Source organism: Sorex fumeus, unplaced genomic scaffold (genome assembly GCF_029834395.1).
Source record: "Sorex fumeus unplaced genomic scaffold, SorFum_2.1 ptg000007l, whole genome shotgun sequence".
Taxonomy (NCBI): Eukaryota; Metazoa; Chordata; class Mammalia; order Eulipotyphla; family Soricidae; genus Sorex; species Sorex fumeus.
The window spans coordinates 62,785,048-62,929,226 of record NW_026606064.1 but is presented as its reverse complement, the minus strand read 5'-3'; the positions used below and the strand labels follow the sequence as shown (position 1 = coordinate 62,929,226).

Here is a 144,179-nt window from a genome sequence, read left to right as displayed (position 1 = left end):
CCTCGAGAACATCATGCGACGACTGGAATGGGAAGGAATGGGAGTGAAGATAGATGGTCGGCAATTACACCACCTCCGTTTTGCTGATGACATTGTTTTAATAACACCAAACATCAGCCAAGCGGCACAAATGCTGGCAGACTTTGACCGTGAGTGTGGAAAGGTAGGACTACAGCTGAATCTTACGAAGACAATGTTTATGAGAAACAGCCTCATTCCTGATGCCCCATTCGCTCTCAACGGAACGACCATCTCCGAATGCAACAGCTATGTGTACCTAGGTCGAGAAGTCAACATGACAAATGACCTGGCACCCGAGCTACGCCGGAGGAAGAGAGCGGCTTGGAACGCCTTCAAGAACGTCGAAGAAATAGCTAAGAGGACGAAGAACCTCCGGCTCCGGGCACATCTCTTTGATTCCACTGTTCTTCCTGCATTAACATATACCTCAGAGACCTGGGCCCTACGCAAACAGGACAAGAACGCTATTCAGGTCTCCCAAAGAAGAATAGAAAGAGCTATGCTTGGAATATCACGTTTCACTCAAATGAGAGAAAAAATCTGGAGTTCCAACATCCGTCGACGATCAAGAATCAGGGACGCTGTCTCATTTGCCAAGGTGTCAAAAATCAGATGGGCTGGTCACGTAATGAGATTTAAAGATGACCGCTGGACTAGAGCTGTTACTGACTGGATTCCACAGGACGTCAAAAGACCGCGTGGCCGCCCACCTAGCAGAAGGTCAGACTTCTTCGTGAAGATCATGAACGATCGGTTTGAGGCCCTTCATGTTCCCGGAGTGAACAGATGCCATTGGGCTACACTAGCACGCGACAGGGACAAATGGAGACGTTACTGGCGCCCACTCAAGCAAATCGACGACTAACGGGAAGTTAAGTGATTAAGTGATTAAGTGACTGAATGTTTAATGAAATTAAGACTTCACCATGGGAAACTGTTGGAGTGCACCCAAATCAGCCCATATCATGGTCAATCTACCTGAGAGATGTGATGGCTTTGGGGCCTATCAGACTGTGATGATGGACTGGAGAGATGGTACAGCAGGTAGGGCGCCTGGCTTGAATGCAGCTCACCTGAGTTCAATCCTGGCATTCACATGGTTCCCTGTGTACCACCAGGAAAAATTCCTGAATGCAAAGCCAGAAGTAAGACTTGAGTGTCGCTGGATGTCCCCAAACTAACAAAAAAGACTGGTGAAATGGTCTCAATAGCACTGTAGCACTGTCCTTCAGTTGTTCACTGATTTGCTTGAGAAACGTCACCAGAAACGTCTCCATTGTGAGACTTGTTGTTACTGTTTTTGGCATATTGAATACACCATGGGGAGTTTGCCAGGCTCTGCCATGTAGGTGGAATACTCTCGGTAGCTTGCTGGGCTCTCCGGAGAAATCGAACCCGGGTCAGCTGCATGCAAGGCAAACGCCCTACCCGCTATGCTATCGCTCCAGCCCAGTCTTGATATAAAAACAAAAAAAAATTTTTTTTACTTATAGCTATTTATTTTTATGGGGAAATACCTGGTGATGCTCAAGGGTTACTCCTGGCTCTGTGCTCAGGAACTATTCCTGCCAGTACTTAGGGGACCATGTGGGATTCTAGGGATCAAACCCGGGTTGGCCAGGTGGAAGGCAAGGGTTTACTCTCTGTACTCTCTCTAGTTCTGGATTTTCATTCAGTCAATCACAGACCCATTTATTATCATAACCCTATTGATGTGGCACACCTTAGAGTTGTCCTATCAGTCCCAATATCCTTGGATGATTGCTAACTGGCCCTTTCTTATAAGAAGGACTCAACAATTGAGAGGTAGAGTAAGGTCTCAGGTTTCTGGGCCTCCTTTGCCTCTTATTGAATGAGTTGAGGGCAGTCTCTAGCGGACTATAAAGCATCATAAATAATTCAAATTGAGCAACCCTATCAAAATAAATTAATAGAGTGCTTCATGACACAATCATTTCAGTTTCTTCAAGTCTGTTGGCTTGTCCACTGGCTTAGAAACCCTAATACCATGGGCTGGGCCGCCTGCCACGAGGGTGAGGTTCTCTCCTGGGAACCGGAGGGAGAAAAACTGGGCAAACAGCCTCCTTCAAAATGAGTTTCTGTGAAAAATGCCAGGTTGGCAGGGATAGGATTGGGGATCCTTCATTTCAGGCTCAGTTCAGACTAAAGCCAAACAAGTGTCTGGTTAATTAATGGACCTGTGGGTTTATGGGAAGACAAGCCCTCAAGGGGCCTGTGAGTTCTTCCCCCAGAAGATTCTAGCATGAGTTTGTTGGCGGTGGACCCGGAAGACAGGACCCTGCTTTGAAAACAGAGTTCACCCTTGGTTAGCATTTTGCTGTGATCCTAGCTGCTCAATGTCAGGCAGCTGGCTAAGTCATCTCAGTGTTTAGAAGGCAGCTACATTGATGCAGCTGAAGCAGGAAAAGAAGCAACAAATTCTGCAACATCTAAGGACCAACAACAGACATTCTCCCCCCTTCATGGTGTTTAAGTATATGTAACCTAAAACTTAGCATTTGAATACTGTTAAGTGTATAGTTCAGTAGTGTCTGTTGTGTTGTGTGCGACCATCAATGCTTTCCAGCTCCAGAACTCTTTGTAGTTTGCAAAGCTGAATTTTGGAATCCATAAAACCCTCAACTCTTAAGGCCAGAGAGATAGTACAGGAGGTCAAGCACTTGCCTTGCGTGCAGTTGTTTTGGCCCCGACCCTGCTTCTATCTCTAGCACTCCCTCTGGTCCTCTGGGGAACTGGCAGTGGTCGCATCTGAACAAGGCCAAGGAATAGCCCCTGAGCACTGCCGCATGCAAGGTGCAGCATGCAAGCCCCAAATAAATAAAATAAAATGTGAAAAGACACAATTCTCATTCCTTCTTTTCCTCATCTTTCAGTGACCACTGTTCTACTTTCTGTCTCTTTCTGACCACTTTGAGGTGTCTCAAAGAAATGAAGTCAGCAATGAAGTCTGAGCTTCCAGATTGGCTTGTGTCCCTCAACATAGTTGCTCCAAGCTTTTCCCAGGGAGAGCATGTAACAGGATTTACTCCCTTGGAAAGGCTGAAAAGTATATCTTTGGATCAACAGGCCTCAATTTGCCTATTCATTCATATATCTGTGGATGCCTGAGAGCTTTTACCTTTTGGGAAATGGTTAATAATGCTGCTATGAATATGGGTGTCTCATCATCAATTCAAACTCCTGCTTTCAATATCTTTATTTTAGGTTATACACCCAGATGTGACATCACCAGTGGGACAAATTCTCTTTTGGGGAGGGTCTCTCGGGGCGTTGTCCATGCCAGGCTTGCACTCCAGACCATTGAGCCTCACCCTGTGGAGAGATTGATTTTTATATTTATTTACTGCAGAGCCCTATTCCTGGCCCTAGAATAATTTTTATTGAGGTTATATTGTATTTTACCATTATAGTCTTCAAGTATATGTCATTGTAAAAGTCTTATATTCATGTTTTAAAACTTCTCTCTCCTCAAACTTTCACTGTGGAAAGTTATTATCAATATAGAATGCATTGAATAATCTTTTCTTTGGCAATGTTGAATATATTCACCCCAGCCAGTGTATTTTTCATTTCAGATCTTGTAGTTTTTATCTCTAAGAGTAGTCGTTGGGTCTGTTAAAATATCTTCCAGGGGAGACCATTTTTTTGTTGTTGTTTAATTTGGGTCACCTGATCCGTAGCACCTTGCATGCAGCCGATCCCGGTTCGATTCCTCTGCCCCTCTTGAGAGCCCGGCAACCTACTGAGAGTATTCCGTCTGCATGGCAAAGCCTGGCAAGCTTACCCGTGACGTATTCGATAAGCCAAATACAGTAACAAGTCTCACAATGGAGACGTTACTGGTGCCTACTACAGCAAATTGATGAACAATAGGAGGATAGTGCTAGACATTGCATTGTTAATTTGGATCACACTCAGCAGTGCTCAGGGCTTACACCTGGCTCTGTGCTCAGGGATGGAGAATCTTGTGGAGGGTAGGGATTGAAGCCGGGTCAGCCTTGTGCCTTACCCACTATACTGTCTGTCCATTCGGAAGAAGAGAGTGACTTTTCAAGCCTGGCCTCTCAGGCAATTACCAGGCCTGAAAATTTTTGCAAAGAGAAAGACAGCTCACAGCTAACTTAGCTTTGCTCAGGACCCAAGTTGAAGAACAAACAAGAAAATATTAATTATAAGCAGGTACAGACACTGAACACTGGAATCAAGGAGAAACTGGTAAAGGAGGGGCACTTGCCTTGCAGAGGATGGACCTGGGTTTTATCTCTGGCACCTCATATGATACACTGAGCCCACCATGAATGATCCCTGAGCATAGAACCAGCAGTAAGCCTTGAGCACCACCAGGATTGGTGCAAAACCACCAGGATTGTCGCAAAACCAACACCACCACCACCACCACCACCAACAGTGACAAAAGGAGAAACTACGAAGAGAAAACTTAGCAAAACGAATCCAAGGATGAGAAGTAACCTGGGCCATAGGAGTTGTCTCTCCTGAGATGTTGCTTATGAGGACGAAGATCTGCATTTTTTTTAATTTAGCACAGCGGGTAGGGCGTTCGCCTTACAAGCGGCCAACATGGCCGACCCGAGTTCGATTCCTCCGCCCCTCTCGGAGAGCCCGGCAAGCTACCGAGAGTATTCGATATGCCAGACACAGTAACAACAAAGTCTCCAATGGAGACGTTACTGGGCCCGCTCGAGCAAATCGACGATCAACGGGAGGGCCTTTACCTTTACCTTTTACCTTATTTACCTTTAAATGTAGGACTAGTGCTATTTATTCGGCCACTGATTAAGCTGATTGAAGGGGCATGAACTCCACGTGTATCTGCTTTTAGATTATGCATCTCCTTTGGATCCCAGACTCTGGAACTGTATTAGCCTACTCTACCATAGTATAGTATGCTAGGGCTGGAGCGATAGCACAGCTGGTAGGGCGTTTGCCTTGCATGCAGCCGACACTGCCAAACCTGAGTTCCATTCCTCCGCCCCTCTCAGAGAGCCCGGCAAGCTACCGAGAGTATCTCGCCCACACGGCAAAGCCTGGCAAGCTACCCGTGACGTATTCGATATGCCAAACACAGTAACAAGTCTCACAACGTTACTGGGCCCGCTCGAGCAAATCGATGAACAACTGGAGGACAGTGACAGTGACAGTGACCCCTTTCTAAAGACTATTTAATTACCTGAAAATTTCTGCTAAACTGTAAACTTGTTGAGGGCAGTGACAAAGCTGAGTTTACTTTTGTAACCCCCAACAGTACCTAGGGGAGTCTCTGGATAACAGCATGTGGTTTAGAGATATTTATTAGATGGATGAACCTAATTTAAACACTAGAGAAGCCGACCTACTTACTCATTTCCTGGAATTCTTCAAGGAAAGCTCCATGCTCCTGTCAGCCTATGTGTTATTAATAGTAGTTGAGTAACCAGAGGAAGTAATAATACCACTGAGGGAAAATGAGGCCATGTCTGAATCTCTGTGTGTCCAGAGGTTCCCACATGCAAGGTCCTGGGAATAATCTAGAAACTGCTCAGGGATAGGGCAGCAGGAGAGATTCCTCAGACTGTCAGATGAGATATAGATGAGGAAGATGGTTGTTAAGCTTAGAGACATTAAAAAAACAAATCAACTAAGGAAAGAGACCTCAGTAAGGGTTACAAAATGTTTGAAAAGTTTTCTTTGCAAAGAGAAAGACAGCTCACAGCTAACTTAGTTTTGCTCAGGACCCAGGTTGAAGAACAAGGAGAAAAGATTCAGTGTAACAGAGAACTGTGAAAGGTCCCTTTCCCTTGCACACTGCAACAATGGCATGGGCTTCTTGAGAAGATAGGAAGTCTCTGGGCTAGGGAGACAGCTCAAACTGCCACTGCATGATCCTTTAGCACTGACCCTGCCCCCCGGACTGAGTTTGGAGTAACCCCTGAGCACTGCCAGGTGGCTTTCCCAAAGCAAAACCCCAACCAAAAATGATTGGTAAGTTATCTGCCCACACAGATATGATCAGGAATTCTGAAGAAAGAAAGAAATTAGATTGAGGCCCTCGATTCTTCCTCTGACCATCATAGTTTTCATTTCCAAGTCTCCAAGAGTTTCATTAAAAAAAAAAAAAGTCCTGTTCAGTTTCAGGGATATAATATGCTCTCTTATCTCTTCGAGGATATTAGCCCTGTGTCCTCAGGGGAAAGAGCATCCCCACCCGCGTTTGATACCATGCTCCAGGATATTAGTTTTTATGAGGCAGCGTGAGCTCCTCTTTGCAGTTCAGGAGAGAGGTCTCTCCCTGTGCCTCTGTGATTTCTTTTCTGCCTCCTAGATTTTCAAATAGAAGTGGGGACATCAGGTTGGAGATAGAGCACTGCAGCCAAGGGAGGGAAGGTGCTTTCCTTGCACCTGAGTACTGCCAGGAGGGATTCCTGAGTGTAGAGACATGAGTAAGCCCTGACCATCGCTGGGTGTGGCCAAAACAACAACAAAAACAAAACGGCCCACCCCCAAACAAATAAAAACAAAAACCAAATAGGAGCGGGGACAGGCTGTCTGGGCTGGCATATCAGTTCTGGGTACAGGGATTCCCCAGAGCTTCTGGATATTTCTTTTGGGGTCACACTTAGCAATTCACAGGGGTTCCTCCTGGCTCTGTACTCAGGAATTACTCCTGGTGGTGCTCAGGGGACCATATGGGATGCTGGGAATTGAACCCGGGTTGGCCGTGTGCAGGACAAATGCCCTACCTGCTATGCTATTGTTCCAGCTCCAGTTTCTGGATATTTCCAAAACATTCTTCTAAGGCTCACACTCATGGCCCTGCCAGAGGATGGTATCTCTACTTGGAACAAGATAGCTCCTACTGGACAACCATTGTCCTTCATCTCTAGGTTTGCCATGTGGAGGTTTGGGTATTATTTGCTTTCCTAGCTGTCACCTTCAAACTGGGGGTAGAAGGTCTGGTACATTCCAGAACATTTTTTCCCCCTTCTATAACAGTTCATTGCTTAAAACAAAACAAAACAAAAAACAGTTTATTCTATTTTGTAAATTCTACCTGCTTGTTCTTATTTAACAATTCCTTTTTGCATCTGGTCCAGCAGTATTAGAACTGCTTGTTTTCCAGTTACAATCTGGGTTTATTGGTTTAAATATGTAATCTGTTTACTCTCATTTTTGGGCATCTGTGCCTGCTTAGCCATCTTAATTCAATCTCCTGTCTTTTCCAATTCTAAATATTATGATTTTATAAATGTGAAAGAAAAAGTAAAAGGAAGCATACAGTCATTATTAAAAGAGCACATTTAAAAAATGGGTTTATACCAAAAATAATAGCATAAAAATAAAATTCAGAAATATTCATAACAACATTAATCACAGTAATCCCAAAGACTGCTAACATTTTGTAATATGTGTCAAATACACACATATATGTATGAAACATATAATAAATATAAGAATATGTGGGTGAGGGGTACCCCATGCGCTCACTCCACATCCTTGAGGTTCTCTTTCCTTTTCCTTAGGAAGCCCCCTTTCTTATCGAATTCTTTTGCTGTAAATAAATGGTTGGAAGGCCGAAACTAGCATTGAAAGAATTTAGATGGAAAGCTTTTGTGGAAAGCAGGTTACTTTGCTCTAGCATATCTGCAGTGCTCCGGGAAGGGTGTGGGCTGGCAGGGGGCATCGCCAGCCAGACCAAGCAAATTTCAGATGCCCTAATCTTGACTTTGCTCCCTAAAGAAGATGCATGATGTGCTGCTGAGAGCCCCGAATCTGTTCGAAGGAAGTTCCAGCTTTCTTCCTGATTGAATTCCTCCTGAGTTTAGGAATGTTTGTTTCGGCCTCCAGGTTGCAATGTGGAGTAGAGGGGTGAGTTTGCTAATATAAAAACAGTTCGGCATATCATAAAATTTCCTTTTTTTCCTGTTCTTTTTTTCCTCCTCCACAGGATTGCAGTACACTTCTCCCCACTGACAGGACCGGTCATCTACTGGAGGGTCAGGGCCCTGGTGATCACCTTAAAGGAACTTCTCTTCAAGGATCTTCAGGCTTCTAGGTGTTAGAGACTTCAGAGAATCCTAAACCATCACTGATAATGGCTTATTTTTTTCTTAGCAATTGTGTTATGTATATGCACTTTAATTAACAGTATTTCATATGCATGGCATAGGTACTAGAGAGCATGCAAACAGAGAAGAAAGAAGCTTAGATTTTTTTTTTCCCCACTTGATTTATTTTGTCTTGAGGTCTCACCTGGTGATGCTCAGGGGTTACTCCGGGTTCTGCACTCAGGAATCATTCTGGTGGTGCTCAGGAGAACATGTGGGGTGCCGGGGATCAAGCCTAGGTTGGACACGTGCAAGACAAATACCCCACCCACTGTCCTGTCACTCTGATGCAGAAAGAAGCTTAAATATTTACGGGGAAAGCACAATCAGATGACGTTATCTAGAACAAACTCAAGAGATGGATTGGGGGCCAAGTGCAGGACTCATGGAAATTCAGACTGGCAGAAGTTTCGCTGTGTCTCTCTACATGCCCCGTTCATGCACCAGAGTCAACACTGCCAGCAGAAGTTTGCGTCTCATCAGAGCTCAGTAGAGTTTTCAGGGTTACCACCGGTATGGGGTGGGGTGTGGGCTCCTGGGAACATGTGCACGTGTTGATTTGTCCTCAGCAGCCAAAAACACTTTCCCAGCCCAGAGCTATTTCAGTCCAGAGCTGTTTTCTCAGCTTCATGGAGGAAAAACACAGGAGGAATGCTAGTAGATACAACAAGTTCTTACAGCAGAATGTGTGCCGGGCCCGACTTGGCTGCCGACTGCTTTTCACTCTTCCGTAATTCCATAATCTGTTGGAAGTTAGGCCTTGGTTTTACAGGGGCATTGTCTTCTTTAGAACTTTGGCAAGGGGAAGCATCATACTTGGACATGCTGTGGGACCATATGATGCTGGGGACTCAAACCCGGTGTTCTCTAGACAAAGCGTGTAGTCCAAGCAAGCACTCCAGTCCTTTGAGTGTCTTCAGCCCTGGCCCTTTACCATATATTTTTCTTTTTTTGAGAAGTGGCCAGTGGTGTTTCTCCTGGTTCTGCTAAGTCTTTCTGTGCTGGAGATGTATTATGTCTCCTACCTTGAAGCCTCTGGGGGATGTTTCCCGAGAATTTCCAGGGAAGCCCCCTGACCTGATCTGAAGCATTGCCTTGCTTGGGCAAGACAGCTGCTGAAGCCAGACAACTACTTTCAAGCAGCAGGGTAGGGGTACAATGTTGGGTGTCGGGGTACATCACATATATCACACTGTGATGACCAGCACCATGATCACTTGGATATGTAATTTCTAGATATTAAAGAAGATTTAATATCTAGAAATTTCACATGCCATTAAAATTAAAAATGCTATTTTTTTTGGCTTTTTTGGGGTCATATCCGGCAATGCACAGCAGTTACTCCTGGCTCTGCACTCAGGAATCACTCCTAGCAGTGCTTGGGGTGTAGTTTTCAATAGACTGCCGGGAATATGGGATGGGAATTTGGTTCCCAGCATATGGGATGCCAGGAACCAAACCTGGGTCAGCTGTGCGCAAGGCAAACACCTTCCCCGTTGTATTGTCACTCCAGCCCTTAAATACCATTTTTAATAGATGAAAACAAATAATGGGAGGGGCAGAGGGCAGAAAGGAGGGGGCTGCTCCCCTGCAGAGCTCAGGGAAACTGCAGGACTCCTGGTGATATTTGACCATCTTGGGGCTGCAGGAAAGCCTGGACCCAGAGGTGCTGGGGGCCACCAGGGCTACCCCAGTAATACTTGGGGGTGCTTAAGGGCAGCACTCAGTGGAGATGAGTGAATGTGTGGTACTAGGCTAAAACTCAGGACCTCTGGCATACAAATCATGTGCTCCAGTACCTTTGAGTTAGGTTTCCTGCCCATAGATAGAATTTGGGGGGCTATACCCAGATTTCAGGCTACTCCCAGCAATGCCTGACCCTGTAATGTGGGTTTGACAAGTGGGTGCTTGTGCTCAAGGATACTAGGGCTGGAACCACAAGGGGTGCTAGGTTCTATGTGGTGCTGGGGACTGAACTTGGTGCTTCCCACATGCTCTTAAGTGCTCTTCTCACTTGAACAATCTCCTCATCTCATCCCTCAGGCATATGAAAACTATGCATAGTCTTGGTATAAAATACTAACTTTGCAGTCTATTGGAAACTACACCCCAAGCAACCATTTCAGCCAAGGTTGAAAAAAAAAATGAGTATGCTACCTTTTGAACAGATAAGGAAATGCAGTGTTTTAGAAACTCTTGTTTGTTTGTTTGTCTGTGGATCACACTTGGCTGTGCTCAAGTCTTACTCTGGCTCTGTGCTAAGGGATTGCTTCTGAAAATGCCAGGGGTTGAGACCGGGTTGGCCACATGCAAGGCAAGTGGCCTTGCGCTATTGCTAATGGCCCCCAAATACCCTGGTTTTGAGGGGAGGAGGGGATCTGTAAGCCAATTTGTTCTAGATCCTCCAATCTAGAATGTTTTATAAATATACTGTGATCTTTATGACTTTTATTTTGCAGGTTGTTTTCTCATCAAAATAGCTTATGTTTGTTTAAATTTGCCATTCCCAGGAACTGTTTATGCTGGGGCAATTTCTTAGCATCCATCTTTACTTATTTATTTATTTTGGTACTTTGAATAACACCTGACGATATTCAGGGGTTACTCCTGGGCTCTGCACTCAGGAATTACTCCTGGCAGTGCTTGAGGGACCATATATGATGCCGGGTTCGTTCAGCCGCGTGCAATGTAAATGACCTACAGCTGTATATCACTCCATCCCCTAGCACCCATCATTAACCCACTTTTCAATGTTTTGCTTTCTCCACCCTCATGAAGGCAACTCCTCAGCTCTCCAGTCATGGAGGAAGGATCAGACCTTTCAGAGGACTGCAGAAACTTCTGTTTTAAAGCCTCAGCTGTTCTTCACTGCCTGCCTACCTTTTGCATTTCAGTGTTTTGCCTATTTTTTTTTTAAGTGGCAAAATGAGAGATTGCTTGGCAAGGAGGATGAGTGGGAAGGAACATAATTAGTGAGCAATTCTTCGCTTTCTATGTGAAGTTATATTTATAGCCGCTCTGAGCCTTAAATACCAGCAGGGAGGGAAGAGTGGCTAATGTTTGGTCACTCCATTAGCAAGAGAATGCTTTCCCCTTTGAAAAGAAACTGTCCCAGGCCGCAGGAACACCTAGGTTCCCTTCTCTGTTGGTTGCAAGAGAGACAATGTTCAGGGCTGCTAAGAGAGGGAAGCTGTGAGCTGCCTTGATGGTTGGTAGAGGAATGTGGATTTTCTTAAGACCCAAAATCACAGGGCCCTGGGTGCCTTGGGAACAGCCATCAAAGATAACATTCTTTTGCCACGGCAAGGAAAGTACCCTGAAAGTCAATTCATGCCAGTGGTTGGGTAAACAATGCAAAGCATTTTGAATGCCCAAGCTGCTGCTCAGAAACTGACTGTCAGCCAGAGAGAGAGAGAGAGAGAGACAGAGAGAGAGAGAGAGAGACAGAGAGATGTAGACACAGACACAGACAGAAAGATAAAGAGAGAATTAGAGAGACAGTCAGAGAAAGAGACAGACAGACAGAGAGAAAAAAAGAGACAGAGGGAGGTAGAGAGAGAGATGGAGACACAGACACAGACAGAAAGATAGAGAGAGAGGAGACAGAGAGAAAGGAGGGAGAGAGAGAGAGAGAGAGAGAGAGAGAGAGAGAGAGAGAGAGAGAGAGAGAGAGAGAGTTGCCATTTCCCTTTTGCTCTTTTCATGGACCAGAAACATATCAAATCATAAATGAATCCTGGAAATGTAGCTAGTAGAAATTTCACTTACCTCCCTGCATTTTATGTATTCAAGTCCTGTTCTAAATTATATGGATGCCCAACTTTGTTGGCAAACATGGATAAGCTGTGTTGGTTAGAGCTATAGACCGATAAGTAGACACACAGCCTATTTATAAGTACACACACAGCCACAGCCCTATACGTTTTATGGGGAATGTGCAAAATGCAGCCGACCAGTGATGCGCTCCCAGGAACATCCCAGATGGCCCGTGTGCCTTCCTCAACTAGCTTCCAATACTGTCATTGAGCAACCAAAATGGCAGCCTGATGCCTGAGAGGAAATGATCAAAGTTTTGAGGCCAGCCCTTACTGACGTAAGCCTCCAGATGTGGGTGAACGTGTGACTCTCTGTACCTCCACACCCACAAAGGTGGCGGCCACTGATCTCTGAAGTCAGGGCCTCTATGTGAGCTCATGGTGCCAACCCTCCTTGATGCACATTCATAGTCTGGAATGGACATGTCATGTTCCCCGACTTGAGGAATGTCCTCTGGTGGGTGGGTCAGGGAAGCCCGACAGAACTGTATAGTTTTCAGGAAGTTACATGACCAGGTGTCTTGTACTTGTCCTGAAGTGAAAGAAGCAGGTTGGAAACTTGGCATGTAGCCAACACTTTGTCATTAAGGGATGACGTGACTTTCAGGAAAAGCCACTTGGTAGTGACGGTGTGCCCACCCCCACCAATTTGTGAATGGAGATTCCAAGTGGAAATGGAGAAACTGTGACGCCTCCCCCCGCCCCCCCCCCCCCCCCCTTAAGTCGCACCCCTGAGTAGCCCAGAGGTAGGCCTATCCGCCAGGGCCTTTTTCTGTTTGTTTGTCTTGGCCGGGTGGGAGGAGGAATGCTGGAGAGCCCAGCACATTCCCACAGAGAAGGAGGCCCTGACTCAGGGTGTTGTTCACAATCCCTTTCGGAGCGAATTCCACCGCCGAGAAACTGGCTCAGGCGCAAAGGTTCACAGCTGTGTGAGGGATGTTGCAGGGGACATAAAGGCTGCAGTGTGTGCAGGGAGGACAAACAGTCCCACACAGGCCCGGGCCTGAGGAACAATGGGGCCAACACACAGCCCTCAATACAATGCATTGACTTCCTGTCGTAACACTGGGCGAAGGGGCCCTGGAGGCGGTCCTACCTGAGGGACACAGTGATGGCATCATTTTGAAGGCTGCTGTTCATTCAAGTAAGAAACACACAGGAGAGATGGGATGTCCTCCCTCAGCACTCTCCAGCCCCAAGCAAGATGGAATGAAAGCCATTTTATTCCCACATAAAATGCCGTGGTAAAAATACTGGAGAAGTGTTAAAAACTATTTTGATTTTAAATCTTTGTAACTTTGCATGCTGATGATTCACTATTACTTTGAAAATGATGGGCGTGAGGCACCTCAGGCTTCTTTGCTTCTTCCATGCTGGCTCACTACCTCTAAGCCTGGTGTGAACTTCTGCCTCATGAGGTTAAAAGCACTTGGGGAGGGGATCTGAGAGAATCACTCTGGGGATGATAATGTTGCGCTAATTCAGGATGGGCACCTACTAAGTACCAAGCTTTTACTGTGGCAGGTCTGATTCTAATTGCTTGAATCCTCCTGGGAGACCCATAAAGGGGAACCGCTGTTTACCCTGTGAAGTACATAAGGAAGCTGAGATAGGGTTCTGTGTGTGTGTGTGTGTGTGTGTGTGTGTGTGTGTGTGTGTGTGTGTGTGAGAGAGAGAGAGAGAGAGAGAGAGAGAGAGAGAGAGAGAGAAAGCACTTGCCCATGCTCATTCCTTGCAAGTCTAGGGTCTTCCAGAGTCTTCCTTTGCTGGATGACCTACCTCCTTGTCAGGGCATTTCCTCAGCCTATGGTGGTAGTGAAATGGCGTCCATAATGATTGGCAGTGAGATTGCTGCATTATGGGGAGGATCAAGAGGTTTTCCAAGGCAGAAAGAGTTTTGACATGATACTTCTATAAATTTGGTAGTTAATTGGAAGGGACTACATGGGAGCTACAACTCCAGCACGGCTACCACCTCGGGGACTGGTATTGAAAATGCCTCAAAATCATAGACATGTTTTGGAAAGTGTCCAAAAGTCAAAGGGGAACAACAGGAGAGGACTAGGTCTTTGAGGAAGCCTCACAAAAGAAGAAACATGGAGAGAACTCTGGGGTTGGGAGAGGCTTTGGGGGCCCTCTCAGCAGCTCCTCGTTTCATGCTCATTTCATTCCTCATTTCATGACGAGCTCAGGAGCAGGAAGCAGAAGTGTGCATCCCAGGGAACAGCTCTGATGGTTCAAAGCTTGGAAAGAAAACCCAGTTCAGCCCTCTCTCTGCCTGTGACAAAGAACAAAGCCAATCTGAGTCTTTCCTCAAGTTCTCCTGAGGTGGGAGCAGGGACGAGGCAGCAAAGAAACAGAAGCCTGTCTTTGTATTTTGGTCACTGTTTCTTTTGAGGTGCAGAAGCTTCTTAGTTTAAAATAGTCCCATTTGTCTATCTCTGTTTTCACTTGCTTGGCCAGTGGTGTGACATCTTTGAAGATACCATTAGCTTCAATGTCATGGAGGGTTTTGGCATTTGTCTTTAATGTACCTCATGGATTCTGGTCTGATGTTGATGTCTTTGATCCATTTTGATCTTACTTTTGTACATGGTGTTAGGCAAAGATCCCACTCAATTCCTCTTTTGCAAACCACAGCATCCAAAAGGAGAGAGAGAACAAAAGGAAATGCCCTGCCACAGAGGCAGGGTGGGATTGGGGGGATGGGGGTTGGGAGGAATACTGGGATTAGTGGTGGTGGAGAATGGGCACTGGTGGAGGGATGGGTACTCAATCAATGTATAACTGAAACCCAAGCACAAAAATTTGTAAGTCTCAACTGTACCTCATGGTGTGTAACTAATAAACATTTTAGAAAAAGAAAGAAAGAAAGAAAGAAAGAAAGAAAGAAAGAAAGAAAGAAAGAGAAGCCACAGGAAAACACCCAATCCAGCAGCACACAGACGAGGTAGCTCTGAACACCATCCCTCAAGAATTGCTTCTGTCTGATGTCGAGGTGGGTCAAGAGGGGCGTGTGTGACCCAAAAGGAGACAGCGTCACTGGGGAGCAGAGGCCACCCAGCCCTCAGAGAGCCAGAGGCAGAGGCGGCAAACAGGTTTGCATGACGACATGGGATGTGTATCCACCTGTCGGGAGAAATGATGTCACAGAGAGAAACCAACTTTAAAAACATTCCTGTCATACCTCGAGGCAGTTTGCTGTCTGGCATCTGTGACGCAGGGGCACTGCGCCCGGTCTGATAGCTAAGGGACAAAGGCAGTGGAGCACCCCCTAAGGACCATTCAGAGATCAGGGGGCTGTTTCCAAGTTAATGTGTGGGAAGGGACACTGAGCTTCGTATGTGTGTGCGGGGGGGGGGGGTGGGGGGGAGGGCGACTAGGAGGTGTACAGGGTTTCCAGGATACAGGGCCCTTTGGGGCGAGAGAGAGAGAGAGAGAGAGAGAGAGAGAGAGACAGACAGACAGACAGACAGGAAGGTAGACAGACAAAGAGACAGAGAGTGAGAAAGAGAGGGAAAGAGGAAGAGGGGGAGAGAGAGAGGGAGAGAAGAGAGAAAGAGAGAGATAGAGAGGGAGAGAGGGAGAGAGAGAAAGAGGGAGAGAGAGAGGGAGGGAGAGAGAGAAAGATAAAGAGAGACAGAAAGAGATAGAAAGGGAGAGAGAGGAAGAGAGTGAGGGAGAGAAAGAGGGAGAGGGAGGGAGGGAGAAAGGGGAGAGAGAGAAATGGGGGGGGGGGGTTCAGAGACTTGCATCCAATGCTACAGACCCTAGTGCGATTCCTGGCATTGCATAGAGTCTCTTGGGCACTGCCAGGTGTGACTCCTGAGTACAGAGCCCAGACAATCAGATGAGACCCACACTCTTCCCCTCCTTTGGCCCCATCCCCTCCCTGCACCAAAATTAAAATGAAAACCAGCTCTGTCTCCTCTCTCTTTCTCTTTCTCTCCTCACCCCACACCCTGTGGGGTTGCAGGGTTCAGATTCAGGGCCACAAAAATGCAAAACACTTTTAGTTTTCCCACCGAGCTATATCCCTGTCGCACTGTAGCACTGGTCTTCCTGTTCATTGACTTGTTTGAGCAGGCACCAGTAACATCTCCATTGTGAGACTTGTTGTTACTGTTTTTGGCATATCGAATACGTCATGGGTAGCTTGCCAGGCTTTGCTGTGTGGGCGAGATACTCTCGGTATCTTGCCCCTAACATTTTTCTGTCAGTTCAAAGGGAAAATCCTAGCCATTCCCAAAAGCCATCAATAATCCATATGGGTGTCGGAATGTGTGAATCAAGCCCCGGGGTTTATTCTGCTCCCTCACCAACTCCAGCAGAGACACGGGCACCTGCTTCTCTTCCTCCCGCTCTCTGGCTGCCTGCCTCCGCGTTGCTCCTGTTCTAGGTGTGCCCTTGCCCGGAGCGTCCAGCTTGCCCTGTGGCTCGAGGACTGCTCCTGTTGCACCTGCAGCTGCAGACCAACGGAGAAACGTGACTCTTATCGTGACATGGCTGGCATCCAGCACTGGAGTCTTTCACCGTCCTCTCAGAGACATAATCATTCTGTGACTTGAAACAACAAAGAGCCTTTACTTGGCCATTTGGGAAGCCAGGGAATGCACACAAACAGCATTTGTGTGGTTAAAGTCAAGGTGTTGGGGGCTGGAGTAACAGCACAGCAGTGAGCTTGGGACCGATTCCCAGCATCCCATATGGTCCCCTGAACACTTCCAGGAGTAATTCCTGAGTGTAGAGCCAGGAGTAACCCCTGTGCATGGCCAGGTGTGACCCAAAAAGAAAAAAAAAGTCAAGATGTTGGGCCTCAGGAGAAAGCTCAACAGAACGAGGGAAGAGGCTCTGCATGCACGAGGTCTGGGTTTGATCTTTGGCCCCACACAATCCCTGAGCACCTGAGGAATGATCCCTGAGCAGTGAGTTAACAGTAGCCTCAGCCCCATCCAGTCTGGCACAAAAATAAAATAAATGAATAAATAAAATAAATATCAAGTTGTTGGCTGGACTTTTAGTGACTCAGAGTAAAGAGCCATTTCCTGGTCCTATCCAGTTTTTAGGGACCTTCTGTGATTCTTTTATGTTTTTTGTTTTGTTTTGTTTTGTAGATATACCCAGTGGTGCTCAGGGGTTACTCCCAGCTCTGTGCTCAGGAACCACTCCTGGTGGTGCTCAGGCACCATATGAGATGCTGGGGATTGAACCTACATTGGCAGCATGCAAGGCAAGTGCTGTACCCATTGTATTATCTCTCTGACCCCCTTCTGTGATTTCTGCTTTGGATCTTCTTGCTGCGTCAGCAATGTAGCATCTTCAAATTTTTCTGACTCTCGTTATTTCTTATGCTACACATCTTCTTCTCCAAGCTTCCACTCCATCACATCTCTTGTATTGGAAGGAGGAAGATTGGGACCACACCGGTTGGTGTTTAGGTGTGCCCTCAGCAATGCTTAGAGGCTAAGGATGAGGTAAGTGGTGGGGATCAAACCTGGGCCTACCACATACACAATGTGTGCTCAGTGCTCTGAGCTATACCCTTCTTTTAGGAGACGGGTTTCCACACACAGCAGGGGTGGCTCGACCACCTCCTCATCCCAAGACCCTTAATTTAATCACATCCACATTGTCCCTTGGCCCCATAACCGATATTCACATGCCTTGCTAAATAGGTGAGGGGTATTTTTTTGTGGGAGAGGGGGTCTTTATACTGTCAGCTGCAGTAGGAATAAATGAATAGCATGTTGTACATCAGAGTTTCTTCCAGAAAGTCTTAACCATGTGATTTTTCCCAGTCTGCCTTGGACCCAAAATGCATTCAAAGGCATTTGGTTTCAGAATAGGCTCCTCCAAGAAGTTACAATCTACTTGCATCTGCTCAAAGAGCAGTTTCTTGATGAAGGGAAGCATTTCTCCTTCTCTTTTTCCCACATACTACCCATAGCCATCTTGAAATTTCCTCTTGCCAACAGATCTTACCTTTCTTGTATCACCTAATTATTAATCATCACAATCACGATCACGGTCCTCCTGTTGTTCATTGACTTGCTCGAGCGGGCCCAGTAACATCTCCATTGTGAGACTTGTTGTTACTGTGTTTGGCATATTGAATACATCACGGGTAATCATGCCTCTGATAAAATAAAATTAAAATTTTATTTTCATAAAATTATAATTAAAAAAAAGAATCTGTATGAGGTTGTGACAGTCAAGTATCAGGGAATGCAATTTTCTGTGAGTAATGTCCTCTAGGGGAGAAATGATTTGCTGAGTCATTCTGGATTCCTGATTCAAAAATGGAACTTTTTAAAAATGCTTTAACTGGGGCCTGGGATGTGGCTCAGTGGTCATGCACATGTTTTGCATGCAGGAGACCTAGGTTCTATTCTCAGCACCGTATGATTCCTTTGAGTACCATTGAAAATGTCTGTCGAGAACCAAGTTAGAGCCAGCCCCCTATGCACTTCAGGGCATATCCCCACCCTGAAAAACAACAGCACAAATTAATTTAAAAATAAGTAAAATATTTTGACTACAGTTAGTTTAAAGATGGCTGTCATATTAACCTGTACTTTACAAAAAATGAGCCACTGGGGCTGGCGTGAGAGTACTGTGGGCAAAGCATTTACCTTCCATGATGCTAACCTGTGTTTGATCCTTGGCATGCCTTAAAGTCCTCTGAGCCTGCCAGGAGTGATCTCTGAGCACAGAGCCAGGAGTAAGCCCAGAACACCCTTGTCCCTGAAAACAGAGCTATACTTTCAAGATGGAACAGCAACTTTGAACAACTGTATTGCCAGCTTCAGTTTGCTTGAGGGAGATTAAGAATTAAGATTTTCTGCCTTTTTAAACAAAATCAAGGTTCAGGCAATAGACAGCATCATGAGTTGGTTGTTCCGAGTAAATGTGAAAGGGAAGCTGAAGGAAACCCCTAACGCTCAGAATTCAGAGCCATTGAACTGCCGCTGGACAGTGAAGGAGGGAAAGCGGCTGCCTCGTGAGAGATGCTTCTGACTTGCCCCACTCCGCAGCTGTGAGCACCGCTAGGGGTCACTACTGAGCATAGAGCCAGGTAGCCCCTGAGCACCACCCCTTAGAAAAAATAATTATTTTAAATTCAATAAAGTTTTAATTTTTCTGACCTGTTCAACGCTTCCTCCCCTGCAGCAGGGCTATCCCCAGGCTTGGTGTTTCTGGAGTTGGTGACTTTAGCTCCCTGCTCTGAAACCAGGGCAGTCAGTCCTTAGTAGGGGGCTCTTGAAGGGCCGCTTGCCCAGGGAGCCCGGCTCTTCCCGTCTCAGACACAACAATGTGGTTGCAGTTTGTAGTTGGGAACTTGCTCACAGACTCAGTCCTAGGCGGCTTTGTTGAACAAGCCTACGTTGCTGAGCTCCTCCCCTACTTTGCCTTTGCTCCACTTTTTTTTTTGGCCTCACCCCCACGTTTGTTCACTCATCCTTTGTGTTTCTCGGCCAACTTCCTGGCATCTTTTTCTTGTCTTCCTTGGAAGGCGTCTGGAAGCGTGAAGGACATGTTTTGCATTCAGGAGCTCTGGACTTGATCCGTGGCACTGCGTGGTCCCCTAAAGCATGGCTGGGAGTAGCCCCCAAGCACTGGTTGAGTGATATGACAATCTCTACCCCTGTCCTCCCCTCCAAATTTTCCGGGCTTGGATATGATATACATCAGTGATACTCATGTGTGGAAAGATAACACAGCGGGCAAACCACTTGCCTTGCACACAATCAACCAGGGTACCAGCTCTAGCACTGCATGTGGTCCCCTGAGCACACAAGAAAAGACCGAGGGCGGCAGTGAGAATTGGGCCACACCTGTCAGTGCTCAGGGGTTGCTCCTGGCTTTTCACTCAGGCTTGTTCTTGGGGGGTGCTCAGGGGACCACATGCAGTGCTAGAGCTGGTACCCTGGTTGATTGTGTGCAAGGCAAGTGGTTTGCCCGCTGTGTTATCTTTCCAGACCCATGATACATCCCTCCATTTTTATTTTTTTGTATTTTTGGGTCACACCCAGCAATGCACAGGGGTTACTCCTGGCTCTGCACTCAGGAATTACCCTTGGCGGTGCTCAGGGAACCATACGGGATGCTGGGAATTGAACCCGTGTCGTCTGCATGCAAGGCAAACACCTTACCCGCTGTGCTATCGCTCCAGCCCCCACCCCTCCAATTTTTTTTTAATAGATGCCCATACATGTTTATATTACATATAGCTAACTGTGTCCGTTTAAACTAAGTGCTAAGATTTATATGTATGTTACATCATTCATGCCTAGCACCAACACTGGGAGGGTGGGTGTTGTCTTGAACTGAAATTCCCGAGTCTTAAGCTGTGCTTCCCCGTTGGTAGATGAGCAATCTGGACTTCAGCACAATCAGGCCTGCCTTTCTTCTTAGCCCTTGACCTTTAACTGCATGCTTCCTATGAGGATCAAGCCAGGAGAGATGGAAGAACCACTCCCTCATTTTAAGTATGCCTTTTAGAGAAGAAAAAGGGGCCTCAGAAAGAAAGAGTACAGTGAGTAAGACACTGCCACATATGTGGCCAGCCCAGGTTTGATCCCAGGTACCACATATGGTCCCTAGAGCCCCAGCAGGAGTGATGCCTGAGCACAGAGTGAGGAGTCAGCCTTGAGCAAGATAGGTGTGGCTCCCAGAGAATCACCTCTCAAAAAATAAGTAAATAAGTAAATAAATAAGCAAATAAAAAACCCAAAATACCCTGCAAAGAGTTAAAAGGAGGTGCTGTGAACATAGTGAGAGGTAAATCCAACAGTGAGTTTTGTCAGTGTGCTACCACTGGTTTCTAAGGAACAGAAAGGAAATTTCCTTCTCTCATAGCTTTCACAACTTCAAAAAAAAAAAAAAATAACAGTCTCAGGGAGTTCTGAGGTGTCTAGGCTGGTAAGAAAACCCCTTTGTTTGAGTAAAACAGGCCAGAATGTGGTAACTGGGCTATGTCTTAGTGCTGAAAGGGCAACCTGCCCCCTATTAGTCACAACTGTCAAGCTTGGGCATGAATAGCAGTGCAGTATGGAGACAGTTGCAAAGCCAGGAGTGAGCGGGGGAAGGCCCAGAGGCCTCAGGGCCTGACTGCAGGCTGAGCTCAGGTCCAAGGCAAGGTGGTCCAAGAGCAAAGGACTGGCCAACATTGACCTCAGCCTTGAAGCTGAGATATCCAGCCAGCCCAGCCCGGAGGCCCTGGCAGGTGGTTCCGAAATGGGGTCATCCATGTCAGAGTTCAAGGTCAGGGTCAACTCCTGGTAAGCAAGTTTGTACCAGCTCCTCCTTATATAGTTAGAAAAATCCTGTCATATTGGAGAGAGGACTGGTTAGTCCTAAGAAAGGAGACTACTATCTGTGTCACTTTCCAAATCACATTGTTGAGTTGGCGGTCAAAATCAAGTGGGTGGTTAAAATCACTGTTTAAAAAGAGTCATTCTCTAAATACTTCACTGAATTTTATTTTATTTTATTTTTGGTTTTTGGGTCACACCAGGTGGTACCAGGGGTTACTCATGGCTCTGTGCTCAGGAATTACTCCTGGCAGTAGTTGGGGAACATATGGGATACTGGGGATGGAATTGGCCAATATGCAAGGCAAACACCTTACCCATTGTACTATCACTCGGGTCTCATTTAACTGAATTTTAAAAGAGTCAATATTTAAAGTGTCATTAACAGTCATGAATTGCTAAGGGCCAATGCTTAGTAGATATAATTTGGATTTGGGGCCACACCTGGCGATGCTCTGGGCTTACTCCTAGATCTGTATTCAGGACCTCTCCTGGTGGGGCATGACAGACCGTATGGGACCAAACCCAGGTTGATGATGTGCAAGGCTTATCCACTGTACTATCTCTCTGGCCCCCAGTAAATATCACATGATAAATATTTAATGAATGAATGGGACTTTAGTAATACAAAGAAAGAATTGTAACTTATTGGCTCTCTGTTTGAGACTTTTGAATCAAGAGACCAGGAGCTCAGATATAGATGAAATAGTGTATTTGACAAATGGGGAAAATTTCTCACTCCCCACACAAGTGGGAATTTAGACTTAAGAAAGAGATTCTGGCTGAAGAGCAAATGGAAAGGGGGTGAGAAACCTTTGATAAAGCTCACATTCAAGCTTTTCTGTCTCTTCTCTTTAGACTCTGGTGCAGAACAGAATTTACTCAGCTGCCAAAAGTCTGTGGACACGAGTCAGGTTAAAGAATGAGTTATGGGCCGGATGGTTCCATGTCCCACATGGGAGATTCTGAAATGAAGATTTTGGTCCCTTGGACACTGCCTTCAACACCCACACAATCCAGATGGACTATGGGGACTGGCTGAGTGTGAGAGAAAAGAGAAACTAGAAATGAGTATTTGTCCCACACACCCAGTCCTTTTCCTCTTGATCTAAAAATGAATCTCTTATCTCTTCTGATGAGAATTAACACTTCTCTAGGTGCATATGAGCTCATTGCACATTTCCAGTGTTTAAAGAAATGCAGTATATAATTTCCTTTGAATTTCAACCCTAAAAGCTCCCCTTGCCTGCTGGAGAGACAGAACAGTGCTGCAAGGCTCTTAGCTTGCCCGTAGCCATCCCTGTATCAACATTGTCTCCCTCAGGACCCCCTGAACACGTCTAGGAGTGACCTTGAGCATAGAGCTAGGAGTAAGCGCTGAGCATCACTTGGTAGGACCCAATCAGAAACAAACAAGCAAACAAACAAAAACCTCTTCTCTGAAATCTGGAAACTTTTATAACCCCACCAAGCATTTTGTTTGTTTGTTTTTTGTGTTGTTTTGTTTTTGGGGGCCAAACCTGGCAGTGCTCAGGGGTTACTCCTAGCTCTGCACTCAGGACTCACTCTTGATGGGCTTGGTGTGGTGGGGAGAGGGGGCTATATGGGATGCTGGGGATTGAACCTAGGTGCAAGGCAAGTGCCCTACCTGCTGTACTATCACTCCCCCATCCAAGTTTTTGATGCATTAAAGGATCTCAGCAATTAAAGAAGAAATAAATGCATCTGGTGTTGTTTTTGGGGTTTGTGTTTTTTAAATAGTTTATGACCCTGATATTTTTGCTGTCGGTCCCCCTACCTGTCCTCTCACGGCAATTGCTGTTGCAATGACCAATGATTACACCCTTTAGTTGTGGCGCTTGCCTCCATGCTTGCTGGGGGTCGAGCTCATATAGTTACATGTTGTTGAGTACACTTTGGTATTAGTGCTAGCTGGGTGGAGCCCGTGGAGTTCACACATATGCTCCCCAGGAGTTTTCATCCTGGCCAAAGTGTTTATTTACACATCTTTACTTGTGGTGCCTGCAGCAACCTGCCTAGGTGCCAGCGACCACACACTTTGTTGTTGAACTGGAGGTGGAAGTGGGGAGTTCCCCGCAGCAGAGCCTCTAGAATAGTAGAGCATGTGGAGGGTTACTGGAGCTCGAACTCATGGCTTTAGCTCCCTGCATCTGTGTCCTCGGACCCAAGGTCAGCAGCAAATTTTCATGTGCTTTCACCACAGTGGGAAATCCTAAAGTAAAACTTAGGAACACAATTTCTTTTAGAAGGGGCAGTGATTTCTTATTTACCCATCTATTTATTTATGGTTTTCAGCAGTGCACCAGGACTACTCCTGTTCTGTGCTTGGAGAGCACTCCTTGTAGTTCCCAGAGGACCATGCAGTGCTGGGGATTAAACTGGGGTTGGCTACGTGTAAGATAAATGCCTTAACCCTGTACTATTTCTTTGGCTGTTATTTATAATTGCATGGAAAACTGAAACACAGCATTAAAATCTGCTACCTGAGTCCTGTTTACTTTGGTTTGGTTTTGATTCAATTTTTTTAAATCAAGGATAGGTTTACAAAACTCTCTGTTCTAGGGGTTCACTGTTAAGATACACCTCGCCCACCACCAGAACATCAATAGTCTTTTTTTTTTTTTTTAGAACACCAATACTCTTTAATCAGTTGATCTGACCTCCTCCACCTATCTCTCACCCCAATCATGCCCCACTTCCATAAACTCAGCTGAACCATCTTGGAGGGGCAATTAAGCACACGCACAGGATTATGCAATTGCCCCGACATTCATTTCCTGAGTTCTTCCCATCTTGCGACACGAAGACCCAGAGTCCAACAAATAACTCCCTGTCCCCCTCCCCCTGCCCCTGTTCTACTTTTGGCTCCTATGAATCTGATTGCTCTGGGGCTGCATGTGAACAGAATTGGGACAGTGCTGTCCTTTGGTAACTTACTTGCACTTAGCACAATGTCCTCAAGATGTATCCATGTTGCAGCATGGGAACTGATTTTCTTCCTCTTAAAGGCTGAATAATATTTCGTTGTGTGTATAAACCACATTCTGTTCATCTACTCATCCGTCCATCCGTGGACACTGGGTTGCTTCCTGGCTACTGTGAATAGTGCTGCCGTGAGCATAGAGGTGCCAGGGATAGTCATTTTCAACCTGGATACTGCACTGCTCCCAGAAGAATAAAGAAATTGCAGATCTAGTGAGAGGCGGAAGTGAGTGAGGGCAGATACTGTGATCCTTTTAACCATCACCAACTTTTTTTTTTTTTATGTAGGAGTACTGCTATTTATTCAGCCACTGACTAGCTTATTGAATTGGACATGAACTCCACCTTACTTTTTTTTTTTCATAATTTTATTTATTTTTTCTTCTTATATTTATTGAATCACTGTGGGAAAAGTTACAAAGCTTTCAGGTTTAAGTCTCGGTCATACAATGATCAAACACCTTTCCCTTCACCAGTACTCATTTTTCACCACCAAGAACCCCAATATACTCCCCCCTTCCACCCCTCCCAATGCCTGTGAGGCAGATGATTTCCACTTAACTCTTCTCTACATTGATTGCATTCATTATTTCGACAAAAGATGCACCATTATTGTTTAGAATCTCCCCCCTCCCATCAGAATTGCTGAAAAGGCATTGTGAAATACTTTGTTTTCTATAGCTGGTATGAGAATCATATAATGTGGCGCGGCCACGCAATTTTGGATTTCTGCAAAGAGCCAGATAATTACAAGATTGGTTTCTGTGCGTCTGGTGTTATGGCTGTGCCAGAGAGCCACTCGTGGGGGGCGACTCATGACCTCGGTAGGGCGTGAAGGATGAGCCGGTACTGCCTCCCTTCCCATGAGACTGCAGTTGCCCCATCACTGCCGGCTCCATCACCAACTTTTAAAGCTATGTTAAAATCTCAAAGAATTTTGCTATAAGGATCTTCAAGTATATGTACTAGCCTCTCTTCAAAACAAATAATTTTTAACCAAATGTTTTTCTTTTTGGAGTTACCGACAGTATTTAGTCTTTAGTAAAACATTTCCAAATCAAGATTTGAAAAGGCCGTAGAAATGTTGCACTTATCAAAATCCTCCAAACCACTAAGTATTTAAATTTATTAGAAAGCCAGAACAATACGCTTCCAAGGAAAATACAAAAGTTTTGGTTGAATAATATTTTATCAAGAATAAATATGAACTTATATTCAATGCCAACATCTTTTCCTAAAATTTATCTTAATACTCTTAAGTATCTGAAATTAATAATGATCTCATTGTACAGTATTTTTTTTACAATGCTAGGTCACCCTCAACCCCTAGAAAAATGGAAAAATCAAACAGAAAGTAAGTGGCTTAAGTTACTTCTTTCTGCCTGAAAAAAAATACAAAAAAACTTGAAAAGATCTCATTTAAGTGAATGGAATTTCGGTTGTAGATGATGAGACTATTTTCTCCATCCCCATTTCGAAGATCAAGGTCAAAGGACCAAACTGAAACAGGAACATTAAAAAAAAAGTGATATTTTTCAAGAACCTCTATCACCATAATTATTATGCATAGTTTATCTCTGAATGACTGAGTCAAAAAGGATATGAAAAACATCTGGGAGAGCAAACAATCTTTTTTCGAGATCCATTTGCAGTATCTTGTCCTTATTTCAGTGGTTGGAGACTGCGCATCAGGAACCCCTCCTACCCTCAATAAATATTGTTCTACATGTGATGCACCAAAGACAGACATTGGGCTTGTTTCTAATTCATTCACTGTTATTTTTTGCTTTTGTTTTTAAAGGACCAACTCAGAACAAATTAGTGAAAGAAATTTAGAAGCCAATCATTAAATAAATTGACTGTGTAACATTAGACCCAATTTCTGCATATGTTCATCTTTAAGGGGAAAATTCAGATGCCAGTCTGAGACTGCATCTACATTTTTGAGACTGCATCTGAGCTGTTGAAGAGAACAACTCCAAGGAACGTGGAAGGCTGCCAAGTGCAGAAACATGTTGTCCAGAAAAGTCACTAATTGTAAAGAACATCCTCTCTTCTTATATAAGCTACCAGATGTTGTTGGATTTAAAAAGGAGAGAGGAAGAAAAGGGGGGAAAAAGCTGATGAGTCATGGGGTGCAACCACAGTTAAGCAAAGTTTAGCAGCTCCTTTAATTAAAGCACATTGTGGTATGTGTAATAAACAACGTTATGAAATGAGAACATGAAGATTCTGGGTAGAACGGAAATTTCAATGTAAATATCCAAAACACCATTTAAGCCATAAGCCTGAATGATGTTCAAAATAGATGTCACTGCAATGACTGCTGGAATTCACAGTGTGTGATTTGAAAAAAAACCCAACAACCAACCAGTCTACGTTTGGACTGATGACTTTAAAGTGTGGTGGTAATCATTCAACTGTTGGTAATCCTGAGCATAACTGTTGATCAATTGTGAACAGACAGGAGTAGCTCATTAACTTGGTCATTTCCAGCACCAAAGAAGCCTTGTACTCTTTGTTCATTTAGAAAATCCTAATAGCATCCTTCATACAGTTGGAACGACTTGGAGAGTTCTGTTCATTCCACTTCCTCTCTGCAGCCCCCCACAAAACACATTTCAGAGAAGCCTCTTAAAAAGATACATATATATTATGCATATATAAAAATTTAGTTTTGCGGTATCTGACGAGGATAGAGAGGGAGAGAGAGAGAGAGAGAGAGAGAGAGAGAGGACTGAGAAAAATGTCCCCTTTGTCTAGATAAGTCCAGGTGCCACTGCCGGCCACCCCATGTCTTATATTCCAGTTTACACTGGGAACCTTGGGCCTTGTTTTCAGAGTGGAGAACCAGCCTTCAAAACCAGCCTTCAAACCCTTCACAACTGAACAAAACCCTGAGAGCCCCTAGTCCTAGGCAGGTCTAGATTTCTTTGTTGATATTCTTGGTGGTGGGGACAACCCCAGTTGTGCCCAGGAAGTCTGGGTCAGTGCCAAGTTCTGAGTGAAGGGCTCAGGGTTCTCCACCCACTCAGAGTTGTAGGGGATGGGGGAGGGCATGTGGTTCCTGGGATAGAATCAGGGTATGCGCCCCAACCCCTCGTCTAACTTCCTGACCTGGCAAGTTTAGATTTCTTTCTAAGCCTCTCCATTTTGTCTTTAGAGACTTAGTTTCACTTTTATTCTCTGAGATTCTTTTTCTTTCTCTTTATCATCTACATTGAGTTTAGCTGATTTTATTCATTTATTGACGGGGGTGGAGCTTCAAAGTGCAGTGCTCAGGTGCCTAGGGGTCATTTACTGTGGTATTTGGCCTGCTCAGCCGCGGCTCAGGACAAGAGCCCAAGAGTTTTATGATGCTTTGGTGCGGGGGATTGAACAGGGATCAGGTACAGACAGGGTATGCATCCTAACTCCTGCACTATAGCCCTAGCCCAGCTTTCACTCATGACTCATTTCATTTTCATTGTTGCAGGGACTGCTCCTGGCAGTTCTTAGAAGTCCACCAGGTGAGCTGGGCGTTTGACCTCCCTTGAGCCTGATCCTTCTTGGCTTTTCAAAGCTTGTCATTCCTGCATGCTGGTCCTTCAGAAAGAGTTAGATACATTTTTAAGTCAATAGGACTGGCCAAAGCCTTCATTAGTCCCTCTTCGTACACTTAGCAAATAATTTGTGCCTATTTTGCGTCTATCAGAGTGTTGAGGGCAGGTGATAGAGCTAAATCACACAGCTCTTGCCCTTCCCACATACACATGTTTCCCTAGGCATGGGTGTCTGCCTTGCTGGAGGGATTCACAGGATTCAGCACGGGGAGCAGAAAATACCAAAATTCCAGTTTCATGTTTCTTAGACTAAAAATGAGAAATGAAGCATTATTCATATTTATCATATGAACCTGGAGTGATAGCACAGCGGTAGGGTATTTGCCTTGCACGCAGCCAACATGGCCGACCCAAGTTCGATTTCTCTGCCCCTCTCAGAGAGCCTGGCAAGATACCGAGAGTATCTCGCCTGCACGGCAAAGCCTGGCAAGCTACCCGTGATGTATTCGATATGCCAAACACAGTAACAAGTCTCACAATGGAGACGTTACTGGGCCCGCTTGAGCAAATCAATGAACAATGGGAGGACAGTGACAGTGACAGTGATCATATGAACTTATTATGGGAAGTCTCACTTGACCTTTGGGTCAGCTGTCATATGTTAGGGACAACATTTGAAAAAGCTATAGGGGCCAGCAGGTGGCTCAGAGGTCTGGAATGCACACTTTGCACATGGGAGGCCCAGTTTCAACCCCTTGCACCTCAGTATCACCCAAACACTGCGAGGGAGTGACCCCTGATCACTGAGCTATGATTGCTTCCTAAGTACCACCAGGCATGAGCTCCCCAAATCCTCCAAAAAGGTTTGACAATATAATGCATATGACATACAAATAATGTTTCTGGTTAAATTGGTTTGAGATTATATTGCCTTGTTTTATATTCCTTAACAGCTTTATTATTGATATATATTTTGGAATGCAATAAACTGCCTATATCTAAAGTATATGTAGCACTATCCTCCCATTATTCATCGATTTGCTCGAGCGGACCCAGTAACATCTCCATTGTGAGACTCGTTGTTACTGTGTTTGGCATATCGAATAGTTCATGGGTAGCTTGCCAGGCTTTTGCCATGCGGGCGAGATACTCTCGGTAGCTTGCCGGGCTCTCTGAGAGGGGCGGAGGAATCACGGAATTGAACCTGGCTGGGCCAGTGGGCCCCGCGCAAGGCAAACACCCTACTGCTGTGCTATCGCTCCAGCCATCTAAAGTATATAGTTTGATCTATTCTTACATACACACACACACTCTTGAAACCATCTGTACAACCAAGATAATTCAACCCTGATTAAAAAAAAAAAATCTCTCCTGTCTCTGAGTAATCTTTTGTCCCTGCCTTTGCGCTCTCTCATCCCTTACCCCCAGGCAATTTCTGATGGCCTTTCTGTTACTTTGCATTGATTTGCATTTCCAGGATTTGAGGATAAATGACATCTTCTATTTCTGTCTGTCTGGCATCTTTCACTCAGTGTGCTTATTTTTGAAATTCACCCATAGCTCCAACAACAGTTGATTCTTTTTCTATTGCTGGGTGATATTCTATTGTATAGCCAATGCCTCAGGGTTTGATCTGTTGACATGTGTATTCTAGTTTGGGTCATTATGAATAAAGCTGATATGAACATGCATGTACTTTATTTTTAGATATTTTCTCACAGGAAATATCTAGAATAACAATTGCCAGAGTACTTCCCAAGCAGTACCCAGGGGTCCTGGGGGCCATTTCCAGGGATACTCAGTCAACCACATATCCCTACTAGGCCCCAGTCATGCAACCTTCTCACACCCAGCAGTGCTGGGGGCCTCCAGGGTGACCCCAGGTGGTGCTTGGGGGCTATGGTGTGACAGGATCAAACTCGGGGCTTTCCTGACTCCTGAACTGTTTCTCTGGCCTTCAAATTTAGCTTTTTAAAGAGTCAGTCAAATTGGTTTTCAACATAGTTGTCTCATTTTTAGATTTTTACTAGAAGTGTATGAGAACAATTGCTCAAAGCCTATGACAAAACTGGGTAGGGTCAACTTTCTTACTTTTAGCTCTACATATAGGGTGATAGTATTATCTTTTGGTTTTAGTTTCCATTTTCCCCAATGACAATGCTGTTGAACCTCTTTGAATATGCTTGTTTGTTGTATGTAAATCTTTTTTGTTTGGTGCTTTTGGGGAGACACTTGGCTGTGTTCAGGGATTATTCATGGCTCTGCACTCAGGTTATCATTCTTGGTGGGTCTTGGGGGACTTATGTGGTGCTAGGGATCGAACCCAGGATGGCCACATATAAGGCAAGTGCCCTATCCACTATACTATGACTCCAGCCCCAGAAATTTGTAAATTTGAAAAAGTCAAATTTATTAACTTGCTCTCTTGTGTAATTTATGTTTTGTGTTTTGATAGAATTCAACTTAATTTTTAAATTATAGTTTTATTTAATTTGTTTTTAGGGTCACATCTTATGATGCTCAGGAATTACTTTCAATTTGGTGCTTGGAGAACCATTTGGTAGTGCCAGGGATTGAACCTTCAACGCGCAAGATGCGGGTCTTTCTGCCATCTCCCCGGGGCCCTCTTTTAAAATTTTATGGAAGGAATATTTGTCTATACCAAGGTCACATAGTTTTCACCCAGAAGTTTGATAGTTTCTGGTTTTACACATGTGTCTCAATCAATTGAATTTAAGATAATTGACTTAAGTGGCTTACTGTATGATCAAGGTTCTTTCCACTCCCCCCACTATACATATCCAATTATTTCAGTACCAGATGCCAGATGCTATACTTGCATTTCTAATTGGCTTTAGTGTCTTTGCTGAAACCCAGTTGTACACGTGTATTTGGGTTAAACTCATTACTGTTTTCTTTTGACCAATTTGTCCTTTTGCCAACACTGTACTTTCTTAATTATTGTATATTTACTTTTTATTTTTTAAAAATTTTAAAATTCCAACTTTAATTTTTTATTATTATTATTTTGATGAGCTCGAGGGACCATATGGGAATCGAGCCCAGGTCAGCTGCATGCAAGGCAAGTACCTTAACTGCTGTGCTATCTCTCCAGCCCCTAATTATATCCCCTAATTTCTGTATACTTATAAGTATGTTTAGATAGTGTCAATTTTTACGAAGGCAGTTTTGAAAAAAAGAACAAAGGAGTTCTTGTTTTAAAGTAGTTTTAGTTATTTTGAGACTTCGTTTCACATGAATTTTAAATTTAATTTTAAAATTTAAAAAAAATTATTGAAGTTGTTTGGGACAGTGTTCAATTTATAGATTAGGGAAAACTAACATTTTAGTACAATTGCAACTTCTGGCCCTAGAACACAATATATATTTATTTAGATCTTCTTTAATTGCTCTCAGTATTTCTTGTAGTTTTAGTGTAGAAATCATTTACATCTTTCCTAGAGTTATTCTTAAGTATATCTGCATTTGGTTTCATATTTTGCAACCATTTCAGTCTTGATGATATATTCTGGATAATTTGTTCACATTTACTGTCTAGCTCTCCAATTCTCTTTTCTGCTCCGTTTGTAAATTAGCCCTGAAAAGTTAAGTGACAGCTGCTGGCTGAATTGAGTTTTCAAGGAAGTATTTCTCATGTTCCCTGCACACCACATTCTGAGGTACAAATTATTTGGAAAGTTTTATTAAAAAAATATTTTTGGCCATGCCTGGAGGTGCTCAGGGATTGCTCCTGGGGAGTTAGGGGGTGGGGTAAGGGGTGGCTCTGGGGACCTATGAGGTAGCAGGGATTGAACTCGGGTCGATCTCATGCAAGGTAAACACCCTATCCTCTGTACTATCTCTTTAGTCTCAGAATTTGAGGGTTTTTAAGACCATGTCTGCCAATGACAACATCTCTGTCAAGTCTAGATCTGCCTGCATTGATTTGATTGCTTTTTATTTGGGGCCCTGGGTGTTCCCACTTTATCTTTCCAACCTGTGGGAACTTTGTTTTTTAATTTTTGCAACAGATAGGCTCGTCAAAATGAAGCCTCATGTTCGCAGAGCATCATTGGTTCTCTTACATGAGTCTGGGTCTTCTGAGAGGCCAAGAAGGATTCAATGGAGGAGAGATTTGTAATGGGAAATTCCCGTGGGAAAGAAGGGGGTGGTGGTGGTGGGTTTCAGCCGGAAGGAGCTAGAGTGGGTGGGAGCATCCTGGATGATGGGACGATTCTGAGAAAAGAATCTTAGCCAGTTCATGGGGACCTCTCAAGACACAGAAAACTGCCAGGGAACTGCAATCTCTCCTAAACGCTGGGCTGGCAATGAATGTGTCGCGGTTGTACTTAGTCATGGGCTGCAGCCCTTGAACTGTGCTGTCTAATGTGGGCTTCCAGACAGCAACAGCCTTGGCTTTTTTTTTTTTCTTTTCAATTTTTTTTTTTTAAATTGAAACACCATCAGAGCAGTTACAAAGTTTTCGGTTTAAGTCTCGGTCATACAGTGATGAAACACCTGACCCTTCACCAGTGCACATTTTCCACCACGAAAAAACCCAGTATCGCCCCATCCCACACCCTCCCCCTACCTGTGTGGCAGACGATTTCCACGTTATTCTCTCTCTACTTTGATTACATTCAATATTTCGACACCAAACCCACCATTATTATCTGGGATTTTGCCCCACACTCAGATCTGCTGAAAAGGCAACATTAGACAATTTGTTTTCTGTTGCTGATTATGAATTGCACATGATGACGCGCCACCACGATAGCTGCAAAATTTTGGAATTCTGAAGTTTTAATGATTTAATCTGGAGGGATTTCTGCCAAAAGCCACTGTGTTCTGAGCTTTGTTTCTGAGTCTCTGGGATCATGGCCGAAAAGCAGCTCGATCAGCAGCCAGAGGGCTCATTTGTGGGCGGCAACTCGGGGGTCTCATGGGGGGAGGGGAGGGCCGACTCCTCCCTCATCCCATGAGGCCTGGAGTTCCTCATCACTGTGGGCCCCTCCCTGGCTGTCCCTAGGCCTCTGGAAGATGGCGGTGGCGAGTGAGTCGTCAAGGAAAATAGGCCAAGGCATGAAACCCAGTTCCACCTGGTGTGGTCCGGTGCCAGAAACCTAATGTGTAGTCCAGATGGATTTCTGCCAAAAGCCACTGAGTTCCAAGCTTTGTTTCTAAGTCTCTGGGATCATGGCCGATAAGCAGCTCGATCAGCAGCCAGAGCAGCCGCAGCTCTTGGTCCACCTCTTTCTGGTCTCACAAGCTCCACTTCTCTTTCCTCTCTTTTCTCTTTATGTATTGCCCAGGCAGCACTCAGGGAACTAGAGGTGTCTCCTGTGAAGTCGGGGGCAAGCAGGGTCACCTGCGGGTGCTTCAGAGACCCTGCACTGCTGATCGAGCTGCCTCCTGCAAGTACAAACTCTAGCCCTTTGAATGACCTCCTGGGCCCACTCAGCTCTTTTCTTGTGAAGGTCAGTGATAGTCCTCCAGAGAAAAACCAGCTAGAGCAAACTTAGCTCTCTGGGTTTCTGCTTTTACTCATCATGATTTTGGAGCTTCCTAGATTTTCTTAACAGTTCACTGATTCATTTAAAATTAGTTTTTTTTTTTTTTTTTGGCTTTTTGGGTCACATCAGGCGATGCTCAGGGGTTACTCCTGGCTCTGCACTCAGGAATGACTCCTGCCGGTGCTCAAGGGACCATATGAGATACGGGGGATTGAACCTAGGTTGGCTGCATGCAACGCAAACACCCTCTCTACTGTGCTATCACTCTGGCCCCACTTAAAATGATTTTTAAAGACGGGCAAGAGAGGTTAAGGTGCTAGTGGTTGATCCGAGTTCTGTCCCCAGCACTGTATATGGTCCACCAAGCACCATCAGAGGTAACTACTGAGCACTGATCCAAAAGTAACCCTGAGCACCATTGGAGGTGGCCTCCCTCCAAAAGGACTTTGAAAGAAATGTTATTCAGTGATTTGGCAAGACAGGGTGGAGGTGAGGGGGAGTGGGGGCACCAGTGGTGCTCAGGAGTGACCTCTAGTGGTGTCCAGGGGACCATATTCAGTGCTGGTGATCATACTGTGGTTGAGCCTCACTTAAGGCAAACTCCTTATCCTCTGTTTTAAAGCCCCTGTTCGGTAATTTGAATCTTTATGTAACATTTCATAAGCCTGGATATGGAATTGATCCTCCTTCATTATTTCATGTCTATTTTGGTTTTTATTTTATAACAAATATATTGTAACAGTACATTTTAAAGAATAAAAAACAATTACCCAGAGGTTAGTAGGTGGGGCTGAAAAGTCCTACCCTCTAATTGCACAGACTTCCTGGTGACCTGTCCCCTCCTGAGGCTATGGAGGGCTCTCAAATCATGTCACCTTATTAGCATAAGCCCTGATGTGATCAAAGGGACTTGTATGAATTATAAGAGACACTCCCTGCCCTGAAAATTCCAAGGGTTGAAACCCTTGAAAGGGCCTCTTGACTGGAATCAGGAAGACAGACACATATTTCTTATTATTTCTCACCTTTCTTTCTTATCTTTGATTACCAGGAGAGATAGCTTAGTGGGCTGAGCATAAGTTTTGCAGACTTGGTTCAACCCTCCCTGAACCACCATGTCCCTTTTTTCCTTCCCTCAAATGGGCAGGTATGGCTCCCCCAAACTAAGCCAAAGCAAAAGTGTCTGTAGGCATACTTAAAAAATGTTTGTGTGTGGGTTTTGAGCCACACCTGGTGGTGTTCAGGGCCTACTCCTGGCTCTGTGCTCAGCGTTCAGTCCAGGCAGGAATCAGGAAACATAGAGGGTGCCAGGGATTAAACCTGGGTCAGCCTTGTGCAAGGCAAACAAGCACCCTAGCTCCTGTACTACCCTCTGGTCCCTGATAGCTCTTTTAAAAATGTTATTATGAGGATTTGTACATTTACTAGTAGTTAGATAGACAAGTCATTTTTGTCAGGTTATTGGTGAATATGATAGAACAAAATGTCTTGTTAAACTCAAGATGAGACAAGTTTTATCTCTCTGGTTCTATGCTCAGGGGTCCCGGCTGCATTGCTTGGGATCATATGCTGGGCTGGGTTTCTAACCCAGGTAGGCAACATGAAAGGCAAACACTTAACTGCTATCTTATCTCCTGGTCCTACATTTTCGATTTAGAGGGAAAAAAAAAATAAAAGGGGCAAATAAATAAGAGTTTTGTAAGAGGAGGACCAGAGATAGCATAGGTGTTACAACACTTGCTTTGCATGCGACTGACCCTTATTTCCAGTATGAATATGATCCCCAAGTACCACCAGGACTGATCCCTGAGCACAGAGCCAGGAGTAACATCTGAGAACCATCAGAAGTTACTAACTCCCAACCCCTTAAAAAAGAGTTTTATAAGATGAAAGGAAATGCTAGATTTCATTTTTCCCAAGATAATATTCTGTGTTACTCCAGCTCGAGCAAATCGATGAACAATGGGAGGACAGTGGTGACAGTGATATTGTGTTATCATTGTTAAATTATTGTCTAATAAGACAACTCTGCAGGAATGACTAAAGAGCTTATGTATTTAATGATTGTTTTCTCTTTTTGTATTAACTGTCACAAGTTTTCGGAATCTTGATAAGTAGATTAATTTCTCTCTTTTTTTTTTTTTTTGCTTTTGGGTCACACCTGGTGATGCACAGGGGTTATTCCTGGCTCTGAACTCAGGGATTACTCCTGGTGTGCAAGGCAAACACCTTATCTGCTGTGCTATAGCTCCAGCCCCAGATCAATTTCTTTTTTAAGAGTTCTCAAAAGTAGTAATGTTAGTTAATAAAATTCAACATGTTGAAGAAAGCACATTGATAATAGGTAGGTACTTTATGGATAGTTTTATATTTAAAATCAATTATATGTTTGGATTTTTCTAGGTCCTCTGCCAAAAATATGGCCTAGCAAAAATTATATTTAAAACATTAATTTTGGTAGTTCAAGAAATCAAGCTATGAGAATATCTCACCCGCACGGCAAAGCCGGGGAAGATCCCCGTGAGGTATTCTATATGGGAAACACAGTAACAACAAGTCTCACAATGGAGATGTTACTGGGCCCGCTGGAGCAAATCGATGACAGTACTACAGTGCTACAGTTCAAGAAATTGGCCAGTTAGAAAGATCAGTCTCTAATTTGGATATAGTGTTGTGCATGGAACAAAACCAAAAGGAATTCCCTTCACTATTTCTCCCTCAGGATGTCTGGGTGTGGTTTATTTGCTCCTCTGACTAGAACAAAGATATGTAGGGAAATCTTTAACAACTAAAACTCCTTGTCCTTACAAACAAGCTGAAAGAGGAAGAAACAAGCTACAGACCAAGCCTGGCCTAATTGTTTGCTTAGAGTAGGGGCATATATTGGATTGTATCCAGGTTAACAAAAATAAAGCCACAGGGTAGATACATGCAAGAGTATATTTAAGCTACTGGCTCACACGCATTTAAATGACTGAAAGTATATAAAAATATCAAGGCGGAAGAAAAACAGTAGGCGGTTATGAAACATAACAAGTTTTCTTATTCTTTATTAGTTTAAAGGAAGCTAGAACCTAGTAACAATACGCCACATACAGTTCAGAACCAAACAAAGGCTGTTTAGTTATTTATTTTGTATTTGTTCCTTTTAGGAAGTGAGAACAGAACGGCTACTGGCACTCAAGTTAATTTCCAATGGAAATCCCTATAAAATAGAAAAACATCTCATAAAACTGTAAACATTTAAAAAATGTTAGTAAAAAACTTTCTGAAGTCAGCTTGATTTTTTAAAATATTTGATTATATTATCAGTCTTATAGGGCCACTTATAAAACAGCTACACCTCGGCTAATGTTTAGGATAATGCATGATAGTATTCATCCTTTGATGCAAATAAAAGAGAAAACTTGCACTTGCTCAGTTTGGAGCCGTGAAAGCACTCCCCTCACCCCCATCAATTCTGCCATTTGTTCATGTCCCACATGAAAAAAGGATGCAGCTTAGAAGTGAGTGCCATGCTACCATTGTTTTTTTTTTCTAATTAAAATTCAGAGGATTAAATACAGTTGAGTACATCCATGCATACATGACATACTGTTATCACATACCGGAAGCTCCAATCAAGAGCTGCCAGCAAGGGCTCATTTTATAACATCATTAAGATTCACTGTAGAAGGCAGTTCAGAAAGGCTTTGTCAAAGCAGATAATGATGGCCTGCCAGATTGCACAAACAAATTTATATTAGATTGTCCTTTCTCTCCCTTTTCTGCAGGGAAAGGTAGTTGCATTAGTTTCTGGATCTTGAGCTTAGCACCCCAACCCCCCAGCTTTTTAAGGTGGTAAAAATATTAGCAAAATGGAGTACACAGACAAACTGAGAAATATTTAATATTTGAGTAACTAGGAGGGGCTACAATAATCAAGCAGAGTGACTATCAAACAAAAGGAGGTCTCGTGTGAGATTGAGGCAGACAGATAGAACCCATGAGTCACAAAGTGGAATGTTTAAATTGGAACAAGTTAAATAAGAGCATTGCTCTTGTTTTCCTTCGGAACCTCCGAATCCTCTTTATATGATAATCTCTGAAAAGAAAGCATTCTCATTAAGACACTTCCCCACTGCCCTGCGTCCTTCAGTATTTTTCTGAGTGAGAATTTCCAGGGTGACAAACACAGTCGTAAGTTGGCTGTTACCTGGAACTTCGATGGTGAGAACATACTTCTTTAAACTCGATATTTTTCTTTGCCATGTTCATTGATCACACATATGTGCTGAAACAAGAAAGGACACACTGCTGTAACAAAATATTAGGCACAGAAAATGTGAGGCAATGATAATAGAACAATGCCATCTTTCAATGGACTTCTATATCATGTTTTTCTAAAGAGGTGTGTGTGCATTTATGTGTGTGTATGTGTGTGTGCGTGTGTGCGCACACATACAGGTATGTGTGTTCAAACGAAAGCAAACTATTCAAATGCTGGGCAAACATTTCTTCATTGTTTTGTTGTGATTGGGGGAGGGGGGACACCCAGTGTTGCTCAGGGGTTACTCTTGGCTCATTCAGGACTTACTCCTGGTGGGCTTGAGGGGCCATATGAAGGGTTGGGTCTGCAACCACCAGAAATGAAGAATAAACAATGCATTCACCATGTTGGAGACAGAAGTTTCCGACTGGGAAGGTTGTAGCTTTCTGAGTGAATGGGAAAACAGCCATGCTGAACACAATGTGGGTTTTTATTAGACTTTTCCGGGGTAGCAAGAAATGTGAACAGAATATTTTAAGAACCAAAAATGGAGAGAGGCTAACATAAGGAAAAATGGGTGATGTATTGGTAGGATTCTAGGGTAGCTCACCAGGGAACAGATAATCTGCTCCAACTCCTGCTGATGAGCCTCTGGACTCTCACTCTGCATCTCTGCTTGCTCAGTGGCTGCAGGCCCCAAACCCTGGATCTGTGTCTTTGGACTTTAAGGTTCTAATTCTTAGGAGAGATGAGGGAGAATCTGCTTGGCACCAACAGAGTTGGAGTAAGATGTTTCAGCACTGATCAGGGGCACACAGCTAGAGGTATCTATGTGGTGATGTGATACTTCCAAAGGGGCATGGTTCTGAGCTGCCACACCCTGTAATTGGTAGCTTCTAGATTTCAGATACTGACCCCCAAACAACAGATGGCTGAATGTGCCTATAATCATGGTTGGAGTGGGGATGGGGGGATAATCAAGGACTATGGAGAAAAATCATTCCATAATTCTGTGGTTTGGTTCCTTATTTCTTTAATTCAAAACAGAGATCATTAGAATTGCTTCTGCCATCCTAACATGACCATGGGTGAGGATTAATTGGGATTATAAGTGCAGAGTGAGTTGAATATTCCTGATACCGAAGATAGTCAATAAATGACAAGTCATCACTACTATGTCAGTGATTTGTTAAGTCAAAGTCACTGTAAACTTCTTGTGAAAAGTGGGAGAGAAGGGGCAAAGGATTTGCATGCAAGACTTACATTCAGATCTCGGAAATATTCATTGTAGTCTAGGGCATAGCCCACCACAAATAAATCTGGAATCTCAAATCCAGTATCTAAGTAGAGAGAGAAAAAAGAGAGAAAATTTAGGTAACATCAGCATATGCTCTATTTTTGGCACTTAAACCATGCATTCCATTCTTCTGAGGCAGAACTTAATCATAAGGGTGATAAGCAAGGCATAGGATGAGTTCATTAGGGACTTAGACCCGAGTGAGTGCTCAGCAAGACAGCACACGTGGGCAAACATACAAGGAAAAGTGACAGCACGACTACTGTATGGAACTGAGAAAGGACTCAGGCAGCCCACTGGGTAGCAAGAAGTCTGCGGGAGGCAGTTAGGTAGCCCTGCTGTTCCAGAGCAAGCAGATCGGGTGATATAACGCTCACAGACAAACTTGGAAAAGCATAAAGTGTAATTTGAGCAGAGAGTACTGTGAGAGTTGAATATTTACTGGTTAAGGGGCTGGACAATCAAAACTGGTGACAAGATGAAAGGAAATGAGGATGTTTAGCTTGAGAAAAAAAATGACAATGGTTATTTTAATGGTAGTTTGGTAGTGCGGTTTCCTTCCTTCCTTCCTTCCTTCCTTCCTTCCTTCCTTCCTTCCTTCCTTCCTTCCTTCCTTCCTTCCTTCCCCTTACTTCTTTCTTCCTCCTTTTTTCCTTTCTCCCTTCCTTTCTCCCTTTCTTTTTCCCTTTATTTTTTCTCTCTTTCTTTCTTTCTTTCTTTCTTTCTTTCTTTCTTTCTTTCTTTCTTTCTCTCTTTCTTTCTTTCCTGCTAGGGATCAACCTCAGGTTCTCCCCTATGTATGGCAAATGCTCCATCACTGAATTACATCCCTGTACTCCTGATGTTATTCTTTGAGTTACAACACAGATAGTGAACTAACAATGTAGTTAGCAATGCATTCGCTCTCTTTTCATTGAGGGAAATATGAAAAGAAATAGATTTATTAATTACTGTTACTTATTTATATTTTGCAGAGTAGGGAATCAAACTTAGGGCCTCACACATGTGAGACATGTGTTCTACCATGGAGCCACACATTTGGTCTGGAAGAAATGAATTTAAACAAAGCACATGGTCGTTAGGTTAAGCAAGGGAAGAAGTGATGGAAAGGAAGACGACATTTATTGGAGAGCATCCTCAAGAAACAGACTATAGCTCTCCTTCAAAGATTTATTTTTGTTGTTGTTGTTTGAAATTTGGATAACCTGGTTACTATAGAGTTAACTTTCATAATTTTGATATATGAAGTTACTGCACCTTCACCACTACCAAAGGCTCAAGACTCTCTCTTTCAAAGATCTGAAAACAGAATACATAAACCTATGCTCAAGTGATTTTTTTAGACATTCTAGGTTTTGTATTGCAGATGGAGAGATGTACTTTTATGACTGGGCTATGGAAAAGCCAGTGGACTTAGAGGGAGGCAAAAACCATTTTCTTCATTATTCACCAACACCTTGATCTTATGCTCTTTCAATGCTTTCACATGGAAAAATCAACTGGCTCCTACTTATAGAGTGTGCTGGAGGTAGCAGATTGAATTTTTAGGGAATTGCATTACATATCACAGTAATAAGCCTGCTTGTTCTCTCCTAACCACAGATGTCTTAAGAAAAAAAAGAAAGAAAGAAAAGTGAGAGTGAAAGAAAAGATGTCAGAGTCTATAAAAGATGTCATTGGGCATATTGGAAAGAGCCAATTATGGGAAAGGAACAAAAGGTACAAACCCTCACAAATTCAGAGAGAAAAAGGCAACAGATTCCAATCTAACTCAAAGATCGTTTCGTGAATTCCAGGGATTCGAGCACTGGCCTGGTGTGCAGCTGACCCTGGTTCCATTCTCAGCATGGACCCCGAGCATGCTGGGTGTTACCCCAACTCCAACCATCACCCCTCCAGATAAAAGAAAAGAAACAATAATGCTCTGATGGTTGTGCCAAGGCACATCATAACCTTTTTTGGTGCTAGCTGCAATTACTCTTCTGAATGTTGTAAATATAAGAAACATAAAAAATGAGTAATTAGTTGGTTATGTCAGAAGTGGATATATTTCAACTTCAGAAGTGGCTGCATTTCAACTTCAGTTAAAAATCTCATCTATACACTAGCTACACTATTTCCTTAGATTTCTCGCTCTAACTTAACGACAACCAGATTCTATTCCTTCAGCCTGCCACCGAACAGGAACAAGCTCTCTGATCTGTCTGCCCAGAACAGAGAGTGTTTAGCACTAGTACATCTTGCAAAGGAACGAAGTTTGTTTTGAGACAAAGAAGTCACTGTGGAAATGTCACGGGCACAATAACCATCCAGAGTGTTCTATGCTTGCTCTCACGCTGGTGCAGCTTGCTCCTGAGGACTCCAGTCAAATTCAAACCCAAGGCTTTAGAGCAAAGAACGGTTAAAAAGAAAAAAAAAAAACAAGCTGAAGTCTGTATGTGCAAGTGAAGAAAGAAGTTGCTTCTATTGCTAGCATAATAAATAATCAAGTAGCTCCTCTACACTATCTGGCATCAGAATTCTTGGGACTGTGGAGAAAAGGCAGGAAAGTACCCAGAGGAAGTAAGGCTTCCATAACACATGTTTGAGGTCAAGTGTGAAGATAGTATCTGGCGATACTTGCTCTGCTGATTCTGTGTTATTAAACTCCTGTTTGGAGGTGGCAGTGGAGATCTCGAATTTCCCTTTCTTGAGGTTTTGAAATTCAGGCTTGTTAGAATGGGGGAAGAGTTCAACAGGCTGAGTGCATGAGGCCTGAGTTCAGTTTCTGACCCAGCATGCTGCTCTGGATACCACTAGGGAGTGAATCCTGTGAACCGAGTTGGGAGTTGCCCCTGAGCATCGATGATGTGACCCCAAAACTAACTCAATTTTAAAAGGTCAGGTTTGGGGCTAACGGAATAGTATAATGGGCAAGGCGCCTGGCTTTGCATGCAGCCAAGCTGGGTTCAATCTCCAGCATCCCATATGGTTCGCTGAGCACTGGCAGAAGTGATTCCTGAGTGCAGAGCCAGGAGTAACCCTGAGCATCGCCATAGGTGGCCCAAAAAAACAAATGCAAACAAACAGACTTGTTCAATGTCAGCATTGTGCTGAGTGGTTAGTTCCTGGGGACAATATGAAAATCCTCTAAACCTTTAGTAGTTGTTCTGTGTCCAACCAGTGGGAATCTCATGCACTCGAGTCATTTGGTGGGGTGGGGAGTGGGGAAGTACGTCTACTTCAGTTGAAATTTCTTAGCTGTGTTCTTTGGTGTTAGGAAATTAGGGAAAATCTCCAAATCAAAATATCCAATGCAAAAACAAACAACTCCCTAGGAAACCTACCAAACCAACTATCTAGTGCATAAAGAGTTACTGGAAAAGAGGCTATGAGAACATTAGGGGTTTTGGGACGGGTTTGATCTCCCTGGTGTGGCTCTGGGACTGTCCCACTTAGCTTCCACTTCATAGGGAATACCATCAAACAGCAACTTTTGAACCATAAAATACCACCCAACAGAACCTCCCAACACTTACAGTCAGGTCGAAAGCCATGTCTCTGAGGTGTTCTCTTCACCAGCAAACTACCATTCGAGAGGAAAAAAAGGAAAAGGGGGTGGGGGAGGGATGGGGAAACCATAGGTCAAAAGAAAAAAAAATCTGGATAAATTTGCAAGAAGAACAAAGCCGCATGAAATGATACAAGTCAAGTACATGCTATTCCCCAGGCACAAGTGAGACCTTCCCAGAGACCTGGAATTCCCACGCTGATTGAATAAAGCCATGGGATGGGGGTGCTGGTTCCCATGTTCCGTCAGCTGTTCCTGTGAAGGGCTCACACAGGCAGCGGGAAGAGGGACTCAGCCTCCCACTCCAGCCTGTCCCCTTCCCTGTGGCTCCCTCCCAGGCTAGCCATCAAGTGAACTTTTTGTTGAATATGGCCAAACCACAAAGTCTAGAGCAGAGGGCCACTGGTTTCAGATGGCATGTTGGATTAGATGCAGTGATGTTCTTACCCACCTGGCCACCTTAATCATGTTGGGCTCGTATTTCTTGATGCGGCTCAGCAGTGCTCTCATGGTTCTCCCCGTGCCCACGACATCCTTTGCAAAGAGGACAAAGAAATTCAACCAAGAGGCTAGAGTAGGGTAGGCTGTTTGTCTTGCACACGGCCAACCCAGGTTCAATTCCTGGCATCCCATATGGTCCCCTGAGCACTGCCAGGAGTGATTCCTGAGTGCAAAGCTAGGAGTAACCCCTGAGCATTGCCAGGTATGACCCAAAAAAGAAATTCAACCAAATGTATAGAGCATAGATTTTCATTTTTTTTTCATACAAGATAGATGGTTCTATTCCTTTGCCATAATGATTTATCACTAGAATTGCCATCCAAATGGAATCAGCGTGGAGGCAGGTTTTCTGTGTGTTTGTCTTGGTTTTAAGAGAGGTGCCTCTTTCTAAAACCAAATTATTTTATTTTGTTTTACTTATTGGCTTTTTGGGTCATACCTGGTGATACTTAGGAGTTTCTCCTGGCTCTGCACTCAAGAATTACTTCTGGTAATGCTCAGGGGACCATATGGGATGCCGGGGATTGATCCTGGGGTGGCCGCGTGCAAGGCAAATGCTGTATTATCGCTCTGGCCCCAGAGGTGCCTCTTTCTAGAAGCTGAGGGGGCTCTGTTGTTGACTTTCTGGAATCCCTAAGCTGAGTTCAAAGGCGAAATGCAGCCCTTGGAGAGCCTTTTTCTGTTTAGATCTGTGCAGGCACATCCAGGGGCAAAATTTGCCCCCAAGGTGATGGAACCCAATAGGAAACTCATGAATTTTTATGGACAACATGGGTTGGGCACTTGATTACACCCGATGGAGCACTGCCACCCCCAAGTCACCACCCCCACCCCCAATCAATGGGAGACTGACTGGGAAGTGGCATGTGTCTGGGACGCAGCTGGACTGGCTGGCGGGGAAATTCTGAGGGTGTGAGCTTGCAGCGGCTGCAGCTCGTTCCCACCAAGGACCGCTGCACAATGAGGCGGGTGAGGGTAGCAGAACTGTATTGTCCTCGAGACAGAAATCAGCTGTCAAGAGCTGATTATCAAAACAACAGGTCTGAATTTAGCCTGAGTTGGGCAATTCATTTGGCTCGAAGCTCTACTTCACGGGTTATTTTGAGCCTGAAGAAACTGCAGATACATACGGCACAGCAATTGTGTAACAAAAGCTTGAAAAAGGGACCCTGGGAGTTCCTAGATGAGAATGCCCAGGCGGGTGCCTGAACTCTCAGAGGCCATTTGCAGTGTGGCAGGAGGGCCCATTCTTTCTTTCTCCTTGTTTTAGAAACAGACAACCCACTGGCATGCAATGTCCTTTCGATTGCCATTTTAAAATTTAATTTATTTATTATTATTTTTTTGCTTTTTGGGTCATACCCGGCGATAAACAGGGGTTACTCCTGGCTTTGTACTCAGGAATTACTCCTGGCAGTGCTCAGGAGACCACTTGGGATGCTGAGAATCGAACCCGGGTCGGCCGCGTGCAAGGCAAACTCCCTACCAGCTGTACTATTGCTCCACCTCCTCAATTGCCATTTTTTAAACTGGTGGTATTGATAGTTTGGATGCAGAAGGGAAAACTGGTCAATGTCATTAGAGCTCATTTGCAGTCACACTGAGTTGAGGGTGGGAAGACTGTGAACCCTGAGAAGACTCAGAGGTTTGGAGCACACGTTTTGCATGTCTGAGACCTTGGTTTGATTCCCTGACCCCTACATTGCACGACCTCCAAGCACCACCAGACCACTGCCTCACCTAGCCACCCAACCCCCACAAAATCCCAAAAGGGTGAAAAGAATTCCAGTTGACTTACTATTTAAGTAAACTGAAGTGGGCCATTTTTTTTTGTTTTTTTCATTGTTTTGTTTTGTGAAACTGTCTCATTCACAAGTAGATATAAGCATCAGTTTTTGTTTTTTAATATAGGAGTACTGCTGTTTATTCAGCCACTGACTAAGCTGACTGAAGCGGGCATGAGCTCCACTTTAAAAAATTTTTTTTATTGAACATCCATGAGATAGACCATTACAAAGCTGTTTATGATTAGGTTTCAGTCATACAATGAACCAGCACCCATCCCTCCACCATGTATATTCCCCATCACTAATATCCCTGTTTCCCTCCCACCGTCCCCCAACATCCCACCCCCACCCTCAGCCTCTGTCTATGGCAGGCACTTTCTTTCCTTCTCTCTCTCTCCTTTCCCTTTTGTGCATTATGTTTATAAGCATCAGCTTAAACAGATATAAAATAAAATCAACTACCTTAGATATAAAATAAAATCAAGTACCAAGCAGTTTTTATTGCAGATTTCTAGTATTATTTTTGTTATTTTCTATCTAGTGGTTCTAGCTGGCTTCAATAAATTTGGAGAGGCTCCTTCCAGTGGAAATTTGGTAAGTCCTCGGTCACTTTGCTTACAAGGTGTCTGTTTTGAAATTTACCATTGGTTTCTTTTAATGAGCACAAGGAAAAGTCAGCTTACCTCAACAATGAGGACATTCTGAAATGGAAAAAGAAGTTCTTTAGAATAGGATTCAAATCTGCCTCACAAGATACAGAATTATTTTGCTGATGGTTAGAATTTCACAATTTGCTACTTGTCTGTCACCCATTTGTATCATCCCAATGCTTGGAGCTACTCAAGTTCCAGAACCCTCTCAACAGTCACTCTCCAATTCCTTGGGGCAGTGAAAATGACAGTTGTGCTCCAGATAGCTTCAAGCTTACCTTAGACCCTATCCCACTTGAAGAGAGAGCCATTAAGTTGTCCCACCTCCAGACACCTGGCAAATGCTCCCACCCTCCAGCATTCTTTGGGTACGAAGCTTACTGCTATAAATGAGCATTAACTGGGTTGATGTCAAGAGAGACCGTTTTCTGTAGGACCATGCTTTCGGCCAGGGTAGCCCTATTTCTGCATAGCCCTGGGGCATGAGGGATTCAATATTTACTTTTGAATGCTTAGTGCTGAGAAAGAAAATAGGCTAGTGAGAGCACTAGGAAGAGTATGGTTGGTATATTTAAATATATATATACAATAATAGGTGGAAATGATCATGCTGAACAGTATATATGAACACACACACACACATATAGGCTTTTTGGGTCACAGTGGCAATGCTCAGGGGTTACTCCTGGCTCTTCACTCAGGAGTTACTCCTGGTGGTGTTCGGTTACCATGTGGGATGCTGGGGATTGAACAAGGGTTGGCTATGTGAAAGGCGAATGCCCTTCCTGCTGTACTATTACTTCAACCCTAGGCTGGCATATTTTTTAATTCATTAATTTGGTAGGGGCTGGAGCAATAGCACAGCGGTAGGGCGTTTGCCTTGCACGCAGACAACATGGCCGACCCGAGTTCGATTCCTCTGCCCTCTCGGAGAGCCCGGCAAGCTACCAAGAGTATCTCGCCCGCACGGCAGAGCCTGGCAAGCTACCCGTGATGTATTCAATATGCCAAACACACTAACAAGAAGTTTCACGATGGAGACGTTACTGGGCCCGCTTGAGCAAATCGATGCACAACGGGAGGACCGTGGACCGTGGACTGTGGTAGGGGAGGCTCCCAAGCAGTGCTGGGGAGACCCAGGATCCTCTCTCAAGAGTTTTTAGTCAATTCAGCGTGTGAGTCAATGTGAGGGCTGGAGGAGGTGGTGCTGCTTCTGCCCTGGATGACAGGGATTACCTGGGCCCCCCGGTGTCTGGGGTCTCCAGGACTGTACCTGGTGATGCTTAGGAGACCAGTTGGTGCTGGGGATCAAAGTAGGGTCAGTTGCATGCTGGGGTATGCCTTATCCCTGCACAATCTCTCCGACCCTAGTTTCTACTTTCAGTGACATGGTATGCTCCCAGGCTCTATATAATCCAGACATTTCTCTTCTTCTCTCTCAGAACTCGAAATTTCATCCTAATTTCTTGTTCAATACTTGCCCCATGAAACTATAAACTCCACAGGTGTAGGATCTTGTTTGTCTGGCTTACCATTGTATTCTCACTCTCTAGCATAATACTTACCTACAGATGGCTAGAAGTTGTTTGTTGGCCAAAGGAATAATAACTGAATAATAATAATAACTTAATAACTGAATATATATACATATATACATATATTAGACTGAACCTCACGCATGAGTGAAGTCCCATGGAACCCAGGTAATGAGGAACTTTGTGACCTTGAACTCTGGGCTCAATGGAACCCAGGAGCAGAGATCCTCTGCCTGCTTCCCCCAGTCTCCAGTGACCCAGGGGTCACACCCATAAGCCACTTCCTGCAGGTGCCAGATAATCTCCTCATTGGCCATCCTCCAGAACTCATGGCTGCTTCTCCCGGAAGGGAGCATAAAATGAGGCCCCCATAACCATGCCACAAGACTCTGCGCCAAGCTGCTTTCACTCGGAGCACCCCAGAGGGGGGGTGGGTGAGAGCCCTCCCCGCCCCAAGGGACCCAGCCCCTGGTAGCCAATCTCCACTACCCAACCACCATCATGCTCCAGGCCGCTTTCCACACGCTCGGACCAAGCCTCACGTATGAGTGAACATATTCCTGGACACACTATAAGACACTCCCTACCCATTTTCCATAATTACCACACCATATTTGATGGGGTTCAGACAGTAGGCAACAAATCATAGAGGGAAATATATATATATACATGTATACATATATACACATATATACATATATATATATATATATATATATATATATATATCTTGGAGAGCCCGGCTAGCTACCAAGAGTATACCGCCCACACAGCAGAGCCTGGCAAGCTAACCGTGGCGTAATCGATATGCCAAAAATAGTAACAATAATGGGTCACATTCCCCTGACCCTGAAAGAGCCTCCAATATGACAGTGTCAGGAAAGAGTAAAGAGAGGCTCCTAAAATTTCAGAGCTGGAGCACTCTTTACAATAGCCAGAAACTGGAAGAAACCTGAATGCCCAAGAACAGATGACTGGTTAAAGAAACTTTGGTACAACTACACAATGGAGTACTATGTAGCTGTTAGAAAAGATGAAGTTATGAAATTTACATATAAGTGGTACAATATGGAAAGTATCATGCTAAGCCAAATGAGTCAGAAAGAGAGGGATAGACATAGAAAGATTGCATTCATCTGGGGGATATAAAGTAACAAAATATGAGATTAATACCCAAGAATAGCTGAGATCAGCACCAGGAGCATTACTCCATAACTTAGAGGCCAGCCGGGTATCCTAGAGGAAAGGGCAGTTTAGATAGAGAAGGGAGCACCAAATAAAGGGTGTTTGGAGGATCCTCCCAGGAGGGGAGATGCATGTCGAAAGTAGACTATGGACTGAACATGTTTGCCACTCAATGCCTCTTTTGCAGACCGCAACACCCAAAAGGAGAGAGGGAACACAGGGGATTGCCCTGCCACAGAGGCAGGGGGGGTTGGGGGGATGGGGGTGGGGGGTATATTATCCATGGTGGTGGAAAATGGGCACTGGTGGAGGGATGGGTATCTGATCATTGTATAATCGAAACCCAAGCACAAAAAATTGTAAATCTACAACTGTACCTCATGGTGTTTCACTAATAAAAAAAAAAGAAAAAAATCATTACCATAACCATCATCATAATAATAAAAGACTTGGAGAAAATCTGCTTCAATCAGAAAAAAAAAATTTCAGAGCTGGGACGAATGGAGACGTTTCTGGCGCCTGCTTGAGTAAATAGATAAAAAACGGGATGGCAGTGTTACAGTCATACATTTATATATATATATTATATCTAATATCTAATATCTAATATGTATATCAGTTATATATATTAGATCTTATTAGATCTAACATATATATTAGAAGACTAATATCCACGGCCAGGGAAAATAGGGGCTAGGAAGACTAGTCAATGGTTGGAATCAACCACAAGTGTGTGTGAGGCTAAGGGGAGGTAAGATAGAGAAGGGAACAATATGATCATAATAGCTGGAAATGATCATTCTGGACAAGAACTGAGTGTTAAAAGCAGGTAAAGGGATATTCCTGATAACCTTTCAGTATCTGCTTTATTGCAAAACTCAATGCCCAAAAGGAGAGAGAGAGAGAGAGAGAGAGAGAGAGAGAGAGAGAGACAGAGACAGAGAGACAGAGAGCAGAGAGACAGAGAGCAGAGAGAGAGAAGTGCCTACCATAGAGGCAGGCTGTGGGGTGGGGGTGGGGAGATGGGAGGAATCTGGGGACTCTGGTGCTGGGAAATGTACACTGGTGGAGGGATGGGTGTCGAAACACTGTATGACTGAAACCTAATCATGAACAACTTTGTAAGGGTCTCACAGAGATTCAATAATAAGTAAATAAATTGAACCAGTTAAATGTATAAGTAGTTACATGCCAATACTCTCTTATCAAATTCATACATGACTGTGTATGATCTCTCAGTGTGATGGTGCCTTTAGATATTCATTCATTTATCCCTGTGATTCAGACAATACTCTTTTGAAAGGAGGGTCTTGGGCCACACTCAGCAGTGCTCAGGGACTCAGGGCTCAGTCCTCGTTCTGTGTTCAGAGGTCACTACCAGCATTGCTTGGGGGAACCATTTGTGGTGCTAAGGGTTGGACAGGGGCTGGCCACCTGCAAGGCAAGCAAGTGCCTTAACTCCTGTACTATTTCTCTGGCCTCCATATAATTTTTGTGTGTGTGTGTTTGTTTAGTTTTGGTTTTTGTGTCACTTCCAGCTGTGTGCAGGGTTACTATGGGCTCAGGGATCACTCCTAGCAGGTCTGGGGGCCTTATAGGGTTCTGGGAATTGAACCCAGGTGGACCATGTGTAAGGCAAGCCTTATCCACTGTACTGCCTTTTTGGCCCTGTTCACATAATACTTTAAAAATTAGATCAGCTTTTCACTTTGGCTATCTTACTTCTGATACAAAAAAGATTTAAACAATAAAATTATTAGGCAAATAGCCAAAAACTTGCTTAAGTTTGCACTATATACGTGTGTGTGTATATATATACATATATAGTGCAAATTTTATATAATAAATTTTATATAATATACATTCATATGTATATATGAATGTATATTATATAAATGTGTATGTATTTGGGGGATGTTTTTGGGCTATCCTCAGTGATGCTCAGCTTACTCTGGGCTCTATGCTCAGGAATCATTCCTGATGGGCTTAGGGACTATATGGGGTGCTGATGATTAAACCTGGTTTGGCTGTGTGCAATCCACCCACTCTACTTTCACTCCAGGCCTGCCCATTGGTATTCTGAGCACATTTGCTACTATACTATGGCCTGAACCATCAATACATAAGTGGGAGCTGAGATGTGCATTTTAACTTACTCTCTCTCTCTCTCTCTCTCTCTCTCTCTCTTTCTTTCTTTTTTATTTCATGGGCCATAGTGGCAGTACAATAGGTACATGGGACTTACTTCTAGCTTTATGCTCAGGAATTTGTCCTGGCAGTGCTCAGGAGATCCTACTTGATGCTAGGGAATCAAACCCAGGGAAGCATGTCCAAAGCAAATGCCCTAGCATTTTAGCATTTTAGTTTTATTAAGGCTTACCAACTATGTCCACTAGTGAAATCTTTAGAGAATACTTGGTTTAATTAGATTTCCTAGTTGAAGATCTTTTTTTGTTTCAGTCTTATAAAGAAAAGTATTCTGAACTGTTAGTTTGCATTCTTGTCTACTTAAGTGAACAGAAACGAAAGCTCTTTTCAGAACTCCCCAAACAAGAGAAATCTTTGAAAAGATTAATTCAACTGTAAAATAGGATGGTGGCTGCAAAGTGGAACTTGAATATGTACTAATCCACAGACAGATAGTGAAAAAAAATCCCTAAACAATTTTAAAATCAAAGAAATGCATCCAAATGTTCAAAATTCAATATAAAAGTCTAAGGATCTAAAAAATATCCATATGTGTCTGTTTCAAGCTGTTTGAAAAAATATTTTTAAGGGCTGGAGAGATAGTACAGCAAGTAGGGCACTTACTTTGCACACAGCTTATGCAAGATCAATCCCTGGCACCACGTAGGTACCCTAAGCACCATCAGAGGAACCTCTGAGCACAGAGTCAGGAGTAAGCCCTGGGCACAGTTGGATGTGACTGAAAAATGAAACATATATATGAATGTATAAAAGAAATATAGGTTATATACTATATGCACTAACATACACCTCAGAGACCAGAGTCCTATGAAAACAGAACGAGAACGCTATTTGGGTATCCCAAAGAGGAATCAAAAGAGCTATGCTTGGAATATAACATTTCACTCAAGTGAGAGATGGAATCCAGAGTTCCAAACTCTGTCATCAATCAAGAATCAGGGATGCTGTCCTGTTTGTCAAGGCATTGAAAATCAGATGGGCCGGACATGTAATGCGATTTAGAGATGACTGCTGAACTAGAGCTGTTACTGACTGTATTCCACAGGACATCAGAAGGACATGTGGCTGCCCACCTACGAGATGGTCAGACTTCTTCGTCAAAACCCTGAACAAATGGTTTGAGGCTCTTGGTATTCCTGAGCAAGCAGATGCCATTGGGCTTCACTAGCACGTAACAGGGACGAATGGAGATGTTACTGGTGCCCGCTCGAGCAACTAGATGATCATCGGGATGACAAGTGATACAAGTGATACTATATGCAATACAAACACATAAACATATATATATGTATATTGATATTTTTTGAAGAGCTATGTTGGATGCCAGAATTTGATACCTAATACCTCCTGGTTGACCCATCACTTTAAAAGAAACCTTTGAGCACTAAACTGGGAGTAGCCTCTGAGCACTGCTGAATGTGGCCTCCAAACAATTAAATAGAAAATACTTTCCTTATCGATGTTCCAAGGAAGTTACTTTGTTACGACTCTTATCTTCTGGACTAAACATATTTTTCTCACTAAAGACTCAAGGAGCATATATTACCTTTTTTTATTTGGGGGGAGGCCTCACCTGGCAGTGCTTTAGTGCTCACTCCTGGCTCTGTGCTCTGTCCTGGTGGAGTTGAGGAACCATATGGGGTGCCAGGGATGAGGCCTGGATCTGCTACATGCAAGGCAGGAACCTTACTCGCTGTCCTATCTCTCCCACTGCTATTTCTTTTTTAAATTTTTTCACCTATATTAACCCCTGTTACTTACTTTTCCTATCACCTTCTCTGTCTAATATTGCAACAATCCTTTTTTCCCCTTAAAGCTAGCTATTCTTTCTTGAAAAGATAATTATGGGTAAGCAATTGGTTAATTGTGGCTTGACTGTATTTTTTTCAGTGGGGTTTGGAGGACCTAGGAAGCAAAATAGTGGATACTGTGTTGTAAAAGCACAAAGACCTTTCTGTGTGGACAGTCCATGCTAAACAGGTTTTTCTTGGGCTAAGTGATTGACAGTGGAAGACTGACATAGCAAAGATCTGTTATTGAGAAGGAAATATGGAATCTACACCACTTTAGTAAGTTACAGAGTGTAGCCATTCATATATGTTTATTTCCCTTCACAGATCACCTTCCTCCCTCCCTCCCTCCTTCCCTCCCTCCCTCCCTCCTCTCTCTCTCTCTCTCTCTCTCTCTCTCTCTCTCTCTCTTGTTTTTCCCTATTTTGGGGCATATGTGGCAGTGTTCAGGGGCTTCTCCCTGCATATTGCCGTAGCAAGGTACTAAATTCCAAGAACTCCAGCCCATGAAGTGGTCTCTCCAACACTGTGTTTTCAAATATTGTCATCACTCACCTCTGTCCCTGTCCAGGTACTCAGGGAGGTACCTGTTGTGTGAAGTGCTCATCTGCCAACCAAAGCTACGCCCTTTAGAGCCAGACTGGCATGCAAAACAAATAAGTAACCTGGAAAGAAGAGGCAGCTTCCCAGCTTTGGAGGGGTTTCCACTAATGTCTAAGAGAACAAATTTCTTTTCATCTTTTCATTTTAATGCAGAAAGATTAGCTCTATGAACTAAGGGTAGAGAGTAACTAACTCATCCTGGATGAGAGAGATAGCACAAAAGGATTGTGCACAGGCCTTGCATGCATGCTCTTAGAGCTGAGTTTCTTCCCTGGTCAGTAGCAGTGCATCGAGGAGCTGAGCACTGAAAACTGAGGTCTACAGAGCAGGACAGGACCAGTTTTGATTGGGAGGGGCCCTGGACCTCCCGAGAACCGCATGTGCCCTCACTTCCTGCTTGCCCCCCAAATTAAAATGAACTAATCTTTAGGCTATGTGTCTATAACGCTTAGGTGTTTGGGAAATGCTCATGAAATGAGTCCATACTTTTGATGGCATTTCTTTTTCTAGTTCTATTGTCATCCTTTTTTTGTGTGTGTATGTGGGTGGGGGTGGTGTGGTCTTTTTTTTTTTAATATTTTCTTAATTTTTTTTAATGAATCACCATGAGATACAGTTACAGACTTACAAACTTTCGTGATTAGGATTCAGTCATACAATGATTGAGTATCCATCTTTCCACCAGTGCCTATTCTCCACCACCAATATTCCCAGTATCAGTGTAGTCTTTTGACCATACCCAGAAGTGTTCCAGGGTAATTCTGATAGCATTCAGGGCACTATGTGCAATGTTACTGATCAAACTTGGCTGGCCATTATCAAGTGTCTAAACTGCTCTTCTATTCTTCTGCTCCGTTTTTCTTTTCTTAATGATGCACAATTTCCTTTAGCTAGACTACCATTAATATCCCTGCTTTTAATTTTTCAGTAAGAAATATTCTCAAATCAAATCTCCCCCACCCCTACCTCCTGCCCCTGCACCCCATCCCCTTACTTTTTTTCCTTTTGAGTGGGGGACTTCGGAAATTTGTCCTGAAACCACTGTGCTTTCTTCAACACTTCCAGTTTGATAACTTTGATCATTGAATGGGTCCTGAGTGCCAGTTACTGTCCCAGGCCTCTCATAACACCTCACTCATTTTCTCCCTAGAGAGCCAGGCAGCTCCGCAGCCTGAAATCACAGCGAAAAGAAGGAGGAACTGAAGAGAGGTTACAGCAGGGAAGGCGCTTGCCTTGCATGCAGCTGACCCTGGTTCAATTTCCAGCACCACATATGGTCCCCCGAGCACTGTTAAAAGTGTTCTCTGAGTTCAGAGCCAGGAGTTAGCCCTGCACACAGCTAGATATGCCCCCCACCCCCAACTAAAACAAAGAAACAAATTGCTGAGGAGACTCTAGCCTATGGGCTTTCTTCCTTTGCTATTGCATGAGCCTACTGGAGCTCATCACATCAAGCCTCCTAAAGAAAATGAAATGAAAGCAGAGAATGATGTCAGTCGAAATAATGTTTTGAGCCAATCAAAGGGTGCCTGCTTTGCCTCCCTGCGTTCCCGGTGTGAGTCGTTGCTCCCAAGCACATCTCAAGTGATTTTCACATCCCAAGCCTACTTCCAGTCCTTTAAAATGCAAAGCGGCTGCAGTCTAAGCCCAGGCAGGGTGGTTTTGGCTGTGGTCACACCAAGGGGAAAGCTGGCAGCAGTGAGGAACTGATTGTGAATGTGAAGAATGAGTGGGAGCGCGAGTATCAACCCCACGGGGGAAGGAACACACTTCAGCATTTTGCAAGATGATAACTTGCAACATCACCTACACCATCCACTAGTCTGCATTTCCACGAGTTCTCTTAGCCTCGTTGGAGGCAATTCAAAGGAATGATTCAAATATAAAGGGCAGACACGGATGGACAAAGCTCTGGCAGGTTCCGACACACCATTCTGCTGTTTGATTAGAAACTTCTTGGAGGTGGGCAGCATGGTGTTGCGGGTGGGGGAAGCACAGGACTGCTGGAATCCTGAACTTCACTTGTACATCTGCGTTTCCACCTAGCAAGATTTGGGCCTGTTTCCATGGATTTATTTCACTCTTTCAGAGATTCAGTCAAACATGAGTAAGATCTTTGAAGTGCCAGGATTCAATGGACTTTGAAGAAATTCAGCCAGAAAGCATGTTGTGCAGGCAGTTTAAACACATGAGTAAAATAGTTTAGTTTTACTATTATTATTTTAACTTAGTGAGCCATTGAATTTAATTTTGGAGGGTTTTCTCTATTCAAGAAGGATGACCTATTTAGAACCATTTAGCCAGCTGCCCTTCTGAGTTTCCATCCCCCTGCTCTAAAGAAAGAAGGAAAGAAAAGTTTGAAAAATAAAAGGAGACAAAGAAGGAAAATAAAAGGAAGGGGGATGGGAGAATCTCCCTTTTTCTGCACCTTTAATATTTTAATTATTTTTGGGGTTTGTTTTAGTTTCTGGCTACACCTGGCTATGCTCAGGGCTTACTCTTGGCTCTGTGCTCAGAGATCACTCCTAATGGGGCTCAGGGAAACATAGGTGGTGCCGGGGAGCATACCCAGATCAGCCATAGTGCAAGGCAAGTGGCCTACCTGCTATACCATCTCTTGGGACCCTTCTACACAATTTAATGTACATGGATTACATAAGTTCCAAAGTAGAGTTATAGACACAGAACGTGTGTATAGATTATCTGTGTTATAGAGACAAATAAATCAACTATATGGACAATATCAATTGATGATAAGTCACAAATACTGAAATGTAGATCGAAGAGAGGCAGGTTTAGGGGGAAGAAGAAGGGGACAGAAAGGTTTGCAGGGAGTAACACAAGAATATAGTGGAGGTTCTTGAGTATATAGCAGTAAAGTTGTGCACTGAAACCATAGCCGGTAATTGACAAACAACAGGGGGAAGGAATGTTAGACTAAAGGTGAGGTGGACATGGGGGGCCATGGGCACCTTGGCAAGCAGGGCTGAGCAGTAACTTTGAGCATCAGTACCAGAAACTTGATCACTACTGTAACCTTGTTACATGAATTATGATAACATTAACCTGTAGCACAGTTCTCCCATTGTTCATCGATTTGCTCGAGAGGGCACCAGTAACGTCTCCATTGTGAGACTTGTTACTGTTTTGGGCATATCGAATATGCCATGGGGAGCTTGCCAGGCTTTGCCGTGTGGGCGGGATACTCTCAGTAGCTTGCCGAGAGGGACGGAGGAATCGAACCCGGGTCAGCCGCATACAAGGCAAACGCCCTGCCCTCTGTACTATTGCTCCAGCCAACATAAACCTAAAAATTAAAAAAAAAACAAAAAAACAAAACAAAACAAAACAAAAAAAACCACGCAGCTACATATGAGTTTCAAATAAATAACATGTTACTTTTTAGTTGATGCTCCCAATATTTCATGGGACATACTAATAATAAACTACATTACACTAAAACTGTAATCAGGGCTGGAGAGAGAGAACAGGAGTTAAGATACTTGTCTTGCATGGCTGTTTGATCCCTGGCTTTGCATAAGGATATCTATGCTCCTTCAGGAATGATCCCTGAGCACAGAGCCAGGTGTAAGCCCAGAGAATCACAGGGTGTGACCCCAAAACCTAACCAAACAAACAACCATAAAAAAAAACATAATAATCATTTTGTATTTGCAATTCTATTTGAGCTAGCATCCTGTTTTCCCACCAAATCTTACTAAATTGCAAGGTTTTCAGTGGCAAGTTCATGTGATTTCATTTGCATGTTAAGAAGATGGCTTGGCCTGCCACAGAGGCAGGGTGGGATGGGGAGTATGGGGGGTGGGAGGGATACTGGGATCCGTGGTGGTGGGAAATGGGCACTGGTGGAGGGATGGGTGTTTGATCATTGTATAATTGAAACCCAAGCACAAAATTTGGATGTCTACAACTGTACCTCATGGTGTCTCACTAATCACGGTCACGGTCCTCCCGTTGTTCATAGATTTGCTTGAGCGGGCCCAGTAACGTCTCCATCGTGAGACTTGTTACTGTCTTTGGCATATCAAATACGCTATGGGGAGCTTGCCAGGCTTTCCCGTGCGGGCGAGATACTCTCGGTAGCTTGCCAGGCTCTCCAAGAGGGGCGGAGGAATCGAACTCGGGTTGGCCATGTTGACTATGTGCAAGGCAAACGCCCTACCGCTGTGCTATCGCTCCAGCCTATCTCACTAATAAAAATTAAAAAAAGAAAAAGAAGACGACTTGGGCTTCTTGGTGAAGCCTGGTTCAGAGGGTCGGAATGGTAAGGGGAAGTGAAGTCAGGAAGACCAGGTATGTTCTTACTGCAGCACAGAGGAGGGAGTGGGGAAGCCTGGTCGGAGAGCACCAGTGCTTCTCCCCATGAAATCGGCATGGTTCCCACCTCAGAACCATGAGAAAGGGACCTAATTCAAGAGTTTAGGGGGTGATGCTTTTTTTTTTTATATTTGATTTTTTATTTGGAATCACCATGGGGTAGAGTTACAGACTTACAAACTTTCGTGCTTACGTCTCAGTCATACAATGATTGAGTACTGATCCCTCCACCAGTGCCCATTCTCCACCACCAATGTTCTCAGTATCCCTCCCACTACCCCCCCCCCCCCATCCCTCTAACTCCACCCTGCCTCTGTGGCAGGACATTCCCTTTTTCTCTCTCTCTTTTTGGGTGTTGTAGTTTGCAATATAGGTATTGAATGGCCACCATGTTTGGTCTATAGACTACTTTCAGCTCGCAGGGTGATGCATTTTTATTGGTTTTACTGGTTTTTAAGGTGCCAGGGATCAAACTCAGGGCCTAACATATCCAAGGGGGTGGGTTTGACTGCTGAACTACACCTACAGTCCAAAAATGCTTTTAAAATACATTTCCCGGTGGTGTTGACCTTGTTAGTTATTGGACCAAAGATGGACAAATTGTGGTCTGGTTGCCTATTTGCAATAAAGTTTCATTGAAACACTGTCCATTTGTTGTTATGCTGAGTCCAATAGTTATCATTGAGACTGTGGACCACAAAACCTAAAATAGTCACTATCTGACCCTGAAGAAGATGAAAAAGATGGCGGACTCCTGTCCTAGATACACTTTGAGCAGCCAGGATCTAGACTTGAGTGATGGAGATGTGGAGAGCAGTGAGCAGATTGAAGATATATTTGACATACTTGTGGTCTAAATTTGCTCCCTTATGTCCCCTTCCCAGATGAGGATGGGCATTCCAATTGTAAAATCTTTCACTTGAGCAATGGTCACAATTGATACTGGACAATCCATGATGACTCATCTTAGAAATAGTTACCCTATGCTCTCTAAGTCCAAGGGGCTCCAACTGGCATTCTTGTACAGAGCTATGGAAAAGCATCTACAGACACAGGCCATGTATAAGAACACCTTGGAAACTGAAGGCACCATTTGTCATGTTAGCAAACTATGAAAGCTCCCTCCTATTTATATTGACTGCTGGCTGGATTTATTTTCTTTCCTTTTTTTTTTTTTTTGGGGGGGGGGAACACCTGGCGGTGCTCAGGACATATTCCCGGCTCTGTGATTAGAGATCACTCCATCTGGGATGCTGAATGCAAGGCAAGCATTTTTCCCACTGTACTACTTCTCGCCATGCTTGTTGCTGGCTGGATTTTCATCTCTTCAACCTGAGTTTTCCTAATCACTACTTTCTCAAGAGGTTCCCTAAATCTATAGAAAGGGGATCCAGATACACAATGCTGTCATCCATTCTATTCAATCTCTCCCTTGAACAAACTACTCTTTCCCCAACCACCTATTTCTTAAAGGAAGAAACTCTCTTAAAAGTGCTCCCCTGAGAAAATTACCCTAGAACAAAAGAGAAGATGCTTTTGGATGGAGTGAGAAAGAAGGATCACAATTCTTTGTGCATCCCCCCCGCCACCAGGCATTCATTAAAGTTGGTGCTTTGACAGAACCCACCATGGAAGCAAATGTGTAATAAACCTCCAAGACAATGGTATAAGCAGAGTACTAAGATGACTTATTTAAAAACTGCTCTGGGGTTGTGAAAAATCCAACAATTTTAGAACTGATTTCAAGTATTTTAGCTTTCTTCGATGTTATGTTTCGATTCCTCTGCCCCTCTCGGAGAGCCCGGCCAGCTACCAAGAGTATCTCGGCCGCACGGCAAAGCCTGGCAAGCTACCCGTAATGTATTCGATACGCCAAAGAGGGTAACAGCAAGTCTCACGATGGAGACGTTACTGGGCCCGCTCAAGCAAAATTGATGAAAATGGGAGGACCGTGACCGTGATGTTATAGACAGTGATATAGTAATTGGGAAGGTAGCCTAGTGATACATGAACATCAACAAGTTAATTTCAGTTTTCAGGTCACATATCTTTTTTCAAGTCACATAATTTAATACTAGAAAATAACTCCTTGTCCCCCCCGCCCTCCCCACAACCTTGGACGCTTGCATGCTGTCTCCAGAGGGGCATAAAGTAAGTCTTGGAGCTTGAGTCCTTGCAGGTCCCACAGCGTTTTTAGCGTGAAGATACCTATTTTTATTCAATGTGGCTGCTCTTCCCTTTTCCCATCAGCCACTGCATAACAGAAATAACCACAAATAGGAGAGATTAGACTTGTGTAATAGCCTGATCCATTTTATCCCTTCAGAAAGCTGAAGTTGTTCAAGGATAATACAGACAAGATATGTCAGCAGAGCTGAGCAAAAGTAAAGCCTTTCATTCACAGCAAAGCTTGCAGTTCAGGTGATGTTCCACAAAGACCATTTGCTTTAGGAAACAGCTCTTCCTTGCAGCCTACACATTGATGGCAGAAATTAGGCACATTTCCATTTATAATAAAGCACGGGCAAGTTTGGAAGTCCAACTTAGAATTGGGGGTGATCAAGAATAGCTGAGAGAAGTACCAGGAGGTTCACTCCATGGCTTGGAGGCCAACCACACATGCTGGGGGAAAGGCAGCTCAGATAGATAAGGGAGCACCAAGTAAAGGGTGTTGGGAGGATCCTCCCAGAATGGGAGACACATGCTGAAAGCAGACTATAGACCGAACATGATTGCCACTCAATGCCTCTTTTGCAAACCACAGCACCCAAAAGGAGAGAGAGAAAACAAAAGTAAATGCCCTGCCACAGAGGCAGGGTGGGGTGGGGGGGATGGGGGGTGGGAGGGATACTGGGATCAGTGGTGGTGGAAAATGGGCACTGGTGGAGGGATGGGTACTCGATCATTGTATAATTGAAACCCAAGCACAAAAATTTGTAAGTCTACTAACTGTACCTCATGGTGTTTCATTAGTAAAAATAAAAAAAAAGAATTGGGGGGTGTTTACCCTATAATATCATAGGTTACTTTATTTTTCCCTCCAGTTTTTATTGAGAAGTGGGATTTACAATACTGTTAGTGATAGAGTCCCATGCATATAATGTTCCCGCCACACCCACCACCAGAGTGTCAGTGTTCTCCTACCAGTGTCCTCCAACTCTCTACCCCTACCTCCCTTGGTAAGCTCAGTGCTGTTGGCCAACTCTCAGGTTCTGTGGCTTTTGGCTTCTTACTACTCCCTTACTATGCTCTTTATACCCCACATAGGATAGAGATCATTCTACTTCTGTCTTTCTCCTTTTCACTCACTTTACTCAGCAAGAAACTCTCTACCTTCACCCACAGAGTGGCAAACTGCATGATTTCATCTTTTCGTTTAATTGAGAAGTATTCTATTATACACACACACACACACACACACACACACACATACACACCACTTTATTTTCTTTTTTGTTTTTGTTTGTTTTTTGTTTGGGGGTCACACTTAGCAATGCTTAGGGGTTACTCCTGGCTCTGCACTCAGGAATTTATCCAGGTGGCGATGGGGTACCATATGGATGCTGGGGATTGAACTTGGGTTGATCACATGCAACTCCTGTGCTAGACTATCTCTCCAACCCTACTACAATTTCTTTAGACACTAATTTGTTCCTAGACACTTGGGTTGTTTCAAGGTTTTGGCTATTGTGAATAGTGCTGCAATGAACACAGAAATGCAAATGTCTTTTTCAAAATTGTGTCTGGGGGCCTTTGGGATAGATACCAAGAAGTGGAATTGTTGGATATGGAAATTTAATTCTTAGTTTTTAAATAATTGTTCATAGTGCTTTCCAAGGGTTGGAGTGATAGCACAGTGCTTTGCATGCGGCTGACCTGGCCAACCCAGCTTCGATTCTTCTGCCCCTCTCAGAGAGCCCAGCACGCTACCGAGTGTATCTTGCCCACATAGCAAAGCCTGGCAAGCTACCCGTGACGTATTCTATATGCCAAACTTGGTTTGCTTGTTTGACCAGCAGCATTGAATCATTGAACATGTCTGTAGAGTTAATATCATGAAGCATTCAGCCTATGTTTGTCTCACAAACACAGTAAAAAGTGTCACAATGGAGACGTTACTGGGCCCGCTTGAGCCAGTCGATGAACAATGGGAGGAGAGTGACAGTGACTGCTTTCCAAAAGGTTTGAACCAGTCAACAATAACACCAATACTGGATGAAGGTTCTTATCCCTTTCATCCCTACCAGTACTAGTTGTTTCTGAATTTTTTTTCAAATGTCTGCCAATAACACTAATATGAGGTGATATCTCATTGTTTTTGATCCACATTTCCCCAGTGATAAATTATTAAGAGCACTCCTTATATACCTAAAGGCCATTTGTATGTCTTCATTGAGGAATTGTCTCTTCAGCTATTCTTGTTCTTTTGATGGGATTGTTTGTTTTGTTGTTGCTAAGTTTTGCAACTTCTTTATATATCTTGGATATGAACTCTTTGTCAGATGAGTGGAGAACAAATATTTTCTCCCAATCTGCTGGGTCTTTTTTCATTCTAGTCATCATTTCTTTTGCAAGGCAGTACTTTCTAATTTTATACAGTCCCATTTGATTTTGGTTTGCTTGTTTTTTTTTTAATTTTTAAAAAAAATTTTTTTTAGTGAAACACCATGAGGTACAGTTGTAGACTTACAAATTTTTGTGCTTGGGTTTCAGTTATACCCATCCCTCCACCAGTGCCCATTCTCCACCACCACTGATCCCAGTATCCCTCCCACCTCCCATCCCCCTAATCCCACCCTGCCTCTGTGGCAGGGCATTCCCTTTTGTTCTCTCTCTCCTTTTAGGAGAGAGTTAGAGTAAGGTGCTGTGGTTTGCAAAAGAGGCATTGAGTGGCAATCATGTTCGGTCTATAGTCTACTTTCAGCATGCATCTCCCATCCTGGGAGGATCCTCCCAACACCCTTTATTTGGTGCTCCCTTCTCTATCTGAGCTGCCTTTTCCCCTAACATGTGCGGCTGGCCTCCAAGCCATGGAGTAATCCTCCTGGTACTTATCTTGGCTATTCTTGGGTGTTAGTCTCCTATTTTGTTACTTTATGTTCCCCAGATGAATGCAATCCTTCTGTCTGTCCCTCTCTTTCTGACTCATTTCGCTTAGCATGATACTTTCCATGTAGTACCATTTGTATGTAAATTTCATGACTTCATCTTTTCTAACAACTACATAGTACTCCATTGTGTAGATGTACCAACGTTTCTTTAATTAGTCATCTGTTCTTGGGCACTCAGGTTTTTTCCAGATTCTAGCTATTGTAAACAGTGCTGCAATGAAGAGACAAGTGCATATGTCACTTCGACTATACTTTTTTGCCTCTCTGAGATATATTCCCAGGAGTGGTATTGCTGGGTCAAATGGGAGCTTGTTTTGCTTGTTTGACCAGCAGCATTGAATCATCGAACATGTCTGTAGAGTTAATATCATGAAGCATTCAGCCTATGTTTGTCTCACTAAAATTCGTAGACTCAGATCTCGTATTGAGCCTGTAAGTTATTTTTAACTGATTTTTATATATGTAGTGATAGCACAGTGGTAGGGCGTTTGCCTTGCAAGCCACCGGCCGGGCCGAGCCGGGTTCAATTCCTCCACCCGTCTTGGAGAGCCCAGCAAGCTTCCGAGAGTATTTTGTCCATGCAGCAAAGCCTTGCAAGCTTCCCGTGACGTATTCGATATGCCAAACACAGTAACAAGTCTCACAATAGAGATGTTACTGGGTCCACTCGAGCAAATCGATGAACAACGGGTGGACAGTGCTACAGTGCTTTTATATATAGCATGCAACGGAGGTCTGAGTTAATTGTTTTAACTGAGAAATTTTTCCGACACCATTAATAAAAATATCCTTGCTTTCTTTGTATTCCTAGCTCCTTTGCTGAACATTAGTTGTCCACATATCCCTGGGCTCTCAAATCTATTTCATTGATCTGAAAGTCTGTCTTTATTCCAGTACCACACTGTCTTGATTACATAATATTGCAACTTTGGCAATTCACGGGATTTTATTACTCCACACAGTTACTTTATTTTCAATAGAGAGGGGTGGAAAGTCAAAGGGCTGAGCAATATACTCTCAAGAAATCCATTTGGGCCAGGGATATGGCTCAAGAAGTGGAGCACACACCTTGCATGTGCAGTGTCCTGGGCTTGATGCCACTGAAGCTGTTCCCCAGCTCTGTCACCATCGATGATGCCCTCACCTTCACCACTACAAGAATTTTGTTCCATTTCCTCCATAGGTTTTAATTTTGCTTTGCTTTTAGGGGGTCACACCTAGCTGTGCTGAGGGTTAGCTGCTGGTTCTGAGCTCAGAGATCACTCCTAGAGGGTTTGAGGATCCATCTGAGATGCTGGGGATTGAATCTGGGTCAGCTATATGCAAAGCAAGCATTCTACCTGCTATACGGTTGCACTGACCCCTCTGTCCTTTAATTTTTAACATTTCAGCAAATCGATTTAAATACCACAGAAGTCCCTAGGTGCAGAAACATCAAGGGGAAAAAAAACCCCAGACAAATACAAGAAAAAGTGTTTTTGTTTTTAAGGTGAACGTTTCTTGAAAGGGTGAATTAAAAATTTTGGAAGGGGTAAGTGGTAACACTGCTTTCAGAAATAAGATTGGAGGAAAGCTAGGAGACCAAGATTTGGTTAGCATCATATCCTGGAGGCCTAATAAATGAAGTGTTTGATAAAAGAGACATCATTAAAGGGATTTATATATGTCCATTTGCATGAATTAGCCAAGCCCAGACAAGTGCTGAGCTGAAACGAAGGTTACTGGTTTCCCCAGACAAGATATCAATGAGTACCAGACAGCGGCATGAACCAACCTTTCCAGCCAGTGTCGACAGGTCATGGCCTCCAATGATCTGCATCTCGCCCATGGACTGGTCATTCTACAAAGAAAGTAAGGGGGCACACAATTTTACTATTCAAGGATAACTTCAAAGTGAATATTCTACTGGTTGTCCGGCTGATTTTCCTATCTACCCAGTCTGGATTGGATTGCAACTCCCGAGTCCAGTGTACAGAACTTGCCGGGATTCCTGGTCATTAAAAGGTTTTCAGGCCACGCTGGCTACTGGGCTTCCCACAAAGACTCCTCATGTCTGGTGGGGAGAAGCTGCAAAATGAGAAGGATAGAAGAGGTATAGAGAGGAAAATGCACCTAATTTGGGAACAAAAGGCTATGGGAGGGGTTGGAATCTCTCCTCCAACAGATGGAATGGGAGAAGATGGTCCTCCAGGCACTGTGGTCCCCGCTGAGTGCACCCGGCACCCACCAACTGGCCAAATGTCTCACCAATGGCCCAACCAGAGGCTGGGGTAGGATCCTTCTCTGCCCCTATCCCTTTAACTCTTGTTCCTTCTCAGGGGTTGAGACAGGCCAGGGAGCAAGAACCATTCCCCTTACCCCTTCAGACACTCAGCAACCCTCCACAGAGACATACGGTTTAAACAGACATTCTACGGCAGTTTTTGACCAAGCAAGGATACTGTCTGCCGCGTTGCAATCATCAGGTCAGACATTAAGCTAAGGCCTACGGGAGAGCCCCACATGATACCAGTTCAGCTATTTCCCCTCTTACTCAGGGAAAAAAGCCCTTTAGGAGGAATAAGAGGGGGATAGGAGATTGAGGTTGGGAGCACACCCAGGCACTATTCCTGGTTCTGTGCTCAAGAGAGATTCCTGGAGTTGCAGGGGTGTTGTTGTGATGTTGTTGTTGTGATGTTGAGCATTGGACCATGGTTGATTGCATGCAAAGCAAATGCCTTCTCCCCTGTACTATCTCTATGGTCTTCCCCCAAATATCCCATTTGAAGAGAGACTTCTTTCTTATGGACCAGGCAGCCTAGGCCCTTACTTATGGCTGTCAACTTCCCCAGAATCTCCATCTAGCCTCTTCATCAGGCTCTCCAGCTACTTCAGCTAATTCATCCCTTTAGGCAGTTGTTTAGGTTGCTTGTCAATTGCAAAGTGGGTTCCATCATTTGTGTCTGAGATCTAGGGTTCCTTTGTAGGAGACTTGATCATCAAGGAAAGGGAAAAATCAGCCAGACAACCAATAGAATATTCGTTCATAGAGAAGTTTTTCTTTTATTCTCCTCCTCCAAATGTGGTGGGCTGTGAAGATGTCAAAATACGTTTACTTTTGCTTTGTAAAGCATTGTTCTCACTAGAGGAGTGGAGAGAACTCATGGAAGTGAAGAGAAGCTTATGTTACTTCATGTGGCAGTTCCCATGAAAGTGATAACTCAGATAAAAACCAGTACCTTCTTCTCTTCATGGAAGTGATCTCAAAAAGGAGAAAAATCAAAGTATATCTAGAATCCACTGAACATATTTGCATGGGCATTATGCAATCATATATATAAGTCATGTCAACATGCTAAGAACTTTTCAAATAATGTCAAGGGCTAGGGCTAGAGAGAGTTTTAACACACTGAGGACATGTGGGAGGCCTGGGTTCAATCCCCATTGTGGCCTTCATGGTCCTCCTAGTGCCCCAGGGGAGTGACCTTCAGCACAGAGCTGGGAGTAGTCTCTGAGCCTTGCCAGGTGTTACCCCAAAAGAAAACAAAAGTCAAGAGCCAAGGAGATAGCTCTGAGGTTGGAATACATGCCTGGGAAAAAGGAGGCACCACTTGGAATCTCCCAAAGAAAACGTCAAAAGAGAAACATTTTTGTCACTTTCAGAGGTGCTGAGATATAGGAGTTAACTTTGTTACATTATTTTGGGTGTGTATTAGACTCAAATATGTTGTTAATAACAGCAGGAAAAAGAAAATTTCAGTATCCCGAGAACTGAGCTATGTAGAATTGGCCCCAACTGCTAAACCACAGAGTGTAATGTAACAACTGAGATTTATATTCTGCCAGATCAGAGTAAATGTCACAACAATTCTATTATCTCCATTCTATTGATTAAAAACAAAAACAGCCCACAGCACCTCAGAAATCTCCACCCTGTGCTGCCACATATTTGGCGTGTTGCAAAAATGGTCCTACAGCAGAAGGACTTCTTGGTTCAAGATTATAAACATGTTTTTTTAATATTAACTTTGTTTTGTCCTTAGTTTATCTGGAACTCTTATCTTCCAAATGTGTATACAGACAATTGTCCAGGACCATTTATCAAATTGTTTATGTTTTTCTCCTTACCAGTTTGAAATTTGGTGGTGGTGAGGGAGGTATTTGGCTGTATGTGGTGGTGCTCAGGGGATACTTCTGGCTCTGAGCTCAGGGACCCCTGGCAGTGCATGTGATAGGGATAGAATCAGTATCTAATATGTGCAAGACAAACACCCTAACCCTTGGACTATCTCTCAGACTCTGAAACTTTTTTTTCCCCTAAAAAGTTTAAAAGTTCATTCTCATGGGTGTGGTTTCTATTTGTATATTCTATTTTCTTAACCTACATGATCTAGTTCAACATCCTGATCATACTATTAAATTATTATTATTTTTTTCAGTCTTTCTTAGGATTTGGTATGGTAAGTCTCATTTCTTGCACTTTAAAAAATTTCCTTGGAGCCGGAGTGATAGTACCATGGGGTAGAGCATTTGACTTGCACACTGCAGACCCAGGTTCGATCTCCGGCATCCCGTATGGTCCCCTGAGTACTGCCAGGAGTAATTCCTGAGTGGAGAGCAAGGAGTAATCCCTGAGCATCACTGGGTGATACCCAAAAAGCCAAAACAAAAAAAATTGCTTTGGCTAATTTGTATATTTATTTTCCTACTAGGTGGTTGTTATAAAGTTAAAATTAATTTGTATGTAGAGCATTTAGAACAGAGTCTGGCACATAGGAAGCACTTAGTAAGTGCTAATTATGATTCCCTCTCTCTCTTCCTCCCTCCCTTCCTCCCTCTCTTCCTCCCTTCTTCCCTTCCTCCTTCTCTTCTTTCATCCCTCCCTTCTCAGAAACAGTCACCCTCAGTTCTCCATGGTACTCTGGAGCCTGGAGCTACCCTGGTTTAATCACTCCAAAAAATAAGCCAAGCCATTGTCTGTTGCTGGAACAGTGCCAGGAATTTAGAAGTTCAAGTTCTCTATTCATATGCTTTCCATCAATTTCTGCTTTCCATCCATTTCTCTCTCGCCCCACCTTTTAAGAACCTGGTAGTGTTAACTCGTGAAACTTTCAGGAATTCTCGGGCACTAATGTCCTACTTCTCATTGACATCTCTCTCCACAGGCACTTAGGTTTTCACATCCTCTGATCTGCTCAGTGTCGTTCCTTAATCAGTTTTATATGCTAAAATCACTGACCATTTTTGGGACTGGAGCGATAGCACAACAGGGATGGCATTTGCCTTGCATGCGGCTGCCCCAGGTTTGATTCCCAGCATCCCATACGGTCCCCCGAACACCATCAGGAGTGATTCCTGAGTGCAGAGCCAGGAGTAACCCTGAGCATCACCAGGTATGACCCAAAAAGCAAAAAGCAAAATAAAAAATAAATAAATAAAAAAACAAAAATACTGACCATTTTTACCCACATTGACATCTCCTCTAACCATTGTCCTTCTGTTTACTTTAGTAGGGCTGGGGTGGAGGTTGGGGCAGGAAGGCTAATTGTATGTCAAATAATTTACATACAATTAAAATAATTTACAGAAAATAAATTACCCCTGATATTTTTCTAGTGATTAAAAATGCATCCTAAGATTGACATTATTTCAAACATCATTGTTTTAAATTAGTTATTACTTTTAGATGGGATTGTTCACCTTATTTTTATAAGATGGTTCAATAGTTTCCTTTTGCTACCCTTGTGGATTTTAAGGACTCATTTTATTTAGCTTCATTATAGAGTTGGATGGCTTTTCATTTTATTTTATATGTTCTAAAAGAATTTGTAAATGGATTTACCTAGTTTGCTAAGTTTCAGACGAACCCCGAATAGAGGTATTTGTCCCAATTTACAAAGGAGAAATCCAAGGCACTAAGTTGAAGTAACTTGTGAGAAGGTGACGGAATCTGGTTAAATCCTAAATTGCCAGATTTTTGTGCTATTCTGGTATAAACCTTCTCCACATCACTTTTCCAAGAAGAAAGAAGCCAGGACAGAGAATAGGATGGAGGAGAGACCTTGGTTATGCTGATGAAGTAAACTGCATAGCAGAGCCAGCAAGGAGGAAGCAACCCTTGGGTTTAAATTCTGGGAGCAGTTACACACGTTTATTTATCTATTTTGTTTTATTTAGTTCATTAATTAATTAATTTGCCGTGTGGGCGGAATACTCTCGGTAGCTTGCCTGGCTCTTCAAGACGGACAGAGGAATCAAACCTGGGTTGGCTGCACGCATGGCAAACACCTTACCCACACGGCAAAGCCTGGCAAGATACCCATGACGTATTGGATATGTCAAAAACAGTAACAATAAGTCTTACAATGGAGATATTACTGGTGCCCACTCGAGCAAAATTGATGAACAACGGGAGGACAGTGACAGTGACAGTGACAGTGACCTGGCAATGCTCAGGGGTTAATCCTGGCTCTGCACTCAGGAATTATTCCTGATGGTGCTCGGGGGACTGTATGGGATGCCGGGATCAAACCCACGTTGGCCGCGTGCAAGGCAAACGCCCTCCCCGCTGTGCTATCGCTCTATTTTAATGTTTTTTTTTTTTTTTTTGGTGGGGGTGGAATTGGATCCTACTTGGTGTACTAAGGGGCCACTCTGGCTTTGTGCTTAGGAGTGGCTAGTGGTGCTGGGATTTAGCCAAGGACACTGGAGGTGGCCACATGCAAGGCAAGTACCTTTTTTCAACTTGTATGGATTTATTTATTTATTTATTTATTTATTTATTGTTTTGGGCTACTCTGGCTCTGTTCAGGGATTCCTCTGGGCTCTGCATTTAGGGATCATTCCTGGTGGACTCCGGGGGCCATATGTGGTGCCAGGGATCAAACCTGGGTTGGTTTTGTGCCATGCAAGATCCTACCTGCTTTACTACATTCCCACCCCTAAGTTTATTGAAATAACAAAGCGGATCTCTGATATTTGTTCCCATTCGATAAAAAAATACTTTTGGGAATTCCAAGCTTAGGTGATTTGATCGGCAGATATAAAAGGAGCCCCCCTCTTCCCTCCCCAACAGCTCGGCAGGCATGCAGAGAACTTGTGCTTCTTAAGTGATGTTTAGGAAAAAAACTAACTGTGGAAAAATGAACATCCTGAATTTCTTCTGAGGAACCGGAAGGGGAAAAGTAAGGAACATAAATAAACAGAAGCAACACTGCCGGAGCCCTGCTTTTCCAATGAGAAAGAAGAGAGCCCTTCAAAATCCAACACACGTTTCAATATTCTCAGCCTGCCCTGGGCTTTGACTTTCTTCCCCCACATTCTATCTGCCCTTTCCTCTTAGCTTCTTTGCGCTTGATAATACACCAACTGGATCTATGGGTATAAATATACCTCATTCAGTATAAGATTTCCCCCTCCTCTGAGTGTGTTTGAGAGCTCTATCTGGCAGTGTTGGGGACTAGAGTCCAGGTGTGCTACTTGGGGACTGCTCCTATCAGTTCTCAGGGGACTGCGTCATGAGGCTCCCGCAGGCAGGCATACTCTCCAACCCTTTGGACCTTCTCCCTGGACCTTGTTATTAGAAGTTTTAAAAATCAAACTGGAGGGGTGAAAGAGATAAGACAGTAGAGGAGGTAGGCGCTTGCCTTGCATGCAGCCAACCCGGTTTGATCCTTGGCACCCCATATGGTTCCTGGAGCCCTGGTAGGAGGTAGGAGTGATCCCCAAATATAAAGCCAGGAGTAAGCCCTGAACACTGGCAGATATGTCCCAAACAAACAAAAAAACAAACATCTAACCAGAGAGCCTCTAAGGAAAATGCTGCACACTGCTAAACTGCACAGTTTTTATTTTGAACACATTTGATCACGAATCACGAATCACGACCATCCTGTTATTCATCGATTGCCTCGAGCAGGCCCCAGTAACATTTCCTTCATTCTAGCCCTGAGATTTTAAAGAAAGTGCTATATTCAAGGCTCTTTAGGAGAATGATACCCATCATTGTTACTGGTATTTGGCATATTGGGTATGCCACGGGGAGTTTGCCAGACCCTGCCATGTGGGCAGGTTACATTCAGTAGTCTGCCAGTTTGTCCAAAGTATGAATGAGATAATAAGATGTCATAACACATTTGATACCAAATCAGAAACCAAGAGCACATGAATTGGTTGCAGAGTCAGTCTGTGGCTGGTGGCAGATGGAGGCCCTGACTCTCAGGAGTCTGGGAGATTAAAGCAAGTCTGAGTAGGGCAGGCCCTGGATAGCCCCTGCCATCAGCAGTGTAGCCCCACCAACACAAGGATGTGGGAGCAAAATCAGTTTGGAAAGGAGCCTAGTGATGTTCTATGCCTGTGAAAAAGACTTAGTGCTTTTCTGTTTAAGAGAGAGATTTTAAAAAGCCACTGAGCAATTGCTCTGGCGATGTTCAGGGATTACTCCTGGCTCTGCACTCAGGAATTACTTCTGGTAATTCTCAGGGGACTGTAAGGAATGCCATGGATTGAACCTGGGTCAGCCACATGCAAGGCAAATATACCCTACCCGCTGTACTATGGCACTGTCCCCAAGCAATTGCTTTGGAACTGGTTTTCTTTTACACAGTCATCTTTTTCCAGCTTCAGAAGAGAGTGGAGGAAGAAGGGGGAGCACAGAGACCAGGCAAGATGGTTCAGGCCCACACAGTCTGAGACCTTCTCACAGTCCTGTGAATCCCAGGATGATGGAGGAAACTGTAGCCTCTTAGAACTCTAGTTTCCTCATCTGAAACAAGCAGCATGATCTCCCAGAAAAGAATCACAGGCACTACCCACACTTCTCTGGAGTGTGGAATGGCATGGTTTGCTTCCAGGACCCCTAACAAACACCAAAGTCCATAGAAGCCCAAATTCCTTTTAGGAAACTACAGACCGTTGTGTACAATCTGTGCTATCATCATACTGACTGCACGGTATGGCTTTTGGGATGATTGAATCTGAGGGTGTGGATTCGGTGTGGCTGTAGAACATGACTGTGTGTATGGAGAGTTACAATCTCAGAGGATTATTGGGAATGTTATGTTTCTGTGACACTGGACTTAGCTCTTCAAGTGCAGGCCCCTGTATTTTATTGTCTGTAATACTAAAATTAGCAAAAGAAAATCCCAGACATTTAGAATATATTTGGGGGTGGGTGAGGTAGGGCATACCCAGCAGTGTTCAGGGCTTATTCCTGGCTTTGTGTTCAGTGATCACTCCTGGAAGGCTCGGGGGACCATAAGGGGTGCTGGGGAGCTGACCTGGATTGGCCGCTTGCAAGGAAAACTCTTTACCTGCTGTACTGCTGCTTCAGCCCCCATTGAGGATATCGATTTCTTCCCTGTACGGGTTAGGGAGGTGGTTCTAGGAGAACCCCCACCAATTGCACAGGCTAACCTCTCTTGGCCTTCCATCTGTGATATTACAGGTCCTGGTCTGTCACTGGGCTGGAGCGATAGCATAGTGGGTAGGGCGTTTGCCTTGCAAGTAGCCAACATGGCCGACCCGAGTTTGATTCCTCTGCCCCTCTCGGAGAGCCCAGCAAGCTACTGAGAGTATCTCGCCCGCACAGCGTGTCATATTCGATATGCCAAACACAGTAACAAGTGTCACAATGGAGACGTAACTGGGCCCGCTCGAGCAAATCGATGAACAACGGGAGGACAGTGACAGTGACAGGTCTGTCACTATTTCTTTCTCCAGAGACTGCAGTCACTTGTCCACTGTCCTCCTGGGCCAAGGTCCGCTGCTCTGGAGTCTGTCTCTGGGGCTCCATGGCTGTCTTTCATGGATGTTTCTCATGGCTCTTTATCCCTTTCACTTCCCTCTGTTACCAGTATATGAACTTGGGTGCTAACTGCTGCTTCTCTTGCCATCCACCAGCACAAGAGGGGTCAAAGAGGCTCTTGCTTGACCTGTGTGCCTATTTTCATGATGGCTACTTCCGTTTCTTAGTCATTTTCCTCATCTATTCAACTGGCCACCCCTCACGGAGGTGAGGCTGAACCTGACCGACTGAAATCGAACAATTGTATTTACCCCCCCACCACCATCTTTGCTGTAACAGGAGGACTAAGGGAATTAATGAGTGAATCAAAAATTCATGAAGCACTCAGAAAATTGCCTGGGATGCATCATCATGATGATGATTGAGGGGAAATTTGAACTTGAATCTGGCCCTGCTGTGTCCAAGCCACAGGGTGTAGCAGGAGAGCCAGACAATTTAGATGGAGCAAATTAAGTTTATCAAAAGTGTCCATTGGTCAGACTGACACATGGAAGTTGAGAGAGTGAGAGAGAGACAGAGAGACAGAGAGACAGAGATAGACAGAGAGAGAGGAGAGAAAGGAGAGAGAGAGGGAAAGAGAGAGATGGAAAGGGGGAGGGAGAGAGGGAAAGAGAGAGAGAGAGAGAGAGAGAGAGAGAGAGAGAGAGAGAGAGAGAGAGAGAGAGAGAGAGAGCTCCTTAGCACAAACTTGTCCCCAAGTCATTTACTGTGTGTGTTTGTGTGTGTGTCTTTCTGTGATTCTTAGGGGAAGTATCTGCTTTTTTGTACATCAGGCAATTCTGGTACAGCGAGAGCAGGAGACATGTAATAGCCAATTCTGGGAAGGGTTTGACTTGTACAGAAGATGCCCTGAACCAGCCCTGAGAAGGGAGTGAGTTGCCTGTCAAAGAATTTGAGCCTAGCCCGGGGAAGAGAATGGCTGGGTCAGTACTAGGAAACGAGCAGCAGGAAGGAGGGAGAGTGGGACCTTGTGGGCGACCAGGCACAGCTGACAGTGCAAGCATGTTGGCCACTTGAGATATGGGACTTGTGTCAAGCGTCTTTCGGGGAACTTAAGCGAGCCCACTGCAATGACAATGAGCAGCAGATGGGAAAGCAGAACCTGCCTTCTCACTACCTTTGCTCCTAAGAAATTTGTCCATGGGCTTCATTCCCTCCTGTTGGCTTTGTTCAGCTCACTCTGGCCTACTACACCACCGGCATCCTGCTCAGTGCTCAGGGCTCTGGGGACGGGTGGATAGGAAGGGCGCCTTCCATTGCCAGCGTCAGCTGACTGAAATAGCCCCGCTGCCAACGCCAAACAAACTGGGCTTTTCCAGACTTTAAATTGAGTTGCCCAGAGGAAGGAGCTAACGTCTCTGCTTGGCAGCACCTTCTCCCAGCACAGACTCCGGTGTGTTATCCGACTTTGGCAAGTGGGACACTCTTCTGAGGAGGAATTTTCACTGAAAGCAACAGAAGAGAGAAACAGAGCATTTGTCTTTTGACAGGCACATGGTGGAATCTGACTTCTGACTGAAGGAGAATAAAAATGTAGGAGCGACAGAGAGACAGTAGCGGACATCGGGTGCCTCTCTTGCATATGGCCCATCCGGGTACCCCAAGCCCCACCATGAGTGATCCCTGAGCACAGAGCCAGGAGTAAACTCTGAGCACTGACAGGGATGTTTTCAAAATAAATAAATTAAAACTTGACCTTGAGAGGGCTGGAGCACGGGCACCCCACCCCAAATGGCCTTGGTCCAAGATTCAGTTTGTGCTGCTTGTGAGTTTGGAAATGGCCTGTGTGATGGGCACAATCACCCTGATGTCCCATGTCATTTTTTTTCCCCTTCCTAATGGAGGTCACCCAGAGGGGCCTTGTTCTGACAGCATCTGTGTGAATCAGCTCCATTCAGATCTCCTGGCCCAACTCACCTACAACCTGTCTCAGGAGGCCGTGGAAGTTTGTGGTGGAACAGGTGAAACGGTCATTTGGGTTGTCCTGTTTGATGGCTTTCCAGACCTGACTGCATTTTTCCTCTCGGGGATTAAGATACTCATCTGCGGGGCTGGAGTGATAGCACAGCAGGTAGGGCATTTGCCTTGCACATGGCTGACCTGGGTTTGAGTCCCTGCATTCCATATGATCCCCCAAGCACCGCCAGGAGTAATTCCTGAGTGCAGAGCCAGGAGTAACCTCTGTGCATGGCTGGGTGTGACCCAAAAAGAAAAAAAAAGATACTCATCTGCACGTCCAGATCATCCACCACTTGAACTCAGGGTAATTAAGGGAATTTTATTACCTGTGAAGAAAACAACCTCCACTAAAAAGGCGGCCTCCCTAGGGAAGCTAATATTCACTGATTTATCTGTATTGTTGATGAATCACAGAGGATGCTGCTCATCTCACCTCTGCTAATGGGCAACCCAGAAGCAGGCACTGGAGAGAGGGGTCCTTGGCAAGGGATTTCAGAAAACCGTAAAGCCAAGACATCACTGCCCTGTCACTCAAGCCATGGCCAGCGGAGAAACCAACTTAAGCCAGATCCAGCCCAGAGCCCAAAACTAACTCCTCTCAGGAGACAAATCTAAAATGAAGAGACCGAACTAGAAAAATACCTGAGTTCAAAGACTTTGACGACAGTCAGGCCAGAGAGGTACCAAGGGTTAAGGCATTTGCCTTGCAAACCCAGTTTAATCCCCAATACAACCAGAATTGACCCCTGAGCACAGAGCCAGGAGTAAGGCCTGAGCAATGTGCCCAAACACAAAAACAAATGAAAGAACAAAGTCTCTGACTTTGGAACAACCTAGAAAGGACTCTGATTCTCACATCCTCTGACTCTGGTCTTCTGGGACAAAGATCTGTACACTCCACTCTACATCCTGCATCCCAATGTAGCATGTGGCATGTGTCCTCTCGCCCCTCCTCTGCTCCCTGTCTCCCTGTTGCCTTGCCTCTCTTTTCCTAGACAGATTACTTCCTCATCTTCTTCAGGTATCCTTGTCTGTTGCAAAAGACACAGCTTAAATCCTTGGGTCAGAGACACAGGACAGAGGGGGCAGTGCATTCTCAGCCAGGTTGGAGGCCTTGTTTGATTCTAGACACGGTGGTGAGCATTCCTGAGCACCACTAGGAGTGATTCTGAGCGCAGAGGCTGGAGTAAGCCCTGAGCACCACAGGGTGTGACTCCCAACAAAATGGGGTTATTTAAGTGCAGTGGAGATTGAGGCTGACTTGTTTTTCCTATGAAGACTGGCCTCAATGAGAGACTTATCGACCCCCCAAATCTCAGGTGGCCAGAAAGAAACTACTCTCACACTGCGCATGCTAAGCAGGCCTCCCCTAGACTGCCTTGGAGAGACTGGAGCGGTGTTCATGGCCATGCTGAACAGACTCTGACCGGCTATGACATCCCCAAGCCTCACCTATAACACCCCCACAGGGCGTCTAGGAATCCCAGGAGTTCCCTGGCCCTAGGAGTGCTCCCTCCACAGCTCACGGACAGTGGTTGCTCATGTCACGCCTTTCCCTCCATCTCTCTTACTGGAGGTAATTCTTCCTATTTTTTCTAGATTCTGTCTAGGTGTCAACTCTTCCAGAAAGCTCTCTTGGAAATTACTGAACTTCATTTGTATGTTAGTAACACCTTATGCATATAGGCACAGATGGAGGTTTCATCTGACTGGAACTTTCCATGGGTCTCAAGTACCAAATATCTACCTCAATTGTGTGTGTGTGTGTGTGTGTGTGTGTGTGTGTGTAGGGGGTGTGTCTCATCCAGGGGTCCTCAGGGGATGATTCCTGGCTCTGTGATCAGAAGTAACCCTTTGCAGCACTCTGGGGATCAAACTGTGTTGCTGGGGATCCAACTGGGTTGCACTCAAAGAAAATTCCTTATGTCTTCTGTACCGTCTCTGGCCCCATTCTCAACACTTTATTTTCAATATTATTTTGGGGGATACACCTAGTGTTGTTCAGGGGTTACTCCTGGCTCTGAACTCAGGAATTACTTCTGATGGCTTCAGGGGACTATATGGGATGCTGGGGATTGAACACAGGTCAGCCACGTGCAAAGCAAGCGCCCTACCTGCTTTCCTATCTCTCTCCTCAACAGGTTTTTGTTTTTCTCTTTTGGGGTCACAACATGGCGATGCTCAGGGGTTACTCCTGGCTCTGCGCTCAGAAATTACTCCTGGCGGTGCTCAGGGGACCGGCCATATGGGATGCTGGGAATCGAACACGACAAATGCCCTACCTGCTGTGCTATTGCTCTAGTCCCCTTTCCTCAACAGCTTTAAAAACTTATATGCAGGGACTGGAGAGATAGTAAAAAGGTTAAAGCACTTGCCATGCATGTGGCAGCTGCACCAACCTGGGTTTCAGTCCCAGAAATAGCCCTGGGTGTACCTTCTTGCTCCCCAAAGAAATAGGAACAAAATTTATTTGCAAATTCTTACTTGGATTCAGAACTCAACATGTGACATATAATGAAAGTATTTTAATTTCAATAATTCATTCCATGATGAATAAAGGAGACGTTTGCAAAGTTGGCAAAGCACTCTAACCAGGAATATTTCTATACAGATCATTTAGCCTGTGTGACTGATCTCCTTTGAAAGTATACACACGTTCTGCATGCTCTGAATTTGGTGTGTCAGACTTTGTACACATGTGGATTTCTGCTCAACGACAATGATTTATCTCTCTATTGTGAGTGGTATTCTGCTCCACCCAGTCTCCTAGAGGCACTGCTTAACTGAGAGCAGTTTCCACCTAACAGAAAAACTCTTTTCTTTATGAGAAATAAGTGCTGGATCAGAAGAAAGACCTGAAAGATGTGAAGAAGCTGGCGGCAACAGGGAATAATGAAGGGTCCCTGAGAAAGAGAAAAAAAAAAACAGGGAGCACAAAGTAAAGCTTGATGGTTGTTTAAGTCTAAAAGACTCCAGGAAAGAGGAAACTCAATTTCAAAACAGACCCAGCGACTGGGCTCCACATGAACTCTGCTTGAAACCTTGCAGCAGGATATCCTTCTGTTTTGAACTGTGATGGGCTTGTTTGGGCTTGAACTGTGTTTTTAAAAATATGGAGTGGAGGGACAAACAAGCTAGGACTCTCGTTTTTAAAAACATCTTGGGTTTGTGTTCTGGCAGTACCTGGTGGTGCTGGGGGGCCACTCCCAGAGGTGCCTGGGATGGAATCCAGGGGTTCTGCATACAAAGCATGTGCCCCAGCCCTCTGACACCTTTCTGGTCCCCAGCTGGAGCACATGTGAATGGCCTCAAAAGACTTCAGAGAAATAATGGGACTGGAAGATGGCTCGAAGGACTAGAGCACATCATTTGCATGCAGTTGCCCAGGGTTCAAGCTCCAGCACCACGTGGTACTTTAAACATTTAAAAACGTGGTACTTTAAACACAGATGTGACCCCTCAACATCAAGCCAAAAGAAGAGTCCCCTGAGCACCGAGAGATGTGGTCCCCAAAGAAACAAAAAGACCAAAAATCTGTATTGTAAGTTGGGGTCAATTATAACCCTGCAGTGACTCTTTTTAATATTTATTCAATTATTTGGGGGGGTTTTGTTTTGGGGTCACAGTTCACAATGCTCTGCAGTTACTCCTGACTCTGTACTCAGGGATCACTCCTGGTGGACTCTGGGGAACTGTATGTGTTGCTGGGACTCAAATCCTGCTTGGCCGTACGCAAGGCAAGTCCCCTGTGCACAGTACAATTTCACCATGCTATCTTTTAAAACTTACCTTCCATACTCTCAATACCCGGGCTTGATTTGTAACGATATGGGGGACAGAGGGATTATATAGTAGATAAGGTGCTTGCCTTGATTTGGGTTCAATTTTTTTTTTTTTTGGCTTTTTTGAGTCACACCTGGTGATGCTCAGGGGTTATTCCTAGCTCTGCATTCAGGAATTACTCCTGGCGGTACTCAGAAGACCATATGGGATGCCGGGAATTGAACCTGGGTTGGCTATATGTAAGGCAAACGCCCTATCTGCTGTACTATTGCTCTAGCCCCTGAATAGTCATTTTGAGCATTGCCAAGGTGAATCTGTGCATGAAACTAGGAATAATCTCTCTGTACCACTGAGTTGTCTCTCCACCATGAAAAAAGATTCATAACAACTTTTTGTTGGGGGTGGGGATTCTTTTTAATCTGACTGTAGAGGTCCTGAGGCCCCTCAGTAATTCTCAGCCAACTGGGCCGGTAGGTGAACACAAGGGCTTGAGGATATGGTGCTATTTGTGTCTTTGGTGCCAGGGACTCCAGGCCCACACTGGGGATCGAACCTGGGTTGGTCACATGCAAGGCAGGCATCCATATACTAGTCCTCTGGTCCTAAAATATATAGTGATAACTTAAAACAAAACAAAACACAGTCAAAGGTTGAACTGTTGTTGTATAGCAATTATATCTCAAGTCAGAGCACAGGAACTTGTCTGAGGGTTGTTAGTGGGTGAGAGGTGACTAGGGTCCCTGCCATGCTAGGGAAACATCTGGGACACACACCACCCCTCTCCCACCACCTTCCTTCTCTTTTCTGTTGTTGTCTGCGTGGGTGACACGCTTGGCTGAAGTGCTGGCATGTTTGGTGGTGGGGTCCACTGAGGGCACCACACCTGGTTGAGGTGCTCACCTGCAGCCACACTCATGGCCACATCACTCCTGAATCTTCTGCTTCTAGTGTTTGCCCGTGACCATACTTCTTGCCAAGGTGCTTGTATGTCTTGGTTGCGCTTGGCCATAGCTAACTGGGTGATCATGTTTGGTGCATGTGGACAGAACTAGGGATCTATCTTGAAGCCTTCATACTTGCTAGGCAGATTTTTTAGCCTTCAAGCACCCACCCCTCCTTCCCAAACATACACCTCAACCCCTCACAACTATCATGGCATTAGACTGCATCTGTCTTTGGGTCTAGTCAACTATATTCTAGGGGCAAAAGGTTTATCAGTCTTATGACATGTTTCAGCTGGAAATAGTTCTAGAAACGCCTATGCCTGCAACATAAAGTTCGGTTTTATCATCACGATGGGCAGAGCCATCCTGAGACTCAGACAAGAGTAGCAAAGATCACATACAAGACCGTGCCAACACATCTGCTCTGGTTGGTTCTCTAAGGGAGCTTTTTGGGGTGAAAATTCCATCTTGGATAGAGTCAATGGGAATTATGAAACTGGAACACAGGTACTGAAGTGGGTCTGAATTTCTGCACTTTGGGAATCCGGCTGATATATATATTTTTTCAAATTGGCCTCCCTGAATTGCCCAAAGCAGATGGTCCTCTCTGAATGCGTGTCTTGGAACTGGAGAGAGAACATGGGGGTAAGGTGCTTGCTTTGCATATAGCCACCACCACTTTTATTTCTGGTTTTATTATGTGTATGTTTTGGGGGAAAGGGGCCATACCCGGAGGTGCTTAGGGGACTATATTTACTGCTGAATAAGGCTCCAGGATAGCTCATGCAAGGTAAGCGCCATAACACCCGTGTTGTCTCTTCACCCCTCTCCTATTTCTTTGATTGTGAGCACCGCTATCTGCAAGTATGGCTGAGAGGGACCCCTGAGCACAGAGTTGGGAGGCACAGCAGAGCACTGTTGGATGTGCCCCACTCCCAGCCCTCCATAGGAGGTGTCTCTTAGAGGCATTTGATTTGAAATAAGAGACATAAAGGAGAAGAACTAAGATTCTTGGGCTCCCTGAAGTGCCCATCACTCAGGGTTTAAGCTGACTCAACTCCAGGAGCGGGTCCTAGCCCAGCTCCTGCCATTTCCCACCCAGCAGACACGCGGCTCTGCTCAGCCTTGCAGGCCACAAGGACGAGCATGAGTCTGATAGCCTTTGCCTCAGGTAAGCCAGGTGGAGACAGGAAACTAGTCCTGCACAAAGTGGCCAGGGTTCAGAACCCCCAGTATTGAGGCACAAGGTGTGGGGGTCCACATCTGTCCTCTTGCCCTGGACCCAATCAATATTAGGAGCAAGCCCAATTTTGAGAAACACTTATTGAGCATTGATATGGCAACGGCTAAGTATATTATCTGCATAAGCCTAAAGAAAATACTGTGTAGGGCCATCTAGTGGGACTAGGGTAGTAGTGCAGCAGATAGGGTGCTTGCCTTCCATGCAGCCAACCTGAGTTTAATCCCTGGCATGCCATTTGGTCTCCTGAGACCTGTGAGAAATGATCCCTGAGCACAGAATTACGAGTAAGTTCTCAGCACCACCGGGTGTGGCCCCAAAACCAAAAATAAGAAAGACCATGCAGCAAGAGGACCAAATGCCAACTAAGAGAGTTGAATTCTCTCGCCACATAAAATGCTACAGATGGATATTTAGAGCTGCTCTACTCATACGTTCCCAAATTTGGAAGCAAGCTAGAAATCCTTCAGTGTATGGATGGCTCTGTGGATGGGGGAATAAACTGCTGCATCCCAACCATGAATGTTCTAGAGATGCAGGCTGCTGGGACCCCTCTAATTGAAGTCACTTCTGTCTAATTAATTTGGAAACAGTGGGCATGAGGGAAAAGTAGTGGCAAGTGGCACAAAAAAGTAACTGGGGAGATAGTTGAAAGGGCCAGAGCAAAGGCTGTGCACACAGGAGGCCCGGGTTCAATTTCCAGAGCTGCATGCCCCTCCCCCGAAGCACCCCCCAGAGTAAACCCTGAGCACTGTGCTGGGCAGTGCCCCTGTGCATAGCTGGGTGTGACCCCCAAAACAAAAGTAAAAAGATAAACAACGCGGAAGCATTACCTACTGTCTGATTCTAATTGTACAGCAATCTGGAAGAAGAAGACTAGGGGGACAATAAAAAGATCAGTGGGTGCCAGATTTGGTTGTTGGAAGAATGAACAGATGTAGCAAGAGTGGAGGTTGAGGTGAAGAATTGGCAGCCAGTGTTGATGCAAACATGGGCTCAGGGGGGAGCATTACCACAGAGAAACCCTTTTTGTCAGGTCAGAGCACCCATCTTGAGGTGCACTGCTCCTCGGCCTGTGGGACCTCCAGCTGGAAGTCCCCAAGCCCTTCTCTCTGGGTGTGCAATTTCCGCCTTTACTTTATGGGTACACTCTCTTTTGGGGGCTGTCCCACCCCAACTCAGCATGATCTCTCTCCTTTAGAGCTCTCCACCTTGCTCTTGCTCAAGTCCTGCTTGGGGCTTTTGTGCCATAGCCAGAGGTGACCTAGAGAACCATGCAGTGCTGGGGCCCGAACCAGGGTGGGTCCTTAACCACTGTACTCGCTCTCCAGCTTCTTGGGTCCATTTCTGGGGGAAGTGGGGTGGTGGTGGCTTGGGCTCTACCTGGCAATGCTCAGGCATTACTCCTGGCTTTCTGCGCTCAGGAATTATTCCTGCAGTGCTTGGGGGACCATATGAGATGCTGGGGATCGAACCTAGGTTAGCCGTATGCAAGGCAAGTGCCCTATCCTCTGTACTATCTCCCCAGCTCCTCATGTCCTTCTTTAGGGCATGGACTTCTTTTCCTTTTGACCTTCTCCCTCCTCTTCTCTACCTAGGAAATTTCACAGTCTCCTTAGAACTAGTATCCGGCCCTCACTAAAGCTATTTGATTTTTTCTTTACTAAAATAAAATGAGTTTGGAGAGCTAACACAGAGCATCTATACACACGTAACAACCGGCCAGCACCATACCTCTGACCTCTCCCAGGGAAAGTGGTGCTGCCCCCCTGACCCCTATGGCTTAAACACAGTACTGCTGGGCCAGCAGTACACAGCAGCTTCTAAGGCTACACCTAAGGGTAAGTTGAGGGGGGCGCTATACAGTACTGGGGTCAAACTTAGGACTTTATACAGGACAGAGTATGTGCTCCATCACTTTGAACTATCTACCCAGCTCCTTGGTACTAATTTTTACATTTATTTCTTCCTGTTTTTCTGGCAACTTCTTCATTATTTATGCAACTGCTCACTGCTGCTATTTTGAAAGCAATTTGGTAATAAAGCCTTGATTTCATTTGTGTGTGTGTGTGTGTGTGTGTGTGTGTGTGTTTTGTGGCACCAGGGATAATGGCCTAATCGGGTTGCCACTCTCAAGCAGAAAAGTTGCCAAATTGTGCTTTGCTGGGGCTGGAGCGATAGCACAGCGGGTAGGGCATTTGACTTGCACGCGGCTGACCCAAGTTCAATTCTCAGCATCCCATGTGGTCCCCTGACCACCGCCAGGGGTAATTCCTGAGTGCAGAGCCAGGAGTAACCCCTGTGCATCGCCGGGTATGACCCAAAAAGAATAAAAAAAAAAAAAAAACCAACAAAACAAAATAAAATGTAAAAAAAAATGTGCTTTGCTTACGGCACCAGGGATTTAGACTCATGACCATGTGCTTAGAAGGTTGCAAGGAGGCGCTCTGAGGTCTCTATGCTACTCCTACTGGCTGATGCATCCAACTCTTTAAATTTATTTTATTTATTATTATTATTACTATTAATTTTTGCTTTTTGGGTCACACCCGGCGATGCTCAGGGGTTACTCCTGGCTTTGCACTCAGGAATCACTCCTGGCGGTGCTCCGGGGACCATATAGGGTGCTGGGAATCGAACCTGGGTCAGCTGCATGCAAGGCAAACGCCCTACCCGCTGTGCTATTGCTCCAGCCCCCTATTTTATTTTTTTATTAAATCACCATGAGATACAGTTATAAAACTTTCATCTTTGAGTTTCATTCATGCAATGATTGAACACCCAATCTTCCACCAGCAATGTCCCAAGTATCACCCCTCCACATCCCTCCCCCTGCCTCTATGGCAGGCAATCTCCCCCATATTCTCTTTTGCATTGCTTTTTATGATTAGCATAAGATGTTGCGCAGCTGCTCTCATGCTCCTGGAATTCTAATATTTTAGATAATGAGGGTCTGGAGAAATTTCTGCAGTGAGCAACTCAGTTTGGAGATTCTTTTGTGTGTCTCTGGATCATGGCCATTAAGGAACATAAGTGCATCCAACTTTAGAGAGTAAATTTTACCACAGAGCCAAACCATGTTTATCAGAAAGGAACATGGAGTGGAAATGGTGCATCTCTCTGAAACTAGTCCCATGTCTATAAAATGGGGATAATAACTCCCACCCATGTGGACTGCTGTGAACTTTAAATGTCAGATGCAAAATGCTTCGCCCACAGTAGGCTCCTGATAAATATTTATTGAATTGGATTTTTCTCTTTTATTATCTGTGGAAGGGAAGTAGGGGGGCGTAGGAGGGAACTAATGACAAAGCCAGGTCTAGCGCCAGGTGTCTTGACTTGTATTTAAATAATTTTCCCACTCCACCTTCACTTTACTCTACTTCACTTTATTTTGGCTATGTGAGTAGCACCCCCTACCTCTCCCCGCCAGTCACTCACGTAACTTAGATTTATCAGTATTTACCCAAGAACCCTACCATATTTTTAAATTTTCTGATTCAAATTTTCTATACAAGTCACTACATTTCAAATAGAGATTGGAGATCAAAGGTGTTGATGTATTTCTGCAGAATTAGTACACTATCAAGTCATACAATATAGTTTCAAAGCCCCTACCAGGTAGTATGCAGCCTCTGTAACTCAGAAAACCACATTTCAAAATAGGGAATGGTTTCCAGATAAAATGTGATCATGCAAGAAAAAAGAAATGATTATGCTCAGCCATCGTGTATGTTCATTTGCCAGCAGTTCACTGAAACACTTTAGCTAACACGTTATTTCTTCTGAGTTTATCGGGAAAATGAACTTTGTTTCTTCGAGTTCATGAAAGGAGCAAACAAATTGCTGATATCGTCAATACTATGGAAAGTACAACGAGATTTCCATGTTGATAAAAGATGGGTAGCATGTGTAGAGCTAGAGAGGAACACCAATTTATGTGAAATATACTGGAAATGGAAAGAAAAAGACCAGTGTTTCACTTTCTTCTATCACTTTTTTAATCTATGGCCTTTATTCCAACTCTCCAGGTATCTCAGGAGACATCCATGGTGCTTCTAGAATCACCTTCCTTTTTCCAGAATAAGCATAGATGGTTTATTTGATGTAGGCATGTTGATTGGTAGTACAGGCTTGCAAATTCCTTCAGAATTAAGTCATGTCTTCAAAACTGGGTGGGGCGCTGAGTTATTACATTTTTTCTTTTCCTCTGGAGGCCCCAGCTTGGAAGTAGCTGAAGACTACATATGATCTGAATTGGGTGGTCTCCGGACAGTTCTGTGTAAACAGCATTGCTCATCTAAAAGTAGCACAAAATACTGTGCATCTGTCTGTCCATATTATGCAAACAGAATCTGGAGTACGTTACTGTGCCCGAGGACTAAATTATTCCCTAATAAATGTTTTTATAATCACGGTAGAAAGGAAGGTCCAGAGCAGCAGAGGAAATGAGACGCTGCTTCACTGATTTGTTGGCGGAAGCTGGGAAGAGGAACAGGAGAGGGAAGACCACAGCTGGGTCTGACTTGGAGAGGCGGTAAGTGCAGGGTTGGCGGAAGTGGCTGCTGCCAAATGCTGGAATGAAGAATGCAACCAGCAAGAAGGAGACCTTTTGCTCTTCTTTTCTTTTTTTTTTTTTTTTGTTAGCGGGCACACTGGCAGTGCTCAAGGCTTACTCCTGGAGGTGCTTGGGGGGACCATATGGGATGCCAGGGACCAAACCCAGGTTTGCCATGTGCAAGGCAAGCGCCCTCCCCGCTATACTATTGTTCCAGCCCTTCTTATGAGCTCCTAGACTTTGCCAAACAAACGAAGACACAACTCAGTGACTGAGTTGTCTGATGACAGAGCAACTAAACTGGGGCTGTGAGAAACAACTTTTGTGTTCAGAATGTCAGACCGTCCACAGGATGTGGGAAACCATTGCTCTCTGTTTTGTTTTTGGGGCATGGTGGCGGGGAGATACCCCCAGAAATTCTTAGAGGCTTAGTAGGGACCCCTGGCAGTGCTCAGGGGATCATATGTTGTGCCAGGAAATCAGACCAAGTTGGCAGGATGCTAGGCAAGTACCTTCACCTCTGTACTATCTCTCTGACCCAAAACTATGCTCTACATGTCAGAAACGTCTATGAGATGTATCCGAACAAGATCCAACAGGGATGGAAGGGGCACTTGGACCACTTGGTTTTTGCATCCAGATATTTCCAATGCACAAAATCCCAATTCTTCTCTCCCTTTCCCCTGGGCAAATAGCTACCTCCCAGGGCTGCTGAGCAAGAGGACTTGGTATTGTGAGGGGGCAGAGATTGAATGGAATCCATCTGAGGTAGCTACCAGGAGAGAAGAGAGGATGGAGACAGGGAAGGTCTTGGTGCCCTGTTTGGTTCTGATCTTCCAGGCGCAGATCAAGTACTATTGTTAGGGGATCAGGAACCATAAACTGAACCGACTCCCTTAGACAGTGACTCTGGGAGGGCTTCAAGGCCCAAAGCAGGGGATGTTCAGAACTGCCTGCCCCTCCTGCCCCTGTGGGAAAACCAACCCTGCCCAGGAGCCCAAGGACCTCAGGCCTGCCTTGAAGCAGCCGTGGCACAGACAGGGCACCCTCATTACAGGCATCATTAGCAAAGCATCTGCGAATGATCCCAGAGCATGGAAGACTGCTGCAGGGGAAGCTGTCAGGAGAAGGCAGATGCTCTGTGCTAATTGCAACAGAGAAATCTGGGGGCTCATGTGATAATCCTGTTGGGCTCCCTCAGAAATGAATGGACCAAAACATCCTTGGATGGCTAGGGCGGAAACATTTCAACCCCAATTCATTGTACTTTGAGCATACTCAAAAATGGACTTAGTTTTATATTTGCCATCCAGTAGCATAAAAGGTCAATGATACACAGAAAGTAACATTTGGGTTTTAGAAATTTCAGGTATTCACCAGGGGCATTTATAGAATCTTCCTCGGGTGATGTCAAACCCATTTGCTGTAAAATTCATGAGGTCCTTCACATAATGGAATTTGTGGAAATGTTTCCTAAAATGACACCTCATTTTTCAATCTTAACAATCTTAAAAAGAAATTTACGGGAATGATTTTTATTGTTGTAGTCCAACATTTTTGTTAAAAGTTCCAGTAACTTCTGCTTGCCAAGTGGAATAACAAAGACCAGCCTTCCCTCCCCTTTTCTCCCCTTCCCTCCCTTCCCCTCCCCTCTTCTCCCCTTCCCTTCTTTTACCTCCCCTCCCCTCTTCTCCCCTTCCCTTCTCTTACCTCCCCTCCCCTTTTTATCCCTTCCCTCCCTTCTTCTCCTCTTTCCTCCCTTTTTCTTCCCTTCCCCCCAACCCTGAATATCAATATTTCTACTTCTAACTACTCAATTTCACAGTATTAGGCCATGTCCTAAAACTGTTCCTCAGCTCAGTGATGATCTTTTTATTTAAAAAAAATAATAAAATAAAAGAGGTTAACTCAAAAGTGTCAGAGCCCATGTGTAGCATGTGGGAAGCCCTGGTTTGATCCCTGGTCCTGCATGTTCCTCATCACCATCAGGAATGAGTCCTAAGCACTGATTTAGGAGTATTCCCTGAGCACCATGGGGTGTGACCCCTCAAACAAACAAAAGCTTCTTTTTTTTCCCTCCCATGTGTTCTTTCTAACTTTCCATTATTGTCACTAAGTTCAATAATCATTTCTTTTGCAATGTCTTACCTGTCATTAATTTTATCAGTCTTAGTACTTTTGTCTTAGTACAAATTGCTGCCAACTCAGCCTGGGGCATTTTCTATCTCACATTCCCCGGGGCCAGAGCCTGGCAGGGTGGGTCAGGATTCTCTACTGGAGTAGTCTGACAGGCTGAAATCCAGGCCTGATGGCCCTCCCCAAAATGTGGTAGTTTTTTTTTTTTTCACTTTCCTCCTCCTAAAGCCAGCAATCAGGTATGTGTTGCTGCTTCTGTTTCTTTTAACGACTCTTTGGAGTTGCTAGCTCTACCTGGACTGTCTCCCCTTTGGTAAACAATGATGATCTGATCTGGGATTTTAACTGAGTCCACTCCACACTATGTCCAGCATAGAGACTGGTCAAGCAAATGTCAACCATGCTCTGTTTTATTTTGGGGCCCCAACAGGCACTGCTCAGTGCTGACTCCTGGCTCTGTGCTCAGGGACCACTCCTGGCAGGGCTCAGGGGGACTAGATGGGGTTCTGAGGATCCAACCTGGGTTGGCCACATGCAGGGCAAGCACTTGACTCTGTACTATCTCCAGCTGTTCCTTTATTCTTTTTAAAGAGTCATACTCTTTGGCGCTGGTGCAGAGCTGGGGGACATGCAGTGGCAGAGATCAAACACAGCTTGTATGTACTTGGTTGTGTTCTATCATCCCAGCTCTTAGATATGCTGTTAACATCCAAGTCATCAGTGTTCTGGTTCATTGGCTTCCTACATAAGACTTCCAGCTTCCTCTATTGACTCAGCGCCATCTGCATCTTCTGCACATTCACCCCCTAATGTTCATCAGCTCAGATTGGTGCTGTACTATTATTTTTGCCCCTACCATCATAGCACAGCGGTAGGGCGTTTGCCTTGCACGCAGCCAACATGGCTGACCCGAGTTCGATTCCTCCACGCCTCTCGGAGAGCCCGGCCAGCTACCGAGAGTATCTCGCCCGCACGGCAGAGCCTGGCAAGCTCCCCGTGACATATTCGATATGCCAGACACAGTAACAATAAAGTCTCCAATGGAGACGTTACTGGGCCCGCTCGAGCAAATCGATGATCAACGGGAGGGCCTTTTGGGCTGGAGCGATAGCACAGCGGGTAGGGCGTTTCCCTTACAAGCGGCCAACATGGGCGACCGGAGTTCGATTCCTCCGCCCCTCTCGGAGAGCCCGGCAAGCTACCGAGAGTATCTCGCCCGCACAGTAGAGCCTGGCAAGCTCCCCGTGACGTATTTGATATGCCAGACACAGTAACAATGAAGTCTCCAATGGAGACGTTACTGGGCCCACTCGAACAAATCGACAAACAACGGGACGCCCTTTACCTTTACCTTTACCATCAAAACAAATCCTTTCCGCTCTCATTTACTCTGCGACAGTTGCTGCTGGGACCACTCTGGAGATGTGCAGTGGCTCTGGTTTGACTGGTTTTTCCAGAACTTAGAGTTCAGCAACGAATGAATAATCACCAAACGAAGGCACAAGAGGTGCTTCCCGGGCTATTTCAGGTACCAGAGGCAATGAGAGCAATATTCTTCTTCCTTCCTCCCAGTCCCACTTTGGTTTTGAGATACACCCAGCAGTGCTCACAGACTACTTCTCATTCTATGCTCAGGGATCATTCCTGACAGTGCTCAGGGGATCATATGTGGTGCCAGGGAGCAAACCAGTATTGCCAGCTGTAAGGCAAGTAAGTACCTTAATTTCTGGACTGTCTCTCCTGTTCTGAGAGCAATATTTTTCACCTAAAAATATCAATATCTAAGATTCTACGCAAAAGAAACATTAAAGTATTAAAGCCCTAAAAGCAAACTTTGTCACTACTGGTAGATGTGATTTCATATCAAGAATGCATGAATGCGGATGTTGTGATAGTATGGTGGCATTTGCCTTGCAAGTGGTTGACTAGGGTTTGATCCCAGGCACCCCACATGGTCCTCCAAGCTCACCAGGAGTGATCCCTGAGTGCAGAGCCAGAAGTAAGCTCTGAGTACTGCTGGGTATGGCAAAGAAAGAAAGAAAGAAAGAAAGAAAGAAGCAAGGAAGGAAGAAAGAAAACAAGCAAGCGAGCAAGCATGAGTGATTCTCAGACCTGCCACAGAAGATGCTTGATTTTTATCATAATTTGGATATTTATTTAGCTGAGCGTTTTCTTGGATGCTAGAATTTGGGAGTTCAGGGAGTCCAGGTTTCAATCCTTGGAACCACCCAACATGCCAGGTGTGCTTCCTGCAATCATGTTGTTTGTGGTCCCTGGTGACACAAAGAATAAGCGTACAATGTCTGGTGAACCGCCACCATACGTGTGTGAGCAGTGCACACACACCAATGATTATGGCCAAGACAATCACAAAGGGAAAAGGAGGGAAAAGAAACCCAGAAAACCAACTAATGCTACAATCTAGCCATCGACGGATAATAAAATCCACCCAAACTCATGTCCCATAAAACCTATTTGTATTAGCACACTTGATGGGAAGAGAGAAGTAGCACATCTTATACTGCATATTAATTTTATACACTTGAGAAAGAAACTCACTTAAAATTCAAATGCAATTCAAAAAAGAGTATCCAAACTTAATAAGTTTTTTATTTATTCCTTAAATTAGTATATACATATTTGTTAGCTTATCCCTTAAATTAGTATATATTATGGGTTTTGAAAAAATATTACTATAAAAAAATTGGGGTCCACACTTAGCGATGCTCATGAATTACTTCAGGATTTCTCCTGGTAGTATTCTGGGGGCTGGCTACATGAAATGCCAGAGATCGAACCCAGGTTGGCTGCATGTAGGGCAAGTATCCGCAAGTATCCTACCTGCTATACTATCTCTCCAGCTCTGAAAACATTAATACTTTTAAGTTTATATAGATAGAGGGATGTTTCTTTCGTGGGGACTGCTCATTTCTTTTGTGGGGACTGCTCACCCCTGGCTCTTTGCTCAGGAGTCACTCTTGGTAGTACTCAGGGAACCACATACAATGCTATGGGATCTAATCAGGGTCATCTGCATGCAAGGCAAGGCCTTACCCTCCTGCTCTATCTCTCTTGCCAAGGAATGTTTCTTTTTTTTAAATTAGTGAAACACCATGAGGTACAGTTATAGACTTACAAATTTTTGTGCTTGGGTTTCAGTTATAAAATGATCAAGTACCCATCCCTCCACCAGCACCCATCCTCCACCACCACGGGTCCCAGCATCCCTCCCACGCCCCCCGTCCCTCCCATCCCACCCTGCCTCTGTGGCAGGGCATTCCCTTTTGTTCTCTCTCTCCCCTTTTGGGTCCTGTGGTCTGCAAGAGAGACATTGAGTGGCAATCATGTTTGGTCTATAGTCTACTTTCAGCATGCTTCTCCCATCCTGGGAGGATCCTCCCAACACCCTTTATTTGGTGCTCCCTTTTCTATCTGAGCTTCCTTTTCCCGTAGCACGTGTGGCTGGCCTCCAAGTCATGGAGCAAAATTCCTGGTACTAATCTCGGCCACTCCTGGGTGTTAGTCTCCCATTTTGTTACTTTATGTTCCCCCAGATAAATGCAATCTTTCTGTGTCTATCCCGCTCAATTTGCTTAACATGATACTTTCCATGTAATACCACTTGTATGTAAATTTCATGGCTTCATCTTTTCTAACAGTTACATAGTACTTCATTGTGTAAATGCACCAAAGTTTCTTTAACCAGTCATCTGTTCTCAGGCACTCAGTTTTTTTCCAGATTCTGGCTATTGTATAGAGTGCTGCAATGAACAAACAAGTGCAGATGTCACTTTGACTATACTTTTTTGCCTCTCTGGGATATATTCTCAGGAGTGGTATTGCTGGGTCAAACGAAAGCTCAGATTCTAATTTTCTGAGAATCGTCCATACTGTTTTCCAAAAGGGTTGGACCAGTCGGCATTCCCACCAGCAGTGAAGGAAGGGAATGTTTCTTAAACTTCCAGTATTGATATTAATAACTAGACTTGGTTCTGTGTTAGGCTTTGCTTCCTTCAGCTCAGTTACTAGATGGGAAGATGGAATGTTAATTAAATTGTCCAAACCTGCTGAGAAATTGATTGGAATGAGCGCCTAGGCCTGCCCAAGGCCTTGTGCTCACACCCGACGATTATGCTGAACTTCAAGGTAATGATTTGAATCGATCTTTATCAACTTGGCAATGCTGGCAAGAGCCGTGCTCAAAGCGAGGGTCGCTGCGCTCCTTATCACAGTAACCAAAAATGTGAGGGTGTCAGGGCAGAGAAAGAGTAAAAACTGTCCGTCTCCTGGTCACCTTCCAGTGAGGGGCCCACAGAGGAAGTATTCAGACAGGCAGCCCTGAGGGCCTCTGGCTGCTGGAACTGTGCTTGGCTGTGAGTCAGGCTCCTGGGCTTCCAAGGTCATAGCCTCTTGACCTTCACTCAGATTCCCCAGGCAGGAGGCCAGGTGTTTTGCTAGGTCAAAGTCATGTGCAGTTCTGGATGAAGAGTGCTTCTGTGGTCCATCTCACGCAGCTGACAGCGCGGTGAGGGCCCTTCTGGGCTCCTTGATGGGAAAGTGGCCGATTGCCCCATGTCCTGTCCACTTGCCCCACAGCAGCTCCCCTTCCGGGGCTCACAGAAGGGTCCACTTGCACCGGTTCAGCGCAGAACAGCGTCTGAGAACGCCCGGCCTGCTGGAAGACGCTGCTGCAGACCCTTGGAGCTTGACATGCTGGGCTCAGGTCCAGGTTCTCCCACTCCTGCCGGGACGCTGCACTTCTCGGAGCGAGTCCTTCAGCCATCTGAGCCCTGGCACAGGGATGCGGAGACCAGCCCCAAGAAAGGCTCTTGGCTCTGCCCGCGCGTGATGAGCTAGAGGCGCCACTCAGGGAAAAAGAAATGCCGAGTGCAGAGATAAACTGGGGGGCTGTTTCCCCCAAACAAGTCTAAAGTGTTAACTTGTTTTCTGTCCTCCCTCTCCTCTCTCTTTTTCTGTTTCTCCCTCTTCCCCCCCCCACTCTCCCCCCTCCCTTCTCTCTATCTCCCTGCCCCGCCCCCCTCTCTTTTCTGGGCCACACCTGGCAGTGCCTACTCTTCACTTTTTTTTTTTCTTTTTGGGTCACACCCTGAGATGCACAGGGATTACTCCTGGCTTTGCAGTCAGGAATTACTCCTGGTGGTGCTCAGGGGACCATATGGGATGCTGGGAATCGAAAGGGGGTAGGCTGCGTGCAAGGCAAACACCCCACCCGCTGTGCTATCACTCCAGCCCTACCTACTCTTCACTCTCGATGGTGCTCAGGGAACTATATGTGGTGCTGGGGCTCAAATCCAGGCTTCCTGCCTGCAAGGCAAGTGCCATTCCCCTGTATTAGATCTCTGGCCCTTAGCTTTTCATTTTATTTTATTTTTGGCTTTTTGGGTCACAACCAATGTTGCTCATGGGTTACTCCTGGCTCTGCACTCAGAAATCACTCCTAACAGTGCCCAGGGGGACCATATGGGATGCTGGGGGATCGAACTGGGTTGGTCACATGCAAGGCAAAGCCCTACCCTCTGTGTTATCACTCCAACCCCTAGCTTCTCATTTTAAAACTGGATGCCACTGTAGGAAAAATTCAATTCTTCTCCTGTTCTAAGCATGAGAACTGAGGTTTAGGGCAGTTATGTCTGGTATCGATGTCAAACTTTTATCTTATAAGCTGTTTTGTTTCTATCTCCATCTATAATTTTATTCTTTTTTCTAGAAATTTCTACGATTTCACATTCAAATAGATACAAAATCATTTTCTATAAATGGAAGAGGGGTTAATGTGAGTTCTGGGAAAAGATACAATACTGGAAAGCAAGTGAAAGAAAGAGAACAAGAAATCTTAAGAGGTTTAGAATTGAGGTTGATTTCCCAAGCAACTCTACATTTAAAAAAATGGAATTATTTTAAAAAAAAGATATTGATCTAAAATGACAATAAAAAGCCAGAGAGATACTTTAGGTGCTGGCACTTTCCTTGTACATGGTCATCTTGGGTTTGAACCTCAGCACTATATAAATGGCCCCTGAACATCACCATAACTCACTCCTGAACACAGAGCTAGATACAACCTTTGGACACTAGTGGGTATGACCTTCACCCAAGTATGACATCCCTTAAATATATATGCATATGATGATGTGACCTATTATCATTAACATCATTATTATTATTATTTTGGTTTTTGATCTCATTAAGGGTAACTCTGAGCACTCCTGACTTTGCATTGGGGGAGGAAGTAGTTACCAGCAGTGATTCATTACAATCATACCGTTAGTACAGACCCTACTTAGTAAATTTATTTTCACAAAGTATTTTCCAAACTATTGGAAGCTAGGTCCTCACAGGGTAATCCCCAAGTGAAGCTAGTTCCTTCTCCTTTTCTTTTTTTTACTGCACTTGACCTAGCAACAAATCTCAAGGAGCACACACAGCAGCAGAGGGGTTGGTAATGGATGCTGTTGGGTCTGCAGGATGCTTTGTCCTGCCTTTAATCCTGAGATGTGTGGTCTGCTTTCACTGGGAGACTGTGAAAACCCGAGGCCACCAAGTCCCACTCTGGCATTGTATGGCTTTTTCCAATCTGCTCCTTTGGACTGGGGAGTAAAGGATACTCACATGACCTCTATTTGGAACCACGATAGAGGAAAATGCAATGTTTAATCCGTTGGCTGGGCAGCCAATACTGCAAATTCTTTGGTGCTCAGAGACCCCTGTGAAACAGAATCCCACCCACACTCCACACCCACAGAATCAATCATTCAAGAATGATTGTGGGGAACAATGTGTGGGGAACAATGGGTGGGCAGGCCTCCTCAGAGAGGATGGAGAGACAGTGCAGGGGTATTGCAGGTGGTCGACTTGGATATGATTCGCTTCACCACATGGTCCCCTAGGCACCCCAGGACATGGCCCAGAAGGCTCCTGGGCATGTCTGAGGTGGCTCAGGTAGTTCTGGGGCAAAAGTGGAGTACCTACCCAGTTACAGGGCTTTTCCCATCTCAAATCCCTCAACACCAGTCAATAAGTCTAAACTGACCAAAATAAACCCCCCAAAAAGGTCAGAAAATGCCTGCTAGCTGCTGTTACCTCTTAGGCTGTTGGCTGGATTTCCTTCCCCTTCCACAGAACTGTTTTGGATAGTTTGGATTTAAATGAGGCAACATGATGTTCCCACACAGACCTCCAGCAGCAACGAACAGAGCATGTTGGAGTGTGACTTAGTCATCCCAGGCCACTGACATGACATGCTTATGTTTATTCAGAAAATGACGGAACCATGTGTGTGTGCACCTGTTAAATAAGCTTGGCCCATTTCCCTAAGAAATTCACACAACCCCCCCCCCCCCACACACACACACACAAAGTGAGTTCATATTTCCCCTCCACAAACCTGTGAAATAGCTTTTAAAAAAATAGTATCTAGAGAAGGTGAGAGTATAGTTTCTTGGTTTTTTTAAATTTTGTTTTCTTATTTCTGGGTCGGGGGTGTGGGGCCACACTCATCAGTGCTGAGGCACTACTCCTGTCTCTGTGTTCAGGGGACTATTTTGTGCTGGGGATCAGACCAGCAGCCATAGTCAGGGCAAGTGTTTTGTTTGGGGAGGGTCATACCCCTGCAATTTTCAGGGGTTACTTCTAGTTCTGCACTCAGGAATTACTCCTGGCGGTGTTCAGGGGACCATATGAGATGTGAGGGATAGAACCCAGGCAGGCTGTTTGCAAGGCAAAGGTCTTACTTGCTGTACAATGGCTCCAGCCCAGGGCAAGTGCTTTGACCCCTCTTTTGTTTCTCCTACCCCAAGAAGATGACAATGTAACAAGACAATGTAACAAAACAAAACAAAGGAGATGCTTTCAAAAAGTGCTGTGAAAATACTCATTAAATTAAAATTTTTGGCAGGAAATTTGACGATAGTGTAATGGAAACTTTTCAAAGTCCACAAAATTTGATGAACACTCTAGTTGAAGAAATTACTGCAGGTATGGACAATGTTTTATGAAGGTTTATCACAGTATTACTTATAATGCAGGAAGACTTTCAGCAGCATGAAAGATCCATGAATAATGGACTGAAAAAAGTACATGAAAAGTCTGCAAATTACAACAGATCTGATGCTTACTGACCAGTAAGCTTATTATAAGGATAAGTATAAAGAACATGTTGAAGCTGATTGAAAGAGAAAAATAATTGATTAAAGAAGTTCAGCAATGAAGTTTAGGGGCTGTCGGCATGTGGCCAACACCACTAGGCTCAAATAACATAACAAAACAGTCAGAAATTGAAGCCATAATCCTCTTGTCCACTTTTTCTTTTTTTCGCTTTTTTCCCATTTTTCTTTCTTTTAATCTTTTTGCTTTTTTTGGAGACACCCAGAGGTGCTCCTGTCTCTGCACTCAGGAATTACTCCTCGTGGTGCATGGGGGACCCTATGGGATCCTGGGGATCAAACCCAGGTCAGCTGTGTATAAGGCAAGGGTCCTACTCATTGTACTGTTGCTCAGGCCCTGTACTTGACTTCTTAATTTATTTATTTATTTATTTATTTATTAGGGTCTTTTTTTTTCTTCTTTTTGGGTCACACCCAGCAATACGCAATGCTCTGGGGTTACTTCTGCACTCAGAAATTACTCCTGGCAGTGCTCGGGGGACCATATGGGATGCTGGAAATTGAACCCAGGTTGGCCGCATGCAAGATAAAGGCCCTACCCACTGTACTATCGCTCCAGGCCCTGTAGTTGACTTTTTAATAAAATTTCACCTCATTGGAAATTTTGCAGCTCTCCTTTGGGGGAGAGGGCCTCGTGAAGCATGCTAGAGGTTCCACTTATGGCACTCAGCTAACTAGGTCTCAGTTCAAGGGATTAAGGATGGGGTGTTAATCGGGCTCTGTGGTGCAGGGGATTTCTGGGACCGTCCTCACAGGGCTGGGGGCCTTCAAGGCTGTACCCTGAAATGACCAGGGAGAGGTATGTAGTGTAGGGGTCAGTCACTACTAGGCCTGTGCCTTTACTCCTGTACTTATCTGTCTGGCCCCTGCATCTTTATTGCTTCTGTCAACTTCTGTGGCTCCGGAGAAGATGACTTCCTAACTCTGTCCAAGTAATAGAGACAATTCCTCAGACCTTTCTCTGAGCAATTAGAGCAAAATGTTAATATATTTGTGAAAGAGTAATTTTGTGGTGGTGGGGAAAATATTCTTTGGGACACACAGCTCTTTATTCTTTTAAATATTCTTATTATTGAATTCACCCTATTCATTGAATTAAAAAATTCAGTGGCTTCTTCAGCAAACTCAACCAACATCTACTCAACATGTGTTGCCAACCCAGTGAGTCTGAATTTTGCTTGCTAATTTTTGCACATGTTTACTTTCAGATGAAGAAACCGATAACTAGGGTCAAGTGGTGTTTACAAAGACTCGGGATGAGTATTTTATATAAATAAAGCTGCAAATAGACTGTATAGTTGAACCTGGAGAGACAGCACAGTGGGTGAGGCAGTTGCCTTGCACACAGTTGACCCAGGTTTGATCCTTGGCACTTTGTGTGATCCCCTGAGCACCACCAACAATGATCCCTGAACACAGAATAAAATAAGTATCTGAGCACCACTGGGTGTGCTCCCACCACCCAAAGAAGACAGCATATATTTTAAAAAGAAGAATTATACATGCATCTTCCTAAGTAAGGAAAATATTTCAGGCTCATTTGTCACTATTGTTTCAAACTAGAATTTGAAAATTTTCTGCCTGAAATTTGAACCTTGAAACTATCAACACACAAAATAATTATAACCTGGAAATCATATCTGATCATTCAAATATGTCTAAGCGCTTTTTTTTGCCAGGGGAGAGACTCAGGCAGGCTGTTCTCAGGGCTTACCCCTGGCTCTAGACAGAGGTGGTACCCAGGGGACTGTATGCTATGCCAGGGAATTGGGGATGGCACAGGTAGAGCATGTGTCTTGGTCCCTGTACTGTTTCTGAAGACCTCAACATGGGTCTTAAAAAAATAATTCCTCAGAATCCCAGGGCTCAGGCGTTATCGTCCCATTTAATAAAAACCAAATCTTGGTTCCTTTAAGAGTGCGTAGTTGATGACCAGGTCACAGAGGCCATCTCTCCACTGTCAGGCTCTTGTGTCATGAATGGCCACGCAGAGTACCATCACATTACTAAGTGAAAAGGAACTTACAAGTACGTGGGAGAGAAGTGAAGTCCATGTGTCTCTGGGACAGACTGTCAGCAGTTACAAAGGAAAAAGTGAGCCCATGAGTGCTGGCCCCAGAGACGAAAACCAGCTCATTGTTGCAAGATTTCTTTTACGCAGAAAAGATCGACATGGTCTCAGCTCGCTTCCACACACTAAAAGATAGTAATGAACATTTCTCATTTCCTCTAATGTTGTACTAATCATACTGAGAGGAGCCTACAGCTGCTGTGAACTGCTCGGCATGTGAATTTCACTTCCTGAACAAATATTAATCATGTCCAACTCCCCAAACAGAGACAGTCCCACGGTGTGATGACAGGTATCCATCCACAAAGACTGCATGCCCAGAATCTCTCTCAGAGAGTTCCAGTGTCATTCCTGAAACCTCTCACCACGGAGCGCCTGTTAGGTTAGAGAGCTTGCACGGTCGCTTTTGCTTCTGGCACTGCAAACAGCTGCAGCATAGGAGAGGGATGAGGGAGAGAGCTGAGAGCTCAGAGCAATAGATGGATTACTCACCAAAGCCGCCTGCTGAGCTGGACAGTAGAAGTCAAAACTGTCCAGGATTTAAAAGAGAAGTCTTTACTTCTTATATTTATTTACTGAATCACTGTGGGAAAAGTTACATATAAGAAGAAAAATAAATAAATAAAATTATGAAAAAAATGTAAGGTGGAGTTCCTGCCCAATTCAATCAGCTAATCAGTGGATGAATAAATAGCAGTACTCCTACATGAAAAAAATAAATAAAAGAAAAGTCTTTAAATTGCTCTTTTGCAAAGAAATAATTTGCATTCTAGTGAAGTATTAATTTCTGCTATGTTAGTGTGCTCAGCCAGTCCTGTTCATTTTTGTCTGTTCCCTGACCACACCCTTACTCATAGCCAGTCGTGAAAATGCATGTGTGGGGAATCTCAGAACAGGGATGATTCTAACAATGGTTCAGGTTTGTCCTCTCATCAATGAGAGATCCAGTCAGTCACAACAGAAGTGGAGCTCAAATCTAATCCTCCAAAATCCAATCGCGTGCACCCAGAATCTCTTGGAAGAGAGCAGCGTCTTCTGAGGTGCCCGTGGAACAGATAAATTTTGCATATTTCTTCACACTTTAAGCCAGAGATGCTGCTGCCACTTAGAGAGCTCTCTGTTCTTCCCCACCTGGGCCTCGTAATCAGAAACATGTATGAGGCATGAAAGCAAGCAAAATGCAGTGGAACGAGATTACAGTTCGATTTCTTTCTTTTTCATTGTCTTGGTGCTCTGCTATAATTGTTGGCTTACATAGCCAGTCATTTATACTTTCAACAACTATCTGTCGATTTTCCTAAGCCCACATAAGACTGAGTGGTTATTTGGCACAAATTCACCAGTGTGAATAGAATAAGGGAGTGTAGGGAGATGACTGTGTCCGCAAAGAAGCTAAAAGCACGTTCAGTTTGATCAAGTGTCCCCTGAACACTGAAAACCAATTTAGCAAACAGTTGGTAACAGTTTGCTGTGAAATGAGTATGTTGAACCATAACTGTGACTGCTAACTGGTAATAATTATGATTGTATTCCCACTAACTTGGTGAAAAATTCATGGAACTGGCATTGAGATGTAAGATTTTTTCTGTGCAGTTAACACTTCAGTTAAAAAAACATTGCTTAAGAGATACAAACAAGAGAGGGCAGTTCATGGGCACAATCTCAGTGCCTAAAGAGATTATATTTTAATACAAGCATCCTATAATATTTACAGAAACAACCTCCCTCTTTCGTTTGACAAAGGAGAACACTGAGGTCTAGAGAGTCCCTGGGCTCCTGCTGGCAAAGCCAGGAGCAGACCTGGTTTTCCTGGTTGATATTCTTTCCACGGGTACGCCCTCTTTTCATTAGCATGCCATTGTGTTTTAAGGAATGTCTTGAAGAGGATTGAGGAGGAAAATGTACCTTTTCATTTCTTCTTGGCCTGGCTCCAATCTTTCTAGACTGTAAATGGGAATTTTCCATCTCTCTCTTGATTTACTAAACTGTAAAGCTCTGAAATTTAAAGAGGTACCTCACTTCAATGAAGCTTCTCCAGTAAGGACAAAGATGCTTCTGTATCCCGAATGAGCTACCCAAAAGAATCTCAGAGGTACTAAGATTCTCTTTCACTTATAAAATGCTGCTGGGCTTCTTTTTTTTTAACCCCTTCTTTTTTCTTTATTTTTACATTTGCAAATCTGAATTACTCCTGGTCATTTCTGAGGCTGACAAAACCAATGTGTGAGAATGACTTGCACTACTCTGGCCCTTATGGCAGGGTGTATACATGGGTGTAGCCAAGGAAACACAAGGCCAGAAAGAGTGCATGAGGAATGGGGGAAGGAGCACTCACTTGGGGAAGGGGTGTGACTGTCACCCTATCCTGCTCTTAATCCTTCAAAGTCAATGTTATAATATTCACTTTATAGAGAAGAGGACTCCATGCCAGGCTGTTTTCACTCGGGGCATCCCAGAAGGGGCCAGGTGAGAGCCCCCCACCCCAAGGGACCCAGCCCTGGCTGCTGACCTCCACTACCCAATAGCTGCCATGCTCCAGGCCACTTTCCGGACACATTATAAGACACTTCCTACCGATTTTCCATAATTACCACACCATGTTTGATGGAGTTCAGACAGTAGGCAACAAATCATAGGGAGAAACACACACACATACACACACACACAGACACACACACACACACAGACACACGCCTCTCGAGGAGCCCGGCAAGCTACCAAGAGTATCCTGCCCACACGGGCAGAGCCTGGCAAGCTCCCCGTGGCGTATTCGATATGCCAAAACCATTAACTATAACAGGTCTCATTCCTCTGACCCTGAAAGAGCCTCCAATCGTTGGAAAAGATGAGTAAGGGGAGGCTGCTAAAATCTCAGGGCTGGGACGAATAGGGACGTTACTAGTGCCCGCTTGAGTAAATCGACGAACAATGGGATGACAGTGATACAGCGACACAGTGATACAGTGATAGAGAAGAGACCCAAGGCCTATAAAGATAGAAAAATTGGGCCAACTGTTACCCCAAAGCATTTCTAGGAGGGGGCTTGAGTTTTGTCAGTAAAATTAGCATACAAAACTCCTGATGTTTATGAAAGTGGGGTGGATGATGAGGAGTTTTGAACTTCTGGCTCTGGGTCCAGGATTCACTCCTAGCAGTGTTCAGGGACCCTCTCAGTGCCAGGGATTCATCTGAGTTGGCTGTGTGCTAGGCAAGTGCCTTACCCCCAATCCTACTATCTCATCACTGATGCTATGGTGTTCAAGTTTCTTTATTATACAGTTCAGTAAGCAGACACTTCCCTGGTGCCTGGGCCTCACTCTTACCCACAAAGAACAACACTCATCAGTGCCACACTGCTCTGAGATGCCCAGAGTTCTTTGCTGTCCTGGCCTGAAATCTGGTGCCCTGGAGTCTATCGCTGGGGCTCTGTCGCCTCTCAAGGTTCACAGCCCCATTCACCTTTATCCCTTTGGCTTTCCTTTGTTCTCAGGGGATGTGGGTGAGAACTGCTGTCTTCCTGCCATCCCCCTGGGCACAGGTGAGGGGTCAAGGATAAGCTGCTAGGTTAGTTCTATGCATCCCTTAGCCATTTCCAAGATGCATTTGCATGGCTGTCCCTCATGTTGGTGAGATCTAAAACAATCATTTGTCTTTACAGCATCCTCCTTCCTTTCTCCTCTTCACCGCCACTATAACACAACCACCTTTCAAGAACTGCCACAAGTCTCAAGCTTTGTACCTGCTGCTTCCTCTCCATCCTGGCCTTCATTCAGACCTTCTGGGCATCTTCACTGATCTAGACTCACAAGCCCTCCTCCTGCAGGGAGCCACCCACTCTCAGAATGACATTCTCCCCCACAGCTCAGAGGATGCAGTTCCAGCTGAGAATCCTTCCATACCATCCAGAGGGTAAGGCCAACTCCTCCGAGGCAGGCCAGGTTTTCCCTTGCACTCTGTTTCCCATTCCCTCCATCCATCCCGCTGAGGCTTCCTCCTGTCCCGGGACAGAGATGGATGTTGTTTTCTCAGCTTTGAACTCCCAACCTCCTCTTATCTGAATGGACAGGGCCACCCTCTAGCCCAGAGCTCTGCGGGGACACTTCCCGGAGTCTCTGCTCCCACGCATTGTGACCCTGAGAATTTCATTGCAGTTCTGCCCACTGTGGGAATTTCTGAAGTCTTTGTTTTTCAGTCCAGACCTGACAGCACTTGGGGCATACTCCTGGCTCTGGACTCAGGGATCACTCCTGGTGGACTCAGGGACCATGTGGGGTGCCAGGGATTGAACCTGGGTCAGCTGCAGGCAAGACAAGCTGCTATATCTATATCCTACTCACTGCCCTGTATCTCTCTGGCCCCTTATTTGAAGTGTTGAAACCTGGGACACCCATCTTGTGAGTCTCCCGACTTGTTTGTTTGTTTGTTTGTTTTGGTTACACCTGGCGATGCAGAGGGGTTACTCCTGGCTCTAAACTCAGGAATTACTCCTGGTGGTGCTCAGGGGACCACATGGGATAATGGGAAACGAACCTGGGTTGGCCACGTGCTAGGCAAATGTTCTATCTGCTGTGCTATCACTCCAGCCCCATCTCCTGACCTCTTGAATATGAAGGATCACTAAGAATTTTTTTTTTGACGTAGTAAAATTTGAATGCTTGTTTTGTACCTAGATACAAAGGGACTATGCTAATGCCTGGAAGAAATGACTCACCAATGAATAACTATGTCTCACAAGAGAATGTCTTTCTTGGTAAGGGCAGAATAGAGTCAAAATAGAGGAAAAACAAAAGACTGTCTTTAGTTGTTTGATGTCTGTGGCATCTCTGCTATGAGGTCGGTGAACTGGAACATTTTTGGGATTGCTACAAGTTTTAATGGACCCACAGTGGCCATGCAATTCAGGTGTAGGTGGTTTGTCTAGGCTGCACCTGGGTGCTGCTTGTGGTCTCCTAGCTGTTGGATTCCACTTGGAACCTCTCAGGCCCAGTTAGAAAGGCTTGGGTCAAAGGAAAGAGAGCAATGGACAAGATGTCAGGCCTTCTGGGACCCTTTTCAGGCTTGCTGCAGGTTTATCTTCCTTTAAATGAGTCTCTTAGTGGTGTTTGTTTTTTGTTTGGCGGCCACACCTGGTGGTGCTCAGGGCTTATTCCTGTTGTGTCAGAGATCATGCCTGGCAAAGCTCAGGGTACCATGTATGGGTATCAGAGATTGAACAAGAATCAGTTGCTTGCAAAGCAAATGCCTTAACCCCTGTCCTATCTCTCTAGCTTTAAATAAATTTTTTGGAACATTGATTTCGTCATACTTATATTTGTATCAACTCAAGCTGTTAAAACAGCTAATGTCTTGCTTTCCTGGATGTGGAGTCCCACCAACATGCTATAGAAACAAGGGATAATGTAGATAAGTATAAAAATGGGAAATTACTCAGGAAATACAGCCTGAGTCAAAACTCCCACAGGGTTAAAAAATGGGACTTGAGTCACTCAAGGCAAATTCTTGACATCATTTCTATGAAAACCAGCAACATGACCATTCTTGGGAGTTATGAATGAAACTTCACTTGAATTCTACAAATCCTGGAAAGCTGCCCCAAGATCACTGAAGAAATTATATTCTTTCAAATGTAATGCCCTACAATAAACAAGCATTTAGGAAGACTGCTTTCTTTCTTTGTTCTTTCTGCCCTTTAAAATGTTTAAAGCTCCAACAAAATACATTTCAAAGGAAAGTATGCTAATTCTGTATAAATAGGGAGCACAGAATAAAAGCCTACTTCATGCGGGACAACAAAATGTCAAGACCTTTGCCCTGAAAGTTTGATTTTCAGTAAAATTTCTTTATAACATTTTCTAGCAACTATGTGTCTGTAAACTTAAATGTGGGAAAATTTTACTTGAGGGCAAAACTGCTTTCTAGGATATGGTCCAAGATGCTGAAAATGAATGTTGAATAGGCCTTTTAGAATGAAGTTTCACTGACTCTGGATCCATCCGAAACACAGAGGCCTTGAGCCCTGAGAGCTACCATCATCCTCTTACCCTGCAAGTTTTGGTACAGAAACCCCATGCATCAATTTTCTTGAGCTACTTTTAATTATGGAATAAAGATCTGAAAAATCCACCAGCTCATTATAATGCCTAAACTAAATTTCTTTGTAGAGTTTGGTCTTTTTTCACAATCTCAGGCAGGAAGTAATATACTACTAAGTCAGCCACATGCCCTAATTTTTGCTTGTTTCTGTTTTTTTGTTTTGTTTTGTTTTTATGAGGACAAGTGGCACAAGCAAAGCTTGTAAGGGCCTAGAAAGGAAAACACTAGAATTTTCCTTGTGTTAGTGTCCCTGAATAAGGATTCAGAATCTCTCTTCACTCCGGTTCTTTTACTTGCAGGGATATGGCGGCAGGGATGAACATTCAGAGATAACTTCTCTTTGGATAGACCTTTAGATTTCAGCTGCATTTGAGAACCAGGCAGATGGCTGGAGGGAATGTGTGGGAAAGAATGCAGCCATTTTATTTACCTATTTATGTATTTTTAATCCATTTACCATAATTGACCTTGGTTTTAAAAATCACAGGGAGTTCTATTGAAACTATTTTATTCTATATTTTAAAAGTTCTGCTTGTATCAAACACTATATATCTCTGGGTAACAGAATGTCAAGAACTTTGCTCTAAGAGTTTGATTTTCACTAAAAATTCAAAACCTGCCTTTAAATTTCTTTTCTTTTTTTCTTGCTAAGCATTACTTCCAATGGCTGGGCTATATGCCCTTGAACAGAATATTTCCATTATTTATTCAAATGCTAAAACTAAAAGACTAAATTGAGAATTGTTTTGCTTTTGACTGGGTAAGATGATACTGATATATTTTTGGTAAATAATGCAACTTCTCTCTTAAGATCATTGGTCTGAAACCTTCCCACACCTGCGTCACCTTCTGTGTTCAGTGAAGGAAAAATTATCTACCTCAAAGCAGAGTGAGAGGATAGCAGGGTCTGAAATCAGCAGCTGGCACCAAGCTGTCTCTTTCCTACAAATCCCACCAGGGCACAGCCATCTAATATTCACTCGTTGCACATCTGCACCTTTAAGACAGGGACTGGGTTTGGTTTATGTTCTCCCAAATACACAGGATCCAGAAGAAGTTCTGTGACTGGAGACTCACAATAAATATCAATTTGAGGAATACACTTTAAAAAACATCATTTTCCTAGTCTTGGGAATAGCCCTTTCTCTGAGTTTTTTCTAAAGTGGCAACAGGACCCCCTGCAAGGATCCGGGGTGGGGTGTTAGGGTGGGGTGGGGTGTGGTACTTGTAGACAGGGGTACAATTTGGGGCCACTTTTCTTTTGTCCACTGAAAGAAAGTAAATTTCCAGGAGGGCACTTAGTGATTAAAAAAAAAAATCCTTCAAAGGGAAATAGGCCAAATAAATTTGGGGAAGTCTGCAAATAGTAAAAGACTAATAAGTCACCAGTGGCACTTAGAGTTCAAATGTTCTTGCTGGTTTTCATCTCTCTGAAAGGCAATGCAGCCCTTGGTACCACAACACAAATAGGTGGCAGGGACTGGGGGTTCATCCAGTGACACAAAAGTCCTTCTTAATGTCCACAGTGTATGTAAACATTGCTGGGTGCTGAAATATTGCCAATATAGAGCAATAAAATGCAGCATTGATCTGAAGAGAAGAACAATGGTGGAAGCTGGGGTTTCAGCAAATTATGGGCAATCAAAGTTTAAAGACCGGAAGAAGAAGGAAGCTTGGGTTAAGGAAAATGCAGAAGGGCAGAAAACTTAAGATTTCATTCTGTTTTACCAACCACAATTTGGGTGATCAGAGACAGAGTCAACTTATTGAGTTTCATCTCATTTCACACCCAGTGGGGAGAGGGACAATACTCCAATGACTGTTTAAGATTAAGGCAGTGGACATGAAAATGTAGCATATGATCTTGGGGCAACACTCTGCTCAATGCCAGCTGAATGTAAGTCAACAGAACCTTAGTCAGAATGACAGAAAGGTTCAATTTCCCCTTCAGAATATGTAATTATAGACCCCACTTACTTCACTAAACAAAGATACTCTGCAAAATGAGTCACCATTTGATAAAAGCTGAATTTGATGCAATTAAAATTCAATACAATTTACAAACAGTTATTATATGTGACTTTTCAGATTAAAAAAAATCCCTATCTCAGGGATTTTTGGGCTCCAGTTGATGGCTGAGACAGATGCTGGGAGTGGTTGGTTGTTTTATTTTAAGGTTGATGTGCCCTGTGTACCTGTATATTTAGTGAAGCACAAAGAAAGTGTGTTAACCTAAACAAGTAATATATAGAAAAAAAATTTTTTAATTGATTTTGGGGCGAGGGAGGTGACACAGGGGTATAGGCACTTGCCTTGACCCTGAGTTGATTCCTGGTATCACTATGGTCTCCTGTCTCCTAAGCATCTCCAGGAGTGATCCCTGACCACAGAACCAGAAATAAGCTTTGAGCATAGTCAGGTGTGACCCCAAACAAAACAAAACAAACCCCCACTTTTTTTAGGTTTTTATTTGCATATGCCAGTTTTGGGTATGGAATTTGATGAATTTTGACATTGTGGCTGTACCTCTTGTTAACTACAATTATTTCAAAACAATTTTTAGTCTCCATTTACCCCTAATCTAAGAATTAGAACTAATCTAAGTGAAGGTCTGGGAGATACAGGCATTTTATATATTCAATATGCACAAATAAGTCTATCTTTGGGTCAAGTGTGAAGAGATAGGATTCCTGGTTATTGTTATGTTTCATATTATGCTTTTTGTTTTTGGATCACACCTGGCAATGCTCAGGGGTTACTACTGACACTGCACTCAAAAATTACTCCTGGTGGTGCTTAGGGGACCATATGGGATGCCTGGGATCAAACCAGGGTCATCCCCGTACAAGGCAAGGCCCCTACCCACTGTACTATCTCTCAAGCCCTTCCTGGTTATTTTAAAATAGAGTTTTGAGGGGTTTTTGTTGGGACAGAGGGTGGAATACCTGGAGGTACTCAGAAATTACTCGTGGCTCTGTGTCAGGGATCACCTGGGGTCCTGGGGTTTGAACCTGTTTGGTTGTGGAAAAGGCAATTACATTACCCTCTGTACTACCTCTTTGGCCTCTTAAAAATCTTTTTCTAACTAATGAAATTTTATGTTTACTTCCGGAGTCACCATTTTGCTTGAATTTTTAAAAAGTTGATACGGGAACTCTAATGCAAACAAACCCCAAACCCAAAACTAACATAGTCCTATGAATCTTTCTACTAGAATATGTTAATATCATCAAATTCACAGTGATGTCAGCTGGAGAAAACAAATCATAGGTCCAGAGTCTTAAATGAAATTTAAATTTAAAAAAATGAAGTTAATAAGAGCTACCTAGGGGCTAGAGAGATAGCACGGCGGGTAGGGAGTTTGCCTTGCACGCGGCTGACCCGGGTTCTATTCCCAGCATCCCATATGGTCCCCTGAGCACTGCCAGGAGTAACTCCTGAGTGTAGAGCCAGGAGTAACCCCTGTGCATAGCCAGGCGTGACCCGAAAAGCAAAAAATAAAATAAAATGAAAATTCAAAAAAAAAATAACAGCTACCTAGAAGCACTAGTCTAGGATACCATGAGTAAAGCTTTCAACTATCTTATTCAAGTGTTAGAAATGAGGCTATTTCTACTAGAAATTTCCAATGTGGCCTAAATTACTGTGAAAATAAAGTGGACGTCATAATGGGCTTGCATAACATTTCTGAGATATTTGCTCTCTGCTTTTTATTTCTCTAAGGAGCAAGAATGAAACCAACAGTCATGTGTATATAATGTTCTGAAGTAAAATATGTCAGGGTGTGAAGAAAAACATGGGGAGAAGGTGAGCTGAAGGCCATTTCAAGCTTCCCAAAGGTGAAGCCCAGGGCTTAGCAGAATTCTTAGGCAGTAAGGTGTTCTCAGCTGCCCTCAGCATCCCTGGGGGTGTGGTATTATCTTAACCTCACACATGCTGTGATCTGCTTGAAAGAGCAGAGTTTAAGAGAAGTCAGTGAAATTTGTTTTGGAATATAGCAAGCAAATGTGGCCTGAGCCCTGCTCTACTTCTTACCAGGTCTAAGCCATAATAAATGTTGGCACGGCCAACTCCTTCTCCAACCAAACTCATGCCAGACAAATGCTTCATCTTTCCACATTAAAGTGGGTGGCCCCACCTTGGGCCAAATGCAGATCTAATTATCCAAATAAAGGTAAGAAACAGCTATTTAATGGCCACTGGCTTGCATGACTCTGTAGTAGGGTCCTTCCACATTTACCTGACTGACTGCTTAGATTATATTGTCAGGCACTAGACACAATCAATCTTACTTTACAGAGAATACTGAGACTCAGAAAGTTGCCAGAACTTGGTAGCAAAATATTACTGTGTGATATTTAATGGAGATGCCCCAGATGTCTCTTTATTCTAAGGTCTGTGCTTATGGTTTCCATATTGTTTTGTACTATGCTTGCCTTTTCAAAGACCTCTGGCATTGGAACAGGAAAATGGATTATTTACTTGTCTTTAATATACTGCCAAATAATGAAGAGTTACAAAAGTATGGCTTTGCAGAGAGCTTCTGATTTTCTGTTGCATGACCCTTCCCCACACCTGGCTTCCATTGGGTGATGTCAGCGCCAAAAACCTCCTACTTGAGGGCTCCTTTTCAATGTTGGCCCCCCTCCTCACAAGGGAGGCTGATCAGCTGCCCTCGCCGACATCATTTGCTGGGCCTGTGCCTCTCTTTGCTCAGAAGACATGGGGGCCTTTGTCAAAGGTACTGAAATCTTCTATCTTTCTGAAGGGGGTCAACTTTCAGTCTTCTTACTTGACCTGTCAACTATATTTGATGCTTGATCAGCCCCCTTCTTTACTTGGCTTCTGGCACCAGATTTCCTGTCTCTTTCCTCTTAGATGCCAATTCAAGTTTCTTCTTGTCCTCCTAATTGTTAATGGTCAGGATGCCCCAGGTTGAGCCCTCAGATCTTCTCTCCCCCTATCCTCACTCGGGGTGACCTCATTTATTACTAGTCTAAAATTCCTTCTCTCTACAGGCCACTTTCAAACTCCTCTCTTAATTTATCACCACTTTCTTAAATTCCAGAAAGTTGGATGCTCTGAGGAAAAAAGGCTTGAAAGCAAAGACCTGGTTTCCCTTTCCAAGTCTCCCCTAACACTTTTTCTTATTTTCAATAAATGTCAAGTAACTTTTTTGTTTGTTTGTTTGCTTTTTGGGTCACACCCAGTGATATTCAGGGATTACTCCTGGCTCTGCACTAGGCCATTACTTCTGGCGATGCTTGGGGGACCATATGGGATACTGGGATTGAACCTAGATCCGCTGTGTGAAAGGCTAATGCCCTCCCCACTGTACTATCACTCCAGCCCCTAAACTAACTCTGCCCCCCAACTAACTTCTTAACTGTCCCTCGAACCCCAAGGCTAAGAAGTGTTCTTGAAAAGCTATGTGAAACCTCTGGCAAATCTGGTAACATCTTTGTCTTGACTCAAAGATCACACTGAAATCAATCCAGTACACAAATTCAATCAGTCTTGCTCTCCAGCCTATCATAACTCCTCACTGTTGTTACTGAACTGGCCTTCCAGATGTCTCTCTGCTTCAGCTTTGATCCCATTCATTCACCACTCAAAGCAAGAGACTTGCTTTGTTTTGTCTTGATTTGGGGGTCACACTTGACTGTAAGGTAAAGGTAAAGGTAAAGGCCCTCCCGTTGATCGTCGATTTGCTCGAGCGGGCCCAGTAACGTCTCCATTGGAGACTTTGTTGTTACTGTGTCTGGCATATCAAATACTCTCGGTAGCTTGCCGGGCTCTCCGAGAGGGGCGGAGGAATCGAACTCGGGTCGGCCATGTTGGCCGCTTGTAAGGCGAACGCGCTACCCGCTGTGCTATCGCTCCAAGTACAGTCACACTTGACTGTACTCAGGGGTTATTCCAAGATCATTGGCCCTGTGATACCAGAGCTTGAATCTAGGACTCATGGAGGCAAAGCGTGCACTCAGTTCATGAAACTATTGCTCCAGTCCAAGACAGACATATTCTTGAAAGTACAAAAATGATCGGGTTTACTCTAATCAAAACCCAACGAAGTCTTTCCAATTAGTCGGAGCAAAAGGCAAAGTCCACATAGTGGCTGCCAGGCTCTATATGATTCCTCCTCTTGTTACATCTCTGACTTCATCTCTTATTACTTCTCTTACTTCATCTCCGGGTCTCAACGCTCCGGTTGCCTTTGCTTCCTTTGAAGGGTTCTAAGCACATTCTCCCTACATGTTTCCTCTTCCTAGAGTTTGCTTCCCCACCATGTGCGTTCTGCTGACTTGCAAGTCTCTGCTTCAAATGATTTCCCAGGAGACCATCTTTCCTGATGGCTCCTCCCGGAGGCCCCTCCAACGAGCCCCATCTCTCCAACCAACTTTGTTTCTCTCTCGATATCTGCACATTTCTTATTTTCTTGTTTTTGTTTTATTTTAAATAACTGTCTGTTATTTAAGATAAATAAATATAATGTTATAATGTGTCACGGCCATGCAACACATTATTACACACTTAATACCCATCTTCCAGGACTGCCACACCATATTTGATAGAGTTCAAATATGGTTTGAACCATGGGAACACCTACAAGAGCGATTAGAGGCCGCCCCCAAAGCCTCTATCCCTCTTAGAGGGCCTGGCAAGCTACCAAGAGTATTCCACCCACATGGAAGAGCTTGGCAAGCTATCTGTTGTGTACTTGATAAGCCAAAACCAGAAATTACCATGGGTCTCATTCACCTGACCCTGAAGGAGTCACCAGTACGGCAACATTGAGAAGAATGAGTAAGGAGAGGCTGATAAAATATCAAGGCCGAACTAGGCTGCCTAAACAAAGACAAAAATGATTGTCTGTACTTTCAATGCACATACACTGGCATCAGATGCATCCATCAAGGACCTGATGGTACAAGGGCGAAAGATCAAGTACAACATCATTGGTCTGATCGAGACAAGAAGGCATCAATCACATCATGCCATTTTCGACACTGGAGAAGAATGTTCCTCGGAACAAACTATAAAAGAGGTGTCAGAGACTTCGGTGTCCTTGTCAACACGAATTTGGCCATAAGCATTGATTCATTCGAATGCCTAACAAGCTGAATTGAACGATTACACTTGAATAGATGTGGCTCACTGCTGGCAGTTTCTATCTTCATTGTCTATGCACCAACATCCAATTATGATGAAGGAGAAATTGAGAAGTTCTATATGAAGCTGGAGAAGTTTTATAAAGAAGACCACGCCTTCTACAAGATCATTGTTGGTGATTTTAAAGCCAAGATAGGACCAAGAAGATCAGCCGAAGAACTCCACATCGGGACCCATGGCCTAGAATGGAATGAACAGGTTGAGAGACTGTCTGAGTTCATCATGTAGACTAAAACCATCCATGGTAAGTCACAATTCCAGAAGGCCGAATCTAATCGTTGGACATGGGAGTCTCCTGGTGGACGGTTCCACAATGAAATTGACACATCATATTCAATCGATGGTTTTGCCTGACAGATGTTGCTGTTGTCCCAAAATCCCAAACCGGATCGCTCCACCTTCTTTTTCATGCAAAATTCAACTTCACAGAGTGAAGAGAAAGGGCTGCAAAGTTTAAGAAGAGAACTCCCAGAACGACCACCAACTAGGACCTCTTTGGCACTATTGTGGCAACATGGGAAGATGCTGTCATTGACAACACTGACAAGGAATACGATCGACTGTTTCAGCACCTCCATGATTGTGCAAGAAACGCCAAGAGAGAGATAGCCACAAAAAAGCCTGTCTTTGAAAACTCTTGAGCTTATTCGCCAACATGGTTTGGTGCATGCCTCAGGCAACCACAAGCAAATGTCCAAGCTCGCAAAGCAGTGCAGAGATGCGATAAAGGAAGACCTCAAAGACAGAAGAGCAGAAGTGCTGGTAGATGTGGCAGAAGCCAGGAAAAACATTCGTAATGCCTGCCTGTTCTTCACCAAATACAAGACCAAAATGACTGCCCTCCAACATCCTGATGGATCTATCACATCTTCCAGAACAGCAATGGAGAAGATTATCCATGACTTCTACTTAGATCTCTTTGATAGCCACGTCCACCTGTCGGTAAAGAAATGAACAACACCCGGCCCAGACAAGGTCAGACCTGAACACCTGAAGAACCTACTGTCAGTACTCATCAATACGCTGGCACGGCTCTTCACATGCTACCTGTCTGAATGCAAGGTTCCATCCCAATGGAAAACCAGCAGGACTGTACTATGTACAAGAAGGGTGACATCCACGACATTGGCAATTATCGCCCGATCTGCCTATTGTCTGTCATCTACAAGCTGTTCACTTGAGTCATCCTGAATAGGACTGGCAGAAACTAGATGAAGGACAACCAGGCGAGCAAGCTGGTTTTTGAAAAGGATTCAGCATGATTGACCATATCCACATGATAACCAAGCTCACTGAGGTTTCTTGGGAGTTCAAGATGCTGCTCGGTCTAACGGTCATTGATTTAAAGAAGGCCTGTGATTCTGTTGAGACAGAAGCAGTCGCTGAAGCCCTAGCCAATCAGGGCATTCAAACTCAATACATCAGGATCTCCATGAGCTGTATTACAGATTCACTACCAGGATCTCACCATTCTACAAAGACGTGATTATCTATGTCAAGAGAGGGGTTTGGCAGGGTGATACCATTTCACCGAAACTCTTCAGTGACACCCTCGAGAACGTCATGTGACGACTGGAATGGGAAGGAATGGGAGTGAAGATAGATGGTCGGCAACTACACCACCTCTGCTTTGCTGATGACATCATTCTAATAACACCAAAGATCAGTCAAGTGGCACAAATGCTGGCTGACTTTGACCGTGAGTGTGGAAAGGTTGGACTAAATCTCACGAAGACAATGTTTGTGAGAAATGGTCTCATTATTGACGTTCCATTCACTCTCAACGGGACAAACATCTCTGAATGCAACAGTTATGTGTTCCTAGGTCGAGAAGTCAAAATGATGAATGACCTGGCACCTGAGTTGCACAGGAGGAAGAGAGCGGCTTGGAATGCCTTCAAGAACATCAAAGAAATAGCTAAGAGGATGAAGAATCTCAGGTTCCGGGCACATCTCTTCTATTCCACTGTTCTTCCTGCATTAACATATGCCTCAGAGACCTGGACCCTACGCAAACAGGATGAGAACGCTATTTGGGTCTCCCAAAGAGGAATCAAAAGAACTATGCTTGGAGTATCACGTTTCACTCAAATGAAAGAAAGAATCCAGAGTTCCGAACCAGGGAGGCTGTCTCATTTGCCAAGGCATAGAAAATCAGATGGGCTGGAGAGTAATGAGATTTGGAGATGATCACTGGACTAGAGCCGTTACCAACTGGATTCCATGGGATGTCAAAAGACTGCGTGGCCGCCCACCTATGAGATAGTCAGACTTCTTCGTCAAGATCCTGAATGATCGGTTTGAGGCCCTTCGTGTTCCTAGAATGAACAGACGCCATTGGGCTACACTAGCATGCAACAGGGACAAATGGGGACGTTACTGACGCTTGCTCGAGCAAATTGATGATTAACGGGAAATCAAATGATCAAGTTAACTGTCTGTTTGGCCTCGAATGTCAGCACCCGAATGGCATGTTTTAAGCACCCAGATCACAACTTGCCACATGATAAAATATTTTGTTGAAATTTGTTTAAGTATATCCAGCAAGTAAAACAAATTGATTTACTCAAATATTAAAGAGAATGGCTGAAGAGATATTGCAGCAGGTAGGGCTTCTGAGTGAGGGACTTTTTAAAACCTGGAGCCACTTATAATAAGTTTGTAAATTGTATGAATTTTAATTGCCTCAAATTTAGCTTTTATCGAATGGTGATTCATTTTGTAGAGTATCTTTGTGTAGTGAAGTAAGTGTGCTCTATAATTACATATTCCAGGAGGGGAAATCGAAGCCTTGCATGTGGCTGACCTGGGTTCAATCCCCTGCAGTACATATGGTCCCCTGATCACTGCCAGGAGTAATTTCTGAGCACAGAGCCAGGAGTAAGCCCTGAGCATTGCCAGGTTTGGCCCCAAAACAAAAAACAAAAAAGGATTCACTAACCATTACTCGCTATTTTATTTCTTGTAAGAACAGTGCCAAAAAGCACTAAATGTTATCAATTCTCGCTGGTCAAATTAATCTGTTTTAAGAGAAATTTTGCTTTAAATAAAGAAATTAATAACTTGTTTTATCCTTGTAATGCAACAGTTAAAAGTAATTTTAGGAAGTAAACAATCAAGGCATACTTACTATCTTCCAAAGTGCCCTGACCTCAGAAAACAGTAGAAGAAGGCAGGAACCCCTCTTCTCTTCTCCCCTCCCCTCCGCATCCCTCCCTTTCTCTCCTCTCTCCTCTCTTTGCCTTCCCTTTTTCATTTTGTTATCAAACCAAACAGTGTTCAGGGTACTGTTTCTGGCTCAATAAACACGGATCACTCGTGGTGGTGCTCTGAGGACCATGTGTTGCCAGGGATGGAAGCTGGGTCCCTGGCATACCCGTTTGGAAAGCATTCACTAAGCATTCCAGAAGCTTTTGAAAGATCCCTTTGGCCCTTGAGATTATTTTTAACTTAAGAAATGATCTTCATAAGATATATCACCCATCTTCACTCCTTCCACCTCTTAAACATAGGCCAAGGTGAACATAGAAGCATGTTCTCACCAAAATACTGGTTGGAACAGTTTCCAAATGTTCCCTCCGGTGACCTTTCCTTGTTAGAAGAAGCTCTACAATCTAAACAAATGCATAGAGTTCAGTAAGATGACCACACATGCTGGTCATTCAGCTGGGACTCCTGTGATGAAAAGGTATCATTTCTAGTTTCAGCATGTCACATGTCTGCCCAGTTTCCTCATGTTTCAGCGTTTGAAGCAAAGACTTTGCTGAATCATTCCCAACTCCCGGCCTCCCACTGTGATTGCTGAACTTCCTGTGTGTTTCTGCTGAGTCAGTCCTATGTGGGGTGAGAATTTTCAGAGACTTGATGTCATCTTGTGTCCTTTTCTGTACCAAGTCATCCTGTTTTCGTATGGCATTATTCTGTCATCTGTCAATGTCTGCTTGGATCATCTTTTTTTGCTCTCAAGAAGAAGGAAAAAATGTAATTGGTGAATGAAAAAATAATTTAGATCTCAGCTCCCAGTGAATGCAAAATTAAGAAAAAGAATGTTAAATAATTCTTGTCCTTGAAAGCTATAACTTTAAAAAATAAGTTTCAATTACCTTAGTTGCTAAAAATATTGCATTTAAATAATGGTAGTCACTGTCACTGTCACTGTCCTCCCATTGTTCATCGATTTTCTCGAGCGGGCCCAGTAACGTCTCCATCATGAGACTTGTCGTTACTGTGTTTGGCATATTGAATACATCACGCTTTAATAAAAAATGAGAATGAAAACATTAAATTCAAGCAGAATAACATAATGACCATGATCACAAAATATTTATTTATTTTTTGCTTTTTTTTTTCACACCCGGCTTTGCACAGGGGTTACTCTTGGCTCATGCACTCAGGAATTACTTCTGGAGGTGCTCAGGGGACCATATGGGATGTTGGGAATCGAACTCGGGTTGGCCACGTACAAGGCAAACGCCCTACCCGCTGTGCTATCACTCCAGCCCCACAAAATATTTTAAAGAAATTATTTTCCCAGAAATGCTTTCTCCAAACTTTTATTATATCACCCTTTTATGTTCTCCTGAATTCATATTATTCTTTAGTTATTTTTCTAACATGTAAAGTCCATGAATTTTATAAGATACATATGGAGTATGTAATTTCATAATCATTTTTTGGGGGGGGAGGGCTATGGGGTGGAGCCACATCTGACAGTGATCAGGATTTACTCCTGGTTCTGCACACAGGGACTACTTCTGGCAGGCTTAGGGACCTACAAAACGGTGCCAGGGTTAAACCTGGGTAGGCCACATACAAGAAAGTGCCCTACCGAGATGCATGTGGAAAGTAGACTATGGACTGAACATGTTTGCCACTCAATGCCTCTTTTGCAGACCACAACACCCAAAAGGAGAGAGAGAACACAGGGGATTGCCCTGCCACAGAGACAGGGGGGATGGGGGGATGGGGGTGGGAGGGATATTATCCATGGTGGTGGAAAATGGGCACTGGTGGAGGGATGGGTATCTGATCATTGTATAATTGAAACCAAAGCACAAAAAATTGTAAATCTACAACTTAAAAAAAAATAAAATAAAATAAAGGGGAAAAAAAAATGAAAAAAAAAAAAAAAAGAAAGTGCCCTACCTACCCTACTATGGCTCTAGACCCACTTAGCAACCTTTTTGTTCTTGATAGATTTTATATTCTGTACAAATTTACAATATGTTAATAAAAATCACTTAAGACAATAAAAATAGTCTAACAAAAAAGGCAAGGATTTTTTTCAACCAGCCATTATTTTTGTGTCAAAATAATAATAAAAGTAATAGTAATAATAATAATAAAAGATCTTATCATAATTAATAAAGCACCACACATTGCCTCCTTTTGGGAAGAAATCAGGTACAAGTGAACAAAAGCAATGAACAGCAGGTTTCCTGTGTATGGGCGGCCAGTGTTGGTTTCTGGGGGCGGCAAGCATATGAACTATATGAGACAAGAGAGCTAATTAGAATGTGGAGCATCCCTTGCAAGCAATGCTCCTGTTCCCCACACTGAGTGCAGGGTCCCCCCTGCCAACTGCAGAGCTCTCCAGTCTTGGCTTATGAGAATAGCAAAGTCACTCGACTTGCCCCGCAAACACCTCTCCCCCCGCTCCCCTGCCACTGGGCCACAGCTACGAATCTCTAGGAAGAAACCTTAGGGGACTGGGACTGTGGGCTTGTGTAGGCAGTGGAAGCCGAGTGCCTGTGACTCAGTCTTAGGCCTCTCCTGCTGGCCCTGGCATCTTGCCTCTGCCCAAGTTCCAGTACCCTCCCTGTACTCTGGAAAGATGCCTATCCTGCTTCCTGTGCCCAAGCTTCTTCTTGGACATTCGCCCAGCACTTTTTCTTCAACACAGGTCCCCTCCCAGACACTGGCGTCCTTTCCCTCACCCACAATGGCAAGCAACTGCCAGATTGTGGGAGGTGAAAATCTTAATTCTAGGGCTCTTGCCTTGCATGCGGCCAACCATGGTTCAATCCCCAGCACCTCATGTGGCTCTCTGAGAACTGCCAGGAGTGCTTGGAGCACAGGGCCAGGAGGAAGCCCAGAGTACAGCCAAGGGCTCCTCTCACCCCCCAAATCCTAATTCAGGAGTCTAGGAGATAAGTCCTCCTAAGTCTGGGAGATCCCTAAAAAGTCTGGAGCATGTGCCTGATGTACTCTGGGCCCCACATCCAATCCCTAGAACCAGATGACCTCCTGAACCCCTCTGGGTATAGCCCCGGCAACCCCAACACTATAGGAAAGCCACGCAAAAAAAAAAAAAACCCTACTGCCCCCACCAAATACTAATTCAGGAGTGTGACAGATCACTAACTTCCTAGCCCTGTGTTTTGGGGGTTCAAGTAACTTCTCTCGTCCCAATGTTCTGATAGGGAGAAAGGGGGTGTTAGTAGCATTGGCTTCTCAAGGACAAGGGCTCTTGATCCCTGTAAAACAACAGCTTCCCATTGTGGGTTCTCAGTGACTAGCAGACTTCATTCAAGTCAAAGACATATGATAGAAGCTCCTGAGGTTGTTTTTTTGGAGAGGGCTGGTGAAGAGAGGGTGGAGAGAGGATGGGCCATATCCGGTGCTGCTCAGGGCTTTTTCAGGGGTCACTTCTAGTGATGCTTAGGGACCATCTGTGATGCTGGGAAAAACTAGGGTTGGGCACATGCAGAGCCAGCACCTTAACCCCTGAATGATCTCCCCAAGGTTGGCATTTCATTTCATCTTTCAACTACCCTTTATACATACTGCGCCAGATTTCAGCTTACTCTGGGAGCAGAACCTATTTACCACTGCACACCCCCCCCCCACACACACACACACCAACAACCCCCCATCACCGCCTTTTGGCTGGGGTTCTGTTCCCATTGTCATCAAGCCCAGCATGTGTCAGTGACCCAGCTAAGCCCAGGATGTCTCTAAAAGAAACCCTTAAAACTTGGTTGTTTTTCAGTAAATAAATTCTTCTGCATCATTCTCTTTCTGGCCTTCTTGGTGTTTGCTTTCATCCTTATAAATATCTCAACAGAACACTAAAGTTGGGGGCAGGAACCCCATAATGTACATTGAGAAACTGCACAGATATTCACCAGGTAAAGATTGAGGAATCATGGCTAGATTCCCCATGACTAGAATGCTGCTATAAATCTTGACAAGCCTCCACACATGTCTTGGCTTCACTTTATGTCTTTATTTTTTATTACTTATATATTTGATTTGACCACACCTGGCATGGCTCTCGGGCTACTTCTGGAACTTTGCTAGCGTTTCTGTGTGTGGCAACCAGTAATGCCACTAAAAGAGAGTGAGAACCACAGCCAGCTATGTGACTCCTGACAAACTCACATGCAAACGCCATAGTGAAATGCACAGGCCAGGTGAGTACCCCGATCAAGCACCAACAACCTGTCATAGTTACAACGCAACAACACCAAAAAAAAAAAAAAAAGAAACGAAAGGGACTTAAAAAAAAAAACAACCCCTTTATGTGATAGAACTAGAAATCTCAATGTAAATTGGACAAGAGCATGCTAGATTCACAGCCTCTTTTGAGGTCAATTTAGCTATTTGCTTCCCAACCAGCTTCTTCATCCATACACATGAAAAACAAGAAGTAGGGATTGGATAACCAGAGTAAGACGCAGCACGGAACATGAGCTGTGCTTTGTAAATTTTGAGTAAGGCATGCTTCAGCATCCTTCTCCAACAGGCCCATAGAGACAAAGTTCTTGTTTCCATACATGGTTTGATTGACTTAAGGATTTATGTGGGTTCACTGAGGGTTGGAGCAATAGCACAGCGGGTAGGGTATCTGCCTTCCATACAGCTGACATGGCCGACCCAAGTTCGATTCCTCCGCCCCTCTCGGAGAGCTGGCTAGCTACTGAGAGTAACTCACCCGCATGGCAAATCCTGGCAAGCTACCCGTGATGTATTTGATATGCCAAACACAGTAACAAGTCTCACAATGTTACTGGCCCTGCTAGAGCAAATAGATGAACAATGGGAGCACAGTGACAGTGACAATGGATTCACTGAAACATCCAGGTCTCTCTCTGGCATATTCGTTGGTAAAGAATCTTCCTGTTGAAATATGCTGAAAATATTTTTACTGTGCTAAAATTATTCAACACTAAATTGGAAAAAAGTCTGTTGCATCGAAGGAATATGCTGCCATGTACAAAAATACTGATGTGATGTCACAAGATCCCAGAATTAAGAAGGAGCGATAAGGGAAATGATGTTTCCGGGTACTTTTCAGCTATTTGAACACTGGTGAGTATATGGCAAAAGCGGAGTGCCTCAGAATTTATCAATTCCAACTACTTACTTATTTTTACATTTTAGTTTATCCAAAATCAGGATGCATTTTATAACTTGCCATAGCTTGATTTACAGTTCTTTTCTTTTTTCCTCTCCTATTTTCTCCTCCTCTCTCCTCCTCTCTCCTTCTCTCTCCTCCCCTCTTCTTCTCTCCCCTCCCATGTCCTCCCCTCACTCCTCTCCTCTCCCTTCTCTTTCCCTCTCCTCCCTACTTCCTTCCCATCCTTCCTCCCTCCCTTCCTTCCTTATTTTTGGGACCATATCTGGTGGTACTCAGGGGATACTCCTAGCTGGGTGCTCAAGAGTCATTCCGAGTGGTGCACAGGGGAACTTCTGGTGATGAGGATTTGAGTGAAAAACATGCACTTCCGCCCACTGAGCTATCTCTCTGTTCCATTGTTTCTTAGTGGTAAAAGAAACGATGCACATTGTACTCAATGATATTGTGGATTTACTAAATCATGGTAAAACTTGGAATTTCATTTTCTTCCTTTTTCCTTTTTCTATTCGCTTATTTCCATCTACTTTTCTATTGCTGTAGCTGTCCTCTTTTCCTCAGTTGAAAAGACACACAACATACATCTAAGATGGGAATATAATTTAGTGATGACAGATCAGACACCTCACTCTGGGGTCAATCTCCAGGGCAAAAAAAAAAGCAAAAACACACAAATTACATATACACCAATACTATGTACAGTCATGTAGAAAAATACACCCATTAAACTTTCACCTGCCTGCACGTCTGAGGCCTGTCCAGAACCCCTGTATCCCTCTTTTCTCCACCTGTCCATCTTCAGAATTCTTTTCCTTATCCCAATCCATCCAAAGATGGAATTCTGCTAACGGTGCAAGTCCTGCTCGGTCACGAGGGAAATACTGGACTCCAGGCCTCCAGCTAGGTAGAAATGTGCAGTGAAAGGCCTTGTTGTTGGGTGAAGGAAAAATGAGGGAGGCTGAATCTGGGTTACCTCTCCTGCCCCTTGGCAGCATCAAGAATCAGGGACGAACTTTAACCCTCTGTTCTGAGCTCTGAGCTTCTCTCTTTGCTCGTGTCCAACCCTCCACTGTAATGAGTCTCTTTCATAAAGCTGCCAGCGTTCCCACGCTCCTCTCTGGCTAAACACCCTTCAAGGGTCTCCAGAGTTAACCATGCAGTTGACTTCCAGGATAAGAAAACACATCAGTGTGCTCAGAATTTTCTTAGCACCCATTTTTAACCTGTCCACTTGTGAGGCTGAACACACTGAACTTTATAACCATATTTTTTTTAAAAAAAGCACAAATCTTTCCTAAAATATCTTTTCATATAGATGAAAGTAACTTATAGATTCATACAAACCTTTTTATTAAGAAAAAGAAAAACACAATAACTTACCCTATAACTCTTCAGTCTGATGAAGTCAACCTTCATAGAGACAAATTTATCTGAATTCCGACTGATGTTCTTCAGGTGTTCAACTAGATCAGCACAGAACTTGTAACCTCCTTTAAGCACACATAGGACCATAATGTCACAGTATCCTATGTCCTTCATGATATCCTTGGCCAGGCGTTCAATTCTGAAGGAAGTAAGCAATTAAAGACTATATTAAAGCAAAACTAATTCTGAACATATTTCTTCTTTTTAGAAAAACATGGTCCATCATGCTTACCCAACTTTGCACAGGAGTATGGGATAAAGCTTGGGAGACAGAATATAAGGAAAAAGAAATTTTGTTAAGGCTGGAAAGAGTGTTCAAGTAGATTTTTGGTAACTGCATGCTGTGTAGTACACTTTTGCTTCTCTAAGCTACAAAATTGATTGTGAAATAGAATGTCAAAACTCAGGAATTCTATTATCTTATTGCTGATGAGCTTGTGGTAATCTTAACTTGAGGATGGTATTTGGTGATACCATGCTCACTTCACAGCAGAAAAAAAGGAAATGCGAAGTGACTCTTTCACCTTATAGTTAAAGAGGAGGAGGAAAAGTTAAACCCAGAATCATGAGCAATGAGTAACATTTACCTTTCACAAAAATAGTAGATAGCATAAGTGATGGTGACCCAAATAGTTGTACCACTTCAATACAGCACATGGGAAATGTGTCTCCTCAAACTATATCATGATGGGTCATGGACTGGTCCCAATACCTCACATGGAACTATCATTGTGCCTTTGTTTGTTAGTTTCGTATCTGTTCATCCATGCCCATATACCTCAACAACATTAAGACCTTGAATGCAAGCAGGATTTAAAATACATACTAAAATTTGTTTCTAGTGGTCCTTCAAATAGAATTAAATAGAGTCGATAAGCTGAATGGTCTGAATTCATATAGGACATTAGACCACGTGTTTTACATATGTAGCATATTCGTTACCTAATAAATTTTATGTGTGAAATGTTGCATTTGTTTGGGGGCAGGGCACACTAGCGGTGCTCAGGGGAATATGTGAGGCTGGGGACAGAACCTAGATCTTGCACACGCAATGCATGGACTCCACCCCTTGAAACCATAACCCCAGCGCTAAAAGATGTGTTCTGTATGTGTTTATATATGCATACACATGTAAACCTATGTAGTACACGCGATAATAAATGGTTGTTGCAAATGCATTCAGAATAAGCCCATCAGCACATGTAATAGCTTAACTGGCCTCTCCTTTAAAGTGTGGACTTTGGGGCCAGAGCGATAGTACAGTGGGTTGCCTTGCATGCAACCAATCTAGATTTGAACCCCAGTATCCCATGTGCTCCCCCAAGCACTGTCAGTAGAAATTCCTGAGTGCACAGCTAGAAGTAACTCCTGAGCATTGCTGAGTATGGCCTAGAAAACAGGGGAAGAAAAGTGTAGACTTTGATACTAGCATGATGGAACAGGGACATCAACAAATCCTCATCATAAAGAACAAGAAGAAAGTTATGCAAATTTATCAAAAAATACTGTTTCAGCACCCAGGAAACCAACAAAGGCAGACAACAAACTTAGAACCATTTATTCTTGAAGACACTGGACACAGGATAGACGCAGTAAAAGTGGGTCATAGAGTACGGTGGGCTGGGTGCTTGTCTTGCACTTGGAACAACCCAGGTTCAATCCCTGGCACAACGTGTAGTCCCCAAGGGCCACCAGCAAAGATCTCTGAACTCTGAACCTGACAGATGTGACAATAGAAGGAAGCCTTGATCACTGACAGATGTGAGGAAGGAAGGAAGGAAGGAAGGAAGGAAGGAAGGAAGGAAGGAAGAAAGGTAGGTGGAAGGGAGGGGAGAGGGAGGGAAGAATGGCAGAAGGGAGGGAGGGAGAGAGGGAGGGAAAGAGGGAAGGGAGGGCGGAAGGGAGAAAAGGAGGGAGGAAGAAGGGAGAGAGGGAAGTAAGGAGGGAGGGAGAGAGATGGGAGGAAGGGAGGAAGGAAGGGAGGGAGTAAGGGAGCAAGAAAGGGAGAGAGGGAGCTAGGGAGGAAAGGGAGGGAGAGAAGGAGAGAGGGAGGAAGGAATGGAGGGAAAGGGAGAAGGGAGGAAGGGGGAAGGAAGGGAGGGAGGGAAGGAGCAAGGGAGCAAAGGAGGGAGGAAGGGAGGGGGAAGGAGAGAGAGAAGGAGAGAGGGAAGGAGAGAGGGAGGGAAGGAGGGAGGGAGGGAGGAAGGAAGGAAGGAAGGAAGGAAGGTGGGCGGGAGGGAGGGATGGAGGGAATGGAGGGAGGGAATGGAGGGAGGGAGAGCGGGAGAAGGGAGGAAGTGAGGAAGGGAGGGAGCGAGGGAGGGAGGGAGGGACCAAGGGAGGGAGGGAGGATAGCCAAACTCAAGTCTACAAATTGTCCTCCTCACCTGTCTCTGAGTCTGCTCTGTGATAAGGGGGAACTCACAGCCCTGCTTCAACAAGCAATTTATCTGAGCAGCAGATAAATTGGGGATTTGCTAGTGAGTTTCAGGAGGTGAGAGTCAGGGGAGAGAAGTTCACACTCAACTCTGCACATAACCCTCACTGACTGGAGGGAGACAGATGCCCAAGAGAGTCCAAGGCAAGCACTCCTACCCCTCAGGATGATGCAGCTGCAGGTGTGTGCAGAGGAGATCCTGAAGAACCCAGAGCTAAATGAAAATTTAGGGAAGACTTGAAAAAAAGCTAGAAATTTGGATATGCTTTCCACCACCCTGGAGTCTTCCTGTCCCATCCATCAGCAGAGAGTGGAAGACCAGGTATTCGAGTATCATCCCCATCAATCTGAGGCCCAACACAAAGCTATTCAGTCACAGAAGTGAAATTTAGGCTGTGACACTTAGAAAAAAGACAGTTGGGGATGAAGTTCTGTCAAAGAGCATCAGCTTCTCATGTATGTGGCCCTGGGTTTGATTCCCTGATAACAAGTTGCTTTTCCATTTAAGGGTCAGAAAGATGGCTCAGTGGGCTGAGCACATTCTTCACAGGCAAGAGGCCTGGGGTTCTTGGCACTACAGGGTCTCCCAAGCACTATAGGGACTCACCCCATAGTACAGAGCCAGGAATAAGCCCTGAGCACCACAAGGTGCAGCTCAACCAAAAACATTTTTTTAATTTAACAAAATTAAATAAACTTCAGTCACCAGATTGTGGAGAAAAGAACAATTGTAGGAAAGCCTTTTCACAGTCTAGAAGACAAAAAAAGGGAAGGAGCAAGTGAACAAGAAATAGTTATAAATACGGTAGATACTAAACCCACTTTATCAGCAATCACTAAAGACTGCAATAAAACAACAGATTGGTCGGAATGGATTTTAAAGCTAGTTCATTTCTAGGAGTGCACAGTGAAAACTCTGAAGTTTGCTCTCTCTATAAATGTAGGACTCTAAATATTTTACCTGTGCATTGAAATCAGAGGTGGAAGTGAAAGTAGTTGTCTGGGCATGAAGGCAGTTCTGTTAAGGGGTGAAATTAATAAATCTTGCTTGTGGTAGAAATGGTTCCATGCAGGGGCTTGGAGTGATAGAACAGTGGGGAGGGCGTTTGTTTTGCATGTGGCTGAACCAGGTTTGATCCCCGGCATCCCATATAGTTCCCAGGGCACCACCAGGAGTAATTGCTGAGTGCAAAGTCAGAAGTATCCCCTGAGCACCGCTGGATGTGACCCAAAAAGCCAATAAATAAATAAATGAACAAAAAAGAAAAAAGAAAACAAAAAGGAATGGTTCCGCGCAGATATTTGTCAGTCAAAAATACTCTATTGACAAAACTTTACCACTGGCTGGGAAACATCATAGTGCATAGAGAGACTAGCCTCTCATGCATTAATTGACCTGGGATAAATGGATGTTGCTGGGAAAGCCAGGACTGGAGAAATCTGTTACCTGAGGGCAAAGGTCACTTCTGGACTGGCTGGTTAACTCATCTGACACTGTGAGATGAAGAGTGAGGGACAATGCTTTCCCACCCACCATCCTCAGCCTGTGGCATTTTGAGGCCTTTACCAATAGACCATTACAGTGAATATAATATTGAACATTTATATATATATTTTAATCATTTCTCCTGGACAACTATGTTAAGATAAACAATTCAGTTAAGGACAAATTCATTTGATTTATTTATTTGGTTTTTTACCACATTGAGCTTCTCAGGGGTTATTCCTGGCTCTGCACACAGGAATCACTCCTGGGAGTACATGGGGGACCATATGAGAGACTGGGGAGTGAACCCAGATTGGCCACATGTAAGGCAAAAGTCTTACCTGCTTTACTATCACTCCAGCACATTCATTTTAATTAACATTCTCTGTCCTACTGAAGTTCTCTTTTTTTTGTTTGTTTGTTTGTTTTTCTTAGTTTGGGTTTGTGGGCCACAGCTGGCTGTTGTTCTGTGCTGTGTTGAGGTGTCAGGGCTTAGTCCTGGCTCGGCACTCAGGGATCACTCCTGCTAGTGCTCCAGGGACCATATGCAGTGTTGGAGATTGTGCAAGGACTTGCTGTATGCAAGGTAAGTGCCTTAACTGCTGTGTTATCTCTCTGACCCTTAAGGAAGTTCTCTTTACTACTATATAAAAACACTCATAAATAAGGTTCCAAAGTGTTTCACATGGCTTTAAAAGAGAGGGCCACTCAACATACAGTTCATTAGTAGAACGTGTTTTGCATGTGTGAACCTCAGGTTGGATTCCAGTCACCACAGGGAGTTAAGGGTGGAGAGGGCCCAGCACAGAACCAAGACCGACCCAGGAGTAATACTCACCTGTCCACAATGATGCCATGAGGTATGAGCACATATTCCAAATCTCCATAGTAGTGCTGAGGGTATGTGAATAAATTCAAGTCATACCCTGGCCAGTCATCCAAAATCTGTAAATCAAATTACCTTGATTATTATATTTTTCATGGGAAATTTATGTGTTTAAGCATCAACAATAAAGAGGATCATTTGAATGACAGACCAATACTGAAAACAGAATATGCCTAATGATCAATATTGCATTAATTATATTCTAGAGACTCTGGAAAAGCTCAAAGAACAAGGTGATTTTTTTTTCATGCAGCCTGATAAAGGACTGAGTACATAAATTCCCATAGAATTTCATTGTTTGTTTTCTTTTTGTTTTGGTCACACCTGGCAGTGCTTAGGGCTTATTCTTGATTCTACATTAAGGGATAACTCCAGGCAGCTCTTGGGGGATCATATGGAGTACTGGGGCTCAAACCTGAGTCGACTGCATGCTAGTACTCAAGCATAGAATTCCATTTTTAACTCTTGGCATCATACAATTAATACATAAACTCAATGCCTTACTGCTTACTTGATAATATTGTGTATAAGAGTATATATGTAAGTAAAGTAAAGTAAAGGCCCTCCCGTTGATCGTCGATTTGCTTGAGCGGGCCCAGTAACGTCTCCATTGGAGACTTTGTTGTTACTTTGTCTGGCATATCGAATACACTCGGTAGCTTGCCGGGCTCTCCGAGAGGGGCGGAGGAATATATGTATACATATAAAATTCATATTAAAATGATAAACATGAATAAATAAGTAATTTGCAATTATATTAATATAGGCAGGATCACCACACATTATATTATTATTATATATCTAGTTATATGTCTCATTTAACAGACTTTTTTTCCATTTTTTAATTTATTTTTTTATTAAAAAATTTTTTTGATAGTGATATATCATGAGGTGCAGTTGCAGACTTACACATTTTTGTGCTTGGGTTTCAATTATACAATGATCAAATACCCATCCCTCCACCAGTGCCCACTTCCCACCACCACGGATCCCAGTATCCCTTCCACCCCCTACCACCCCCATCCCACCCTGTCTCTGTGGCAGGGCATTCCCCTCTGTTCTCTCTCTCCTTTTGGGTGTTGTGGTTTGCAAAAGAAACATTGAGTGGCAATCATGTTTGGTCTACTTTCAGCATGCTTCTCCCATCCTGGGAGGATCCTCCCAACACCTTTATTTGGTGATTTAACAGACTTTTAAATTTGAGGGTAGTAATATGTCTCATTTAACATACTTTTAAGTTTTGAGGGTAGTTATATGTCTGATTTAACATACTTTTAACGAGAAGGCAGTGCTAAAGTGTTACAGTGCTACTTAAAAGTAGAGCTTTTGCTAGCATTCATAGATTTAACCAACCTTGGATAAATCCATTTAACCAACCTCCATTCCCGTATTCAGCCCCATGGTTGAATATGGGGGATGTAGAACCTGAAGATAAAGGGGGAAAACTATGGCAGCTCCGGGCAGCGCACAGCTCCTAATATCAATCCCCAGTGGATAAAAAGGGAGGTATGTAAATTTGGGAAGAACCAAGTTATATGTGAATTTTTAAGCTGTGGAGGGTGTCAGTACCTCACTTCCACATTATTTGAGGATCACTGTTTGCTTACATTTTTACTACTGTCACTCTCCATGTACCAGTGTCTCTTGTGAAAATGGATAAAGGAACTGCCCTGTAGCTGATGGAAACCAGATTTCTGGTGATGATTATGGTATAGTAGATACAGGGGCAGAAGCACACTGCTATATAACCAAGATTCTTGTAATGTTATAAATCAATGCTACTTTAATTTAAAAAAAAACACTTTGAAACAAAACAAGATGAAGGGTGGAGAGAGAGTATACACTTTAAGGTATTTGCCTTGCATGCAGCTGAACTTAGTTCAATCCCCAGCACCACATATGTATGGTTCCTGAGCCTTGCCAAGATCCCTGAGCACAAAGCTGGAAGTAAGCCCTGAATACTGTTGGGTGTGTTTACAAAACCAAGCAAAAACAACAAACAAAACCAAAAACTGATATACATCTCCTAGATTAGTGCTTCCCCAAACTTTTATAAAGTCTAGCTGTGAAGTTTTCCAAACCTTGTCCCATGAGGAAACTGTTTCTGCTGGAAACTGGCTAATTCAGGAAGCAGAAAGGGAGAGAGTGTGAGCAAGCTTCCTCTTGCTCAGGACTGGATGTGCAAGTTTTAAGCAGGAGAGAAATGCTGGTGACTAGGGCCATGAACAGGGGAGGATTCTGCACTCTCCCATCACACCCCTCACCTAGCCCTCGCTCCATCACCTTCCCAATGCTCATCTCTCCCGTTTCTCCAGCCCCATTCCTTCCTATCCTCCCAGGCTGGCTCTTCAGTCACAGCTCAAGCTCCAGTCCTTGCAGGAGGCCTTGCCGATGGCTCCCTTGAATCTTTTCTCCCCGGCCCCCAGGTCCTCACAGCTGCAGAGTCTCCCACCCACCCCTGGGAAGACTTGAACCCCTCTGGCTCACTCAGTCTTTTCACTGGAAAATTTAGGACTCATGAGCACACCTTCTAGCACAGAGATATCTCCTGTTCTCTGCCCTCCTCCTCTTCCTCCTCACTCCACATTCAAACCTGTTCTCAGCTGCTCAGCGTTTGGAAGAGCAAATAGGGTCTGGACCCGAGTCCACGCCCCTGCATCTCTGGGCCCAGCAAAGGCCACTAAACCAAAGTCAGGCCACCTGACGGTTATGCTTTCCCCTTCCTACCTCAGTGAAGGCTACTCCCTTTCCAGGTGCCCAGATCAACACGGAGTGGTTGCCTCCTTGCCACCTCCGCCCCAGGAAACCCACTAGCAAATCCCACCGCCAAGACCTTCCACATTTACCTAGGTCCACCTCTCCAGGTCTCAACACTTTGCCTTGACAGTACCGCCACATTTCTCAGGGGACCCCTGTCACAGCTGCAACAATCCTGGTCCTCACTGTGGCCCCTTCCTTGAGGCAGCCGGATGCTCCTTTCACATGAAGTGTCAGGTCAGGGCTGTCTTCTGCTCAAGTGGTTCCTGGGGCTTCCCCTCCACTCTGACAGCCAGCTGGACACTTGAGATCCATGTTCACCACTGGCTCATGAGGCTCCCTCCAATCCCCAGGACCACTCTCCCTTCAGCCCAGGACCACAGCACCGGCCGCAGGAGCTTTGCACCTGCTGTCTCTTTGGCCTGCCCTACTCTTCCCCCAGACAGTCACATGACTTGTCTTTACTTTCTCAGCTGCTCAAGGTTGGGAACAGCAAAGAGAGCCCGGCCCCTAGTCCACACCCCTGCAGTTCTAGGCCCAGCAAAGGCCACTAAACCAAAGTCAGGCCACCTGTTGGTTACTTTCTCCCCTTCCTAGCTCAGTGAAGGCTACTCCCTTAACTGCTCAGATTAAGTCCAAAGTCACCACAAAGGACAGGTCTCCATGACCTTTTATGCAGCAACCCTGGAGATGGAGAGATAGTGGAAGGGCTGGGGCCCTTACCTTATATACTGCCAATCCTGAGTCTGACCCCTGGGATCACTCCTGAGCACTGCTGGGTGTGACCCACACCCCTCAAATCAATAAATCAGTTAAGTAATGCAAATAAATGAAACAGCTACCCTTATTCCATGCTTGCTGGACTGAATTGCTCTAAATTCTCATCACTTTTTTGGGAACAAGGATGCTCACTGGTTATGTGTGTGTGATTGTCTATGTGTGTGAATGTGTTGAGTGTAGCTGTGGTATGAATAGCTGTGGTATGAGTGTAGGGATGTGTGTGTGTGTGTGTGTGTGTGTGTGTGTGTGTGTGTGATGGGTCTGTAGGACAGTATGCATGAGGTGGTATGAGTGTGTGCAGTGCTATGTGTGAGTGCATGAGAGTGGATGTGATATGTGTGTGTGCATGTAAATGTAGTACATGTATTTATGTGAGTGTCCATGTGATATATGTGTGAGTGTTCATGTGCTTTATATGTGACTGTGTATACCTGTGTATGTGGTCTCCTCCCACTGGCATGTTGACTCCTTCTGGAAGACTCATTTGTTGTTGAACCCCCAATGCCCAGAACACTGGCTGGTACATGGAAAACACACAAAAAAGTGGAATGCATGAACCCTCTGTAACCACAGACTCCCCAACACTGTCTGAACCCCAACCCCCAGTCTCAACTCAAATGCATCTCTGTGTGATGAAAAGCACCACTGTTCATGGTAGCTCAGGAAATTCACACATGCCCTGCGTTGATATCTGATGGGTGTTTATATCATCTGCGCCTCTGAAGAGTGCCCCATTCGCACTGCCTCTAGAGTCCTAGTTTTCACTAAGAAACTTGGACCCGTGCTCAGCAGCTACACCAGTGTGGCCATTCAGAGCCCAAGCCACCAGCTGTACACAAGGAGCTTGCAAAAGATTTTCTGGAAGCTCCAATAGAGACCAAAGATCCCTGAGCAGCACCAGGCCCCAGAGAGATCATTCAAGGGCATAACGCTTTCTGGCTCCCCTTCCGGGCCACACACACTCTTTTTTCTGTAGCCTCCCAGCTGGCTGGTAGCACGATTAACCAGTGAGCTTCTGAGCATATTCATCCCTCTGGCCATCACAGACAGACACTGCCCCCTGTGCTGGCGAAAGCACTCTCTCCTGGTCCTGCTCTGGAGCGCAGCTCAGACATGGATGAGCTGTGATAACAGGAACATTACACCCATCTCAGACACTGAGTTTCTCTCCCTGCACTTCCTTTCTCCTTTGTGGGACCAGGGTTCAAACCTAGAGCCTTCCGCATGCAAGGCAAATGTCCTACTACCGAGCCACATCTGCCAGCCTCAGTTTCTCCACCTTTCAGTGAGATGCAATCAAACTTGTATTGAGGGTTGTTGGGAGGATAAAGAGACACTGGAATAGAGTGTGTATTCCGAGGTCCTGGTGTATAGGAAGTGTTCAATAAAGGACATGCACACTCCCCCTCCCAAAGAAGACACTAGAAAACAACCTAGTGATGAAAGTTTTCATGGTGATCCCTAGCTGAGAGACAACAAAGTGTTAGGTATTCAACACAGCTGGGGGCAAGTTTACTCACTGAAGTTCCTTGTGGGGAGTAAACTTCTCTGGGTCCAGTGAATTATTCTATAAAACAGACTGAACACCTGCCTCAGGCAACTATGCTGAGGATTAAATTAGAAGAAAGCTCTTGTACTGGTGTCACAACAGTATAAGCAAACAAATGCCAACTAAGTACCTTATACCAATAGTTAACAACAAACAACACAACATACTTTCATTAAGGAAGTTCCATAAGTAGTTTGTCACGACTCTTTGCACCTCATTGCAATTGCAAACTTAAAAAGAGAAGAAGTGGATTATTTCTCTACAACTATTCTATAATCCAACCTGCTCTATTTCCAACTAAGTCAGGCAGAGTGAGTTTTCTAACTGAGATAAATGATGGTTCTCGATCAAGACACCGAGGCTTTTTGCTCTGTGTTCACTCACGGGGCTCACGAAGTGCCTCGTCCACTGTGACCGCATCCTCCACCTGAAGGACTGGAGGTGGCTGTCAACTGTAGATAATTCTGTTATTCATCTGCTTTTTGAAAAATCAAAACAAGAAGTCTTTAAATAGTTTCAGAGTCACAGATAATATGCCCTAAGTTTATGCAGAACAATGCTTTCTCTGTTCAAAAATGCAAAACATGTCCAAGCTGGGGAAGTGACCACTTGGACTCATTTCATACCACATCCAAAGCCGGCGATTCATTCCCATTCTCTCTTTTTTCTCAGTGGAAAAATATATCTGAAACCTTCCTGTGAGTCACTTAAACATAATCTTTTGCAAAGTCTCTTTCTTGCATTATTTCTTATTTCTCCTAGGGAGAAACTGATAAAAGTGAATCTCTGCTCTCCCTCCCATCCTGTCCCCTCCCTTGAGCCCCACCAACTCAGGTCCCCTATCTTTATTTCAGGACACTGACTCCTACCTTGCTATTCATTCTTGATCTCTGTATGTCTTCTTCCCAATCTTTCTGTCTCTTACATTTTGGGCTTCCAGATTTCTATCCTTAAGAGCAGTTTAAAATTGGTTCCCTCTTTCACTTGGGCATTTTTATCTACTCCAAACATCAAGAATTCATTTGTTGACAATTTCCAGTTCTGCCCATCACACTCCTGAATCCCAGATATGAATTACAAATCGCCTCCTGGCACCCTCAGTTCCAGGCCCTCCAGGCACTATAATCTCGGTTTGTCCAGAATGGAACTGAGTAATTCCCACGTTCCATTTCCACCCCCTTTTCCGCTCACTCCTCCACGAGGCCTGTCCATCCACCCGTGGTGGACAGAAAGTTTCTTTTTTCTAAAGCATACACTGAGTGCTGTGTGCTCTTGGCACCAACTTCCGAAGCAATAGCAGGTCCTTGAAAAATGAACTTTCCTTTAATGTCACTGTAAACCACGGAGGAAAAAGAAAATCCCAGCCCCAGCAGAGAGACACATGCTGTGCAAGGGAAGTTTCCTTCCTTATACTTTGGCTTAAAGTTGCCCTTTCCGAGAACCTATTGATGACATTAAGTGATGCCTTAACTGTGCTCTTCTCAGACCTTACAGTACTTCCTCCTCAATCTGCAGAATGAGGCTCAATGTCACTGTCAGTGGCTGTCCTGCTCACCTGAAGGCAAGCAGTAACCCCCACCCTCCTCCAATCACTTTCACTTTCAGTCTCCTCCGAGCCTCCCCAACTTAGTTTTTCATTACACCTGCTCATGATGGGAAATGATTTAACGTATTCACGTGGCTGTCTCAGTTCCTCTTCTAGAATCTAAACTCCATGAAGACAGGGCTGTCTTGGCCCCTGCCTTCTCTCCAGAGTCTCAACCACTTCCTGGACCTGGTTAGCAAACGTGAAATGAACAAAGAAACAAACAAACCTGCTTACTCAGTGGTCAGTGTATAACTACAATTATCTAAAATTGTACAACTACAATTATCTAAAAGAAAAAAAAAAAGTCTGGAGTCAGATGGAGTCACATCCCAGCCTCACCACCATTTTTCGTGAATGAAGTCTGACCCAGTCACAGTCACAACCACACCTGCTAGAGCAATCTTTTGGCCAGCACCCAAGAGGTGGAGGGAGCCACAGGCCAAGACCAGAGCTGAGTCCAAGACACTGAGGGCGGGCACCCTCTGCTTGATGCCTGGAGAGATATGCAGGGACAAAAAGGCTCTACTAAGGAAGCCAGCACCCCAAGCCTCTCATCCTTGTTTCCCTGCATCCTCCCCAGTTTTCTGCCAGGACTGAGACCTGAACTGCCTCTCCCTTTTGCAAAAATTGAGAGCCACCATAGGTCTGGAGGCCAAGCGCAGGCCTTGCTAAGAGAGCCCCAGCCCAGGTTCCAAAGGTCTCCAGACTCAGTAGGGAATGAGTTGCCTCCCTGGCATCACCAGGAGTGACCCTGTTCTTTTTCCACTGAGCTTGGAATAGCCTCCAGCACGCCTGGGTGTGGCCCCAAAACAAACCTAAAAAAGGGCCCAGCGCTCAAACACCGTCCACTTGAGCTACTTTATTTTCTAGCAGCCCTCAGGATTCTGGGGGGGGGAAACAAAACGTGAGTCCACTGAAGTCTGAAGGCGCCGGGCAGGCTTATGGGAGGGGGCGAGAGGGGGGCCCGACACCAGGCAGCTAAGACTGGAGCAGCCGATGATGATGATGCCTGCCTAGCCCAGGGGCGCGGGGAGACGACCCCGAAACCGCGGGGCACCGGGTTCCTGAGTCTTAGGGCCGACGGGGCGTGGGGGGCGGGCTGCGGGGAAAGGCGGGCGGGGGTCCGATGTTGCAAGCGAGCCCCGCGGGAGGGAAGAACAAAGCCGCAGGCCGCTGTCCCCGACGCTGCAGCTGCGGGCGTGGCATCGCGCGGGAGGGGGCAAGCGAGAGGGGAGGGGACGGAGTCGGGGTGGGGGGTGGGGGAGCGCACGACTCAGCCCCTAAAGTCGGGGGGTTGCATTTACCACGACGCCTCGCCCGGAGTCTGGCGCTTCCTCTCCGCTCCCCGCCATGCTGCTCCCGGGGAAAGCGGGGCGCGAGCGGGGGCCGGCGGGGGAGCGGCTGCCCCGCCCCGGGCAGCCCCAGCCGCCCCCTCGGCGGCGGGAGGGGATGCGGGGCGCCCGAGCCGCTTCCCCGCCTCCACCCCCGACGGCTTGGGGAGCAGCTGCGCGCCAGGGCCCGTTGCACCTGAGCACAGGCCGGGGGGTGGGGGGGTCGGGGGTGGAGCGGCAGAGAGCCAGCCCGCGGCTCTGCACCCCACACACCCCGCCCGCCGCTTTCACGCGCACTCGGGCGTTGAGTCTCTCTGACTGATTTCTGGGCACCCCCACCCCCTTTGCATTCCCCCCGAGTCTGTCCGAGAGCGGGCCCGCCACTCCGGCATGGCCTGGGTGAACAAGGCGAGATCACTGGCTGGCGGTGTGTGTGTGGGTGGGAGGGGGGTGTCGCTCCTCCGCTCCCCAATTCTCGCGCTCCAAGGAGCCGCTAGGATGCTTGGACCTCGGCCCTGGGTTCCGGGAGCTGCCCCTGGAAAGGGCTTTAAGTTGGTTGCATTCAGATCAGAGAGTTGGGGGCTCCATCGCCTCGGTAAGATCGCCCAGGTCCGGTTTTAGTAATTTGGGGGTGCCCTTTGCAGCCTTCACGCTCCCCCCCGGAGAAGACTCTTAGGAATCTGTCGTTCAAGTGCACCCCGTCCACCCGGGCTCTTTGTCCGTTTTTTCTAAAGGGAGCCGCTTTCCCTTGAACGATTCTGGGGGGCTGGCCGGGTGGGAGGTGCTCTGCCCCTGGTGGCGGACCGGATCCTTCCAACTCCCGCCTCTGCCCAGCGTTGCCCTCGGGGTGCGGGCACAGGACGAGACAGAGAAAGGAACCCAGGTTTCGCCTCGTTTCGGGGAAACTAGTCGTCAATCAGAGCATGTGGCTGAGCTGGGAAAATAGAGGGGGACGCACACGTAGCTCTCCGCCACGCTCCTGCGCCCTAAATGCCAGCGGGGAGGTGCCAGCTCCAGCGGGCTCCCAGGGCAGCAATCGCCGCCCTCATTGGCTGCCCCCAGATGGAGTGACAATGGCCCCCACCCCACCCCCCGCCGCCGAGAAACACTTTCTCAGTCGGGGTGTCCGCGGCAATTTGGGGGCAGGTGCACATCTGTCTCTCTTTTCCCCCAAAGAGGGAAAGAGCTATTCCCGGTTTTGAAGCCCATCTTCACCAGGAGTATCCACCCAAACTAAGAGGGTTCCAACTGTGTTGCTATTGCGGTGATAATTTTTTACCTCCTTTATTAATTTGTTTTCCCTTAGAGAAAAACCTTTGTAGTGGGTTTGGGGGACACACCCAGCGGTGCTCTGGGGGTTGGGATGGAGGAGGCTTCACCTCCTCAGGGGTTGCTCCTGGCGCCCAGCTAGTCCCCTGTTCCCTTGGTGATCACGATTTGAGGGTTCACAAGGCTGCTTCCCAGACCAACGGGGGTTAGAAACTGGTGGGAGGAATCCAGAGGGTCCTGAGACCCGCAGAAGGGCTGGGTGCGGGGCGGAGGAAGCAGGAGGCAGCACCCCTTTCCTAGCTGAGGCTGCAACAATTGCCTTCCCCAGGGCGGCTAGCAGCAGGCTAGACCAGGTTGGGGACCAGAAACTTCAAAAGGAGCTCCCTAAGTAACAGTTATACCCAAGGCCAAGACCGTGAACCCCGTGGGCTATAGAGAGGAGATAGGTCATTTTACCTTAGATGCTAATTTGAACATAAACCCTATCCAAGCACAATTTTTTTCAAAAAGGTGATTTGCTAGAGTGACAACAGAAGGTTACGATTCCATGCTCAGAAACATCCTATAGGATGATGGGGAATCATGTGGTCCTAAAGGTCCAACAAAGCCGGAGCTCCAGTCCTTTCAACTATTTCCATGACCTCCTATTTGTTATTATTTTTGTTTTGTCTATTGGGGCACACCTAATGGTGCTCTAGTTCTGGCTCAGTGCTCGGGTGATGTGATGCCAGGGCTGGCACCAGGGACTTCTGTGTGCAAACCTTGTGCTCAAGTCCTTTGAGGCATTTCCTTGGCTCCTTTTAATTTTTTTATACCAACCACACCCAACAGTGCTCAGTGAGCATCAGGTCACGCCCCATGGTACTGGGGGGAGCAGGCAGAACTCAACCTCCCTTGAATGTGGGAGGCCTGAGATCTCCATCTTGAAACATCTCCCTGATTCTGAACAAATAACTTAAAAAATTACCATAATGCTAATGATAGCTTTATATTCCAATAACAATTATACTTTGGACAGCATGCATGTGTTACAATTTAAGTGATATCTCAATATTTGCAGCTAATATTCAAGAAAAACAACTCATCTGTTTGGGTTTTATTCTTCATTTTACTTTATGATGATTGAGAGGTAATAAGTTTTAAATCTTAAATTTCTGTCCATGTCTGCTGGAATAATTTCAGATTGGGATTTTAGTTCTCTCTTATCAAGCTATATGATCAACGAGGCTAAGATAATTATATTAATTTGTCCCAATATTTCTACCTATAAAGGGAATGAAACATTTCAGCTGTATTGCATATGATGATGGGATAATATGCAAGGGAACCCTTTGGAAATGCTATAAAACTATAAAGTGTTATTAATCTGAGATACTGTAAAATGCATGACTAGATGTAAAGTTATTTAATGTAAAAATAACTAGCCTCTAGATGCATGGAGTGGTCATCAGTCAGGAACAGTTGAAATGAAGGGACAAGTTGGCACTGGTCTGAGAATAGATACAGTAAAACAAGAAAAGTATTAAAATAATGGGATTTCCATTGAAAGGATATTTTAGTGCAAGCTGTTCATTTTTTGATATTTCTTTGAAGAACTGTAAGATACATGTCTTTACAAAATTAACAATTAGTATATATACTTCCATTTTTATATCATTATCATTTTTTGTAGGTTTCTTGCACATTAAATTCTGAAATGAGGGGCTGAAGATATAGCACAGCAGGTAGGGTGCTTGCCTTGCACACGGGTGAGCATCCCATATAGTCTCTGAGCACCACCAGGAGTAATTGCTGAGTGCAGAGCCAGGAGTAACCCCTGAGTATTGCTGGGTTTGGCCCCAAAACAACAGCAAAAAATATGAAATGATCTTGCGCTACCGCCCCACCATGATGAAGACACAAATATTTATATTTACTTAACTGCTGGTGGAGCACTTAGGTAAATAGAAACATAGAGACTTTTGTCCCAGAAATCCATCTTAGTCTTTGACAGTTTGGTCGTTCTTTGACTTTTGCCAATACTAATTTGTTATTCAAGGTGAAGTTTAATCTACAGTGCTCAGAGTCAGTCATTTGGTGACACAAAGTACAGAAAGGCATTTAATGCTTTCTGAGTTCCAGAATGCGCAAATAAATGTAAAAAAAAATAAGAAAAAGAAACCTCCCAGCCTGGGAATTGTGTTGAAATTCATAAACATATGAAACTTGGTGACTCAGATCGTTACTCACAGGGTCACTGGTTAGTCTGGATGAAATCCACTGTGGACAAAGGCCAGTAATAATGATGATGATATTTGCTTTTCCTTAGCGTGGAACAAAACCCTTTAGAAATGTTACAAGGACAAAAGAAAAGGTGGCCAGATACTTTCTTCCAGATATTCAGGCCATATCTTGCCATATCTTTCCACCTTCAAGGTACTTTTTTTTTTCTCTACACAAATACAGAAAAAAAAAAGATAGATGTTCATAATTGTAATACAAAACCACTCAAGGAAAAACTTCATTAGTATTCAATTAGCATAGTGAGTTCTCTTCCCCAGCCTCTTTTCTGAAGCCAACTGGATCCAATGCTCAATCCTAGAGTAAAGAAAATTAAAGGTCCATGGGAGGAAGTTCTTACAAATCAAGAAAGGAGCTACATTCGGAATTATGTTCTGCATTATTACGCTTTCACTGCTAATTAGCTTTCCACCAAAACCCCACTGCAACCAGTTTTAAGTCTGTTCTTTGGCAAACATATCAGGCATGAGTAATATCAACAGTAAGTGCTGGGCTGCTTCAGAGATATCCTCCCACTATCGCCCCATCTGACCGGAACAGGAATTGGATAGCTTCAGAGGAAAAGAATAATGTGTCCATGTGTTCCCTCAGATCTCAGAGTCCTGGCAGCAGACCTCAGCTCTCTTGGTCAACATAAAGCAGTCATTGAAAGGACACAGCTGCAGGAACTAGGGGCTAAGCACTTAATAAATCCACAGGGCTGGAGGCACAAGTCATGGACATGACCCTAGCACAATACCTTGTGGTTATGAATGAACGGATTAGCATCTAATGGAGCTGTGGCAGCTTATGCAAAATTAATTGGTGTCTCAGCCAAATTTCCTACGTTTCTCATGGACCAATGTCCACTACACACACACACACACACACACACACACAGAGTAAAAACAAAACAAGACGATCTCCTTAGTCAACGAGAACTGGCTGGTGTTATGGGTAGTCTAAGACCCAAGTATAATGGGAACTGAGTTATTTATTCTCTTGGTTGTACATGGGCATTTTTCTTCAGACCAGAGTCCACATGCTGTGCCCATTGGCAGGAATGAATCCAGTCATTGCCAGATTATGGATTGTACTTTAGAGCTGAGCTCAGGAGAGCTGGAGAAAGCATCGGGAAAGAGGTGACTTGATGTTTGGAGTTGGGACCCCTAGGGAGAAAAGACAGATATAAAAAGTTTGGACACTCATCTCCCTAGGACAGGTCCTAATGTGTGCTTTAGTTCCTGCTTCTTTGTATTTGAAAAGATGGTATAGTGATTCAGAACATCTGAGAAATAATGAGATAAGCAGAGTTAAGCAGTTGTGAGGCTTCTGGGAGAATTTAATGTGCCAATGTGCATTGCCAATGTTTGAGAAGGCTATTGTAAAGGTTACCAAACTTTTCAGTATAGATAACAAAAATTGTATTATTATGAAATATTTAAATTTATAATTATTTAAGATGATAACTTAATTTTCAAATCACGCATTGATTTTTTAATTTTAATTTTTAATTTTTATTTACTTTTTTGCTTTTTTGGGTCACACCTCGCAATGCACAGGGGTTACTCCTCACTGTGCACAAAGGAATCACTCCTGGCAGTGCTCAGAGGACCATATGGGATGCTGGGAGTTGAACCCGGCTCGGCCGCGTGCAAGGCAAACACCCTACCCACTGTGCTATCACTCTAGCCCCTTATTTTTATTTTTCAGTAGAATCACTGTGAGATAGTTACAGAGCTTTCATGTTTGAGATTCAGGCATACAATAATCAAACACCCATCCCTCCATCAGTGCAAACTTTCCACCACCAATGTCCCCATTATCTGCACCCCGCCCCCATCCCAGTCCTCATCATACCTCTATGCAGACAATTGCTCAGATATTATCTCTACTTTTGGGCATTATATTTTGCTCGAATTTTTCCACCCCCATTCAAGCCTGCCTTCCAGGGGAAGATGCCGGATAATTTATTTTCCATTGCTCATTTTACATATCATGAAATTCTAAGATTATAAATGATTGGGTTCCAGAGACATCTCTGTAGGAAGCTATTCCCTTTTGGGATTCAGTTAGGTGTGTCTGGGCCCTGGGTTTTGGTTCACCAAGATGGCACCTGGGGGTGGGTTGTGGGCATGACTTCCGGCATCAGGATCAGACGGGAAGACGGGGTGAGACTGCCCGGCCTCAATGGTACCATGTGGTTCATAGACTTAGTCCTGGAACCCACATACCTGGACCTTGTTTGTGTAAGCACATTGATTTTTTTAAAAAATGAATCTCCTTCCTTCCTTCCTTCCTTCCTTCCTTCCTTCCTTCCTTCCTTCCTTCCTTCCTTCCTCCCTCCATACTCAGTGATGCACAGATGGGTATTCCCAGCCCAGTGTTTGGGGATTGTTCCCAGCAATGCTTGGGGAACCATATAATGCCAGAAATTAAACCCTGGGCTATAGCATGCAAAGCGTATGTTCCAGTACGGGAAATGATAGTGTGTGTGTGTGTGTGTGTGTGTGTGTATGTGTGTGTGTGTGTGTGTGTGTATTGGAAGCAGGCATGGGAGAGGGGTGTCACACCCAATGTGCCACGGGATTACTCCTGGTTCAGTGCTTAGGGAACATTTGTGGTTGTACTCAGGGTATATGCAGTGCTCAGGATAAACCCAGGGTAGTTTTGTGTGCAAGGCAAGCACTTGAACCCCTGTATTATTTCTCCGGGCTGGCATAAATGCATTTTAAACATGTTTTGGAGTCTTCCAGTTGCGTTATTCTAGAAAGTTTACTTTACAGAGTGATGACTAAAGATTTGTTTCACACTTTAAGTAAAATAAACATATAATGCAATATTTCCCATGGCACTATAAAGTCTTCTAAACATCACTTGAAATGGCAAGGCCATCATTTGTTTAACTGTTCCCCAATATATATTTACTACTTCCAAATTCTGACTTTATAAATATATATATAATATTTTGTAATAAAACATTTATATACATTTGAACTACTTCTGAGAAAGGAATTCCCCCAAAATAAAACTTCTTGATTATGTGGTGTTATTATTTTTAGGGTTTCTGATATACCTTGCTTAATTTAGCTTATAATATCAATGTCATTCTTCAATGGAAAATTACAGTAAATATTATGGGATTTTTAATGGAATACAAATAAAATTTTACTGCAAAAACTCTTTGAGGTTTGAGGGGAAGGGGTATTAGCAACTTAGGTTAAAAACTTAGTAATTAATACTAATAAGAAAAGTAAGTTTGAATTTGTGACTCATTCTTACCTATAGTATACGTTAAAACAATAGCACATGTGGGTTTTTTGTTGTTGTAGCCTATAAAGCAATACCTAGACCAATAAAAACTTTATGGTGTTCTGTTTCAGGCCTTTGGCTCCAAGTCAGACAGACTCCACCTTAAAGCAAGATTCCACCCCATACCTTCTGACCATGGGCAAGTTTCTTAACTATGTTGCCTTATTTCTGCATTTCTTCAGTGAGGTTGAGCTTAGTTCCTACTTTTAGGATCATTATGAGGCTTAAATTAAATAATGTGTCCAGAGTACCAAAGACTGAGAAGTGCCCAATGTTTTCTATTATTAACATAAAATCATTTATTTTTATTTATTTATTTTTAAACATTTAAATGGAATTCCTCCTCAGTCAAATTTGGGGCATTAATAGCAAATTAATTGAAGCATTTGAACATACAAACATACAAACAATAAGTGTTTCTTAGTGTCAACGAGTTAACATTTTTCATAAAGCTCTATTTGCTAAGTTATCAACTAGCCTACCTACATGTGTATTAAACAAAGGTAAGGTATAAGAAAAGAACTTTTTAAATTTAGTACAAGTAGTGATTATAATTTTTTCATTAAAAGGAGGATTATTTTTATTTAATATTTATTATTTCCATGGAAAATTGCTTTGTTTAATGCCCTTTGTATATGGAAACTAAAGGGCAACAATAAAAGTTGACTTCAAGTTAATGATTATATCATGTAAGGTTGTATCAAGTATAACTGTAGCACTGTAGCACTGTCCTTCCGTTGTTCATTGATTTGCTCAAGCAGGCCCAGTAACGTCTCCATTGTGAGACTTGTTACTGTATTTGGCATATTGAATACAACATGGGTAGCTTGCCAGGCTCTCCGAGAGGGGTGGAGGAATCGAACCCTGATCAGCCAGGCCGCCCGCGTGCAAGGAAAATGCCCTACCACTGTGCTATCGCTCCAGCTGTCAAGTATAAATATATTAATAATCATATTATTTATAGAATGTACGTAAGGAACAGGTATGAATAGGTCACATTTTAAAAAATCACTTAATTTTTTCTTTAATTTTGGATTTTGGGTTTTGGGCCACACCTGGTAATGCTCAAGCCTACTTCTGGCTCTGTGACCAAGTATCATTCCCGGCAGGTTTAAGGGATTATATGGGTGCTGGGAATTGAAGCCAGATTGACTGCATGCAAGGCAAGTACATTACCCACTGTACTGTGGTTCCAGTCCCCTCAAAAATCACTTAGCATGTTAGTAAGCCTCTCTGTAAAAAGGTTAGGAAAAAGTCTTCATGAGAGGGACAGATATAGAGTGACTGCATCCGTTTTCAGTATGTAAAAATATATATAGTAGAAGACTAATATCCAAGGCCAGGGAAAACAAGGGCTAGGAGGCCTGATCAATGATTAGAATCTAACACAAGTGTGTGGGGGCTGGAGGATAGGTAAGCTAGAGAAGGGACCAGTATGATAATAATACTTGGAAATGATGACGCTGGACAAGAACTGAGTGTTAAAAGTAGGTAAAGGAATATACATCACAGCCTTTCAGTATCTGTACTGCATACCACAATGACCAAAAGGAGAGAGAGATAGAGAGAGACAGACAAACAGGCAGAGAGGGAGAGAGAGAAAGAAAAAGAGAGAGTGAGAGAGAGGGAGGGAGGGAGAGAGGGAGAGAGGGAGAAAGGGAGAGAGGGAGAAGTGCTTGCCCTAGAGGCAGTGGAGGCAGGCTAGGGATGGGGTGGGGATGATAGGAGAGAAACTGGGACATTGACACTGGTGCTGGGAAATGTGCACTGGTGGAGGGATGGGTGTTGGAACACTATGACTGAAACCTAATCATGAACAGCTTTATAAGGGTCTATCTCATAGTGATTCAATTTGAAAAAAAGTCTTTATGAACACTGGTTTCTTAATGCAGAAACTGCCATTGCACTTGGTGTTTGGATAAAGCTCTGTACCATTTCAGAGGTCATTCTAGAAACTATTCTGTCTGTTCATTATAGTCAATGCGATTATTCAGTGATCATTTAGCTCACATTCTCCACTGTCTCTCAGGTCAACATAAATACCCCAATCCTTTTGAACTAAATGCACAGGCTAGCATGATTGTCATGACTTGAAAAGAAATCTCGCGATATTTTTTGGTCGTACCAAATACCCCAAACATCAAGCAACCCTACAAATCACACAGTTGAGAAATTTTTGACATATCCTTACCGTAGGTATTCAAAGGAACAGCAAACCTGAAAATTCAAGTACATAGGATCAAGTTCATTGCTGAGCCAAGAAATCATTTCTATCTGACTCCAGAACTGAGGTTGGCAGTATCTCAGTCTGAACTTCCTAAGCATGTTGAGGACAGAGCATATCTCCCCATCACCAGTTCCAGAGAAAAGGGAATGAGAAATGGATGACTCAGACTTCAGACAGCCTGAACATAACTGACTTTACGCTCATTACCTTTATTTTGCCTTCTGATCAAATCATATTACTTTTAGATTATGAACTTTCCCTTTAGTGCCTGGGATCAAATAAGAATTTCCTGGGATGCTCAGCTTGTGCTCTGTCCGTGAGCCATATTACTGTCCTTGGATTTGTTATTGTTACTTGTGACTTTCCAATGTTCTTTTCAACATTTTTTTCTAAGTCCTAAAACTAATTTGTGTTTTCACTCGGTGAAAATAATCACCAAATCTGGGGCAGAAGGGGCATTCTGCCATTTAATGCAGTCAGATGTTTTATGTGGCACTCTCTAGAAAGGTCAGGCCACTCCTGGGTGGTACTTCTTTTAAGGATCCTTCTTCCTTCTGGATCCATTTTAATTATTAGGAAATTCTGGCACTCCCCTCTTTATGCTCTCTGGAACTACACTGGTGGTGCTACAGGAAAGGCAGTGTGAGGAAATGACTCTAAGAAACAAAAGATATAATGTGTGTGCCTAAGCGGTAGGGCATTTGCCGGGCCGCCGGGTTCGATTCCTCTGCCCCTCTCCGAGAGCCCTGCTAGCTAGAGTATCTCACCCACATATATTCAATATGCCAAACACAGTATCAACAAGTCTCAAAATGGAGATGTTACTGGGCCGGCTCGACAAATCGATGAACAACGGGAAAACGGTGTTTGTTTTTGTGTGCCTAAAGAAAAAGGAGTCTTGGGAATCCAACCCTGGCAGCCTTGCCTTGCACCAACTTACTGACAGAGAGAGAGAGAGAGAGAGAGAGAGAGAGAGAGAGAGAGAGAACCTTGGAAAACCAAATCCAAGGATGCATCAGTTGGAGCATGCAACCCGACCTCATTTCACTTCTCACCTCATTAGGCTCAAAATACATATTCACTTGCATGGCCTCTAGCTGCATAATGAGATGCTGATGATACGTATGATGTATGAGCAAGTATGTAGTTCTTATATGCATGCACAACTTTAGTATCAGCCTAGTCTTGCTGCTCAGGTCCAACCCCTTGTGCTTATTCCTCGCCTTAGCTCACTCCTTTAAAACCTTTATCCTTTGAAGTTGGTGCTTAACTCTCTCTTGAGATGACCACACCCATAGTTAGAGTGCATGCTATTTCCTTTTTTAAAAGTTTCTCTCTACTCTTATCTGCACTGTCTTGCCTTAATTATTTCTCTGACAAGGAGAAATAACCACGGTGCAAGGTTTTACCCCCACCTCCCTTTTCCCGGGAACATCTTTTGGTGCTAAGTCTTACCTTTGTTTTTGTTCATTTCCAGTTAATTTTTTAATTTCAACTTTGACTTCCTCATTGGTCTAATTTGTTCAATCACACACTGCTTATTCTCCACAAATGTGTGATTCTATCCTCTTTTCTTTCAGTTAACTTCTAGTTTCATAACATTTTGATAAGATGCTTTGTTAAGGAAAAGATGCTTCATACAATTTGGATCTTAAAATTATTGCAACTTATTTTGTGTCTCAACATATGATATATCCTTGATAATATTTTGTGAGTGCTTACAAATGTGTACTCTCTATCTGTGTTTATTGTGGTAAAAGGAAGGGATTGCCATGAGAATATTTATTATGTTCATTTCATCTTATTTGTCATGTAAGACTATTGTTTCCCTGTATTGTTTCCCTTGTTTGTCACGTAAGACTATTGTTTTTCTATTGGATGATCTGTCTAGGGTTAAAAGTGGTGTGTAAAAGTACCTTGTTATTATTGTATCACTGTCAAAATCTCCCATATTGCCTATTAATATGCTTTATGTATTTCAATGGTGCTGTGTTAGTGCAAATACATAAAAAAAATTTATATCTTCCCGATGTTTCCTGATCATTAAAAAATGTTCACCTTTGTCTCTGGCTAACATTTTTAGCTTGAAATCTCTTTTATTTTATAGCAAAGTAGTGATTCCTGCCTGTAAATTCTCCACTGTCTTAATGTTTCCCAGTCTCCATCCCCTCTATTATGTTTTGCTTAATTGATTAGACAGATTTACACCACATTCTGAGCAAAGTCTGCTGCTTTGTTTATCAAAACAGATCAGGAAAAAATTTAAATGCCAGGGATACCAGGTTCAATTTCTGCATCAACAAATACAGAATTTCCCTGTCTTTTTTTGGAGTAGTGTGTGTGTGTGTGTGTGTGTGTGTGTGTGTGTGTGTGTGTGTACTTTTTCAGTGATGGCAGTGATGGATCCAGCTGGTTTGGATTGCCCATTCTGTCATTACACTACATAATAAAACCG

At 44.2% G+C, this 144,179-nt stretch overlaps 1 protein-coding gene across 1 annotated transcript; it reads right to left on the bottom strand.

Moving 5' to 3' along the window:
- Window positions 1-37,520: 37,520 nt before the first annotated feature.
- On the bottom strand, window positions 37,521-132,758 carry PRTFDC1 (phosphoribosyl transferase domain containing 1). Its single transcript, XM_056135684.1, has 9 exons — window positions 132,631-132,758; window positions 124,605-124,711; window positions 119,799-119,982; window positions 63,910-63,975; window positions 45,399-45,416; window positions 42,879-42,961; window positions 42,396-42,442; window positions 38,844-38,920; window positions 37,521-37,604 (listed from the first exon to the last, which is right to left on the bottom strand). The coding sequence occupies exons 1-9, from the start codon at window positions 132,676-132,678 to the stop codon at window positions 37,557-37,559; spliced, it is 678 nt and encodes a 225-aa protein (XP_055991659.1). The 5' UTR covers window positions 132,679-132,758; the 3' UTR covers window positions 37,521-37,556.
- Window positions 132,759-144,179: the final 11,421 nt, after the last annotated feature.

Excerpts from the sequence above, each read along its gene's own strand:
- PRTFDC1 (XM_056135684.1), bottom strand. The coding sequence starts at position 132,678 with ATGGCGGGGAGCGGAGAGGAAGCGCCAGACTCCGGGCGAGGCGTCGTG. Across the intron at positions 63,976-119,798 it reads TCAGACTGAAGAGTTATAGG|AATGACCAGTCCATGGGCGA; the intron begins GTAAGTTATTGT and ends CTTTCTTTGTAG. Across the intron at positions 38,921-42,395 it reads ACATGGCTTTCGACCTGACT|ATACTGGATTTGAGATTCCA; the intron begins GTAAGTGTTGGG and ends CTCTCTACTTAG.